This window comes from Esox lucius, chromosome 25 (assembly GCF_011004845.1).
Source record: "Esox lucius isolate fEsoLuc1 chromosome 25, fEsoLuc1.pri, whole genome shotgun sequence".
NCBI classification, from domain to species: domain Eukaryota; kingdom Metazoa; phylum Chordata; class Actinopteri; order Esociformes; family Esocidae; genus Esox; species Esox lucius.
This window is the reverse complement of record NC_047593.1, coordinates 9,202,822-9,344,990: the sequence shown is the minus strand read 5'-3', so window position 1 is coordinate 9,344,990 and position 142,169 is coordinate 9,202,822. Positions and strand designations below refer to the sequence as shown.

The 142,169-nt window shown below is 41.5% G+C and overlaps 9 protein-coding genes and 1 long non-coding RNA gene across 18 annotated transcripts in view; 5 read left to right on the top strand and 5 right to left on the bottom strand.

Annotated features, from left to right (window-relative positions):
• LOC105008881 (beta-1,4-galactosyltransferase 1-like) overlaps nt 1-3,724 on the bottom strand; it is a 14,308-nt gene extending 10,584 nt beyond the window's left edge. The window contains exon 1 of the mRNA XM_020043745.3: nt 3,399-3,724. Within this exon, the coding sequence (XP_019899304.1) occupies nt 3,399-3,633 (235 nt within the window). The 5' untranslated portion in view covers nt 3,634-3,724. The remainder of the gene's footprint in view (nt 1-3,398) is intronic.
• Nucleotides 3,725-15,776: 12,052 nt separating this feature from the next.
• LOC117594119 lies at nt 15,777-17,038 on the top strand. The gene is made up of 3 exons (XR_004575500.1): nt 15,777-15,967; nt 16,375-16,438; nt 16,970-17,038. It is a non-coding gene; the product is annotated as an uncharacterized LOC117594119 (long non-coding RNA).
• Nucleotides 17,039-39,452: 22,414 nt separating this feature from the next.
• On the bottom strand, nt 39,453-46,469 carry LOC105022912 (beta-1,4-galactosyltransferase 1-like). Its single transcript, XM_010891682.5, has 7 exons — nt 46,180-46,469; nt 45,298-45,366; nt 44,938-45,173; nt 44,176-44,363; nt 40,681-40,803; nt 40,387-40,491; nt 39,453-40,228 (listed from the first exon to the last, which is right to left on the bottom strand). The coding sequence occupies exons 1-7, from the start codon at nt 46,412-46,414 to the stop codon at nt 40,078-40,080; spliced, it is 1,107 nt and encodes a 368-aa protein (XP_010889984.2). The 5' UTR covers nt 46,415-46,469; the 3' UTR covers nt 39,453-40,077.
• Nucleotides 46,470-51,130: 4,661 nt separating this feature from the next.
• Nucleotides 51,131-55,803, bottom strand: LOC105022921 (beta-1,4-galactosyltransferase 1-like). The gene is made up of 7 exons (XM_034291094.1): nt 55,658-55,803; nt 54,574-54,654; nt 54,185-54,420; nt 53,825-54,012; nt 53,269-53,391; nt 52,912-53,016; nt 51,131-52,261 (listed from the first exon to the last, which is right to left on the bottom strand). Exons 1-7 carry the CDS (start codon nt 55,686-55,688, stop codon nt 52,105-52,107), a joined length of 921 nt encoding a protein of 306 aa, XP_034146985.1. The 5' UTR covers nt 55,689-55,803; the 3' UTR covers nt 51,131-52,104.
• A 4,559-nt stretch (nt 55,804-60,362) lies between these two features.
• On the bottom strand, nt 60,363-70,061 carry LOC105022911 (beta-1,4-galactosyltransferase 1). 2 transcript variants are annotated; one of them, XM_034291093.1, is made up of 7 exons: nt 69,829-70,061; nt 66,247-66,360; nt 64,415-64,650; nt 63,638-63,825; nt 63,319-63,441; nt 62,768-62,872; nt 60,363-61,315 (listed from the first exon to the last, which is right to left on the bottom strand). In XM_034291093.1, exons 2-7 carry the CDS (start codon nt 66,314-66,316, stop codon nt 61,186-61,188), a joined length of 852 nt encoding a protein of 283 aa, XP_034146984.1. In that variant the 5' UTR covers nt 66,317-66,360; nt 69,829-70,061; the 3' UTR covers nt 60,363-61,185. The 2 variants fall into 2 exon arrangements, with proteins under 2 accessions (XP_034146984.1, XP_010889983.5); XM_010891681.5 differs by lacking the exon at nt 69,829-70,061 and having other exon boundaries at nt 66,247-68,283.
• On the top strand, nt 68,418-70,672 carry LOC105022910 (probable pancreatic secretory proteinase inhibitor). Its single transcript, XM_010891680.5, has 4 exons — nt 68,418-68,582; nt 68,730-68,764; nt 69,097-69,209; nt 70,527-70,672. The coding sequence occupies exons 1-4, from the start codon at nt 68,528-68,530 to the stop codon at nt 70,570-70,572; spliced, it is 249 nt and encodes an 82-aa protein (XP_010889982.1). The 5' UTR covers nt 68,418-68,527; the 3' UTR covers nt 70,573-70,672.
• A 2,063-nt stretch (nt 70,673-72,735) lies between these two features.
• stra6l (STRA6-like) lies at nt 72,736-88,801 on the top strand. 4 transcript variants are annotated; one of them, XM_020043800.2, is made up of 18 exons: nt 72,736-74,095; nt 78,322-78,394; nt 78,654-78,754; nt 79,816-79,946; nt 80,384-80,504; nt 81,439-81,484; nt 81,889-82,014; nt 83,017-83,084; nt 83,428-83,533; nt 84,475-84,652; nt 84,994-85,069; nt 85,417-85,498; nt 85,585-85,633; nt 85,795-85,912; nt 86,710-86,829; nt 87,163-87,326; nt 87,918-88,076; nt 88,196-88,801. In XM_020043800.2, exons 1-18 carry the CDS (start codon nt 74,025-74,027, stop codon nt 88,438-88,440), a joined length of 2,034 nt encoding a protein of 677 aa, XP_019899359.2. In that variant the 5' UTR covers nt 72,736-74,024; the 3' UTR covers nt 88,441-88,801. The 4 variants fall into 4 exon arrangements, with proteins under 4 accessions (XP_019899359.2, XP_010889979.2, XP_019899357.2 ...); XM_010891677.3 differs by having other exon boundaries at nt 83,011-83,084; nt 84,475-84,640; XM_020043798.2 differs by having other exon boundaries at nt 83,011-83,084.
• An 89-nt stretch (nt 88,802-88,890) lies between these two features.
• tdrd7a (tudor domain containing 7 a) lies at nt 88,891-99,368 on the top strand. 2 transcript variants are annotated; one of them, XM_010891672.5, is made up of 20 exons: nt 88,891-89,123; nt 89,982-90,195; nt 90,447-90,594; nt 90,798-91,038; nt 91,284-91,360; nt 91,882-92,084; nt 92,354-93,019; nt 93,231-93,367; nt 93,485-93,674; nt 94,655-94,766; nt 95,027-95,232; nt 95,416-95,550; nt 95,644-95,727; nt 95,818-95,952; nt 96,145-96,249; nt 96,672-97,061; nt 97,642-97,763; nt 97,889-98,049; nt 98,739-98,860; nt 99,017-99,368. In XM_010891672.5, exons 2-20 carry the CDS (start codon nt 89,995-89,997, stop codon nt 99,113-99,115), a joined length of 3,534 nt encoding a protein of 1,177 aa, XP_010889974.3. In that variant the 5' UTR covers nt 88,891-89,123; nt 89,982-89,994; the 3' UTR covers nt 99,116-99,368. The 2 variants fall into 2 exon arrangements, with proteins under 2 accessions (XP_010889974.3, XP_010889975.3); XM_010891673.5 differs by lacking the exon at nt 88,891-89,123 and adding an exon at nt 89,144-89,316.
• A 555-nt stretch (nt 99,369-99,923) lies between these two features.
• Nucleotides 99,924-120,744, top strand: tmod1 (tropomodulin 1). Of its 4 annotated transcripts, none has more exons than XM_010891667.5 (11): nt 99,924-100,236; nt 101,903-102,113; nt 108,001-108,157; nt 110,840-110,956; nt 112,848-112,937; nt 113,660-113,790; nt 114,644-114,751; nt 114,907-115,050; nt 116,745-116,889; nt 117,839-117,959; nt 118,463-120,744. In XM_010891667.5, exons 2-11 carry the CDS (start codon nt 101,988-101,990, stop codon nt 118,479-118,481), a joined length of 1,158 nt encoding a protein of 385 aa, XP_010889969.1. In that variant the 5' UTR covers nt 99,924-100,236; nt 101,903-101,987; the 3' UTR covers nt 118,482-120,744. The 4 variants fall into 4 exon arrangements, with proteins under 4 accessions (XP_010889969.1, XP_010889970.1, XP_010889971.1 ...); XM_010891668.5 differs by having other exon boundaries at nt 99,925-100,236; nt 117,839-117,963; XM_010891669.5 differs by lacking the exon at nt 117,839-117,959 and having other exon boundaries at nt 99,926-100,236; nt 118,463-120,335.
• On the bottom strand, nt 120,745-130,959 carry cplx2l (complexin 2, like). Its single transcript, XM_010891671.5, has 4 exons — nt 130,618-130,959; nt 129,611-129,730; nt 125,413-125,591; nt 120,745-122,006 (listed from the first exon to the last, which is right to left on the bottom strand). Exons 2-4 carry the CDS (start codon nt 129,639-129,641, stop codon nt 121,812-121,814), a joined length of 405 nt encoding a protein of 134 aa, XP_010889973.1. The 5' UTR covers nt 129,642-129,730; nt 130,618-130,959; the 3' UTR covers nt 120,745-121,811.
• Nucleotides 130,960-142,169: the final 11,210 nt, after the last annotated feature.

Genomic DNA, 142,169 nt, shown 5'->3' with positions numbered 1-142,169 from the left:
GCAAGGAATTACGTTTTATTCTGGACATTAAAAACATAAACATACAAAACTCTCGTTGGGGAAAAGAATATACATGCGTATTTACAAATGTTGTCCATGTACATGAAATAATCACCTGAGCAAAAATACAAAGAACAGATCAAAAAAGGGGGTGCTATTTAAGTCAAAATCAAAAGGCTAGAACAAAAATAAACATTTAGAGCGACACACAAGGGGAGATATCATCAAGGTCCTGGATTAAGAGAACTGCACCAACTGCATGTGATGGACGCTGCCTGTAGGAGAGGAATAACGTCGTAGGAGAGACAAAAAGTGAGTTAAAACACCCTTTCTTCTGTCTATTCTTTTTTTTTTTTAACCAACCCTCCTTTATCGGGGCTTGGGACCGGCAAAAGTTACCCAAAAGAGACACTCTGGCGGAGCGCATGTGAGATTAATTTTCAGTCTGGACGCGGAGGAGTTAACATCTCCTGCTCTGACTGCTGCTTGGAGGTACTGCTGTGCGAGGACTGGGCTGCCTGTGAGTGCTTTCAGATGGGGGAGGGGCCCACGGCAGCATCCGCTGCTCGTTGAGAAGAGTAAGAACAAGTCTCCAATAACACCACAAAAAGTCGCTAGATTTGTCGCTAGTCACTTTTTTGAAAGAAAGTCGCTAAGGGGGTCTGAAAAATCACTACATCTAGCAACAAAGTTGCTAAGTTGGCAACACTGATCTCAAGTGTCTGATTTATTGCTTTTCTTTTGACCTTTGAGCCCTAAGGCATGGTTAAATCCAAAAATACATCTTACAACCGTGTCAGGTAACTTCCAGATTAGTTATATTTAGATGAGGTCATTCAGGGACCTTCTCACAAATGCGTAAGGGGCATGGCGTATTACAGTTGTCTCATCGTACGTTTAGAGTGGCGTGACTAAGGGATCATGCGTTGCCTTTGAAAGGCGGGTTGACCAGGAGTGGTTTCACAGGTTCCACCGTCCTCCCGCATTTGGAAGAGAATTATGGACATATTTTGCTTTCATGTTTTGTGACCTTCTCAGGATGTTGGATGTCTAAGGGGAATTGTGTCTTAAAGAACTTCTTGTGCATATGTGGGTGTGCAAATGGTCAGGGGCGTTGGACTGGGGGGAAAAGGGGTACTAAGTATATAGGGCCCTAATGTGTAGAGGGGCCCTCAAAAAATGTTTGAATCTTGAATAAAGTGGGGAGGGGCCCTCAGAGACCGCCTATGTACAGGGCCCAGAATTTTGTGCTACATCCATGCAAATGGTAGTGAGGTGCCCCTCATTCCTCATGAAGGGTGTTGACCAGGGATGGTTTCACAGAGTCATAGGGTCAAGCTTCTTCTCTCACATTAGCAAGACACCCGAGGGCGGATTTAGGGATTTTAGGGTTTTATGTCTTCGTAACCCTCTCATGATGTAAGATGCCTAAGGGAATTGCCAAAAGCAAGACACGTTGAAATATTACACGTCATAAACAAGGATCAAACGTCCTCTGTCACACTAAGGAAGAGACCTGAAGGCAGGTTTAATAAACAGCTTCTTTTTTTTAATGAGGATTCTTTTGGATCAATGGTGACTTGTTTATATCTGTATAAAACTGAATGGTTTTAAAGTGAGTAAATAGTGAGCGCTTAAGAAAAAAAAAGAATGGTTTTAGTATTTTGTGTTTTAGTAGATATATCCGTGCCCACACAGAAAGATGTCTTAGGTTGTCTGTGATATTAAAACATCCTTATTAGGTATTTGTTAAAAAAAAAAAAGGCTTGTACAGTATCTCACAAAAGTGAGTACACCCCTCACATTTTTGTAAACATTTGAGTATATCCTTTCATGTGACAACACTGAAGAAATGACACTGCTACAATGTAAAGTAGTGTGTGTACAGCTTGTATAACAGTGTACATTTGCTGTCCCCTCAACATAACTCAACACACAGCCATTAATGTCCAAACAATTTGGACATTTTCACTTTTGTTGCCAGTGTTTAGACATTAATGGCTGTGTGTTGTGTTGTGGTCATTTCTTCAGTGTTGTCAGATGAAAATATGTACTCAAATATTTACAAAAATGTGAGGGGTGTACTCACTTTTGTGAGATACTGTATGTGTAAGTTAACTGGAGATTCTGGAAATAACTGATTTCTCAGGAAAGGATGGTTGGGCCCAGTATTTCACGAGTGTTTTGAGCATATGTTTAAATATGTGTGTGTATATATGTATTTTAGTTTACTAATTTCAAGATCTGTGTCTTGTATGGACCTGTATAAAACGTAGGGTTTTTAAATTGAGTGAATAGTGAATGCATAAGAAAAAGAACAATAATGGCTTTCTAATATTTAGAAAGTTAGTTCTGTTTGACTTTAAATTAATGATTGTCAATTGGAAGTGCTTGCTGTTCTCAGCTTTCCTTATCTTGACTAATTTGAAAGATTCACCCCTGTTTTTATACTTAGTTTAAAGTTTTTATATACTCATAGAACAGTTTTTTTCCGGAACATTATTTTATGAAACATTTATAAATAGAACATCATGAAATGTATGAGTACACTTTCAAAATACACAACAGTAGGCCTGTAGAATGTATTAAAGGATTTCGAAACAGTTGAATCAATTATGGATTATAGCCCAAATGTTAAATGGATGTGTTAGTGTTGTTTTAGCCTTAATTGAACATAAATATCACATCATTTTATATCAATGCATAGAAAAAATACTAATGTTGGATCATGTACTGTATGTTGATTATATAAAAAATATCTGGTTTATCATGCATTTCTATGCTTCATGAAATCAAGTCTGATATTTTGAGTGCTAAGACAGAAGAGACTATGTATTCCAAGTGCTTGCTGTTTTCAGCTTTGCTTATCTTGACTAATTGATCAGATAAAGGGACATACATGTTTTTAGTTAGTATTAAAGGTACTATATATTGATGGAATCACTTTTTATGGATTTTACCTTTTCAGGCTTATGTTTGCCAATCGCATAAACAGAACATATAGCTTCATCAAACTGATAATAGGATCCAAAGAATCTAAGCTGACAACAAATTAGTTTCTCTGGCCAAATCCATTTGAATTCAAATTCAATTGTGCTATTTTTAGTAGAAAACTCTAGTAGAAAACTCTAAATTTAGGGGAAAGACATTGGTTATCTCAACAGTATAGTTTCACTTTTGTGTTTTGCAGGTTGGACATTTTTTGGCACCCTGAACTCAAGAAAACATCCAACAACTTGTTTATCTAAGATAGAGGTTCATCATGTTTTAACTAGTTTTAATGTCACTATATATTTATTGAATAACTTTTTCAGGACTTTACCTTTTCAGGTAATATTGGCCAAGTTCATAAATAGTTCGTATAGGTTCATCAAACTGATACAAATTGTATTACTTACAAGATATTGAAGGAATATAAGGGTATTCCCATGAGTGTAAATCCGTGTAAACATAACCATAAACCACTCCTGGCTTTAATCCATCTTCACTTTGGTTGTCCTTTAAGATGTAGAGCAAATCTTTATAACCTCTAATCAATTCTGTTACATTTGAGTAGCTCAAATTATACAAAGAATTTGCAGAGAAAGAAAAGACTACTAAAAACAAAAGGCAGCAGAATAGTTCTTTCAACATCTTAGCATCTGTGCCTGAAACAATACTAGCAAAAAACCAACAGGTTCAGGCAGAAGCTTTCACATCTTCTAAATAGTCCGTTCAACCTGACTAACTAGATGTGCTGTTATGTCATGCAAAAACACTAAATGGCCAAAGGTTTGTGGACAGTCCTACTAGTTATTGAGTTCAGGTGTTTCAGCCACACACAAAAGTCGGAGGCACATAAAATGTAGCGCAGTGGTTCCCAACCAGGGGTACTAGGACCCCTGAGGGTACTTGGCCTTTCCACAGGGGGTTCTTGAAAACACTCATGACACCATAGACTTACTAGTGAAATGAAATGAACAGTACTGGGGGTACTTCAGGGGTACTCCAAGCAGTGCAAATTCTTTTTGGGGTTACAGTAACTGAAAAAGGTTGGAAGCCACTGATGTAGCGCATAGCAAAGAAAGCAATTATAGCTACATTGGATATAAAAATTCTACACACCCCTGTTAAAATGCCAGGTTTTTGTGATGTAAAAGAATGATACAAAGATAAATCATGTCAGAACATTTTCCACTTGTAATGTGACCTATAATGTGAACAATTCAATTGAAAAACAAGTGGGCCATGGCAAAAATGAAAAATAAAAACCTTAAAAATAACCAGGTTGCATAACTCTGTCACGCTGGTAGATATGGAGACGGAGGCAAGTGCAGAAGTTCGAGGGTTTCCCCCTTTTATTAAACAAAAATAATGAATAACTAAACTGAGTGCCGGGCACTACGATAAGTCCAATGGGGCAGGGGCACAGGAGCACAGGAGCACAGGAGGCATACATAACAGATACACACACAATGACCCACAAGGACAAGGAGAAAAGGGCTGCGGAGGAGCAAGGGCCGGCGGAGGAGCCGGTGGCCGGCGGAGGAGCCGGCGGAGGAGCCGGCGGAGGAGCAAGGGCCGGCGGAGGAGCCGGCGGAGGAGCAAGGGCCGGCGGAGGAGCCGGCTGAGGAGCAAGGGCCGGCGGAGGAGCCGGCTGAGGAGCAGGGGCCGGCGGAGGAGCCGGCTGAGGAGCAGGGGCCGGCGGAGGAGCCGGCTGAGGAGCAGGGGCCGGCGGAGGAGCCGGCTGAGGAGCAGGGGCCGGCGGAGGAGCCGGCTGAGGAGCAGGGGCCGGCGGAGGAGCCGGCTGAGGAGCCGGCGGAGGGGCCGGCGGAGGAGCCGGCTGAGGAGCCGGGACCGGCGAGGGCGCCGCTGAGGCCGGGACAGGCGAGGGCGCCGCTGAGGCCGGGACAGGCGAGGGCGCCGCGAGTTGAGGTGGCGGCGGTATCCGGGCAGGAGAGGGCGCCGCGGGAGGAGGTGGCGGCTCCAGGGCAGGAGAGGGCGCCGCGGGTCGAGGCCGCCAGTCACCGGCGGGCTCGGGCGACCAATCCTCCTGGGGCGGCGCGGGCCACCAATCCTCCTGGGGCGGCGCGGGCCACCAATCCTCCTGGGGCGGCTCGGGCCACCAATCCTCCTGGGGCGGCTCGGGCCACCAATCCTCCTGGGCGGCAGGGGGGGCTGGCGGACCCTGGGCAGCAGGGGGGGCTGGCGGACCCTGGGCAGCAGGGGGGGCTGGCGGACCCTGGGCAGCAGGGGGAGCTGGCGGACACGGGGCAGCCAGGGGAGCTGGCTGCCTCTCCAGGGCAGCAGGGGGCGCTGGCTGCCTCTCCAGGGCAGCAGGGGGCGCTTTAAGGCCAAACTCTTCTTCCAGGAGCCCGAGGAACACTTCAGCGGACACACACGGGATGTCCCCTTGGTCCCATAGCACTCCTGCCCACTCGAGTGCCCAACCGGTGAGCAGGGAGAGCACCAAGGGCTCAAAGCCGGTGGCGAGACAGATATTGTTGCCCTGAAGATACTGAAAGACCTGCTCTAAAAAGGGGAGTAACCGTTCAGGGGAGCCGTTGTATCTATCGGGCATGGGTGTGTCCACTACGGGTGAGGGAGCAGGGAGTGGGATGGCAACAGGCTGCGGAACAGGAGCAGGGGCTGGGGCAGGTAGCGGAGCTGGAGCAGGGACTGGGGCAGGCCGCGGGATAGGAGTGGGGACCGGGGCAGGCCGCGGGACAGGCGTAGGGACCAGGGCAGGCCGCGGGACAGGAGTAGGGACCGGGGCAGGCCGCGGGACAGGAGTAGGGACCGGGGCAGGCCACGGGACAGGAGTTGGGACCGGGGCAGTGGGCAAATATTGCCATGTGCCATGCTAATAGACTCCTATCCAAAATGACTGAGTGCTGTAATAAAATCAAAAGGTGCTTCAACAAAATATTAGTTTAAGCACACTTATGCAACCAGGTTATTGTGATTTATTTTTTTTTGATGATGATGGACTTACTGCAGATCAGGAAAAACAGACCTTGTGGGTTACTCTCTTGTTCTGTCTTTTCCTTTTCTAGAAGTTTCTTTAGAGTTTTGTGGCCTTTGACCTCATGTTAGAAAATACAAACAAACCTATACTGCTGACATAATGAATGGCCCATGTCTGAATCTGTTTAAAATACTTTGTTTGACATATCCATGTTTGTGCCGAACATTTGCGGCAACAGGTAGCAAACTTCACAGTGCAGCTCAGCTTGAAAATAATTATACAGAGTGATTTGTCTTTACTGCAAACATTACCTTACTGAATCTTAATCAAATGTATGCAATTAATATCAATAAAAATTATATGTTTGGCTCATCTCCCAAAGTACCAAAACTGACAGAAACAACAGGATAAAACAGAACAGGGTTGAATACTTTTTTCAGTTTTTCTCTTCAATCTGACCCCCATATAGATGACATAATGTGCAACTACAACAAGTTACAACAAGTTATTAATAAAGCTCTCACAGGTGCAACAAAAGCAGGACTTGAAATTAGTAACATATTTGGGAAAGTACAATTCAAGGCACTAACTATTGGTCACAAGCTGCAGTTACAGTATACCATCATTTACTGGATGCGGCAGTAAAACATGTGAGTATTTTACTGTTTATTTCAAACTGGCTTTTGTATCTTGTCTCTCAGAGTTTTGGCCAATATAAAAACTGTAAGTGCATAGACATGCACTGATGAACCAAAACATTATGACATTACTGTGAGATGTACAACTGACAAAGGTGCCCAATATCTTAGCCTACATGTTTTACAGCCATCTTGTGGTGACATGGAAGAGATTAAGGTTTGACAATCATATAACCTGTGTGTCTCTCATGGAAACATCTACCATTACAAGTGTGATCTGTGTGTCCATATACAGTTAGTAGTACACTACATCTCCTCATGGCTCTGGGTTGTATTCATGAATAGTCAACAATCAGAAGAAATGAATAGAAACAAGGAGGGACTACCTGAATGTTTCCTGTAGATGACTTGGTTTACAGTAAATGTGTGATGTCACATTGGACATAGCTGTTTAATGATGAATGTTTCCTGTGTTTCCATATATAGTGAGTTTTAATTTGCTGTAGTGCTATGGTGCGTAGGAAACAACCCTGCCAGTTGTAAATATGCAGTGTGTTCTACTGTTCTATCACACAAGCATGTGGTAAAGTAACTATTGTATGTTAGTATCACAAACTGACATGGCTGTTTAACAATGAATGATTGCTGCTTTATGTGACTGATTCCATCAAAGAAGCTGTGCATGTTTGTCAGTAAATCGTTCAATCACAAACCCTAGTTTCCCACAATTAGATCAGGTTTAAATGAATTCCATGTACGATACTGAATGTAATTCAACAAACATTAATGAGTGTATCACTTTATTTTCTGTTTATAGAAAAGGTAAGAACAATTTGGTTGGAAGGGAGCTGTGGGAGAGGAGAGATCTGTGTTAACAATCAAATCATGTTATCAAATAATGACCTCCTATGAATAAATCCACTGGTCAAATTGGAGCTCATTTTATTTCAATTTCGACATTTGGGAGCTTCACAATAGAAAACCTCATTCTCCAACACTTTAATGTCAAGTGCATGGCCTAATATCTAACAAAACAAAGCCCATACATTTGTTCATCAACAGTTTTGAAAAGTAAAATCTACACAAAACAATTGACCTTAGATTTATGGACAAAAGTCAATGTAGGTTGAATTAATGCATTGTTTACATTTATAGATAATGTTGAAAACACCACAATTCCACCACTATAGTCATTATTAAACAGATAAATAATAAGCCATGCACTTGTCGGGCGGACTGGTCTTTCTGGCCCAGGCAGTAGTCCTGATTAAAAACTTGTACAAATTAGTACATTATTATGTGCAAGTTTGATAAAATACACAATTGTGAATATTTAGTTCTCATCCTCAATTTCCTGTACTTTCTGTCTCGGGCGGGGCGGGAGGGGGGACTCCTGGGACAGGAGAAACCCCAGTTCGTATACATATAGTGAGGGGGGAAAAAAGTATTTGATCCCCTGCTGATTTGGTATGTTTGCCCACTGACAAAGAAATTATCAGTCTATAATTTGAATGGGAGGTTTATTTGAACAGTGAGAGAAGGAATAACAAATAAATTCAGAAAAAAGAAAAACTTTGCCATGGCTGTGTGTTTTGGGTCATTGGCATGCTGGAATACCCATCCACGACCCATTATTTTTTTTATGCCCTGGCTGAGGGAAGGAGGTTCTCACCCAAGATTTGACAGTACATGGCCCTGTCCATTGTCCCTTTGATGCGAAGAAGTTGCCCTGACCCCCAAAGCATAATGTTTCCACCTCCATGGTTGATGGTGGGGATGGTGTTCTTGGGGTCATAAGCAGAATTCCTCCTCCAAACACGGTGAGTTGAGTTGATGCCAAAGAGCTCGATTTTGGTCTCATCTGACCACATCACTTTCACCCAGTTCTCCTCTGAATCATTCAGATGTTCATTGGCAAACTTTTTAGACTGGCCTGTACCTGTGCTTTCTTGAACAGTTTGACCTTGCGGGCGCTGCAGGGTTTCAGTCCTTCACAGCGTAGTGTGTTACCAATTGTTTTCTTGGTGACTATGGTCCCAGCTGCCTTGAAATCATTGACAAGATCCTCCCGTGTAGTTCTGTTCTGATTCTTCACCGTTCTCATGATCATTGCAACTCCACGAGGTGAGATCTTGCATGGAGCCCCAGACCGAGGGAGATTGACAGTTCTTTTGTGTTTCTTCCATTTGCGAATAATCGCACCAACTGTTGTCACCTTCTCACCAAGCTGCTTGGCGACGGTCTTGTAGCCCATTCCAGCCTTGTGTAGGTCTACAATCTTGTCCCTGACAACCTTGGACAGCTCTTTGGTCTTGGCCATGGTGGAGTGTTTGGAATCTGATTGCTTCTAGGGCCAAGTGTCTTACAGTTTCAGCTGAGTTTGGGGAAACCACTTCAAGCATTTGTGTTGAGCTATTTCAATTACTTTTGTTTGATTTGGCCCTTGATGTGGGTAGTTGTCACAAAGTGCTTTTACAGAAACACCCGGCCTCAAACCCTAAGGAGCAAACAACAGTAGTGTTGAATTTCAGTGGCTAAGAAGGCAGAATTTTAGGATGAAACCTAGAGAGGACCCAGGCTCAGAGGGGGGACCAGTCCTCTTCTGGCTGTGCCAGGTGAGATATTAAGAGTCTGTGGGCTAAATCCAGAGTCTATTTAAATTTAGACTAGGTCAGAAGTAGGACCAGATGGACAGGGACAGCAATGAGCTGTCCGACACTGTGGCCCTACCCGGGGGAGGCCATTATGTTACTGAGTTTGAGTAATCAAAAGGTTACGTTACTGATTAAAAATGTGGACAGGTAACTTGTAACTGTAACGTATTACATTTAAAAGTAACCTACCCAACCCTGTATATGGAGTTACTTTTGTTTCGGTTAGAACAAACCAAAGTATTAGTATTGCAAACAAAATATTAATATTGAAAGCAAAATATTTACTAATAAACATTGAGATCAAAAATATGTATTGCAAATTTAATCTTTTGAAAGGGCGAAAACAAATTGATTAAACATTAATGCAAATAATAATTTGAGAGGAATACTTTTTCTTGATAACACAATTGCGTTAAAACGATTGTCTTTGGCAGCATCTTTGGTTACATTACCCTGGATTTTGCTCTGTTTCTTTTTTTGCGGTTGCGAGTTTCTGACAAATTTCATAGTGGGCGGTTTTAAGAGAGGAAATGCATCTCCATTGAAACTGTAATGTTTCAAATACCTCCCTAAAATTGTGTAGGTGCTTAATTGAGAAACCAAAGGCTGTGCAATGTACGACCCTTCCCTATGAAGATTATAACAATGATTTGTGCTCATTTGTTAGTAATATAAATTACCCCTATCCATCTTCCACAAAATGAGACAAAGAGAAATCATGTCAGAACGTTTTCCACCTTTAATGTGACCTATAAAGTGACCTATAAAATAAAAAAACTTGTGTGCACACACTTAAACTAATACTTTTAAACAAAATCTTGAACAGATTCAGACATGAGCCATTCATTATGTCAGCAGTGTAGGTTTTGTTTGTGTTTTCTAACATGAGGTCAAAGGCCACAAAATTCCTACAAACATTTCTCAGTTCCAAGGTGTTACGCTGCTATATTATTGTGCTGGGGGATATGAGGGATGTACTACTAACTTTTCTCAGTTTCCTCCAGTTTTAAATTTTAGAAGGAGATGAGGTCCTGGTCCACACCTGCGGATTACCTGGTTTGGGGGGCCCGTTGCTGTCCCTGTCCTTGTCCACCTGGTCATACTTCTGACCTAGTCTAAATTCAAATAGACTCTGGATTTAGCCCAGAGAAATTTATTTATTATTCCAATTGGACTCTTAATATCTCACCCGGCACAGCCAGAAGAGGACTGGTCACCCCTCTGAGCCTGGGTCCTCTCTAGGTTTCTTCCTAAAATTCGACCTTAGGGAGTTTTTCCTAGCCACTGAAATTCAACACTACTGTTGTTTGCTCCTTGGGGTTTAAGGCCGGGTGTCTCTCTAAAGCACTTTGTGACAACTGGTGTTTGCAAAAAGGGCTTTATAAATAAATTTGATTGATTGATTGATTTCTAACAAAGAAAAAGCGATGTCGTAGAGCAGGGAGGCTTGATGTTAAAAACTGAAGAGGAAGTAGATGAGGAACAGGTCTGGTGCGTAACCGACAAGGTCTGTACTTCCTGATCTGCAGTAAGTCCATCATCAAGGGTTGGGTTCTCTACACCTATCAGTTTGGACACAATGAGGAAGGAGAACCACATCTGCAGGTCGGAGGTCACTACAAGCCAGACAACTGCATCACCCTTAAGAAGGTTGCTGTCATCATCCCCTTCCTCAAGGTGTCCAAACTGACGAGCACCTCAAGTTCTGGCTTCACAACCTCCACCCGATCCTTCAGCGTCAACAGTTAGATTATGGAATATACAGTGGATATAAAGTGTACACACCCCCGTTAAAATGCCAGGTTCCTGTGATAAAAGAATGAGACAAATCATGTCAGAACCTTTTCCACCTTATATGTGAATTGAACAATTCAATTGAAAAACAAGCACATCTTTGAGGGGGAAAATAAAAACTCACAAAAACCTGGCTGCATGTGCACACCCTTAAAATAATATTTTGTTAAAGCACCTTTTGATTTTATTGCAGCACTCAGTGTTTTTGGGTAGGAGTCTATTAGCATGACACATCTTGACATGGCAATATTTGCCCACTCTTCTTAGCATTCCAAATCTGTCAGATTGCATGGACATCTGTTCACAGCCCTCTTCAGATCACCCCACAGATGTTCAATTGGATTCCGGTCTGGGCTCTGGCTGGGCCCTTAAAAAACGTTAATCTTCTGGTGAAACCATGCTTTTGTGTGCTTTCGGTCGTTGTCATGCTGAAAGGTGAACTCACTCTTCATCTTCAGCTTTCTAACGGACTGCTGAAGGTTTTGTGCCAAAATTGCCTGTTATATGGAACTGTTCATTATTCCCTCCACCCTGACTAAGGCTCCAGTTCCAGCTGAAGAAAAACAGCCCCAAAGCATGATGCTGCCACCACCATGCTTCACTGTGGTTATGGTGTTCTTTAGATGGTATGTGTGCTGTATTTTATTAAATATGTATTAATATAATACTATTGTATACAATATTCATATATTACCTTTTAGACAGTCTTATCAATGTAACATGAAGTCAAAAGACCCTTAAATATGAAAGATATCTAGCATTTTTATAAGTTCTTAAATAGGAAAATGGTGAAAGAAAGGGGGGAGAACAATGGAGAGTTGGCCCTATTCGAATCCACGCTGCAGGTAGCTTGGAACACCAAGTCTACTGATTTTATGGAAAAGGAAATTATGGAATTTTATACAATTAACAATATATTTTAGAGTACTCATTAAATATAGAATACTTGTATTTCAGATATTATGGGATTTAAGTACTAGTTTTAAATCCAGTGAATTGTAAGGAATTCTTGTATATTCTTTGTTTCACATTTATTTATTAGGTTTGATATTCAGATGTAATCACAACTGTGGTATGTAACATCAGTGTGAGGATTTGTGAGGATTTAGGTTCTTCACTGCATGACACACCTCTGTTGGTTGATGGGAAAAATCTAACGCCAATCAAATTGGTGATGACATTTCGCAAACTTAATGTGCTTACACTTGTGGTTTGGTGATTGCAGAGCCTGTCTTCTTGCAACCCTTCCCAATCACCTTTTGGTTGAGTTGATGGTGTCTAATTGTTGGAGACATGATGCCTCCAATATCTAACTAATTTCTACAATTCTCAAACAGTAATCTTTGGAGATATTCATTATTTTTTTGTGTATGTTTTTAGAGAAACAAAAGCATTCTTGTCCAAGAAAGGTCATCATGGCTCAAGTGGTTTTCAGTTTTTTTTAATTGCCCTAATAGTGGAGAGGGGTATTTTCAGATGAGTAGCAAACTTTTTTATAGTCATTGCCTGGTTTGTGATTTTTATAGGGGTGCCATTAATTGTCACTGATGTTTGTGACATATAACATTGATAATAGATTTTTCTTGAGAAAATGTTTACTGAATTAAAGGTTAGATTGAAATTATATTTTGAGTTTTAGAATAAACTGAAAACACTTTTTTTACTTCATGACACATGAAAGATGAATAATAAGTGCATGTTAAGGTAATACAGCATTGATTTAGAAAATAATCAACTTAGGCTGTCCTCTCCTCTCTTCACCCAGCGGTTGTATTATAAAATGTATTATAGCATGGAAGATGATGGATTGATGTGTACCATGATATAAAACAACAACATTGTAACATGACAACTTTTTAACTTCATATGTAGAAGGATGTGGCAGAAAGGTAAGGTTGATCTGATGTTCAATGGATGTTGATGCTGATTCAGAGACAAACCAGGTGTCAGTTTAGTTTGATTTATTAAGATCCTCATTGGCGGTTTCATATTCAAGAGCTCCTCTTTCTGTGATCCACATAAGACATCATAGTCCAGAACAGTTACAAACCAGACAACGTACTACTGATTTTCCATTTAATACAGCTTGGTGTTTCCAATGTAAGTACAGATTCAGGATCAGTTTCCCCTCTCAAAGTCAGAACTTTAATTAATGTAAGAAATGTCAAACTCACCCATGATCTTATCTTCAAAAATGGTTGGCAGCCATCATGCAGCAATATGGCAGGGCAGTTTGCCTTGACTACTGGCCTGTGTGTCGCACTGGTGGCCACTATTCCGAGTGCTACCTCTGCTCCCATATAGGGTGAGTTTTTACTCTTTCATTTACTGTAGTGTTATGGTGTGCACTTAAGGACACAACCCTGCCAATTGTCAATATGCAATGTGTGTTCTACTGTTCTGTCATGCATCCAACAGTTTGTGGCTTACAATAGTTACTTTATGTTAGTATCACAAATGGACATGGCTGTTTAACAATGAATGATTGTGGCTTTGTGACTGATTGCAACATGCAGGCTGTGTGTGTTTTTGTTGGTAAATGCTTCAATGATTCAGACACTTATTTCCTCCTATTAGATGCGAGAATTTATTTCCATGTTTAATATTGAATGTAATTCAACAAACATTAATGAGGGAATCCCTTCATTTTCTGTTTATAAAGAATGTAAGAACAAGAATGTGAAGGAAGAGAGCTGTGGGGGAGGAGAGATCTGAGTGACCCATTCAAATCTTATTAACTTTTGACCTCACCTAAATATCCTGCGAGAAATGATGGATGTGGTCACTTTGTTATCCCTGTGCAACTTCAGATGTTCGTTGTAAAGGTAAAATCTCAGTCATGACACTAATAAACAAAATCCTCTAGCCCGGTAGACTAAATCAGCTCTGACTAAGTGGTCATTTCGGTGTTGGAACATCATGATGACATCATGAACACTTGAAGGTAACTTGGTCATGGTGACACTTCAAAAATGAATACTAAGTCAGGGGTGGTCTTACAGCCTTGCACTATAAACCACCCAGCATCTCTTGGATGTGAGGTCCTTCACCTTCACCCAGGCACCCCCTTGGTTGGATGTCATTGCTGTTTCTTTCAGCACCTAGTGAAGCGAAGCTCCTCAACAGTGCATTTAAAGTGATCGGTGGACTGGTCTTCCGGCCCAGGCAATAATCTTCTTTATTTTTTTATATATATATATTATTTTACAAATTAGTACATCAGGTTTCTGATAATGTCCAAGTTTGATAAAATACACAATTGTGAATATTTAGTTCTCATCCTCTTGTGTATTTTTTTGGATTGGCTCCCCCACATCTACTGTAATCTTTGTGAACAGGATGTGTTTTTGCACTGTGACAACTTTGTACTCAAGGGAGTTGAGGCCATCTTCATCCATTGTCATTAACGTATGAGCAATTTTCACAAACCTGCAGGTCAAAACGGTCAACAGTCAAAACATCTAATGATTAGTTATAGAACGTGTAGGTTGCCAGCTTTCCATAGATCTTTTATTTCCTTAAAAGAAAAAAATATATATATATATATTGTTGGTTGCGTACGAAGATATGGAAAGGGTATGAGATTGTACCCCTAATTGAAGTAGCTGTATAGTAGGGTCATGATTTTGCATACCATTACATGAATGACTGTCTGACACAATTTATTATATTTCTGATTAACAATAAAATGATTAATTACAATCATTTAATTATTTTTTGCAATAAATTTAGGTGCCATCAGTTGTCATTAGCCACCTCTCAGTAAAACAAACTGTTGGTTACTTTAAAACTAACCTTCCTCTTGGTGATCTCAGGGATGTGCGTATATTTCATCTGTTAACTGTTTGCATATGTCAGTTTTATTGCATGACTCGTTATGCAGAGAAAAGCTGTTGCTATCAAACATTTTCTACTTAATCAACTGAGTCAGTGTACTGGTGAAGGGATAGATCAAAAATTTTCTTCCTAAAATTGGCCTTCTTAGGGAGTTTTTCCTAGCCACTGAAATCAAACACTACTGTTATTTGCTCCTTGGGGTTTAAGGCCAGGTGTCTCTGTAAAGCACTTTGTGACAACTGCTGTAGTGAAAAGGGCTTTATAAATACATTTGATTGATCAAACAGGCAGATGGGAGGTTTGCGAAGTGAGTTCATGCTCCCTTGTAGAAGTATTTTCCGTATTTTTACAATACGAAAATACAGTAATTTATTTTGATACATAGTGTGGCTGCTATATTGTGTAGTTTATTTTGATACACTTAAAATTATTATTTGGTATTTTGAAATACATTTTGATGTTTCTTTGCCCATTCCTGCATATTGAATTTTCAATATACTTGTGAATTTTCAGCCCTCTTCTATTTGCACGTCTGGTTAGATGCTAACTGCATTTTGTTGTACTGTACTTGTTCAATGACAATAAAGTTGAATCTAGTCTAATAGTTGTAAAGTTTTACCTATGAGGATTGTTTTCATTATTTTTGTCCCTTGTGTGATGGATCATCCGGCATTTTCCAATGACACCATCTGGACGAGAGATTGACATTCCACTGTTACTCACTCTAGGGGAAAAACAAATTATGGGAATTTGAACCAAATGGAAAATACTCCACATAAACAGTTTTTCAAAAAAGATAATGTTAAGGGAAAGATAAGCACCAATAGCTTCACCTGGAGACCTTTACAATGTGTAGTTAACCTGTGTGTCAGGGTTTTGGACACATCTTTGGCCACTAGAGGCCCCATTGTATCTCTTGTTGGTTTTCAGTCTCTGTCATTATGTCTTATTGTTGTCACCTGTGCCTTGTTGCATGTTTGTGTATGTAAGTCACCCTTCTCCTGAGTAATTTGCTCAGTGTTTCCAGTGCCATGACCAAGTCTAGGTCTATCCCTTGCTGTGCCTCATCTGGAGTCTATATCTACCTTGTGAAACTGGTATGGTATTGACTTTTGCACTTTGAAATTTGTGAAAGGTTTTTGGAGTTTACATTTTGGATATTTCCTATGACAGTTTGGACATTCCTTTTCATCCAATGAAAGATTTGAAGACATTGCACAGAACTGTCATCTGGTTTTCTGCATTTGGGTTCACCGTTTTGATCTGTTCAAGTTTTCATGTCCTAACCCTGTGTTTCTGACACTGTGTCTGTTCAGTAAGTCATGCTATGATACAACCAACAGTGATGCAATGCTAAAACCCCTGGATGCTGGATTTTAAAAAATCTAATGGAGGATCAATATGATGTTGTCTTTGATTTGTTTCTGTTGAATTGTATGTCTCTGTTTTGTATGTTTAGAATGTTTGTGTTTCCTAAATGTAAACATGTCTTCACTGGACACAGCCTCAAAAGAGATCCAGCTCTTCATCTGATTTCCCTCAGTCTGATTTCCCTAAATGTAAAATAAGTGAGTATGAGAAATAATTTTCTTACCTTTTGTAAATGTCATCATCTTCACCACCCCAACCCCAGTAGGTGTTTGGAAACCCATTAATTTTCAACATCTGCTCCTTTCTCAATGAACAAGCACCACCAAAGATCTGATAATAGGGCAACCTATGGACCAGATATAAATTATATTTACAATATGTGGTATACAGTAGTATTTTTAACTTTGGTTAAGAACATTAACTTTGGTTAAAATACTGTATATGCTGTAGTGCAAAGACCACACTGAAACAGTGGCCAGCTGAGAAATCTTTGTGACTGATGCTCCTGCCATTGTGTTTTTCTTTGAGTAACTTCATTTGTTCACTTTGTTTCTAACCATCATTCAAAAAACAATACAGAAAGGATTGAATTTGTTTTGCATGTTGTTTGTGTTGGACCTAATTCAATCCATATGTCTTTGTATCTCAGGTGGTAGAGCATTGTTTCTCAAGGTTTATTTAAAACCCAAGTGTTTTTGTTTACTTCACCCATGGACTGCATGAACTAGGTGATGGGAGACAACTGTGGAACTACAAAATAGGACATGACTCACTTGAAGCCAAACTTGTCCAGGGCCACAGACAGGTGTCTGGGCTGGCTGAAGCATCGGTAGGTGTTCCGGTCGTCCATGGGGATGATGTCCACGTCACTGAACACAAAGCAGTCGTAGTCATACTCTTTGAGGGCCTCGGTGTAGCCGATGTTCATCAGCTTGGCCCTGTTGAACGTGCTTTCCCCATCCTAGTGAGATGAGGATTTAACCCAGAGCCAGCCATCAGTTATCAGAAGGAAGGCATCTGATTTTCAAAGCAGATGTATACCGATCTAAGACTGCCAAACTAATGGTAATGAACAGGAAATACATCTCTCCCAATGAACTGCAGAATTGGTGGCCATGCTATTGTGACTGGTCTCTGGTACAGTGGGGAGAACAAGTATTTGATACACTGCCGATTTTGCACGTTTTCCCACTTACAAACCATGTAGAAGTCTCATTTTTATCACAGGTATTCTTCAACTGTGAGTGACGGAATCTAAAACATCAGTCCAGAAAATCACATTGTATGATTTTTAAGTAATTAATTTGCATTTTATTGCATGACAAGTATTTGATACATCAGAAAAGCAGAACTCAATGTTTGGTACAGAAACCTTTTTTAGCAAATAGAGATCATACGTTTCCTGTAGTTCTTGACCAGGTTTGCCCATACTGCAGCAGAGATTTTGGCCCACTCCTCCATACAGACCTTCTCCAGATCCTTCAGATTTCGGGGCTGTCGCTGGGCAATACGGACTTTCAGCTCCCTCCAAAGATTTTCAATTGGGTTCAGGTCTGGAGACTGGCTAGGCCACTCCAGGACCTTGAGATGCTTCTTACGGAGCCACTCCTTAGTTGCCCTGGCTGTGTGTTTCAGGTCGTTGTCATGTTGGAAGACCCAGCCACGACCCATCTTCAATGCTCTTACTGAGGGAAGGAGGTTGTTGGCCAAGATCTCGCAATACATGGCCCCATCCATCCTCCCCTCAATATGGTGCAGTCGTCCTGTCCCCTTTGCAGAAAAGCATCCCCAAAGAATGTTTCCACCTCCATGCTTCACAGTTGGGGTGGTGTTCTTGGGGTTGTGCTCATCCTTCTTCCTCCAAACACGGCAAGTGGAGTTTAGACCAAAAAGCTCATTTTGTCTCATCAGACCTCATGACCGTCTCTCATTCCTCCTCTGGATCATCCAGATGGTCATTGGCAAACTTCAGATGGGCCTGGACATGCACTGGCTTGAGCAAGGGGACCTTTCGTGCGCTGCAGTATTTTAATCCATGACAGCGTTGTGTGTTACTAATGGTTTTCTTTGAGACTGTGGTCTCAGCTCTCTTCAGGTCAGGTCCTGCTGTGTATTCCTGGGCTGATCCCTCACCTTCCTCATGAACATTGATGCCCCACGAGGTGAGATCTTGCATGGAGCCCTAGACCGAGGGAGATTGACTGACCGTCATCTTGAACTTCTTCCATTTTCTAATAATTGCGCAAACAGTTGTTGCCTTCTCACCGACCTGCTTGCCTGTTGTCCTGTAGCCCATCCCAGCCTTGTGCAGGTCTGCAATTTTACACAGCTCTCTGGTCTTGGCCATTGTGGAGCGGTTGGAGTCTGTTTGAGTGTGTGGACAGGTGTCTTTTATACAGGTAACGAGTTCAAACAGGTGCAGTTAATACAGGTAATGAGCTGAGAACAGGAGGGTTTCTTAAAGAAAAACTAAGAGGTCTGTGAGAGACGGAATTCTTACTGGTTGGTAGGTGATCAAATACCTATGTCATGCAAAAAAAATGCAAATTAATTATTTAAAAATTATACAATGTGATTTTCTGGATTTTTGTTTTAGATTCCGTCTCACAGTTGAAGTGTACCTATGATAAAAATTACAAATCTCAACATGCTTTGGAAGTAGGAAAACCTGCAAAATCGGCAGTGTATCAAATACTTGTTCTCCCCAATGTATGTGCAACAATATTGGATTAACCGAATGGGCCAATTAGATCCGTCCATTATTAAATAAATATGAATAACATTTCTAATATGAAGACGGCTGTTATCTTAAATAAGATAGCAGCAAGCTTGTGATCTTAAATCTTTCAGTCAATTGGAGACAAGTTTAGCTTGTGGGTATGTCTCTTGCCACAGTCTATGGCACTACTTGGCAGCGTCGGACTAAGAGGTCTCTCAGTTGGATTCGGGTCTGGGGAAAGTGCCTTTGTCATCCAGAAGTTGCCTACACACTCTGGCTACATGAGGCCGGGCATTTTCCTCCACCAGGAGAAACCCAGGACCCACTGCACCAGCAAAGACGATGGGTCTGAGGATTTCATCCCGGTACCTAACTGCAGTCAAGGTACCATTGATTAGCACGTGGAGGTCTGTGCGACCCTCTAAGAATATGCCTTATGGCATATGTACAGATGGCAGCTCGCCTCTTTATCCATAGAAAGTTAGCTAGTTAACCAAATTGGCCAATTGTTTTTGCCAGTTAATTAGTTATAGCCAATTACTAAAAACAGTATGAGGTTACCTTTACATTAGGTACCTTTACATTCTGAAAAAAAATGTCAGCCTCAGCTCTTTGTTTGACAAATCCTACACATCACTTCCTGTCCGCAGGAACAATTTTCCCGACACTGCGCCAGGTTTTTGCACCCGTGAATGATGGCAACAGAAACACTCATCCTACATCTTTTTACTTCAAAACATAGAAATCTGATTTAAAAGAGCGACTGACACTGGAGAAACAGCACATGTTGTCAAGTGTGGAATTTCCAAAATGTGTTCTTACTGTACCTGATTAATAACATAGACACCATAGTCCAGCTGTTGACGCTGTAGGAAAGGATGGAGGTAGTGGAGCCAAAACTTGAGGTGTTCCTCACGATTACGGAAGGGAATGATGACCGCAACCTTCTGAAGGGCGACGCAGTCATTTGGCTTGTAGCGACCTCCGACCTGTAGATGTGGGTTCTCCTTCCTCACTGTGTCCAAGTTGACAGGTGTAGAGAACTCAACCCTTGATGGACCCACTGCCGATTAAGAGACAAATCACTTAGACCATCAACCTAAACTCTATTTCTGTGATAATGTAATAAAATAATTTGTGCATCTATGCAACAATATACCAAGAAATGGTGAGAGATCTGGGCATCTGTTTAATTCTTCTTTTACTAGTGGAGCCTTGGGGATGTTGGTCTTTGTAGTAACTAAAAAAGAAAATATTTAATTGATTCAGGTGGAGGGGATAATCTTAGGAAATATATAAAGCAAACATTGTAGAAAAACAAGAAACCAGGCAAGCCTAGTTCAGCCGGCCCGCAATAGAAAGGGTTGCCATCTCGAGATTCGAACATGGGTCTCCCACGTGAACGGCTGTGTCATTAACCACTACACCATGGAGCTGAACCGCCACACCATGGTGCCGGTCAATGTTTTGCCACTGGCCGTTTTAATAGTTAATTGGCCAATCTTGAATGACATTGATACAGTTATTAAACTGACTTATGTTTATTAAACTGACTTACCTCCACCAAAAATAGTCTATGTATGGCGTTTGCCACTGGCTGTTTTAACATCGTATTAGCCAGTAATAAACTTTACCGGTATCTACTAACTTACTGGAATAGTCATAAGAATTGAACAATTGCTACCGAGTCTGCCAAAGCCATTTCATTTCAAGGCATAAGAATAACTATCAATAAAGGTGATAATAACTAACTTTTTCATCAAGTGAAAAGACGAGAGAATCGCGGAATCTACCAGAAATAATTAATGAATGTCATTGCTTTCAAAAGATTTGAACTTAGATCTTCTACATGAGAGACAATTACTTTAACCACAACGCCATTAACGACATTATACGTTTCAACAGTCGCTAGACTCCATTGAGGATTGTGTTAAACTGACTAACGTTTCTTATTACGTTAACCTCCACCATAGCGTCTATGAACTGTATGGCTTTTGCCACTGGCCGTTTCCACAGCTTATTAGCCAGTAATAGGCTTACTAGTATCTACTGACTTCCTAGGAAGAATTGAGCAATTGTAGACTTTTCCATGCCAGAAACAGTCGCAATATAACCGTAAACTGTTTTATTTCAGGGTTACCATAATGTAGATACTAATGGTTTTAGCCGGCGAAGTTTTCGTCAGTAGAGAATAATTCATAAGGCATACTTAGCTTTGTCTGCGAGGTGATGCAAACTCGGGACCTATAGTTCACAAGTCCACTTCTCTAACCCCTATACTATTTAACAAGGGATAGTCAGTCATTCACTCACTCACTCACTCACTCACTCAGTAAGAAACATTCACTTTTCTTGGCCAACTACGCTTACATGGTCCGGCGAAAACAATATATAGAAATTCCATACATAACAATGTAAACTAGTAACAATTTAAAAAGAGTACAATGGGAAATATGAACAATATGGGCAGAGTTATTGAATATTAGATACAATTTGTGTGTAATATGCCTCTGAATGGTACCATCCATCCATCATCTTCCGCTTATCCGTGGCCGGGTCGCATGGGCAGCAGTCTAAGCAGGGATGCCTGGAAGTGTCTGGAAGTGTGGAACCCGATGCTTCATTAGCGTTTACCAGACTGCAACAGTGTGAACAGACCATAGGCTAGGTGGCTGTGGTCTTTGATGTTCTGTGCTTTCTTCAGGCATCGTGTATGGTAGATGGGAGGGGAGATGGCAGCCAATGACGTGCTCTGCAGACTTAACCACCCTCTGGTGGGACTTGCAGTCCGCAGCGGAGCAGCTACCGTACCAGGCAGTAATGCAGCCTGAGAGGATGCTTTCAATGGTGCACGTGTAGAAGTTTTAAGAGTTTTTACAGACATGACAAACTTGTTGAGTCTCCTCAGGAAGTATAGTCGTTTTTGGGCAGTTTTCACTGCTGAGTTCACTAGCCTGGACCAAGTGAGGTCGTCTTTGATGAACACACCAAGAAGCTTGAATTTGAAGACTTTCTCCAAACAGGGAGTACAGGTGGGGACTGAGTACACAGCCCTGGGGGGCTCCGGTGCTCAGGGTCAGTGTAGAGGGGGTGAGGTTGCCCATTCTCACCATCTGGGATCTACCCATAAGGAATTCCAGGATCCAATTGCAAAGGGAAATGTTAAATCTCCGGGTGCTGAGCTTAGGAACAAGCTTAGCGGGCACAATAGTGTTGAATGCAGAGCTGTAGTCCATCTTCACGTATGTGTTGCCTTTTTACAGGTACGAGAGGGCGTTGTGTGTTGTCAGGGCGATGGCAGAGTGCAGTTGTCCTGGGCCTCAGCCAGAGTTAAGTTGGAGTAGTTAGACTCCAACTTAACTCTCTAGTTACTTTCCATCTCTAATAGCTTTCCATAGTTATCTGGTATTGGGGAAATTAACTGAGCTGATGTATTGATTAATTATATCATTCTGTAGGAGTGAAAAATCACTAGCTACCTACTGTGTTGATAGTAAAGTACTGAGTCCATGTATTTAGACTTTAGGAAAATGCAAGACTGACGCTGATTGAGTCCATAGTCATGTGTTGCTCAAAAGTCAGTTATTTTGTCAGATGTTGTCACACCATGCCCATACAAAAGGTGTTTCTGAACTGTTCAGACTGTCACTAATATTGTGTTTCTGTCTCCATTTGCAAATGTTAATAAACTGTATTTGCTGAAGGTCCTGGTTAGAAGGGGCCAACACGACAACATCTAACCAGGACCTTCAGCATGCACTGGGACGGTTTGCAGCCGAGTGTGAAGCGGTGGGGATGAAAATCAGTACCTCCAAATCCGAGGCCATGGTCCTCAGTCGGAAAAGGGTGGCTTGCCCACTTCAGGTTGGTGGAGAGTGCCTGCCTCAAGTGGAGGAGTTTAAGTATCTAGGGGTCTTGTTCACGAGTGAGGGAAGGATGGAACGGGAGATTGACAGACGGATCGGTGCAGCTTCTGCAGTAATGCAGTCGATGTATCGGTCTGTCGTGGTGAAGAAAGAGCTGAGCCGTAAGGCGAAGCTCTCGATTTACCAGTCAATCTACGTTCCTACTATCACCTATGGTCATGAGCTTTGGGTCATGACCGAAAGGACAAGATCCCTGATACAGGCGGCCGAAATGAGCTTTCTCCGCAGGGTGGCTGGGCGATCCCTTAGAGATAGGGTGAGAAGCTCGGTCACCCGGGAGGAGCTCAGAGTAGAGCCGCTGCTCCTCCACATCGAGAGGGGTCAGCTGAGGTGGCTTGGGCATCTTTTTCGGGTTGCCTCCGGAACGCCTTCCTGTGAAGGTGTTCCGGTCCCGTCCCACCGGGAGGAGACCCCGGGGAAGACCTAGGACACGCTGGAGGGACTATGTCTCCCGGCTGGCCTGGGAACGCCTCGGTGTCCCCCCGGAAGAGCTAGAGGAAGTGTCTGGGGAGAGGGAAGTCTGGGCATCCCTGCTTAGACTGCTGCCCCCGCGACCCGGCCCCGGATAAGCGGAAGAAGATGGATGGATGGAATAAACTGTATTTCTATTAAGCGAAGAATAGTGGCACAATATCAGAAAGGAGTTTCTCAGAGAAATATTGCTAAGAGTTTGAAGTTATCATCATCTACAGTGCATAATATCATCCAAAGATTCAGAGAATCTGGAACAATCTCTGTGCGTAAGGGTCAAGACCGGAAAACCATACTGGATGCCCGTGATCTTCGGCCCCTCAGACGACACTGCATCACATACAGGAATGATACTGTAATGGAAATCACAACATGGGCTCAGGAATACTTCCAGAAAACATTGTTGGTGAACACAATCCACCGTGCCATTCGTTGTTGCCGGCTAAAACTCTGTGCGCCAGACCACATACTGCATCAATTACAATGTCATGGCTGCATAGAAGAAGGATCCGGGTACTGAAATGGCCAGCCTGCAGTCCAGATCTTTTACCCATCGAAAACATTTGGCACATCATAAAGAGGAACTAAGACAGTTGAGCAACTAGAAGCCTGTATTAGACAAGATTGGGACAACATTCCTATTTGTAAACTTGAGCAACTTGTCTCCTCAGTCCCCAGACATTTGCAGTCTGTTATAAAAAGAAGAGGGGATGCCACACAGTGGTAAACATGGCCTTGTCCCAACTTTTTTGAGATGTGTTGATGCCATGAAATTTCAAATAAACTTATTTTTCCCTTAAAGTGATACATTTTCTCAGTTTAAACATTTGATATGTCATCTATGTTGTATTCAGAATAAAATATTGAAATTTGAAACTTCCACATCATTGCATTCTGTTTTTATTCACAATTGTACAGTGTCCCAACTTTTTTGGAATCGGGTTTGTATCTGTTGAATATCCAATATCAAATAGCAAACCAACTTCACAGTATTGAGACTTTACTTGAGATTTCAAGGTTAATACTTGCGACTAGCAAAAATGGGACTTAGTCCCATGTCTAGATTTAGAAGGTCAGATCACGGACAATGGTCATGGCAGTTTGACTTTGTACCACTTGTATATCATTCTACTGTATGTGTTATGAAACAAAGATGACCGCTAACTTCAAAAACTGTTGTCAGTTTATTCTACCATAACATACCTGTACTATGAGTTGGCATAAAAAACAACAGCTTATGAGATTTCTTGAGTCCTAATGTTTTAAACATATATAGATAGTATGTCCACACTTCATGCTTATATTCTGAGATAACGTATTGTAGTACTTACCTTTAATTTCCTTTAATGTTTTGTTTTTCCTAAAGTCTGAATCTGTGTGAAAATCATGGTAAACTACTCCTGACTTTAATTCATCTTCACTTTGGGTATCCTTTGAAATGTTCAGCAGATCATTATAACTGCTAATCAGTTCAGTTACATTTGAGTTGTTCAAATTAAATAAAAAATATACAGACAAAGAAAAGGCACTTAAAAGCAAAAGGCAGCAGAATAGTTTTTGCAACATCTCAGTATTTGTGCCTGAAACCATACTACCAAACCAATATTATCAGGTAACAGATTCCTCTTTCACATAGTCAAACTAATCAGATTCTTCTGATAAACCGGTTATGGTATCTGGTAGTCATAGTAAATGCACCCCTTCAGCACAACCCGTTTTACTGCCATTGTTTGTCTATGCAAGTCTTTCATAGGAATGAAATATACATAAAAAAACATTGGCAGTACAGTGGGTTGTTATAGTCAGCCATGTCAGTTACTGAAGTGTCAATCCTGTATCTGCCCCAGTCAACGGTAGGTGCTATAATTGTGAAGTGGAAGTGTCTAGGAGGCACAACAGCCCAGCCACGAAGTGGTAGACCCTGCAAAATGTCTAAGATCTGTTGCATCACTCGCCAGAGAGTTCCAAACTGCCTCTGGAAGGAACATCACCATAAGATGTGTGTTGGGAGCTTCACCAAATGGGTTTCCATGGCAGTGTACGCAAGCCTCACATCAACATTCTTGTCCCCATTGTCTGTTGCTTGACCTTGTTCTTATGAACTGCCGTCTTTGAAATGTACAGGATGGAAGCAACCTGTTGTGGAAAAATAGTGCCGCAAACTCAAACTGTTGTGGAACCCAGGTTATGTTGCCAACATTTTTCTGGAAGCATGGCCAGTAGATTCCTTTTGGAAGTATCCTCCTTTCTGAATGGAGCAATACATAGTTTGTTATAGTTCCATTGTTAGGTGCTGAACAGAGACTGCAAATACAGAACTATTTTTTTTTTGTAGGTATAATTTATTAATAAATTATATTCTAAATAGGGATGGTTTTATATTATTACATTGTTTATTCATATGGGTTGTCATGTAAACAACTACATCCACATTCAGAAAGTCATTGATTTAGCCTTTATTTGATTCGTTAGTGTAACGGTTATGGCTGGTGGAAGCAAACGCTAGGACACAAATGAGACCTTAACTGCATATGTGGTTTAATGGCAGTTATCCAACATAAATCCAATGTCCAGAAAACAGAGAAACAAAAAAACAACATCCTTGGGCCTCAGGAACTGGAAGAGTTTTTACTGCTGTCAGCATTAGGCCTTCAAACTACAACATCTGTCTTCAGTTGACCTTCCTATTAATTTAAGATTATGTATATTTACCGTACTTCTTAGGACAGCTTCCGGCATTAATGAACAAATGTAGGATAATTGATGGGTCCGACTACAAAAGGCAAGTTCAGTTAATCAATAAATCCAATGTTTGGAACAGAGACTTTCTAGTTTTTTTCCATCAGGCCGTAATGCTCCTCAACCAGCCACACTGATCCATTATCACACACAAACTTTCCAGATGCTCTGATGTCCTTTCAGGTACATTTAATGGGCATTAGAATATTCCTTTGCATGTACCATTCATAAGCATATTACACTCATATGTATCTATAATAATCAAAACTTCTTCCATACTGTTCATACTCGCCATCCTACTCTTTCTAGAATTGATACTAGTTCATATTGATATGTATATTATTGCCATTCTTGCCAATTCTATAATGTTCTTCTGTTTCAGGGGCCATGTCACAAGACTTTCATTGTGCAGGATGACACTGTGTTTTTCGGTGCATTTGACAAATAAACCTTGAAACTTGAAACTATTTCCTTGAACTAGATGCCATGATCAAGCTGTTGACATTTCAGGATCGGGTGGAGGTAGTGGAGCCAAAACTTGAGGTGTTCGTCACGTTTGCGGAAGGGGATGATGACAGCAACCTTCTGAAGGGCGATGCAGTCGTCTGGCTTGTAGCGACCTCCGACCTGCAGATGTGGGAGCTCCTTCCTCACTGTATCCAAATTGGCAGGTGTGGATAAACCAACCCTTAGAGGCTCCACTGCAGAGCAGGAAAAACTCTTCCAGTTCCTGAGGCCCAGGAAGTTGTTTTTTTGTTTCTCTGTTTTCTGGACACTGGATTTATGTTGGATAACTGCCATTAAACCACGTATGCAGTTAAGATCTAATTTGTGTCCTAGCGTCTGCTTCCACCAGCCACAACCGTTACACTAACCAATCAAATAAAGGCTAAATCAATGACTTTCTGAATGTGGATGTATTTGTTTACATGACAACCCATATGAATAAACAATGTAATAATATAAAACCATCCCTATTTAGAATATAATTCATTAATAAATTATACCTACAAAAAAAAATAGTTCTGTATTTGCAGTATCTGTTCAGCACCTAACAATGGAACTATAACAAACTATGTATTGCTTCATTCAGAAAGGAGGATACTTCCAAAAGGAATCTACTGCCCCTGCTTCCAGAAAAATGTTGGCAACATAACCTGGGTTCCACAACAGTTTGAGTTTCATATCATGGCATGTTCTTAAGGGTTAACAGAACATTGTCAAATGCCATGGGTTTTTCCTGTCTTTATAAGAATCACTTTAAAGTAATTGAAAATAAGGACTGTGTATTTGGACCTTCACAACCTTATTTCTATGTTTTGGATAGTTAATGTGCTTTCATTCCACTGTGAATTCTAGCCGTTGACAATTCTAAGTATACAATATAAAGAAAAGGGACAGGCTGTCAACATTAGGCCTTCAAACTACAACATCTGTCTTCAGTTGACCTTCCTATTAATTTAAGATTATGTGTATTTACCGTACTTCTTAGGACAGCTTCCGGCATTAATGAACAAATGTAGGATAATTGATGGGTCCGACTTCAAAAGGCTAGTTCAGTTCATCAATAAATCCAATGTTTGGAACAGAGACTTTCTAGTTTTTTTCCGTCAGGCCGTAATGCTCCTCAACCAGCCACACTGATCCATTATCACACACAAACTTTCCAGATGCTCTGATGTCCTTTCAGGTACATTTAATGGAAATTAGAATATTCCTTTGCATGTACCATTCATAAGCATATTACACTCATATGTATCTATAATAATCAAAACTTCTTCCATACTGTTCATACTCGCCATCCTACTCTTTCTAGAATTGATGCTAGTTCATATTGTTATGTATATTATTGCCATTCTTGCCAATTCTATAATGTTCACCTGTTTCAGGGGCCATGTCAAAAGACTTTCATTGTGCAGGATGACGCTGTGTTGTTCGGTGCATTTGACAAATAAACCTTGAAACTTGAAACTATTTCCTTGAAATAGATGCCATGATCTAGCTGTTGACATTTCAGGATCGGGTGGAGGTAGTGGAGCCAGAACTTGAGGTGTTCGTCACGTTTGCAGAAGGGGATGATGACAGCAACCTTCTGAAAGGTGATGCAGTCGTCTGGCTTGTAGCGACCTCCGACCTGCAGATGTGGGAGCTCCTTCCTCACTTTATCCAAATTGGCAGGTGTGGATAAACCAACCCTTAGAGGCTCCACTGCAGAGCAGGAAAAACTCTTCCAGTTCCTGAGGCTCAGGGATGTTGTTTTTTTGTTTCTCTGTTTTCTGGACATTGGATTTATGTTGGATAACTGCCATTAAACCACGTATGCAGTTAAGATCTCATTTGTGTCCTAGCGTTTGCTTCCACCAGCCACAACCGTTACACTAACCAATCAAATAAAGGCTAAATCAATGACTTTCTGAATGTGGATGTATTTGTTTACATGACAACCCATATGAATAAACAATGTAATAATATAAAACCAATGAAAGATATAAAAATATAGCTGAAAGCAGCAATTAAGGGGTCCAAGCCATAAGAATGCCATACAAGGATCGGCCTCTTGTGCCTGACAGGCAGTGTAGGAATTTCACAATGGCCACGGCTGTCATTGCCCTTTACTCTGGCCGTGATGCCCTGAAAATCCTTGTACGCCCTACGGCCACCATAGCCTTTGTACCCCTGCTACTGTCAAAATCTTGCGGACAGCAGTCAGTTTTTGTTTGTAAGTTGGTTTGTAGTTCGCAACTGAGAACAACCACAAGAGCGGACGACATGCAGGTAAGAAAGCTAGCTAGTTATCGACCGATAAATAGCTGACTTCTGTAGTGTTTAACTGAATCAAACCTCTCTGTTTTGGAAGATGCATTCATGAGCAACTGAGAAGTGATAAAGTTCCGACATCCAAGTGGGAGAATACACCTGAATGCTTTCTGAGTGCTCCGAAAAGTAATGTTAGGTTTGACATCTGTTAATTTAGGTTGTATTCATTAGCGCAGGTGATAGTGATGTTAAAGCATACTTCGTGGTTTACTTTTGTGTACCTGAGGTAATGTTAGCATTCTGGCTAGCTACCCTTAATGTTACTTAACTGTCAATACTGTTGCCTGTTTGTTGTCGTCATGTGAATGCTCTCAACTAAAACATCTGAAATGAAACAAATTCTAGAATCTGTAAATATTTTGATGGTGGAATAGATGTAATTTCAAGGATTAAAACATAATTGTACTTTATGGGAATTTAACATATTCATTATTATAAGTTATTATTGAAAGTATGAAATTAAAGAAGTGAATAATGTATGTTTTTAAGTCATGCATGGTTTTTTCTTCAGCAATTCAAGTTGTTTATTTGTAAGCTTCAAATCCTCCTATTTCACTCAATGGCCTTTGTGCCCTGGCATGTGGCCTTTGTGCCCTAAAAAGTTTTGTGTCACCAAATGCCAAATGACCTTGCCCTTAAAATGATGAAATTCCTAGCCTACTGACAGGTCATACAGGTCTGGTTATCTGGGTTCAGTTGAAATGTGCGTTTAAAGTGATTTTCTGGTAAAGCACCCCATAATGGCCAATTGGTGCCACACACTGCACAAGTCCTTACCAATGATGCATACCACATGTGGTGAGAATCGGACATACTAATGCTTCCACTTCCTTTAAAATTGTAAGACGCAGGAAGTTTTCATCTGCTGTGCCTTTTTTTTTTGTGCAAGAAAGTGGAGATATTTTTATATTTGAAAATGTAAAAATGTAATTGCTTTTTTGTTATATGACTTAGAAACCTCAAACCAGTTTCACATTTGTCAGAGAGCAACCCCACATGTTGCACACCTTTTGGTTTTATAAGTTTATTGTTTTTTTCTATTCTTAAACTTTACTGTAACCAACCGATAATTTATCTGGTTTACAGTGGCTTTGTAATGTCATATTGAACTGTTTAAGGTTAAAGATGCATGTTTCCTGCTTCAAGTGACTAAATTCAAAGAGAAACCAATAACTGCTGTATTATTTTATTCATTATTTTATTCATTATTATTTTATACATGCTTCCTTCAATTAAATAATCTCTCTCCAATTAGAACAAGTTTAATTGAATTACAGCTACATCTATATCATTGAATGCAGATGAACAAACATGCTATAAATAAGTGTCACATGAACTTTTGTCTTTTCACAGAGAAACACACCCTGAGTTTTCTGTCGTGGGCATGGATAGATGCCCTGGGAAATCAATCCACCATCTTTGCCAAGCATCAACCAAAGGGACACACACCAACCGCAACCACACTGAATGAGGGCCAAGTATTGCCAGCAGAGTACTGCCCAATTGCACAAGTGCGCAACAGAGAGACAACAACAAGCCAGTTACTCCCCCCCCCACCCCGATAGGCATTGGAGGGAGGTCATCCCAATGGCGATGAGAGCCCACCTGGCAAAACAGCAAGGGTGGACAGTATCAAGCCTATCTAATCATAGACCGTGCTGTAGAGATTAGTTTTTAGTAGACACTTGAAAGTTTGCACTGAGTTTGCATTTCTAACCTTAATTGGCAAATCGTTCCACAGTAGTGGAGCTCTATGAGAGAAGGCCCTGCCTCAGGATGTTTGTTTAGAGATTCTAGGCACAATTAAAAGGCCTGCATCTTGGTATGGTAGGTTACGTGTAGGTATGTATGGCTGGATCATTTCAGCAAAGTATTGCATTGCAGTAATCTAGTCTAAAAATAACAAAAGCATGGATTTGTTTTTCTGCATCAGTTTTTAATAAAAAGTTTCAGATTTTTGCAATTTTTCAAAGATGAAAATAAGCAACTGTCGTGGGAAACCCAAGTCCACAACGACTAAAACAAAAAGCACTTCAACTCAGGAACTTGTGATTCCAATAGACTTTCATGAAAATCATACAAGAATGACAGACATTAAAGCCAGGTCTTTCTGCAGATACACCCCCAATTCTAAGTCCGGGACCATGGCTTTTATACAAAAACTTTTACATAGGAATATATCATGTGGGAAGTCGCTGCCGGTGTGTCTGGATTTCACATTAATAATATTTCATAAAGTGATTAATTAAACATGCGTAATGATATATTCATAACATGTGTGATTATCTAAGGTTTGATTGTGGCAATGTGTTGAACCTGAGACATGTTGGATAAAACCCATTGAGTCAATTTTGGATTCAAAGGCTTTTTGAAGAGGATCATTGGACTTTTTCATATGAATATTGAAATCGCCAAATATCTGAATAATATCTGCCAGGGCTACAAGGTGAGACAAGAATTCTGGAAACTCATTGAGGAACATTGTGTATGGCCCGGGGGGCCTGTAAATAGTAGCTATGTAAAATGATGTATCGGCCTGGTTAAATTTCCTGAGTAAAACTTCCAAAGAATGAAAATCAGTGATGTGTTTGAGAGTAAATTTATATTTACTGTAATAAATATTAGCGGCACCCCCTCCTTTTCAGGATGCATGGGGGATATGATCACTAGTATAGCCAGGAGGAGAGGCCTCATTTAGGGCAGTGAATTCATCAGGCTTTAGCCACATTTCACACAAGCTAACATCTAGTTTATGATCAGAGATTAATTCATTCACTGCAACTGCCTTTGGAGAAAGGGATCTAACATTTAGGAGTCCCATTTCTATTTGTGACCGAGGTGGAGGATAGCTTCATCTTAATTCTACCATCATTGCTCTGAAATGTTTATATCATTTTATAAATTGTATTTATAATGTCCTCTTATTGTAACTATAGAGTCAAATTAGGATAAGACCATATTCTTGCATGCCAAACTCAGTAGTGCCACAAAAAGTATTTGACTCTAGTTACAACTTTAAGCAAGTTTGAAGGGGAGGGGTCATTTCAGCAAGGCCATTTTCCTCCCTGCCGAATAAAATGGTAAAATTTTAAAGATAGGGCATTTTTAACATGTTTTCTAATGAATGCAAACAGCAAATAATAGAAGAATTAAATGTGCAAGACTCTACACCTGAAAATGGCCTATGCAAATTGCATCATAAAAAAACCCTAGACGTTATAAGGTGGAACATGGCTTTGAGAGTTTCTCACTAGGGTGTATAGAATGTGTCAATTCATGGGGGGAAATAGAGGATATAGCCTTTTTTTATATTCATCCTTTGTGTTGTAATATGATATTTGTTCCTTATGTAAGATGGGCATAAACCTCGGGTGCATTGCCTTACCTTAGTTGTATAGTTAGTTTGGATTATTGCCACATTTTAACATAAAAATACTTGAACATAAGAAAGTAGAGATAAGTAGCCAACTAGTTTAAAATAACATTACGTAGTGGGTTGGTTTTCCTCCTGTCCTCCCCAATTTTTTAATTGGATCAGCAGCCGCCACTGTCGATCTGATTTGTAATATAATGAAAAGAATAAAGAGCCAGACTTTTCTTTAGCATGGCTTGTTTCTGACAAATGTCCCCCTTCCTATTCATTGAAGATTATGTATATTTACCCTACATGTGAAGACAGCTTCAATCATAAATGAACAAATGTTTAATAATTGATGAGTCTGACTTTGAAAGGCTAGTTCAGTTAATTAATAAAACCAATGTTTGGAACAGAGTCTTGCTTTTTCCGACTTTACTGGTTGGATGACATATATGCCATAATCTAGCTGTTGATGCTTCAGGATATGGTGGAGGTAGTGAAGCCAGAACTTGAGGTGCTGTATGTTACATAGTTGGAAAACTACAATTCAATGCACAAACTAGTGGTCACAAGGTGCAGTTACAGTACAACATAATTTACTGGATGCGGCAGTAAAACCTATGAGTATTTTAATTTTTATTTCACAATGGCGTTTATATCTTGTCTCTCAGAGTTTTGGCCAATATAAAAACTAAGTGCATAGACATGCACTGATGAACAAAAACATCATGACATTACTGTGAGAGATGTACAACTGACAAAGATGCCCAATATCTTAGCCTACATGTTTTGCAGCCAACTTGTGGTGACATGGAAGAGATTAAGTTTTGCCTTACGGTCTGGCTGAAGGTCGGGCTCTGTGTTTTATTCATGAATAGTCAACAATCAGAAGAAATTAATAGAAACAAGGAGGGACTCCCTGAATGTATCCTATAGATGACTTGGTTTACAGTAACTTTGTAATGTCACATTGAACATAGCTGTTTAATGATAAATGTTTCCTGTAGCTGAATACAATCAAACATGCTCTGCAAGATAATCCCATACTGTAGATTCCTGCCTTGTTTTATTCAGTAATATCCTTCAATTTCCCACCTATTAGAGCAGGGTTAATTGAATTATTGCTACATGTACAAGATTGAATGCAAAATAACAAATACGCTATAAATAAGTATAACATTATCCTTTGTCTTTATACATAGAAACACAAATTGAGCTGTCTATCATGGGCATCGATTGATGCCCTAGAGGACAATGTCACCAAACAAATAACAATCACTACTTTATCAACTGGCAAATGAAATGCGTTCACGTTTACATGTGTCTTTATGGGAGCTTCATCACAAACAAACACCATACTATTGTACAGAATCAACAGAAATACAAACCCAGTTAGACAGAATATTAGCAAAATAGCTGTGAATAATGGTGGGTGTGATAATATTTTCGGTTATCAATGCTCTGCTTTAAATTCTCCTTAAAGGAGACCTCCGTGATTACGTGTCAAAACATAACAAAATGAAACCTCATAGTGGTCATTAGTGTTGGAATCTCCTGTTATCAATTTATTCATGACACTCCATGACACCTAAAAAATGTATAGTAAGTGCATGTTAAGTTAATGCAGCCTTGCATTAGAACAGCATTAACATAGGCTGTCCTCTGCTCTACTCCCGAGAACCTGTAGCATGTGCAAACATTTAACTCTAGTCATCGTTTGGGATTGTTGGAACATCTCACCAGGGGGCGCTACCTCCCATGAACAACCATTCTCCAACAGCTTTTAGGACACCTTATTCAGCTGATCCTCTAATCATCAAGCCCTTAATATGTGAATCAGTTGAGCAGGTTCAGAGTTATAACACATTTGTGAAACATCAGGGGATTCCTGAGAAGTTTGAAAACGATTTACTTAGGTAAGTTGTTTTTCTGTGTTTCGGCCTGCATAAAATCTGGATTTTCACAGGCAAATAAACTGCTTTGTTTCTTGTTAAGGTCAGCAAGTGGAAGCCCCACCACTTTTTGTAATTCTTCAGATTATTCTGTCTGTCCCTCAGAAGCAACAGTGAGAGAGAGCTTTGGGTGCCTGGTGTCAGTAAACTACTGGGGTGTGTCCTTAAACTACACAGCACATTGTAATGTTACACTCACCATTGTATGTTAAAGTATGTTGCATTCATTTTCAACCCAGAGGCCTTCACAGAGCGATATCCTAAGACATCCTAAAGATGGGATTTTACGCCCATGTATGCTCCATTTAAGAAACCTCCCTCGGCTTGCTGACTGCTGAGTTTGTCCACCAGTTTTAAATGACAAATATTGTTTGTAACAAATTAATTCACAGTGCTAAAATGTTATATTTAGTTCATGTTTTCTCATGTAAACCTGTTACAGAACTTCTTTCTTGAATCAGAACATGATGTTTCTTGTCAAGCCGCAAAACCAAATCTTAGCTTTGTTCCCATTTCAACAATGATACTATCAGCGGGTGGAATAGAAGCCAGGGTTCAATTATGGTGGCAGACACTCTCCTGTCGGACTCTGCTGCTAGCTTTGTTCTCACTGCCGTCTTCTAATAAGCACCGAAAGACTGTTGAATGGGACACACTCCCTGTTTATCCTCAGCCAACATGGTTGGAAAATGAGTGATTCTGGTGTTTGCAATGCTGCTTGTTTCTTATTCAGGTAAAGTATTTAGACATTTATTGGTAACTAAGTTTTATTGAATTCAATATCTAGAGGAATTACTAGAATTACCATTTAATATGTATGAAAAGTTTGATTCAGCCACTTGCAATGAAGCCTCTTAATATGAAAGCAGTTATGACTGTTGTCTGATATACCCATTTAATGTATTTTAGTAAATAAGATGTTCAACAAAACATTGTAAGATGTTAACTTGTTCACTTCATATGCAAAAGGGAGTTCTGGACGAGGCAGAAAGGTAAGGTTGATCTGATTTTCAATGGATGCAAATTCTGATTCAGAGACAAACCAGGTGTCAGTTTAGTTTGGTTTATTAAGATCCTCATTGGCTGTTTCACATTCAAGAGCTCCTCTTTCTGTGATCCACATTAGACATCACAGTCCAGAACAGTTACAAACCAGACAACGTACTATTGATTTTCCATTTAATACAGCTTGATTTTCCAGTGCGGGTGTAGACAGAGGATCAGTTTCCCCTCTCAAAGTCAAAACTTTAATTTATGTAAGAAATGTAAACCTGACCCATGATTCCATTATTATGGTTTACAGCGATCTTGCAGGAGTATGTCTGAGCCTTTTGCTTGTAATGACATTCTTTGGCCTGTGTGTGGCTCTGATGGCCACATCTACTCCCACGAGTGTGTGCTCTGTTCCCATATACAGTGAGTTTTCATTTACAGTAGTGCTAATGTGTGCACTTCAGGACACAATCCTGACAACTGTCAATAGGCAATGTGTGTTCTACTGTTCTATCACGCATGCAACAGTGTAGGCATGTTCACACTGCACCTTAGCCCTGGGCTTAAGAGGCTCTTAGCCCATGTGAAACGGGGGTGAAAAACAAAACTATAAAACATTTGTCAGAGTGTCTATCTGCACCTGGGTGAGAATAGCCACATGTTAGCTAATCAGCTAATTACACCCACCTAAATAAATGAAGCAAAATGTAACGGTTACATGGATCAACGGTAATAAACCCAAAGGGTACTGGTCACTCGGTACTGGCAGTTGATTTTTAGCGTAGTAGGTAGGGCAACAGTTTTGTAATCTCTAGGTCGTAAGTTCAATCCTTGTAGGGGGCATGGCTTTTGCTGCATTTCGTTGTACTGTACTTGTACTCAATAACAAAGTTAAAAAAATCCAAAAGTTCTACGTGCCTCAACGGTTGCAGGGGCCTCAGGAGGATCCAATTAAACAAGGTACTCTATATTAAACCCAAAATAGAACCTTTTCAACAAAGTTGTGTTTTCTCGCTGTTTGTATAATTAAACTAAAATGAACCAGTGTGCAAACATCTATGGTTAGTTACGCCCAGCTAATTTCGTAAATGTTAGACGTTCGCCAAGTAATTTAGCAAACATTATCCAGCAATGATGAAGGCATACAGTAATTTTGCTCACTAGCTTTAGTGCTAGCAAGCGAGCTCTAATTAGCTACAGCTGAACATGTTTGGGCAAAAACTTTCACATCTCCTGCATCCATCCATCCATCTTCTTCCGCTTATCCAGGGCCGGGTCGTGGGGGCAGCAGTCTAAGCAGGGATGCCCAGACTTCCCTCTCCCCAGACACTTCCTCTAGCTCTTCCAGGGGGACACCGAGGCGTTCCCAGGCCAGCCGGGAGACATAGTCCCTCCAGCGTGTCCTAGGTCTTCCCCGGGGTCTCCTCCCGGTGGGACGGGACCGGAACACCTTTCCAGGAAGGCCCAAGCCACCTCAGCTGACCCCTCTCGATGTGGAGGAGCAGTGGTTCTACTCTGAGCTCCTTCTGGGTGACCGAGCTTCTCACCCTATCTCTAAGGGATCGCCCAGCCACCCTGTGGAGAAAGCTCATTTCGGCCGCCTGTATCCGGGATCTTGTCCTTTCGGTCATGACCCAAAGCTCATGACCATAGGTGAGAGTAGGAACGCAGATTGACCGGTAAATCGAGAGCTTCGCCTTGCGGCTCAGCTCTTTCTTCACCACGACAGACCGATACATCGACTGCATTACTTCAGAAGCTGCACCGATCCGTCTGTCAATCTCCCGTTCCATCCTTCCCTCACTCGTGAACAAGACCCCTAGATACTTAAACTCCTCCACTTGAGGCAGGCACTCTCCACCAACCTGAAGTGGGCAAGCCACCCTTTTCCGACTGAGGACCATGGCCTCGGATTTGGAGGTGCTGATTTTCATCCCCACCGCTTCACACTCGGCTGCAAACCGTCCCAGTGCATGCTGAAGGTCCTGGTTAGAAGGGGCCAACACAACAACATCATCTGCAAAGAGCAGAGATGAAATTGTGTGGTCCCCAAACCTGACACCCTCCGGCCCCTGGCTGCGCCTAGAAATTCTGTCCATAAAAATTACTAACAGAACCAGCAACAAAGGGCAGCCCTGCCGGAGTCCAACATGCACTGGGAACAAGTCTGACTTACTGCCGGCAATGCAGACCAAGCTCCTGCTTCGGTTTTACAGGGACCTGACAGCCCTTAGCAAAGGACCCAGGACCCCATATTCCCGAAGCACCCTCCACAAGATGCCGCGAGGGACACTGTCGAATGCCTTCTCCAAATCCACAAAACACATGTGGATTGGTTGGGCAAACTCCCATGAACCCTCCAACACCCCGTAGAGGGTATAGAGCTGGTCCAGTGTTCCACGGCCCGGACGAAAACCACACTGTTCCTCCTGAATCCGAGGTTCTACTATCGGCCGTATTCTCCTCTCCAGAACCCTGGCATAGACTTTCCCGGGGAGGCTGAGAAGTGTGATCCCCCTATAGTTGGAACACACCCTCCGGTCCCCCTTCTTAAAAAGAGGGACCACCACCCCGGTCTGCCATCCCAGATGCACTGTACCCGACCGCCACGCGATGTTGCACAGGCGTGTCAACCAAGACAGCCCCACAACATCCAAAGACTTGAGGTACTCAGAAGTCCAATAACTGAACACCACTCGGGTTCAGATCAGGGGGGCCGTTCCTCCCAATCACGCCCCTCCAGGTGTCACTGTCGTTGCCCACGTGGGCGTTGAAGTCCCCCAGTAGAACGATAGAGTCCCCAGTCGGAGCACTTTCCAGCACCCCTCCCAGAGACTCCAAGAAGGTCGGGTACTCTGCACTGCCGTTCGGCCCGTAGGCACAAACAACAGTGAGAGACCAATCCCGACCCGTAGGTGCAGGGAAACGACCCTCTCGTTCACCGGGGTAAACTCCAACACATGGCAGCAGAGCTGGGGAGCTATAAGCAAACCCACACCAGCCCGCCGCCTCTCACCATGGGCAACTCCAGAGTGGTGAAGAGTCCATCCTCTCTCAAGGAGTGTGGTTCCAGAGCCCAAGCCGTGCGTAGAGGTGATCCCGACTACCTCTAAACGGAACCTCTCAACCTCACGCACGATCTCAGGCTCCTTCCCCACCAGCAAGGTGACATTCCACATCCCTAGAGCCAGTTTCCGTGTCCAGAGATCGGGTTGTCTAGGCCCCTGCCTTCGACTGCCGCCCGATCCTCTTCGCACCGGCCCCTTATGGTCCCTCCCGTGGGTGGTGAGCCCACATCTCCTGCACTAGTAACATTTGTCCAATAGCTAACGTTAGATGGGGACATTGGGGAATGGGGTTATTTGCATACATATTATCAAAGTTTCAAAGGACCATTTGATAACCTGAATTCGACTTTATACATTGGTTCTTGTGACATATTTGATTAATTTCCAGGCTCAGCACAGATATGCATGTCTTGTGCTAGCCGGCCAAGGCCAAAGTGTGATTAAAGTGCTCCTGTGCATCATGCAAAGAATGACTCACAACAGGCAGAACTAATACTAGGTATTCTGGGTGTTTTTGTTTTAGTGACATGCATACACAGGCTGTTGTAATAAACCTGAAACTTACAGTTGAATGAAGTCATTACCTCACCCAATCATAGGGTGTTTACCATGTAATAGTCCAAGTAAATGTAGATTGATGCAGATAATATTGGGGTGTGATTAGTTTGAGTATTTGCACTCAGCTACAGACACATGGGTACAAATTGTCTGCATTATATACACCTGGGTGTAAATAGATTATTTGGCCTACTTCCACCCCTGGTTCAAATAGCATTGTTGGCTACAGAAACCTGGGAGCTTCTGCCAACATTTATTTAGCCCAGGGTTAAAATAAATAAATCATTTATTTATTTAGCCCAGGGTTAAACTGTTAATCTAACCTGGGACCAATCTTAGCCTTGGGCTCAGAAAGTACAGGGCTTAGAACAATTCAGTGTGAAATGGCCTTATGTGGCTTAAAGTAACTACTATATGTTAGTATCACAACATACACAGTTGTTTAACAATGAATTATTTTTGCTTAGTGACTGATTCCATCAAACAGGCTGTGCATGTTTCTGTTGGTAAAAGCTTCAATGATACAAACATTTGTTTCCTCCTGATCTGAGTGACCCAATCAAAACATGTTATAAATTATTGACCTATGAATGAATAACTTGGTCAATCATGGAAGTGGAGCTCATTTTATTTTAATATAAACAGCTGGGAAATTCACAATAAAACACTTATATACATGTACATAGATTAAAATCTGACAAAAAACAGCCCATACATTTGATCAACAACAGTATTGGAAAGTAAAAAAGTAGAGCTTAGTTATATGGACAAAAGTCCATAATTCAATATAAACTGAATTAATGCATTGTCTATAAAAACAATGTTTAAAACAATTTCCACCACAGTAGAATTATTTTGATGGTTGTAGTTGTGCAATTGTCCCATTAACCTCAGCTCCGACCAAAATAAGTGGTAATTTCTGTGTTGGAACATCATGATTTATGGAAGCAGCACTTGAAGCTAACTTGGTCATGGTGACACTTCAAAGATGAATACTAGGTCAGTTGTGGTCATACAGCCTTGCATTATAAACCACCCAGCACCTCTTGGATGTGAGGTCCTTTACCTTCACCTGGGCACCCCCTTGGTCAGATGCCATTGCTGTTTCTCTCGGTGACCAGTGAAGCGAAGCTCCTCATCAGTGCATTTGGTGGACTGGTCTTCTGGCCCAGGCAATAGTCATTTTTTTTCTTTCTTTTTATAAAATGTTTTCAGCAATTGTGAACATTTAGTTCTTATTCTCTTATTTCAATTTTTTTTGGCTCCCCCACATCTACTGTAATCTTTGTGAACAGGATGTGTTTTTCCACTGCAACAACTTTGTACTCAAGGGAGTTGAGGCCATCTTTGTCCATCATCCTCTTTGTGTGAGCTACTCTTTCGAACCTGCAGTGCAAGATGGTCAAAATCGTCAATATCTAGGGCTGGTTTTGCAGACACAAATTAAGTCTCGAATTAAAATCTGTCTGCAAACTGGGGTCCTAAAATGTAGTTATATAACAAGTTTTCCATATTTTAGAACCTAATATTTTGTATGGTTTTACCTGTGAGGGTTTGCTTCATTATTTTTGTCTCTTGCGTGTTGGATCATCCGGCATTTTCCAATGTCACTGTTTGGGCGAGAGATTGTCATTCCTCTGTTCTTCACCCTAGGTAAAGACAAATGGCAATTTGAACCAAATGGAAAATGCACCACTTAAACTGTTTTCTTCCAAAAAAACATAAGGGAAAGATTACTCTTACAATGTGTAGTTAGCATGACTTACTGAACAGACACAGATTATGATGCAACCAACAGTGAGGCTATGCTAAATGGGTATGAGAAATAATTGTCTTGCCTGTTGAAAATGTCATCATCTTCACCACCCCAACCCCAGTAGGTGTTTGGAAACCCATTAATTTTCTGGATCTGTTCCTTACTCAATGAACAGACACCACCAAAGTACTGACTGTAGGGTAACCTATGGACCAGATAAAGATAATACAGATTTTATTTACAGTATGTGGTGTACAGTAGTATATTCACAAGTAGGTGGTAATTTACAGATTTCTAAATACAAAAAACACAACAGTAGATCAAAAAAGCTCCACAACTTGGAGCACATTTTACACTGACTGCGTTCAACACACAAGCACAGTGTTCCATTTGGAAAGTCGTGTTTCACTTTGACATACTTGGTCATTTAATGTACAACTTCATATAAAACCTCCTTTTCTGCAGTTGCAATAATGATTTTTCTTAGTTAACTTTGGTTAGGAATATTAACTTTGGCTAAAATACTGTATATATTTGGCTTTGTTTTGCCCACTGTGTTCAGATTGACAGTACAGAATCACTACTGTAAGTCCCCAGATTTGTGTCTTCAGTAGGATTCAAACCTGCAACCTTGTTGTTGGTAATGTTGTGCCCCAACAACTGAGCCACAAAAGATTGCCTGCTGCATTGCCTATGTAAAGTACATTGTTACCATCATATATTGTCAATTTATTTCACATGGCAGTGACCACAATGGGTATCCATATATGAGGGGTTTGAACACTTTCAACATGGAGCAAGACAGTCAGCATGTCCCCATATGTCAGCATGTCCCCATATGTCAGCATGTCACCCTACGTCAGCATTTCACCCTACGTCAGCATTTCACCCTACGTCAGCGTGTCCCCCTACGTCAGCGTTTCACCCTATGTCAGCGTGTCCCCCTATGTCAGCGTGTCCCCCTATGTCAGCGTGTCCCCCTATGTCAGCGTGTCCCCCTATGTCAGCGTGTCCCCCTATGTCAGCGTTTCACACTATGTCAGCGTGTCCCCCAATGTCAGCGTGTCCCCCTATGTCAGCGTTTCACCCTACGTCAGCGTGTCTCCCTATGTCAGCGTGTCCCCCTATGTCAGCGTTTCACACTATGTCAGCGTGTCCCCCTACGTCAGCGTGTCCCCCTACGTCAGCATTTCACCCTACGTCAGGGTGTCACCCTACGTCAGCTGTGGATGAGCCATGTTATGACATCACTGTGGACTAAGGGCAATTTTTCCCACACTGCATAAAGATATTCATTGTGATGAGAAGGTAACATCACCCAATGTGTGAATCCAATTCTCTTACTGGTTTGCCCACTTTTAAGCAAAATGCTCTAGTTGTTTTTGAACTATTGAGGAAGGTTGTCTCACATTTCTATGAAGAACAAAATCCGTATGATTTTCCAAGTATGCACTGTTTGCTTCAGGTTCTGACCCAAGATCTTGATTCTATTTAAGTCTGGATTTATTAGGCCATACCAAAACGTTAGATTGGTTTCTTTTTGTCAGTTCTGATGTAGACTTGCTTGCCTTCTGGATCAGTTTTGCTTGGATGGATATGCTGACATTCAATGCCTGGCAATGTAGATGGACTGACTTCTTGCCTGTTGTGTCCTGTCTGGGGCCTCCCCCGGATAGGGCCACAGTGTCACTGGACCCCCTGTCTCAACCCCAAGGTTTTACACTTCTATATTATTGTGCCGGGGGAGTAGTGGTCAGTTCTCCTTCTCCATTGTAAATCCTTGTAAACCTAAGGTATGCACTCTAAATGTTCCTTGTCTCTTGCCCCTTTTAAATTTAGGAGGACATGAGGTCTTGGCCCACACCTCCCGAGTACCAGGCTCTAAACACTCATTCCTGCCACTGTCCAAAGTCCTCCTGGTTGTGTTGCAGATCACGACGATGCCTGATTATTCCAGCCTATTCATAGCCTTTGTTACTGTCCAGAAGTGTCCGGGTTACGAGGTAGCCAATCATGCCCACGGGAATACGTTGTTCATGAAGCGGCATTGGGTGTTTAAATTGCTGAGTAGCCAAGCGCATGCACACATCCCGTCAGGTTATGCAGGTGCTGTAGTTCAATAATGTATGTAAATAAGATAATGGTGCACACATAGCTGGAGGGATTAGGGGTGGGGGTGGAGTGCTGCAAGAAAAATGCCCACCACTGTGATAATCTGATCTAAATGCAGTAACTAGGCACTGTTTTTTTGAAACTGTAGTCACCTGATGCAAAATGGAGGACAACTTGGCCTGCTCAGCATTTGTATACACGCCACAGAGCCTGAAACAATTTGTCGAATTGTTTCATGCAGTACACCTGTATGGAAACATCTGCATTTGTTACGTTCCTCCATTTATTTTTTTCCTTGAATTTGTCGCCCGTTTGTAGGACCTTTCACTCATTGGGATATCAATACCTGATGCAGAAATAACAGTTGGAATGTCAAATGAAATCACTTAGGAGCCTTAATAGTGTCTTGCTATGTATTTAACAGTCTATCATGGTCTGAAAAACAAAAACTGGAACGAGTCAGTTTGTTAGACATGGTTATTGTCCATCCATCCATCATCTTCCGCTTACCCGGGGCCGGGTCACGGGGGCAGCAGTCTAAGCAGGGATGCCCAGACTTCCCTCTCCCCAGACACTTCCTCCAGCTCTTCCGGGGGGACACCGAGGCGTTCCCAGGCCAGCCGGGAGACATAGTCCCTCCAGCGTGTCCTAGGTCTTCCCCGGGGTCTCCTCCCGGTGGGACGGGACCAGAACACCTTCCCAGGAAGGCGTTCCGGAGGCATCCGAAACAGATGCCCAAGCCACCTCAGCTGACCCCTCTCGATGTGGAGGAGCAGCGGCTCTACTCTGAGCTCCTCCCGGGTGACCGAGCTTCTCACCCTATCTCTAAGGGGTCGACCAGCCACCCTGTGGAGAAAGCTCATTTCGGCCGCCTGTATCCGGGATCTTGTCCTTTCGGTCATGACCCAAAGCTCATGACCATAGGTGAGAGTAGGAACGTAGATTGACCGGTAAATCGAGAGCTTCGCCTTGCGGCTCAGCTCTTTCTTAACCACGACAGACCGATACATCGACCGCATTACTGCAGAAGCTGCACCGATCCGTCTGTCAATCTCCCGTTCCATCCTTCCCTCACTCGTGAACAAGACCCCTAGATACTTAAACTCCTCCACTTGAGGCAGGCACTCTCCACCTCACATGGTTATTGTGTTGGACCTAATTCGAATAGGTATCATTTTGTATATCATTTGGTAGAGCATTGTTTCCCAAGGCTTTTTTAATACCCAAGTATTAGACATTTTTCCCTGAGTAACATGTATGAGGAAATATAACTAGAGTATTAGATCATTTCCCTGAGTAAAGGTTGAGGAAATATTACTCAAGTATTAGACATTTTTCCCTGAGTAACAGGTATGAGGAAACCAAGGAAACATAAATGCCTAGGTGATGAAACTTGTTAACTTCAAACATGCATGAACTAGGTATGGTAAACAACTGTGGAACTACAAAATAGGACATGACTCACTTGAAGCCAAACTTGTCCATGGACACAGACAGGTGTCTGGGCTGGCTGAAGCATCGGTAGGTGTTCCGGTCGTCCATGGGGATGATGTCCACGTCACTGAACACAAAGCAGTCGTAGTCATACTCTTTGAGGGCCTCTGTATAGCCGATGTTCATCAGCTTGGCCCTGTTGAACGTGCTTTCCTCGTCCTAGTGAGATGTGGATTTTACCCAGAGCCAGAGATAGAAAATTATCAGAAGGGAGGCATCCGATTTTCAAAGTAGATACCGATTAAATGCATTTTCAATATTCCAAGACTGCTAAACTAATGTCAATGAACAGGAAATACATCTCTCCTAATGAACAGCAGAATTGGTGACCATGTTACAGGGACTTGTCTCACAGAATTTCATTAATTTCAGGAAACCTTCAGTTGAATTAAAAGTGATAAATGGAAATGCCACCCCATTTAAGATAACATTTGTTTGTTATAGTAACTTTTGCCTGACTGATAGTTCAATAAAATTACATAATGTATAATGTCCTCAATGTTTTTGGATGATGTCAACAAACATATTTTTAGTTCATAACAAAGAGATTAGCATTTTGTTGATGTTAGTGAACACCACTCATCATCAACATAAAAGAATAAAGCAGATTGTTTTATTTTGAAGTAAAAAGATGTAAGATACGTTTCTGGTGACAGTAGTGTAACTTGTAGGGTAACCATAGTAAATTTTGTGTCCAGTGTAGAATTTCCAAAGTGTGTTGTTCTTGCTGTACCTGATTAATAACAAAGACACCATAGTCCAGCTGTTGGCGCTGTAGGAAAGGATGGAGGTAGTGGAGCCAAAACTTGAGGTGTTCCTCACGATTACGGAAGGGGATGATGACCGCAACCTTCTGAAGGGCGACGCAGTCGTCTGGCTTGTAGCGACCTCCGACCTGCAGATGTGGGTTCTCCTTCCTCACGGTCACCAAGCTGACCGGCGTAGAGAACTCAATTGTCTGGAGCCCCACTGCCGATTAGGAGTATGTGTAAATTCATAGGGGTACATATAAACTCACTTAGACCATCAGCCTAAAATGTATTTTTGTAATAATATACTGTAAAAAAAAATGTATATCCATGTGACCATGTACCAAGAAGTGGCGAGGGATCTAGGCATTTGTTTAATTCTTCGGCCTTGGCGATGATGGTCGCTGTAGTTACTGAAAAAGAAAATATGACATTGACTACTCCAGTCAAATACAGTAAGTGTTTTGTGCCTCACATGAACTTGAAACAGAGTGTATATATCATTGTGTTGTAAGCAATGTTTTTATTTTATGTCTCCTATAATACACAAAGTGAACTCAAAGCATTTGGACAGTACAATTTCACTTTTTGGGCTCTATATTCCAGCAGTTTGGATTAGATATGATACACTGACAGCCGCATTTAAGCGCAGACTCTGGTTTAATTTCGAGTATTTTCGTCCATAAAGGGAAATGACAGCTATAAACGACTGCATGCTTTGTACATACTGTAGTTTGCCAATTTTAGCATGCTTAATATTCAGACAGATTATCATTGTGTACAATAAGCAGGTCATGTTTAGTACTTTGATGCTAATTCTTTGCATGTGATGATGGCCTGAAGTCCCATAGACATCACCAGACCACGGATATCTCTGGCGATGCTCAGCATATTAAAGGCATGCGCAGTTGGATTCAGACCGGGTGATTGAATCAGCCTGTCAAGAACTTCAAATTATTTTTGGAATTACGATATAGACCATAAATGACGGTCATCGCTGTTTGACTGAATGCACTGCTTGTATTTAACTTTACTGTATGTCTTAAGATACAAAGTTGACGGCTAACTTTAAAAACAACCGTCAATAATATAAATTAGTCTGCCACAACCTGTGCTATGAGTTGGCATAAAAAAATAATAATCTTGAGACGCTTCAAACAGATCTATATAGTATCACAATGGCCATGTTTCTTGCATATAGTGTGCGATGACATTGTATTACTTACCACTGTTTTCCTTCAATGTTATGTGTCTCCAAAAGTCTGAATCTATTTGAAGATTAGTGTAAACAACTCCTGCCTTTAATCCATCTTCACTTTGGGTATCCTTTGAAATGTACAGTAAATCTTTATATCCAATATTTGATTCCGCTACATTTGAGTAGCTCAGATTATACCAAAAATATACAGATAATGAAAAGGCACCTAAAAACAAAAGGTAGCAGAATATTTTTTTCAACATCTCAGCGTCTGTGCCTGAAACCAAACTACCATACACATTTTCAGGTAACCGGTTTCCCCTTCACAATGTCTCATGAACCTGCCTGACCAGTTGTTCCGCTATTACATCATACTAGTGTGATACTACACATTTTCATCTGTGGTTAATCCGCAAAAAGGGATATCCTACAGACATCTAGGTGACCACCCCCTGACTTTCATGTTTGCAGGGTAAACATCGATGTGAGAGTGGAAGAGGACACTTTTTCTAAATAATATCAAACTGTTGACATGCAACAGCTGACAGTGTCTGACTTACTGTATTTAGGTTCTAGTGACACCAGACTACTTGGTGAATGAAGGTATCGGATATGAACACTGGCCTGACTTTACTCCTAAAGGGCAAAATGCATCATAGAATGTGTGTTGTGGCTGTTGAAATATTCCAAAGGCTGTAATTTTTCCTAATCTGGTAACCTAACTAGTTAACACTCCAAATCAACTCCGCTAGGCTAACAGCAGCTTCCTTTATTCAGGTTGGCATGGTGTAGTCTTAAATTGTGAAACTATATTGGGCTTTTTTTTTTTATTGAAAATGACTTGGTAGACAGCAAAGAATGCATGAAACACACATCTCATTCCCATTTTCTCCCAAACAACTGGACTTAATTTAGTCGAGGTTTGGTCAACACTGTCGTCTGCTGGGCTGTATGCAGCTGCTGTTATTAATAGATTAGCCTATATGTGATCATACTCAAGAATGACTTGTTTCCAAGCAATACGTCTTGTCCGTTTAGGTGTTGGTTGCTACATTTACAGTATGAAATAATATTAGCTTGCAACTCAGGAAGGCTGAGGATTGTCTTTGCCAGTTTGAAAATAACATGCCATCCTAAAAACTGTCAATGCTAATAAATCCTAATTAATATTCTTTACACGGTGAGCATGATTTGTGTCACAATCACAACTACGTGAAAATGCAAGATACATTTGTTAAAATAAATATAGCAGCAGGCTCTTCAGTAGACCAAGACACCACGGTTAAATTATCTTCTTTATTAAACATTAACACTAAACATTACCTGCTACAGACAGACCAACATAGGCGATGACACATACAGAGATGTTGAGCAAATATAACCCGAGAGCTTAGTCTAACAATCATCTCCTAACATAATAAATTCCATCACACACTACGTCAGAGTTCATCCTTCTCTAACCCACAAGATATAACTAATTACACACAACAATTCAACATTTTCCCATAATGCCTTGCACCTAGAAGACCAATCACAGCCCAGTAGAAGTGAGCAGCGCCCACACGTGAAACACATACCAAGGTGGTCGCCGCTACAATATATTAGAAGGTTACATTTTAAATGGCCTTTCTGATTCCTTAAATCCTTTCTCAGGTTAACACTTTTCAATTTCATTTTCATTCTCCTTCAAATTGAATCGACAGTTTGCACTGCCTCTGAGGTGGAGACCAGCGGGCCCCAAGTGAAAGATATAAATGTCAGACAGCTCCAGTAGCAAGCTTGGAACTCGCTTGGCAACTAGCTTGGCATCGAATCAGAATCAACAATCATGAGACGTTAAACAGGTTACTCAGGACAGTGATTTTAATGTGCAAGCAATGGATTCATCTTGAGCCCTGATTAGAGCCTTGTCAAGTCTGCATGCAAGTCTGAGTCAAGTCTCAAGTATTCTCAGCACTGTAGGCTATAGTTACAGTCTATTAGTCCAAAGCAAGTCCTTTCAACTTAAGGTGCACTTTTTGGGGATTACTATTATTTTATGGGCTATTTTAAATCAGCAGTTGATAATCTAGTACACTAATACTTAATTGTAACATTTAATGTTTAATGGAAGTATGATCATGTTGAGGCTGGGGCCGGCATATTCTATCTGGCATATTAGCCAAATTGTCTGACAATTTTACATAGGTTAGCCATGAGCTAACAGCTCTTTTTGAACTATATGGTTGTGTTGACTAGATATTAGCTACTGTAACGAATTAGCTGGCAAAGATTAGAAACAGCCCAATTCTTGACAGCGAACTGTCATTAGGCTTCTCACTGAATGTAAAAAATCTAACATTACCTAGGTGACTTTCATATTTAATCACTTGAGCTACCAGACCAGAACAAAGTGTGAAGGCAGGTTTTTTCCTTAGTTTTAGCTATTCTATATTTACCTTCCAAGTGTGAAAAAATCCAAGTCAAGTCTTAAATCCTTTGAACAGATCGCAAGTCAAGTCACAAGTCAACTTATTGGTGCAACTTGAGTCACCAACTCTGCTTGTCACTAAGCAAGCCAGCCAGTATTGATGGATGTATTCAGTTGAGTGTTGCCCAGTCAATTGTTTGCGTTTGCTAACAGTTAAACTGTCCGTGTGGCTGCCTTGATGATTACATTTTACTGTTGGGATTAACGTCTATACTTGAGGTGTTGCAATCCCTCTTGGATTGTGATACCATGTGAAACTGAGACTAATACGTTTCTACAGGCCTCACAGAAGGTTTCGCTATGACTCATATTAATTCTGAAGGCTAGGAAGGAAGCTGATATAAAACCTGTAGAAACTGCATAATTAAATTACAATGTTTTATGTTGACAATAGACTGAAATAGCTCACGTGTCATAATCCTAATAAAGCCTAGCGAAATGAAGTTTCATTCCTTCGTGCACCCCACTGGAGTCTAATTCCACATCGGTGATGTACTTGTGCAGAAATCTATATTGACCATGGGTTCCTCTGCATTGCATAGAGATACCGTATCTGCCGGACATCTGGCATAATGCCTCGATCACCAACGCAGCGTTACTGCCCAACTCTTTATGCATGTATCAGAGGCGTCGCTATAAGGATAACAATACATTCGGGGGTTAGCCCACCGCCCCGCCCCGCCCGGAACAGAAAGTACAGGGTTTTGAATGTACATGCGGAAAAGTTCGATGTACACGCTTGCGGGCTACACGTTCACATTGTCATAATGCGCGATCGGAATTATAGATTAATTGATCAGGGGCTATTTTTTTTATACTTATTATTATTTTTGTTCCACTTGAGATCCGTGGCTATTCATAAAAGATCCGTGGCTATAGCTTCGGACGCCCAGGGCTAACTACGAAACTGGCATGTATCATTTGGGTCAAGTTTGTTTGAGGTGCACGTTCACAATTAAATATTAGCACAGTGGATTTAAGCGTCCTGGTTATTCACAATTTAGATTATATGCTGAGAAGTTTTATTGTTAAATAAGACACTGACACTCCCTTACCCTAAGACAACATGGCTGGAAAACCAGTGGTTCTACTATGTGTAACACTTCTTGTCACCTTTTCATGTATATGTGTGGAAAAACATGATTCAGCCACCTGCCATGGTGTGGAGAACTGAATCCAGGCGGCAGGGTAGACTAGATCAGCTCCTTAAACCCAGTTCTACGGGACGGGGTTTTCTGGGTTTTAGATTGTATTTATAATTTTACTCAAAATATTGCGTGGGAGAGAAGGGCTTTACAAATAAAATAGTAAATCTAATTTTCAGTTGTTGCCATCCTGCAGGAATAACTTCCCTCATTCTGTCTCAACTCCGTCATGGTTCATTCCATACTGAAACTTGTAGCTTGTCAGGCTCTAATGTATTCCTTGGATGTTGTTGCTGTACTTTATTTTGACATGGAATAGAATGTGAGATCTTAGTAGTCCTCTAATTTAGATTCCAGTGATTTTATTGGATAAGCAGAACTTTAAGGAAGGTTCGTAGCTATATTTAATGTTGGAAAGGTAATTAAAGGTAATTAATGCCCTGCCAACAAAAATCCCTTACTGCAGGCTCCTTCATTCTTTCTCACAGTAAAGTGCTTTGATGTCAAACTATATTTTCCCCCTACCAGAGCAGACTTCATTGAAATCCAGCTACACGTATAATATAACCATATTAAATGAAATTCAACAAAGTAAATCAGTGTATAACATTGCCTCTTTACAGAGAAACCAGAATGGCGTTTTGGGACATTAAGTACTAAAGCTGAGGGGGTCTGAATTTACCAAACAAATGACCTAATTATGAGAATTTAATAAACCATTGTGCAAATAAAGTTGCAAAATATGTTTTTTTATATTGACAGTTGAGCAAGTTTGAAAATTAAATGTCAAAGCCCTGGTTTGATGTATAGCACATTACAGTATCAAAAATGGAATCTGCATTCAAATTAGACAATAATCAATATTACAACATAATACCTGAATTGATGCATTAACAATAAATTCCTGGTTGTGGCCATCAATGGTCCCATTAGCAATTACTTTGATTATTTATTTTTTAATTCATATTAGTTTGGGCTACATGTTGTAATGGAAAATATCAAAATGCCTGCGATACGTAGCTGGTGTGGATAGTGTCACTCATTAATGGTTCCCTTTCAGACAGTCACATCAGTATGACACCCATAGGGTACGCTCTATCACTGCACACGCAACCTGACCAATCCTGTCACACCTTTCAAATCCAATAAGAGCTCGAGTCGACTTGGAAGCCACGCCTTCCCGATGAGGATCGCAGCTCTTGGGGATCCAATTGTCATCGACGGTCTAGATGCTTTTCTGAAAACAAAATTAGCTCTTACCTTGGAATTCTTCTCAACCACTTGTTTTCCAGCGTCAGCCACTTGGTTTTTAAATCCAGAAGTGTACCTTGACCTTACTGTCACTTATTGTCAGGTGAGTTTGCGTACTAGAGAGGATTACAGTCCTTGGGCCAGGCCCGTCCTGTTCAGCCAGTGCAGAGTAGAGCAGCAAAGGAGGCACTTTGCTGCTCTTGAATGGGATGAAAGCTTCAACTAAAAGTGGGCTGATGTGAGAAGGTTAAACACCTGATTGATTGATTGATTGATTGAAACACCAGAGGGGCTGCGGCATTCTGGATAAGTTGCAGGGGTTTGATGGCAACAGCAGGGAGTTTTATGAACAGTGAGTTGCGGTTCCATTCTTGCCACACCTCGTTCCGGCTAAGTTTAACGTCCTAGTTCCACTCCATGCTCTTTCACCTCTCATATATGCAGATAGTTGACATCAACATCATGTCCAGCGACAGACAGACAGGTCAACTATGCGCAATGCCCAACTTCTTTGGGTTATTAACTTTTCTCACTTTTTTTTTATTATTCCAGTGGGTAGGTGAGATTCTTTGCATTTTATGACAGGATCATCAAACTTAGTGCACCAGTAGTCCGTTTGTGTCAGCAGACAATGCCACAAGAGGGCGATGTGCGCCACGTTGTGTGTCAGAACACAAGGAGATTTTTTTGATGCTGCTTTGCACCAATAAACATAAAATAAAGATAGGTGGAATATTCTTTTTTTTATATTTTTTTTTTCACTTTGTGCACTCTCCCTCTTGCAAGGGTAACAACACCAACATTAAAATCTAGATTGGAGAAGAAATTAGACTGACTTGGAATCAAAAAAATGTGTGGTCCAGCACAGAAGCACATCAAGTTAAGGTTGGGAGTCCATTAGTTGACACCCTTCTGTGCTCTGTTTTCACAATGAATGTCTGGAAGTGGGAAAACGTTATTTTGATATTGTTTAGACATATGAATGGTTGACAGGTTTCCCAGACTTCCTCCAGGCTTTTAAGGGTTCCAAACGGTATGGGGCATTAATATACAAGTTTGATAATGCATAAAATAGATAATGATATATTTAGTTGTTTTTCCGTTGGCTGTTCTTGAATGGTTTCCCCAGATCTACTGTGATCTTTGTGAACAGGACATGCTTTTCCACTGCGACAACTTTGTATTTGAGAGAGTTGAGGCCGTCTTTGTCCATGATCTTAATTGTGTGAGCCATTCTCTTGAACCTGTAGGGCAAAATAATAAACGGTCATCAACATTTAAAGAATAATCAGGTAAATAGTTAGGTTTAAGCTTTCAAAAAAGTATTCATTGTAATGGTGTGGTTGTGAGTTGATTTTGGATGATTTGATGTTTCATAGCAAATTACATGACTTTGACAGCAGATGTCAATCTGTTATTCAATGTAATTGTAGAGAACTCTGCACTGCTCTACTAATGCTGTGAATGTTAGTTTGTTGGAAACATATTAGTGATGGAAAATGTCTGAGTTACAACCTGTAACCTATTTTTTCACTTAGACTTTGAGATTTCTCACACTGGTCAAAAAGATTAAACAATATCAGAGAAGTCAGCTCTGCATGAGATCATTTAAAATCCGGGATTAATTCTGCGTGGTTTGAGCAGAGTCTGTCCCCTATGCGGATTTAAACCGCGCAAATGCTTCTGTGCTATGGTCTACACAGAAAGTACACACCACCCCATATACCAAAGCCTCCCCACTTCTTTTTAATTTAGTGGTATTTGAATTATAAAACCTGCCACGCCCACCTCATTAGAATAAACAGTATCTTGACACCTGAAATCTGGTATAAATACTCAGGTAGTGGAAAGCTTGTTAAAGAACCTATTGCGGGTGTTCATTCTAAAGCTTTACCTCTGATCATTTTCATTGTTATTTCTGTCTCTGATGTGAGGGATCATCCGGAACTTTCCAATCACGCCATTTGGCCGGGAGCTTGACATTCCCCTGTTATTCAACCTGTGGAAATCAGGCAGAATTCCAAAAGATTTAATCATCTTTGGGTCAGTTTGGTAGACACAGACATAGCACAGTCCTAGGCAATAGTCCTATATCTTTTGTCCGAGACTAGGTTTAATCTGTGTGACATCGTGTTTGAACATTGATGAAATTATTTGATTAGCATAATGTCACTTTAACCGAACAGACATTTTACATAATAGTAAGATAAAGAGCAATGCTGAATGTCTACAAGGTAAAACATGACCTTGCCTCTTGAAAATGTCATCATCTTCACCACCCCAGCCCCAGTAGGTGTTGGGAAACCCGTTTATTTTCAGGATCTGCTCCTTACTCAGTGAACAGACACCACCAAAGTACTGACTATAAGGCAACCTATGGACCAGACAAAGACAATAAATACATGAATGTGCTGAACTAGATATAAAGCACCGTAAACATTTTTTTGCCACCTTTCATTCATTCCATGGTAATAAAGTTGTTTTTTTTCTCCATTTTATAAAAGTCACTGCACATTTTAAGTACTGCCACACCATGTCAATTGGATAGGACTAGGCTTAAAACAGTGTTGGTGAAACCGACGATAAGTCTGCTAAATGACATTCATTATTGTATATTATATTCTCTTTTCACGTTGCAGGGTACCCCCAAGGGTTAGTCTTAGGTCTCTGAGTAGCCCTGCAGGAGGTAGACATGTACTCGCTCGGGTATTTACAGTATTAATAACAACGGTGTTGACTTTACCCATGTACTTATTATGGCTCACAGCACCCTGGACTGTGTCAGTACCATAGAGCATAACACTCACTTGAAGGCAAACTTGTCCATGGACACAGAAAGGTGTCTGGGCTGGCTGAAGCATCGGTAGGTGTTCCGGTCGTCCATGGGGATGAGGTCCACGTCACTGAACACAAAGCAGTCGTAGTCGTACTCTTTGAGGGCCTCGGTGTAGCCGATGTTCATCAGCTTGGCCCTGTTGAACATGCTTTCCCCGTCCTAGTGAAGGCATGAAGTGAGGACAAATCTGTTGCTGCCCCCTGCTGGTGGGTTACACTTCTATGGCCAATGCTACAAGGTGCTTGGTGTCAAATATTCAGAACCCATTTCATTTATTAAGGGTCCATTTAAGATTATGAATCTGCTAAAAGGTGTAGAATTTCCATGGTACCTGATTAATAACATAGACACCATAGTCCAGCTGTTGGCGCTGTAGGAAAGGATGGAGGTAGTGGAGCCAAAACTGGAGGTGTTCCTCACGATTATGGAAGGGGATGATGACAGCAACCTTCTGAAGGGCGATGCAGTTGTCTGGCTTGTAGCGACCTCCGACCTGCAGATTTGGGTTCTCTTCCCTCACGGCCTCCAAACTAACAGGCGTAGAGAACTCAACTACAAATTGTCCCACTGTCGATTAGGATAGACGTGATGTGTAAATAAACCCATTACAGTAGTAATAATTCATATGGCAATTTGGCGCCTTCAGAAATTGAACAATAAGCTGATTTTTTTGGTAGAGAATCATATACAGAATACTGTATTCAATGTGTGACCGTGTACCGAGAAGTGGCGAGAGATCCGGGCATTTGTTGAGTTGTTTGATCTCATTCTCCTTCTTGGGGTCCTTGGCATCTGAATTTACTGAAAAATAAAATAGTAGTCTGGTTCAGTCGAGGAGTTTGTTGATGGGAGGGGTTTGTTTATGTTTTGTGGAAGGGGTTTGTTGATGGGAGGGGTTTGTTGATGTTTTGTGGGAGGGGTTTGTTGATGTTTTGTGCCCACATCATCATGAATCTGAGTGTGAGAAATATTTTACTCTTTGCAGGTCTTTATAGTTGACCCATAAATAACCTGAGAGTCATATTACATTTAATCATTTGTTGTATGCTCTTGTCGAGACCTTATTTAAAGTTGTAGGAATAAAATCCACAACATTGGCGTTGCAAGAGTGCTGACTTTGCAGCAAAAACCAGCACAACTTGGAGATGCAAGGAAAGTTCTGGGATCAGGTGGCCCAAACTCTTTAAACACTCAGCTATCACAGAGGAGAACATGAATGGAGCCTGGCAATTAAATAACACACGCTTGGTGTTCATGCAAGAAAGAAACCAAAGGAGGAGTGGGGTGAGGTTGGTCAACAGAAGGAAAAAAATTATCAAGTGGTGTCGGTAAATAGAAGGAAAAACAAGAAAAGTTATTTGGTTCCTTCTATGATATGATATTATGATATTCTGCGGTCACTGCATTAACTACAAAGCCACATTGTAATGCAATGATTGTAACTGAGCAATGGTCTCCGTTCATCTTCTTGTCACATCTATACAAGCTAACTGACAATTTCTGTCCTACTCTAAAACGCGCAAAGCAAAACAAGTGCAAAGCTACATCATTCATAGTTGTTACTCATAGCCAAATACATACAGCGTATACATTTGTTAATACTGTTCAAATTAAGTCATACACCATTACATGGAAGGTAACAGTTATGACCAAAGGATATTTGTCTGTAATATACCTTTTAGACTATCATGCCATTCGTGTTCCATTAGAAGGCATTGAGATTTCTCATTATTTCAAACAAAATGCAAGGAGGATCGGCATATCCACTGCTTGATATTTTGAACTCACCCACCACATCACTTACCATAGTCGATGTAGTTATATAAATCCGACATCAGACGGTAATCATAATCTTCACTATGGGACTGCAAAGCACTACTTGCTGATTCAGTATATTTTGAGTAGCTTAAAAGATACCAAAAGAGTCGTGACAAATATAACAGACCTAAAAGCAAAAGGCAGCCAAATCGTTTTTTCACCATTTCACTGTCTGTGCCTTAAACCTGACTGAAGTATAAAAGTCAAATGGTACCAAGTTTTCCCATCACATTCCCCCGTTGGTGTGCTCAACCTGTCCCACCTGTTTTTAATGGTATAATTTCTCCTCAGACTATGAAACAACAGGCGTTTGTAATCTATGGGTAGTCTGAAAACAAGTGACCGTGACATTACCTCCTGACCTTACGTGTGGAGGTTAAACGCAAATGTGAGAACTGAAGTGTTGCATGAAGAGAACAAAATGTTGAGACTGCAAAACTCTCTTCAGCCTTTACCGGGCTCTGTTAGGCCTAGTAGAGGTTAACACTGGGTTTGCTGTTTCATATTTTGTGAATATTGTGAAATTGTTACTAGTTACGTGCCGCTGACTGAAATGTGCAATGTAACACGGTTATTGGTGCATAGGCCTATTGTTGTGCTTATTGTGTTAACACCTGGGCATGTGTGTCAAAGAACTTCCCCTTTTGGCGAATAAAGTTGATCCTTTGGTGCTGTAGTTGAAGTGGTGCTGCCAAGGCAGATTGCCCTGTAAATATAGATCTTTTTAAAGCACTGTATCCCATGGTCTTAAAAACTCAAGAGTTCAAAATTGCGATGAAAATTACATGTGATGAAAAGTCCCCTAACTGATAAGATTCAGCCAGAGCCAGAACACACGTGTTTAAAAGGTCTAATTTTGACATGTACACAATCAATGTCAGTTGTAGCAGTCTCAGAATGAAGAGCATAGTGAATGACGTAACAGCAGAATAGTCTATGTTGTTGTTGTGAAACAGGTCGCCCAGCAGGCTGACTCATTGAGTGAAGTACCATTATCATAGAAATCACCTGAAATCAACTTTAAATGTAGTTTTTTTTTGTTAGTGAAAGTTGATTTGGCCATAATAGAAGCCCTAATTACTTACATCATTATCTAAAGTTTAGTTATTGAAAGATTGATTACAGATTTTCTTAGTCAACAGACTACTTTCAGAGGAATGATCTAAGAATAAAAAATATTTTGAAGAATATTTAACAAAATTGTGGCTATAAAAAGTGTCTATAAACTTAGGGCTTTTTGGTAAGAATATTGTTATGAATTAAGGTACAAAAACAATTGTTGCTTTTAGATCAGTAATAAATCAGGCCTACCTTTCCCAGTTTAAAACTGTGGGAAGAAACATATATGCTAACTAAACAATGATGATCAAAAACATCAAAAAAATATAAAAAGAAGAAACTCAAGTCAAGAAGAAAACTGTATGTATAAAAATATGTATTACAGGGGACATACTTCTGTGCTAGTCACAGTTTGTCCATAACGAACACCATGTTCAAGCATAAGGGTGTCCATCAGTGCACATGGCACCAGGACACCCTAGGCCGCAGGTCAATGATCGACTTTGTTGTCATTTCATCTGACCTGCGGCCGTATGTCTTGGACACTCGGGTGAAGAGAGGGGCAGAGCTGTCAACTGATCACCACCTGGTGGTGAGTTGGATCCGATGGTGGGGGAGGAAGCTGGACAGACTCGGCAGGCCCAAGCGTACTGTAAGGGTCTGCTGGGAACGTCTGGCTGAGTCTCCTGTCAGAGAGATCTTTAACTCCCACCTCCGGCAGAGCTTCGACTGGATCCCGAGGGAGGCTGGAGATATTGAGTCCGAGTGGACCATGTTCTCCACCGCCATTGTCGAAGCGGCCGTTCGGAGCTGTGGCAGTAAGGTCTCCGGTGCCTATCGAGGCGGCAATCCCTGAACCCGGTGGTGGACACCGGAAGTAAGGGATGCCGTCAAGCTGAAGAAGGAGTCCTATCAGGCCTGGTTGGCTTGTGAGACTCCTGAGGCAGCTGACAGGTACGGACAGGCCAAGCGGACTGCAGCCCGGGTGGTTGTGGAGGCAAAAACTCGGGCCTGGGAGGAGTTCGGTGAGGCCATGGAGAAGGACTATCGGCTGGCCTCGAAGAGATTCTGGCAAACCGTCCGGCGCCTCAGGAAAGGGAAACAGTGCCCTACCAACGCTGTTTACAGTAGAGGTGGGCAGCTGTTGACCTCAACTGGGGATGTCATCGGGCAGTGGAAGGAGTACTTCGAGGATCTCCTCAATCCCGCCGTCACGTCTTCCATTGAGGAAGCAGAGGATGAGGGCTCAGAGGTGGACTCGTCCATCACCCGGGCTGAAGTCACTGAGGTGGTCAAGAAACTCCTCTGTGGCAAGGCACCGGGGGTGGATGAGATCCGCCCTGAGTACCTCAAGTCTCTAGATGTTGTGGGGCTGTCTTGGTTCGACACGCCTGTGCAACATCGCGTGGTGGTTGCGGACAGTGCCTTTGGGATGGCAGACCGGGGTGGTGGTCCCTGTTTTTAAGAAGGGGGACCGGAGGGTGTGTTCCAACTATAGGGGGATCACACTTCTCAGCCTCCCCGGGAAAGTCTATGCCAGGGTTCTGGAGAGGAGAATACGGCCGATAGTAGAACCTCAAATTCAGGAGGAACAGTGTGGTTTTCGTCCGGGCCGTGGAACACTGGACCAGCTCTATACCCTCTACAGGGTGTTGGAGGGTTCATGGGAGTTTGCCCAACCAATCCACATGTGTTTTGTGGATTTGGAGAAGGCATTCGACTGTGTCCCTCGCGGCATCCTGTGGAGAGTGCTTCGGGAATATGGGGTCCTGGGTCCTTTGCTAAGGGCTGTCAGGTCCCTGTAGGACCGAAGCAGGAGCTTGGTCCGCATTGCTGGCAGTAAGTCAGACTTGTTCCCAGTGCATGTTGGACTCCGGCAGGGCTGCCCTTTGTCGCCGGTTCTGTTCATAATTTTTATGGACAGAATTTCTAGGCGCAGCCAGGGGCCGGAGGGTGTCAGGTTTGGGGACCACACGATTTCGTCTCTGCTCTTTGCGGATTATGTTGTTGTGTTGACCCTTCAAACCAGGACCTTCAGCATGCACTGGGACGGTTTGCAGCCGAGTGTAAAGCGGTGGGGATGAGGCCATGGTCCTCAGTCGTAAAAGGTTGGCTTGCCCACTTCAGGTTGGTGGAGAGTGCCTGCCTCAAGTGGAGGAGTTTAAGTATCTAGGGGTCTTGTTCACGAGTGAGGGAAGGATGGAACGGGAGATTGACAGATGGATCGGTGCAGCTTCTGCCGTAATGCGGTCGATGTATCGGTCTGTCGTGGTGAAGAAAGAGCTGAGCCGCAAGGCGAAGCTCTCGATTTACCGGTCAATCTACGTTCCTACTCTCACCTATGGTCATGAGCTTTGGATCATGACCGAAAGGACAAGATCCCAGATACAGGCGGCCGAAATGAGCTTTCTCCACAGGGTGGCTGGGCGATCCCTTAGAGATAGGATGAGATAGGACTTACAAATCATGTAGAGGTCTGTAATTTTTATCATAGGTACACTACAACTGTGAGAGACGGAATCTAAAACAAAAATCCAGAAAATCACTTTTTTTTTTATTATTAATTTGCATTTTATTGCATGACACAAGTATTTGATCACCTACCAACCAGTAATAATTCTGGCTCTCACAGACCTGTTAGTTTTTCTTGTTCTCCACTCATTATCTGTATTAACTGCACCTGTTTGAACTCGTTACCTGTATAAAAGTCACCTATCCACACACTCAATTAAACAGACTCCAACCTCTCCACAATGGCCAAGACCAGAGAGCTGTGTAAGGACATCAGGGATAACATTGTAGACCTGCACAAGGCTGGGCTACAGGACAATAGGCATGCAGCTTGGTGAGAAGGCAACAACTGTTGGCGCAATTATTAGAATATGGAAGAAGTTCAAGATGAAGGTCAATCTCCCTCGGTCTGGGGCTCCATGCAAGATCTCACCTCGTGGGGAATCAATGATCATGAGGAAGGTGAGGGATCAGCCCAGAACTACACAGCAGGACCTTACCTGAAGAGAGCTGGGACCACAGTCTCAAAGAAAACCATTAGTAACACACTACGCCGTCATGGATTAAAATCCTGCAGCGCACGCAAGGTCCCCCTGCTCAAGCCAGCGCATGTCCAGGCCCGTCTGAAGTTTGCCAATGACCATCTGGATGATCCAGAGGAGAAATGGGAGAAGATCATGTGGTCTGATGAGACAAAAATAGAGCTTTTTGGTCTAAACTCCACTCGCTGTGTTTGGAGGAAGAAGAAGGATGAGCACAACCCCAAGAACACCATCCCAACCATTAAGCATGGAGATGGAAACATCATTCTTTGGGGATGCTTTTCTGCAAAGGGGACAGGACGACTGCACCGTATTGAGGGGAGGATGGATGGGCCATGTATCGCAAGATCTTGGCCAACAACCTCCTTCCCTAAGTAAGAGCATTGAAGATGGGTCGTGGCTGGGTCTTCCAGCATGACAACGACCCGAAACACACAGCCAGGGCAACTAAGGAGTGGCTCCATAAGAAGCATCTCAAGGTCCTGGAGTTGCCTCGCCAGTCTCCAGACCTGAACCCAATAGAAAATCTTTGGAGGGAGCTGAAAGTCCGTATTGCCCAGCGACAGCCCCGAAACCTGAAGGATCTGGAGAAGGTCTGTATGGAGGAGTGGGCCAAAATCCCTGAAAACAAAAATGTTTCACACTGCCTGTGATATTCCCCGTTTTAACTTTCTTGCCGGGTCCGTCTATCTGTTTAAATTAACTTGTTGTCCCCTCACACTCTCCTAGACACTGAGTACTAGTCCCTCAACCTAAACCAACCTGGACTAGTTAATGCTTTTCCGGTCTCGCTCTGTATGGGAAGATGAGGAAAAGACCAGTCATGTTATTGTTTAAATTCCGTCTTGTTAACGTTAGGCAGTATTCTAGTAATCTATACGCCCCTTTAACTATACATATTTATATACATTTTTATAAAACTGATATTACATTTTTCATTCAAGTATTTCTCCCTTTTATAAAATATTAAATGCAAATAATGTGCAACAAAAAATAAGCATGCATACTGCGTACAGTAAGAAATCTGCACACACTCTTAAATACTGTGATTAGGAAGGAAAACTTCTCTTCAGGGAGTTGCTGCAATTCATACTTTCAATAAAAAAGTCTTCCAAATAAAACCTTAATTGTACCATCAATGTTGCATGTAGGAAATAATGAAATTACATTTAAAAAATAAAAATAATAATCAAAGTAACGACCGGTAGTAACTCAAGTGCTGTTGCAACCAAACGTTTAATTTCCTTTTCCGTTTTCTTCTTTTCAGGCTTCCCAACAATTATTTTGGTTTTGTATGAAGAAAAAAGAATCAATTAAAATGTACACTTCATTTCTGTATTGTTCCCTGTATGTTTTTCTTTTAGCTACTGTATATGTGTGTTTAATAAATATCTTAAAAACACTAAGATAACCCCACTTCTACTGTGATATTGGTGAACAGAGCATTCTTTTCCACTTTGACGACTTCGTACTTCAGTGAGTTAATACCATCTGTATCCATCGTCTGTCTTGTGCGTTGTATTCTATCAAACCTGTGATTTAAAGAAAAATACTATTGTTATATCTTCATATGACAACAAAATATGTATACAGAAACGTATGGTGGCCAAAGAAACCATACATGCCTTATGTAGTCTTATTTAAATAGACAGTATCAAGTTTTGTAATGCTAATACTAAAATACAAAAATATATCAGCAATGCAAAAAAAGGAGCACTGGGTCAAATTTGTGGGAATTTCAAAATAAAGGCCCATACTTAGAAGTACAAAAGAGACAAGGACCTGTATACAAAAATTTACTTTCTAAACAATAACACAGGTTCACATTTCTTAATATTTAAATGGAATTTACACTGTTTTAAAACATGTTCCATGTTCAAATAAATACCCAATGCAGCACTGCAAAGAAACCTGTCATTTTAGACAGGTTGGCAGATTAAGACGTATTGCCTTTGTGATTATGGAGCTTGCGATCCCTATCACAAACTGAATTAAGATCAGGGCAGGTTCAGAAGGAGCCTGCATGTTGACATAAGGTGATATGTCAGCTGACATTGCACCAATCATATTCGGCATACTCTTCCTACCTTAGCATGGGGGTCAGTTTTACTCACAGTCTCTGCCTCACTGCTTATCTGATAGTGTGAGGTTGCATTTTCTTTTACCCAACCACCCACCACCCAGCCTCCACCTATTTGGTTCTGGTCATGGTTACCTTGCTCACAGCCCGTTTTTTCGTATTTGGCTGAAAATGTCTTTATTTTAGACAGTCCATAATAATGCAAACTAAAAGAGTACTGCCTTTCGGGGCAGTCGAAGTCAGGGGTGTCAAACCGGTTCCACGGAGGGCCGAGTGTCTGCAGGTCTTTGGGTTTTCCTTTAAATTGGTTCCCAGGTCAGACCTGAACAACCAGGTGGGGGTAGAAACTAACCAATTAGTGAACTCATTAATCAATCAGGTACAAGGTGAGAGCGAAAACCTGCAGACACTCGGCCCTCCGTGGAACCGGTTTGACACCTGTGGTCTAAGGCAAGGTTTTTCAATCTTGGTTTTGTGGTCTCCCAGGGGTGCACAAAATTAACAGGAGACAACAGATGGAGGTGGTGGCTGTGGAACTATGCTGTAAGTTTGGAAAACCCTGGTCTAAGGTATTGCATAGCAGTGTCTAAGTGTCACTACAACCCAGGTTCAATACCAGGATTTAAAATAACTGGTCATGGAGGCTCCAATTGATGGTAATGTAATTTATTTTACTTTGTGTTCATTTCTTGCTGCTGTGACAGTAATCTGGGTTTATGTGGTTATTCTAGGCCATATTCCAGAGTATTACGTTGCTGGCCCATGACTGCACATGACTGCACATGACTGAACACCTGACACATGATTGCATTGGCCAAGTATAAGTGATGACTTGGCATGTTTTCATTGGTTGTTGCGTCAACTAGACTTAGCTGTGGAACGTTTTCCTATACTAAAACAGTACCTTTGGGGATTGGGTTGGTTCAGTCTGTCTCTTTCATGTCGAATCATCTGGTATTTTCCAACCTGGCCATCCGGACGAGAGATGGACATTCCTCTGAAACTCACCCTGTGGAAATCAGAGATTATTATTGCATTGAAAAACATCCCAGAGAAATTAGAAATACTGTTGAAATCAGGGTTGGGGTTCATTCAAACAGATAACACTATAGTCAGGTGTGATTTCTTAAAAATTCTAAAATGTTTGTTCTTTGAGAAAGAATTCAAAACAAAGGCCATTTTCAATTGTTACAATTGGATTTTCAGTTTATGTACTAAATCAACCACACTTTTATTCCAACTGAATTGCACTTCAGCGTGACCCATGACATGCCTCTACATTACAATAAACATTGCATTCATTAGTCTCCATCACGCTAATGTCTTATTGACAAAAGTGGCCCCGGTATGAGAATCTGCCCAGAACACTGGCATGAAATCACGATGTCATCAAGGTCGGCCTTTTATATAGTTTAAGGTTTAAAAGTCAGTTTGGATTGAAATGCATGGTCTTGCCTGTTATACATGTCATCATCTTCACCTCCCCAGCCCCAGTAGTTGTTGGGAAAACCGTTGATTTTCAGGAACTGCTCCTTACTCAGTGATGAGACACCACCAAAGTATTGATTGTATGGCAACCTATGGACATATACACAAGTTTTCTCCACTAGCCCATAAAAGTTAGCCAAGTTAGGATAAGCATGACTAGAATCCCTAAGCATGACGAGAAATACCTGTTTACTGTTCTTTCAGGCTTTGTACTGAAGGTAATGGTGGATGTGGGAGAGTGCATATACTTTTTAGAAGAGTTGACTGTTTTAGTTTTGTGTTATACCTGAAGCCAAACTTGTCCATGGACACAGACAGGTGTCTGGGCTGGCTGAAGCATCGGTAGGTGTTCCGGTCGTCCATGGGGATGAGGTCCACATCACTGAACACAAAGCAGTCGTAGTCGTACTCTTTGAGGGCCTCATTGTAGCCGATATTCATCAGCTTGGCCCTGTTGAATGTGTTCTCTCCATGCTAATAATGAAAGAGGTGATTTCCCTGTTATACAATGTCACAGTAATTTTCTAATGAAAACAGCTAGTAATAAACTGTATATAAAAAAATATATATAATAGTTGCTGCATTTCAAAATGAGTGCCGGTGTCCTATCTAGAGCATATGTCAAGAAGAGAAGTAAACTTAGTTTGAGGGAAGGTCTGAAAAACAAAGTATTCTTTTTATCTTGCAGACAGTAATGGATAACTGTTAAGCAGGCAAGGATAAAGGACACCGTGTACAGTTCATACATTTATTGTGTATTCCTTTTGACCTAAGTGTGTTGTCTGCTGTTGCTATCCTTTCTGTGGAGAGAGGCCTATGAGATGAGTGATGGAGGGGCCTGAGAGATGAGGGGCCTGAGAGATGAGGGGTCTGAGCAATGAGCTCTGCAGCTGGACCCTTCTAGGATGTTAAGACATTAACATTCAATGAGGGATGGGAGGTTACTTGTGTGGAAACCTTCAGGAATGAATTACATTACACGTATGATAACTGAATTGTTTTCTTCAGTAAATCAGACTGTGAAAGGCTAGTTCACAAAGACGATTAGTTCCTCCGGCTTTACCTGTTGGATGACATAGACGCCATAGTCCAGCTGTTGACGCTGAAGGATCGGGTGGAGGTAGTGGAGCCAGAACTGGAGGTGCTCCTCGCGATAGCGGAAGGGAATGATGACCGCAACCTTCTGAAGGGCGATGCAGTCGTTTGGCTTGTAGTGACCTCCGACCTGCAGATGTGGGTTCTCCTTCCTCACTGTGTCCAAGCTGACAGGTGTGGATAACTCAACCCTCAGAGGCCCCACTGCAGATTAAGAAAAGCAGATCTAGGGCTGGTTTCACATATGCAGATTAAGCCTAGGCCAGGGCTAAAAAAACAAGCTCAATGGAAATCTCAGGGTGCCAAGGTGGGCTTGTAGGTAGGGCATTTATCTAGTGCCTGAAATGTCCCTGGTTCTAATCCCCTTACCACCAAGGTAGAAACTATATATTTCTGTCCTTGAGCAAGACAGCTAACGATAATTGCTGCTCCAAACAGTTAAATGTAATGCAAACTGAACAATGTTGCTTGGCTTGACTGGGAATGATCCAAGTGATCTTTTCACATTATATATTGTTAGAAACAAATAATATAGGCTTAATGTGAGATATTAATTATTAATATCTATTAATTATCATTTGTAGGTGCCAAAATGCTAGTGTAGTATGTAAAGCCTTTTTGTGGAGAGGATGGCAGAGAATTATACTGTAAATATTATTGCAGGTTTATAACTTCTTATCAGTGTCAAGGAGTTCCTGTTTATGTCCTTGTTCTTTTTGGAAAACAGTTCTGATTAAACAAAAAAAGCTGAGAGGATTTATTTGGGTGAAGGCCACACTTTCTGGTTTCAGGTTTATAACTTGAAAAAGAAAACATTTAAGAAAGTATGCAAATAGGCTACTCTATAATGTATTTTAAGCTGTATGATTATAAAGACTTACAATAATTAATAATAATCTTATTATCCATTATTTAGTGATAATAAATCTTTGTATGCATTCATAGAACAGGCGTCAGTAACTAGATTGGGCCACCGACCAATTTCTGGGATACAGAAAATAAAAAAGGTATATTTTGTCTCTTGTTTAATTTTGTGGAAAAACTTGGACTATTGTTTAGCAGATCGTCTGTCACCGATCCCAGTTATTGTGAGGTTTTGTTCCGTTTGGGTTTTGTTTTTGAATGTAGCTGTTATGTTTGGGTTTTGTTTATGTTCTTGTCCTTGTCCTTATTGTTTCCACCTGTGCCTTGTTTGCTCCCTCATTGTGTCCCTATTTAAGTTCCTCCTGCACCAGTGTTTCTTGTTGGTCATTGTCTTTAGTGTGTTTGCCTTTGCCTGTTCCTGCCATTTGTGCCTTTTTTTAGTTTTTTGTTGGTAATACTTAATTAATACTATGTTTGCTAGTGATGGCCAAACGAGTCTTCATTAGTGTTATTTTAGCAACAGGATATTATGCTGGCAGCACTCAGATTTTCTTTATCACAATAAAAGCCATCATTGAAATGTATATGGCAATATGGTTAACAATCTAATCTATAAAAAATAACAGACAAGATCAACATTGGAACGGACATTAAACATAAAATTACAGACTAAATAGACAGACTAGATTAACTATATTGCCTTGTATATCTCAATGATGGCTTTTATTTTGAAAAGGAAAATCTTAATTAGCGCTGCTAGAACAATATCCTGCTGCTAGAAGAATGGCAATGAAGCCTCGAATGCCCATTACTAATGTTTGCCTTTTGAAAACCTTTGTGCTTGTGTCCTACCTCCCTGCCAATGTGTGTCTGTTATAGAGCTTGATGGTGCAATATAATGTTGTCTCTGCTGTTCATGTTAGATAGGCTACTCACCCAGGTGTGGTGGCTCATCAGGACATTTTTCAAACGTTCTCCCCAAAGTTGTAGTAGCTGGTGTCTGCATGTCCTCTGCACTCAGGAGGTTCAGAATTCCCAATGTTTGATTTCCTGGTTTTGGATTTATTTCTTTGTTTAGTACTAACCAATTAGAATAACCCATAGAATAAAACAAACACCCTAGGATGTTAATAATGGCGAAAACTAGAATCACTGTACATCCTCTGCTCAACTGTCTAAAATTGACAAAAGAGTCGGCCATTATGCAGCTGTTTCTGTAACCAGTGCCGAAGAATTATCAGTTTAAGCAGTGATTGTTATAACCTCAATAGATCATATAATAAATGCTGAGGAGGAATATTAGAATAGCGACTGGAGTTCTCCAATCAAATGGTGTAATTCTTCAAAATAATGTTGATTAACTGCTGTGTGGCCATGGCATTCGTCGAGTATAAGATAATGCGGAAATCACAGACATGGATAGCAAGGTATCTCTTTGTTCCCATACATAAAAAAGACAAAACAATGGAAGCGGCACAACCCCTGAACCTGTCCACCAACCACGAGACTGCTGGGCTCCAAAACATCTCAAGGATTCTTCTGATTGGTAGAAAGGTGGACTGGCAAGATACAATGAGTAATAAGTACATGTGCACGTAACATAACCAGCAGGTTGCTACAAAGCTTCTTCACCATAATCTTCCTCACTCCCAAAGAGACAGACAAAGTCTCAGAAATGACCTTTGGCCCTTGCTGGGGCAAAGTGTCCATCAAAACGTTGTCTCTGTTGGATCTCTCAACCCAACAGACACTCAGACAAATATCACTCTTTGTTCAGCTCTTACTTCTCTGAAGAATTACATCATAATCTGTTGTTCTTTAAACAATCTGGACAAGTTTGAGGAGGAATTTTGGAACTGTATTTCCTCCAATGTAAGATTTGGCACAAATTCAAAGAAGATCTGATGGAACAGATCCTCAAATTTGCACTTCATAAGCTAATAAAAAAGCTGTGAGAAATTGTCAGCATGATAGCCATTGACCTATTTGTGTTAGCCAAACAGAACTACAGCCGAACATAACTGTCTTGATACTAAAGCGAATCTGCACTGAGGCAGTTACTGTTTTTTAATAATTCATTGTGAGTTGCGTTGTAACAGATGTTATATGTTACCTAGTGTTGTTACCTCTGTTGTAGCAAAACTGGTGAGCAAGGTACAGAAGCGCTGCAAAATCTAGACCTTCTATCAGCTGGCCATGATCTGGATCTTTCTGCCATTTAAACCTAATTACAAAGAATTGGGCTAACTGCTGCAAACCTTCTAATCTGTCTTTGTACTGACTATGCTATCCAGTTTAGAGCAACACCCTCACATGCCTGGATTGTGCACTCTTATTCAATACCAATATCATCAGTCAAGTCCAGCCTCCAGTTCAATCTAAATTTGGTTTCTTGTGAACAGTAACATCCAGCCAATTCTTGAGTATGTCAATGGACAGTTATTCCACTAAATGTTCCCGAACATATGTATTATTCATGTGTTTTACTACACTGCCGTGCACTTTGTCACCAGCATCCACTTATCCCTTTTGCCCCCCTCTACCTCTGCTCACTCCTGAACATCTGCTCTTCCTATTAACCTGGGCTCCGGTACAGTAGATATCTCACATACTAGTCACTCATAACCCCCACACTTCATTTGGCCCTTATTAATTTCAGTCCACTACCATGGACTGGAACAAATTGCAAAATACCCCTAAATTGTCACTTTTATCAAAACTCCGTCCTTCCAGCTGTCTGATTAATAATAAAATCTGTGTTTTGCTGTATTCAGTGTAATTTGATTATGATGATACTTTCCCCTGCCAATAATGCTTTGTGTTTGTTCATTTGTAATTATATTTTAATTATGAATGTGGTTTGGTGTGTGTTGTCCAGTCCTCTTGCTATTGAATGCATTTTGTCAGGTTTAAATAAAAAAATGAGAATCTGTTCTCAGTTGGCTTACCTATTAGTTAAATTATATCCTAAATGTCAATGTCACAATATTTGTGGCAAAAAACAGCATTTTTTTATGTCTCAACCCTATTTCCTCTATTGTGCAATACCAACCAGAGAGCCCGTGGGACTTTGTTCACAGGTAGTGTCCCATATTAGAGAAGTTAGGTTCCCATTTGGGGCTCTTTGACAGGTGTGAAGATTCTCAGCACATTTAACTCATTACAACCACTGAGAGACTTTTAAATAGGACACTCTCCCTGTTTATCCTCAGACAACATGGCTGGAAAACTAGTAATTCTACTGTGTGTGATGCTTTGTGTCGCCTTTTCAGGTAAAGTATGCTTATTTTCTGTAAGATGCATGTAGTTTATTTAGCTGAATATTTACAGGAAGTATGAAACCATATGTCACGATGTTCCTCTGTAAATAACTTGATTCAGTCACTCGGTGCAAACTAACATACGGCATGTTTTTTTAGCCGCAGAAGAAGAGATCTCTGGAAATTACAGAAATGTAAGGCAGATCTTATTATTTCTAATGTGCAATATGTATCTGTTGCTTCTTAAACTTGCTGTGAATTTTCCTTTGAGTGACATTCCTGCTATAGGTACAGATCTAGGATCACTTTCTCCTTTTACTAACATTCATCCATAGTGAAGGAAATGCAAAACTGACCATTTTCAATGCATAAAGCCTACTGACTCCAAATGAGTTAGAAATCCTATTCAACAGTACATGAAATATTATCCGACCTGTTATGAAGATTTCATTCCTATCCTTGATCTTTAAGAGAAACAGTAGATATTAGATCTGTAGGTCTTAACAGTATTGTTTTTATTTTGCAGCCATCTTGCGGCATTATGGAGGAGATTATGGCTTGCCCAATGAACTTTGCTCCTGTGTGTGGCACCGATGGCAACACGTACCCCAACGAGTGTGCACTCTGTGTCCAGAGACAGTAAGTACACAACTGCTCCTTTCTCCTTTCTACAACACTAGACACAAATCCAAAGAAATGCCCTAAAATAGGGTGGAACATTCGGAACACACAAAATGTTTTTGGTTTAACATTGCAAAGCAATTAAGAAAACAACCCTGCTCTGACACTTGTCACTGTAAGGCTTGTAAGGCTAGATTCGTTTTATGAAAACAACATAATAAACTGGGTGGTTTGAAATCTGAATGCTGATTGGCTGAAAGCTGTGGTATATGAAACCATTTGCCACAGGTATGACGTCACATCACTATTTTACTGCTCAAATTGTTTTTGTAACAGGTTTGTAATAGCAAAGTTATCAGAGGGGTTTGTGGTATATTAACAATATATTTCCTAGCCATGGTATATTTTTCATAAACCTTATACCCTCGTGCCTTCTTGATTAAATAGTCACCTCCAGTGAGGCAGTGAAACCTGTATTCAGGGAAAGCACAGCACCCCACAACGGTTTGTGTTGTTGTTTGTTGTTTTTTGAGAAGCAATGCAATGTGGTTTTTGTATAAATTTGTAACATGGAAAAATGCGAGCCTGACGTGACGTTATCTAAATCGTTCCGAGAGGTGTAAAGAGATTTACAAACCTTGTGTAAAGAGATTTCTCCTGGTTTTCTGAATCTTTTGATGATGTTATGTATCGTTGATGATGAGACCCCAAAACTCTTAGCATCTTTACTTCTGAAAGACTATCTGGGATGTTTCTTTTTCTTCCCAATCATGTCACTGACCTGTTGCCAATTGACCTAAAAAGTGTTGAGATGTTCCACTAGGTTTTTGTTTTGCATTATACAACTTTTCCTGTTTTTTGTTGCCCCATTCCCAGCTTTTTTGAAAGGTGTAGCTTGCATCAATTCAAAGTGAGCATATATATTTCACAAAACAATAACATTTCTGTTACAACATTTTATCTATTGTCTTTGTATGATTTTCTATTTAAAAATATAGGGTTTAAATTATTTGCATATCATTGTATTCTGTTTTTCTTAATATTTTAGACAGTTTCCCAACTTTTTTGGAAACAGGCTTTTATATAGTATTCTTACATTACACATAGTTACATTCATGCTGCCACCCATTTATGGACTTACATTTTAGGCTGCTGAATTCAATCAAACATTTATCACAGAAAAAGCCCAATTCTGCATTGTATCTTAAATGTTCTTAAATGAAATACACTGTTACATTAGGTTTCACTGAATTCAAAGTACATGTACAGTACAAACTTTTTCAGTTAACCTAAGAAATTAACCAGTGTATTGCATTAATATTTGTCTCTTTACAGAGTAACCAAAATTGACATTTTGGTCATGAAGGAGCAGAGCTGTTAAGTGGATCTGAAGTCACAAAACAAAGGACCACATCATCTCCAAAGTTAATAAAGCAATGTGCAAATAAAGTGATCTCATTTAATTTGGGTATTCAACCACAGTTAAACATTTAGTTTTTAAATCTCATTTCTTAAGTTTGAAATTTGGTGTGAGTTTTAAGAGTGGGTTGGGTTTAGTGTCAAGCTTAGGTTTCAGGCTGATCCGTTGTCTATTCCCAGGATTGTCTACAAATTCAAGGGAAACGTCAATGAATTTAGTTGTTCTATAGCTTCCCTTCTGATGACTAGCATGAACCGGCATTTTCTGAATGCACCATTCGTATCTTCCAGGAGAAGTTCAGAGAGCGTGTGTGAACTAATCAGTAACCAAAATAGTTACTTGCCGTAGAAGGCCGTACTCAACCGCTGATGTTGCTTATGCCTAGAACCGGCCTTGAGCGCAAGGGAGAGAGGACTGTGTACTGTTGGTTTGGTCATCTGTATCTCGCAATGCCTTGTCTTGCAATAACTTGAGAATTTACAGAATTACACAACTTCCCCAGGCCTTAAGGTTGTATTGTCTAGTTACTGTACGTTATTACACTGCCAAGATATGACAGAGTGCACTTTGTCCTACCAGGCAATTTGTCAAAGCTGTGTACATCCAGGGGAAAAAGGGGTTAAATGGTTTAAAAATATATATTATTTCTTCTTGGGCAAAAACCTTTATAAGGCCTTTTTACACTGCATTGTGACTAAGACATGCCCTGTGTTTGCTTAGCCTGTGTTCTCACACATACAGTGGATATAAAGTCTACACACCCCAGGTTCTTGTGACGTAAAAGATCAATCATGTCAGAACTTTTTCCACTTTTAATGTGACCCATAATGTGAACAATTCAATTGAAAAACAAACTGAAATCTCTGAGGGGGATTTCAGTTTGAAAAATAAAAAACTCACAATAATCTGGTTGCATAAGTGCGCACACCCTTAAACTAATACTTTGTTGAAGCACCTTTTGATTTTATTACAATAATCAGCCTTTTTGGGTAGGAGTCTATTAGCATGGCACATCTTGACGTGGCAAAATTTGCACACTCTCCTTTGCAAAAGCGCTCCAAATCTGTCAGATTGTGAGGACATCTCCTGTGCAAATCCCTCTTCAGATCACCCCACAGATGTTTAATTGGATTTAGGTCTTGGCTCTGGCTGGGCCATTCCAAAACTTTAATCTTCTTCTGGTTAAGCCATGCTTTTGTGGATTTGGATGTGTGCTTTGGCTCATTGTTGTGCTGAAAGGTGAACTTCATCTTCAGCTTTATAACGGACGCCTGAAGGTTTTGTGCCAAAATTGCCTGGTATTTGGAACTGTTCATAATTCCCTCCACCCTGACTAAGGCCCCGGTTCCAGCTGAAGAAAAACAGTCACAAATCATGATGCTGCCACCACCATGCTTCACTGTGGGTATGGTGTTCTTTGGGTGATGTGCAGTGTTGTTTTTGCACCAAACATAACTTTTGGAATTATGGCTAAAAAGTTCAACCTTGGTTTCATCAGACTATAACACATTGTCCAACATGCATTGTCCAACTTCAGCCAGGCTTGGATGTTTTTCTATGTAAGAAAAGTCTACCGTCTTGCCACCCTACCCAATAGCCCATTCATATGAAGAATACAGGAGATTGTTGTCACATGTAGCACACAGCCAGTACTTGCCAGAAATTCCAGCAGTTCCTTTAATGTTGCTGTAGGCCAGTTGGAAGCCTCCCTGACCAGTTTTCTTCTCGTCTTTTCATCAATTTTGGACGGACATCCAGTTCTTGGTAATGTCTCTGTTGTGCCATATTTTCTCCACTTGATGCTGACTGTCTTCACTGTGTTCCATGGTATATCTAATGCTTTGAAAATAATTTTTTACCCTTCTCCTGACTGATATCTTTCAACAATGAGAGCCCTCTGATGCTTTGGAACCTCTCTGTGGACCATGGATTTTTCTCTGAGATGCAACTAAGAAAATTTCAGGAAAATCCTACTAGAACAGCTGAACTTTATTTGTGATTAATCGGAGTCACTTTAAATGTTGGCAGGTTTGTAATGACTTCTATTTATCATGAATTTGAATGTGATTGGTTAATTCTGAACACAGCCACAACCCCAGTTATAAGAGGGTGTGCACACTTATGCAACCAGGTTTTTATTTTTCATTTTCCCCCCTCGAAGATTTCAGTTTGTTTTTCAATTGAATTGTTCACCTTATGGGTCACATTAGAAGTGGAAAACATTCTGCCATGATTTCTCTTTGTCTCATTATTTTACATCACAAGAAACTAGCATTTTAACAGGGCTGTGTAGACTTGTTATATTCACTGTAGTCCATAAGTGCAGTAAAATCATATTGCAAAAACCTATTGACATATCTTCAGTGTTTGCTGGTATCTCTTGATGTGTTAAAGAGTCCCTTTTGGAATTCTATTGACATTAAGCTTTTTGTGTTTAAAAATTACTGACAATAAATTGAGCACATTCTTTGCATTTTATTAATAGATGTATGCATTTTATCCAGCGTGTTTGTGCTGGCAATACAATGTCATACTGACTCTCTGTAAACGCTGTAAATGTTTAGTCTTAAAGAATAACTATTTGGGGCGCATTCGTCACATAATTCTTAATATAACAACCCATCTTTTAGTCTTTTTGGGCAAGTTTATTATATTTTCTCTGTTCCACATTTCTTACATGTATCCCAAAAAAAATTGTATGACACCATTGAGTTGATACGTGTGATATCTGTACAACCGCCTATAAAACAACCCTTGTAAAGTCAAGGGTGAGCACATCAGTAAGTCTAATCATATCAGATTTATAGGGAACTATCAAAAGTTTCAAACTGTCTTGACAAAGGCAGTTCTCCGTGGTGGACGGAAGTTTCACAATGTGTAACGGTATTCTTCTGAATCCCAACCACTATTGCATATACATTGTAAAGAACTATTGCATATTCAGAAGTTCATAATAAAAAGAACATGCAGTTCTGTTGTGGCACTAATATTGCATTAGAGGCTGTATGACTATGAAAATGTGAACATAAATTCCTTAAGAATTGTAGTATGGCTATGTAATTAATAACATTTTAGTATTAGTACTGAAAGTTATTATTTGTTAGAAATTGACATATGCTTTCATTGAACAATCTTTACCATCCTGTAAAAGCACGTTCTCTGTCAGTAAACTTTGGCTACCGACTCATGCGCTTGCTTATTCGTCTGCCTACTTCATGGATTTTCACATTTCATTTACCACATTTCGTGCACTTTACACTTGATAATAAGTATGTCAGCGAAGGTTCTTCACAACGTCCTGAGGCTGTAGTTCATGACAGGGCTGCATTCTGGCCTGTGGAAAGGGAGGATGTGAGAAGGGGTGGTGTCGGACCAGTAGGGATTTGACACGAAGACATGTTCCAGAAACAACTATGCCAGGAATGTCAACAAAGTCTGAGATAAGGCCTGGCCCTGCTCAACAGAAAATGCCGTCAGTGGATAAGTATGTGTCCGTGTTTTGTAGCCTGTAGTGATGGAAAACTATAGAATTCCCACTCGTGCAAAATACTCTTCTTTTTTTACTTCTCAATCATAAAATTAAAAAGGATAGAGTGATGAGTCAGAACTGTAGGCAGAGACCACCTAATCTTAATCATTTTGAAGGATGGTCCAAGGTTAGATTAAATTAGATGGAAGAGGGCAGGCAATTATTTACAAGTATTAAGTATATGTATATTCCAAATGTAATGTATAGATGCAATGAAATGCTGTACAAATGGCAATACTTAATGTGCAATTAAGGCAAATAGAGGAGGGCAGAACATTTACAACTATTAGGAATAGTGTATGTTAGTATTAAGTATAGTGTATGTTAGTATTATGTTTAGTGTATATTAGTATTATGTATAGTATATGTTAGTATTATGTATTGTGTATGTTAGTATTAGGTATAGTGTATGTTACAGGTGGGGTAATAGTTGTGCGGGTACAGATGGCAATTCAAAATGGCATTCTAGATGTGCAATCAAGGCAAATTGAAGGGCTCGATTGCACATCTAGAATGCCATTTAGAATTGTCATTATGAATAGCATTCTCATGTTGCCCAAGTCTCCAGTAAGATAGCGGAAAAGGCTCAGTGACATTATCTTTGCAAGAGGAAGGCTAATAGCAGAAGTACAGACAACATGGGTGCCAGAAATTTTGACACTAAATGTTTAGGTAAATGAATGTATCATTTGAGAAATGCCTTTCTGGTACACTTGAATGATTAATAAAATATAGGTCTTGAAACTACACCCTGGGATGAGGTCCTGTCATCAGGTCCTGTTTTCTTCAAGGATTTCAGGTCTAATCGTTTGATTTGTCTTATCAGTCAGGGAAATCTTTTTACTCACGATCTGTGAGTCTTTTAGGAATCCTTTGCCTTTTACTCACTGGGGAGTGGTTTCCTTCTAGCCATTCCACCATAGAGTCCTAATTAATAGAATGCTGCCCAGATGGTTGTCCTTCTGTCAGGTTTTCCCATCTCTGCAAAGGGACTGAGCTCTTATTCAGTTGGATTCTTGGAAAATACTTCATAAATTATTTGTAAATAAATTTGTGAAAGTACAAAGTAAAAGTGCTTGGTTGTGTTCACCTGTTTTGGGAAGCTCCTAATTAAGACTTAAAGGTAAAACTAGTTCATAACTAAAAAGTGACCTAAATTGATAATTTATCACTCTATTTATTGTATTACCCACTGGTTAATTATTAACTCTCTTTACTTGGAAATTTAGGTCTTAATTACAAACATCCCTAAAGTGGTTAACACAGCCGAATCCAGCCAAGTACTTTCACTTTGTGCTTTTTACACCACTGGTCATAAATCTGTTGATGATTATTTTGAAATATATGAAAACTTATTAATATACAGCAAGTGAATGCTAAATACATGTGAACATTGCAATTCAACATGTGAAAAACATGTTAAAGTTCAGTTTGCAGTTATAATAAGAAGGATAACTCTTGTCTAAATCTCACTTTGACATCAGCAAATCTAATTTGCATAGTTTTGAAAATAATACTTAATATGTAGACATAAAATAACTTTTCCTCGAAAAACTTGGATTATTACCATGCAACAGTAGCAGTGTTTCCACAAGGGGAATGGTAAATGATGTAATGCCATACTGCATAAAAATTACTTAGTCTACTTGAGTGTAACAATGAAATAATAATTACTTGAGTCATCCTGTCCATTAGTATTGAATTCCTCCATTGTGAGTAATTGAATTACATGTAGATACTCCCTATAACCATTAGGTGGAGGCATTCAAGTGTTACACCTGCAGTTTCTTGCCTCTCTTCAGGGCCTTGTGGCTTCTAAACACTGTTTGATAACCAGGTGCATTGCTGTATGGCTACAGTTCATCCTTCATCTCATTGAAACTTCCCGCAAGATAACGCGCCATATCACAAAGCACACGTTAATGTATCTCAGAATGGTACCTAGAGCATGACAGTGAGTTCATTTACAGTACCTGAGTGGCCGCAATGGATGCAATTAATAACGTGGGAAGTGAGTGTAGCCAGTATGTGTGTCTAGTTAAGGATGGCTGTCAGTGTTTTGGAGAATGAACAGAAATCATGTGTTAAAATGTGCCAACAAAGTGATTTTGTTGAAAGTAACAAAATGCTGTGTGTCATTTGGTCGGTGACGGTTCCCCTTACAGCTAACCCAGCCTTGCTTGGTGATAGGTCATAGTTGGCCTTCCGTTTCATCCTATCTTGCACCCAGGTTTTTAATCCTGTGAATAAACAGACAATTATTTTATTTTTTTATAGATGAGTGGCCCCTGATTTGTGCAAAGTCACTCCTTAGGAGCACGATTGTGTTGCTGTGGCCGGGAGCTGGAATCCTGTTTCGCAGCATGTTGACTGTCTCTGTTAAAAACCAAGTGACTTGGAAATGTATTTTTTTCATTTTTTTGGTCTACAGGATTTCATGGTTCATCCCTAAAGGGAAAGAGCAACATATAATGTAAAGTAATTTGTAAATTCATATTTGTTTTATTGTAGAAAGGCATGATTGACTGTACTGACAGAGATGTGATATGTATGGATTAGGTACTGTTTGTTATGTATAGGCCGTATACATTTTATAAATGTATGCGCACTCTTTTCTGTTATGTTAGTCTTATAAAATTGTCTACTTACTTAGTTGGTAAACGATACTGTAGCCCAACAATGTAATGTTTATCTGTTTATACTTTACAGAAGTATGAGTGTGTAAGACAATTCTTCCCTTTTTAGGCAATAAATGTTATCTCCTCTTTATTTAGATAGCATTCCAAATCATATTGCATCGAAAGAACTCAGCCCCCTAATTCCTTTGTCAGTGAATAATACCCAAGACTTTGTCAGTGTTAAATAAACCCAAAGTGAAACCTCTGGCGTGAGCAGGAAAAACATAATCTTAATTGACCCCACGGTTATCTTTTACTTGTGTCTCTGTTGACATTATGACTGCAAAGTAACATGGGAAGTCAATAGTCAGACAAGGTGCCTGTTGTGGAGGTTGGCTTTTGTGGTCAAAGGTACGTCACATGACTGAAAACCTGGAAACGGGCCTTTGAGAGACAGTAATATATACAGTAGTAGTTTCGGTTGTCCCTCTGAATGTCTTTCTGTTAATCCACTACTTGCTGAAAGCGGTACCAACATGACACATCAAGGCAACATGTGAGTAAAATGACCATAACATGGAAATGGGATGCATACTATAAACATTTATCATTCCTTTCTTTATTTATGTTTATGGGGTGCGTGAGTTATTCAGGGTGCCCGAGCTGCACAGTGATCTAAATCACCGCGTGGTACAGCAGGCAGGAGCTGGAATCCTCGTTGCGGCACAGAGCTCTGGGGTCTCGCCTAGGGCCTTCCGTTTTGGTTCAGGTATACAGTGTTAGGTGGATGTCAGACTGGGTTGCCTTTTCTCGCCACGCTCTAGCGTGTGTCCTTGTGGTGGGTCTGTCACCCGCAAGCTCAGCTGTGGTTGTTGGCCGGATAATGCCCTCTCCTCACTGTGGGTGTGCGCTGAAAACCCCTAGTTGATGTAGTAGTGAGCTAAGAAGCGGGAACAGCTTGTCGGGACGATCATTGGAGGATTTGTTGGGCTGACTGTATGTGGGTTTCCTGTGTCACCTTACACATCTCGTTAGACCGTCCCTGCCACTGTCCAGTCATTAAAATAATAATTACAAAACATTATACCTCAAATTGGATGATGTACCTGTTACTCAGTTTGTTATTTAAGAAAAACAACAATGGAGCAATTCTTATTAGATGGAATGAAATGCTTGTATATTAGCTGAAATCCAAATACTTTTGATTGTAAAGCTGATATTTGTATCCGAACTGAAGCTTGAAAACAAGACCACACTGAGGTAAAATATTCTGTATAATATATGAAAGTGTACTAGCTCCCCTTTGTAGTTTACAAGCTGTTTGAAAAGAAATCTTGCAGTTTCATATTTTTTGGTGGGATGGAACTTTCTGTCTACTTTGTGATTATAGCAGAGACAGACAATATTCACCTGGGTAAAGGTGAAAATGGGATAGTACGCATTTACAGTACGCATCCCATTTCCTGGGTAAAGGGGTGGGCCCTCAAACATCCAATCAGCCTACTTTCTTTAAAAACACAACAATCCGTGCATCCAGACTTTTCTTCTTCTTTTGTCTTCAAGGGGCTCTGTTAACTCCACCTGTGACAGTGACATATCCCTGAACGTCTTCCTGCATTATTCTCTTATTCCATCGGTAAGGAATATCTGTGTAACCAAAGAGTAATGTAAATTGTAAAACAACATTACCACAATAGTACATCATTCAGTTTCACAGTTTTTGCCACAGACATGGTCACCTAATAAGATACGTATATTGTTTTTGCCATATTATTTGTTATTCTGCAAGTGTCTTAAAGGTTCCACAATTCTAGGGAGGCCACCACTGAACAGAGGCAAGTGTGTGACAGCACTTTATTACCTAGTCTCACTGTTCTCTTGTGTTTTACATCCAGTTTGTCATTATGTGTGTGCTGTCGGCCCTGCAGAGGAGATCCAAACACCTGACAATCGATGAGAAGCTCCCTTTTCTCAACAACCGATTTGGAATTGTCGTGTGAGTAGGGTGGCGGAATTATCTGTGGTTCACCAACATTTTAAAGACGTGCCGATGCTCATTTTCATATTTGTGTCTATGTTGTCCCTTTATTTCTAGTGTATAACTAGCAGTTTGGGAGAAGATAGAGATTATTCCTAGAATAAAAATATCTAATTAAGCTGTGTCTGGAACATATACATGTAAAAATCTTTTCTCGAATATTATGATTGTCATAACACAATCATTATCAATATGATTACATGTGACATCACTTAGTGCTGCCTTTTTATTATGCCATGTGATTTGAAGGAAAATCTCCTAGATTTGGGCTATGCTGATCTTTGTTCTTTGCCACACGGTCTGCTGAATTCCAAAAGCTCCCATAACAGTCTTAACCGATCAAAATGTTCCAGGGATTATTGAAAAAATGCCCTGAGAACATTCTAATGACATATTAGGGGACCAATTGGAATGTAAACAAACATTATCATGGAAGCTTGGAGGCATTAGGGGACCATTTTGTTATATACTAGTTGATTCATTTATTTTTAAGTTTAATTTACTGCTTTAAAGCTTTCTCTTTATATATTATTGTCAAAAAGATTAAGGTTAAGATACAGTATAATTCCAGACAGGTATAGTGAGGAAGTACCCACGTCCAGTGATTGGATAACATGTCATCCTTCATAAATACTTAGATTTAGACGAAGGGTTGAATAATATGCCGTTCCTTTGCAGTTTTATGTGTGAGTCACATCTTCTCATTTATTTATTAACCATAATTTAACCGGGGCCGACTATAAAGATACCATCTTGACCTCTGACCCTCACTGTTTAGAGAAACACTGGTTACATATCAAATCACACCCAATTTAATAAAGCACTGTATACAAAATAGTGAGTTTATGGACCCGGGTACTTGCTCCATTCAGAAGTAGAGGACTGTACGGTATTGGAAATATATGGTTTGTGTGACTTAGTCCAAACTCTACTACATTTAAAATAGAGATTGAAATTAGATCTGAACACACAGTAGATAGATAGATACACATCTCATTGTCTTATTCCCTCCCCCTCAGGCCTCTGGATCTGATTGGGAGCCTTAGCAACAGGTGGTCCTTTGGGTTTGCCTTTGGGGCCGTGTCCTCCAGTGTCTTGCATCTGTTCTCGGAGCACTACGTGCCCTTTAATGTCCCACCATGGGCCAAAGGTAATTCACAATGTTTTGATTTTGGCTTTTAGATGATGTTGCTCGCACGTGAAACACCAGTGCTGCAGGAGTTGTCCAGAAATTAAACTGTTTTAATTAATGGGATGTGTAACTCTAGGGGTCTCAGTGCTTGGATTTTCTTCTTTTTGTGCTGATTTAATTAATGGCATGCGTAACTCTAGGGGTCTCAGTGCTTGAATGGCCTTTTTGTGCCGTTTTAATTAACGGGATGTGTAACTCTAGGGGTCTCAGTGCTTGAATTATCTTATTTTAGTGCTTGTTTGATTCATGCCTGCCAATGATCGATCCAATGTGTATGATGGCACTGATCAAGCTCATTGCCAGATTTTCCTGACCACGTCGATGAACAAGACATGGCTCTACATCGTCAATATTTGTGCACCGCTCTCAACACAAACATTTTTCATTTTGTGCAGCGTTTGTCTACCTTGTGGGGGCGATCGAGGTGGGCCTGGCTTATTTCCCTTTCTTTGCGTGTCTGTCCACTCCTTCCCGAGAGGTTGGGGCCATGCTGGGAATTCTCTACTCTCTGATGTGGTGAGTAAGCCTTGGATTTAATGTCATGAAGATGCAAAAGGGCCAGGAGTTCCTATTGGCCCTATAGTAGGTGTAGTAGTACAGTAGGTGTAGTCGGATAAGTAGTAGTAGAAGGTATGTTAGTAGCAGTAGTAGTCGTATTATTTAGCAGTAGGTTACATTATTATAATTATAATAAAAATTTTAATATTACAATTATTAATACTCTAATCAACGTCTATCAATGCTTCATAATTATCAACTAGCTAAATCTTAAACAAGCAGAACACTTGATTTAATACAAACTCAGAATATGCATTGTATATAAAATAAAATGTCTACGACGACAAGGTTTGGGGAGGCAGGATTTGAATACGTACTTAAGCCCTTTCAATTGATTGACTGTCCAGTTGGGTTCAAAGTTTTTTCATCTGGTCAGGTTCTTTCCATTGTTTAACAGAAAAGGAGAGCAGTTGGTGACTATGGAGCATGAATCAGACATATGTCTGCTTTATTACTTTTGGTAGAAATCTCCAGAACAGAAGTAGAGAAAATGTATCACGTGGCCATCTCTGAGAAGGCTTTTTCATCCTAACTAAACAGCACCGACTGTTCTGTAAACACCGGCCCCAGAGGCTTCTAGGAAGTCAAAACAATAATAATCATTGTCTCTGGTCCGTTTACCTCCCGTCGGGGGTCAACCTCTATCAGCAGATATGAAACACACATGCAGATCACTAGAAATAGTGTTACGCACAAGGATTATGTTAATCCCTTTTAAAGTGACTGGGAACTGTTTTCACCATTCCCCGAAACACATGGTCAGGAGGAAACAGTAGACATCTTCAGTAAATGAATCCCCAAGATGAATATGAGTGAGAATTGTATATTATCCAGTATGTTTAGTATTGATTTTAGGACTACCCGTAACTTTCTGGTTGGTGTTTATTTGCAGGTTAATCGTCACACTATGGGATACAGTGTCATGTCCCACTGGTAAGGTAGGTAAGTATTCAACACCCAACACCTTGATATTTAGTATATTGCATATATTTTATCCTAAACCTGGTGGTTTGAGCCCTAAAAGATGATTGGCTGAAAAACGACATATCAGACAGTAACCAATGGTATTGGTCCACTTTATAATAGAATAAAGGCACCTAGTTGTTGTGTTATTTGAATATTAAATGTTAGTTATTATTGTTCAGTTACCACACGCCCTCATGCCTCATTGGCAAATTTTACATGCAACGCCATAAACGTAATTAGAAGGCCATACATTCAAACACAGTTGTCTGCTATTTCTTCATCGTGATTGAAAACCATCACTGTAAACATCATTATGCCTTTCCATCTCTGCGTGCATCACTGCCATCGGTTGAGCTTGTGCTCATGTACTCCGCAGGTGCTGGGTAGTCATCAGAAGCTAATCTACCAGTGGCCTACCATTTTGTCTCTCTTTTTCCTCCTGGGACGGTTCACACACATGCTGGTCAAAGCTGTTCGGATTCACCTGAAGCTCGAAAATTATGTGAGGATGTTTCTGTTGAAAAAGCACCATAATCGCGTGTGCGACCCTGACCGACTGTGTTAAATCTGTTGTTGCTTTGAATTTTAGGTCCTTATTTCAAGGAGAGTGTCGTTAAGGGAAGGCTGATAGAAGTTTCATGCATGTTTTCTCATGTTTGTTTTGTTTACGTCTCGCATGAGTTTGAAAGTACACCCCCTGATTATTTTTTGCAGACAGATTTGGCCAACAGTAAGACCCAAACCATAATGCTCCCAACACCGTCCTTTATGGCTGGAATGGGGTTCTTCTGAATAAAGGCAGTGTTTTGATTTCAGCACATATAATGTCGGCACTGAGGCCTAACAATTTTTTACCTTTAAATGATCTGTCCAGAGACCATGTTTGAGTAGTCTACTCTTCACCCAGGTGTTGTCTTGTCCAACTTCAGGCCAACAGTAATTGTGGTAACAGATGCTTGTCATCATGATCTTGCCCAGCGGTTCTTAGAGACCTCTTTGAGCATCTTTAGCTTGACTCTTGGGCTCAATTTCGTAGGATGGCCTGTGTTAGATTGATTGCCAGTGGTCTGTAATTTTCTCCATATTGCTTGGAAATGGTTCGGTCATTCCTAGCAGAACTATATGCATCAACAATCTGTCTTCTGAGGGTCTTGGGAATGTCGTTTTATGTCTGCATGACTCTAAACACACTTTTTTCATCCATCCAAGGACTTTTGATTATTTGAATCTTGTTGACATACATTATTGTAAAGGGATTTCTTTTGCATGTTATTTGTTTAGTAGGGTTTGTTTTAAGTGTCAGTAGTATTGACCTGAAGCTCACATTTCCAAATAAAAAAAAAGGGGGAAATGTTCAGGGGGTGAACTTCCTTTCTTTCAGCACTGTAGATGAGGAGTTGTTCTTTGTTAGCACTATCATTCCAATTTGAAAAGATGTTTTAATCCACAACTATCCGATTAATGACAGGTTCTGGGCTTATTTGGGCTTCTCTTTCAGCAACAGGAACAGCTAATGCAGGGTCACCAGGCCCTGCATGTGCAGAGGTTGTTCAAGAGGAGCCCTATTAACCGGTATGACAGCAGTAGGAAAAACCCTGGTTCATCATTAGCCTCACATTGGAAAATACTTAATTAATCATCAGTGGTATCCTTTCTAACGCCAGTTCATAATTTCCATAATTCCAATTTAAATTACAGTCATAGACATACATATAAATACATTAAATATATTGGTTATATAAATATATATATTTGGAAAGAGCATGGCTGGTATAAAATGAATGCACTCATTACAGTAACTCGCTCTGCAAGAACTGCCAAATTATCTAAATGTAAACCCTTGTGTAAGATAGTAAGTCATGATAATTCATATTTCATTGTTAGGCATGATAACGTTCCACAATCTTTTTGATAGGAACACCAGTTGGTTTCAGAGGAGGATCTATGAGTGGGACCCTCACTTCAAGTTCCCCAACAGAATGATCGGCACCACCATCATTTCCTTGATTGGCTTGTATACAGTGAGTAGACTTACCACTGGTTTAGGCTTTTCTTTCTCAGAAGTAGAGAAGTAAAGTTATTGTAGGAGACTGGCCTTTTGATTTACTCTAAATCCCGCGATAGAGTGGATTGAATAAGTATTGAACACCCTTTTTGGATTTTGATGAATTACAAAGCAGGAGTGAGATGAAATTAACGGTGCTTTTTATTATCTATTTAAAATGTTATATAATGTCAAAGCAAAAATAAAATTTTACAAAGTTTACAAATAAATATTCAGGCAACACTACATTAGTACATTTGGCTGAACTAATCACATAATACATTGCATGGACTTTTTATAGATTTACATGTATTTTTCTTGTCAAAGAGTTTCAAATATTTTGAATAGGTTTGAAACGTACTGTCTAGTGATGATCCCCAACAACTTGACAGAGTCTGAAGAATTCTGGAAAGAATGTGTAAATATTGTAGTATCCAGGTGTCCTTTAGAGCATAGGTCTTTAACCCTCTCCTGAGGACCCCCCAACCATTCCATCTATTCTATGTATCTCAGAGCTAGCACACCTGAATCAACTTTTTAACTAATTAACAAGCCCTTACCTGTTGAATCAGGTGAGCTATTTCAGGGCAAAGACTAAACTGTGAGAATGCTGGGGGGTCCCTAGGAGATGATCTATGCTTTAGAGAGTTACCCTAGAAGACTCACTTCATTTACTTAAAAAATACAAAAAACAAAAGGATTCAACTTAAAACAGAAATTGTGGGGATTGACTCAGTGTGATACATTTGTAGTAACAACGTTTTATAAAGTCATTTTCAAAACATTGTAAACACACAAACACTAAGAAATACAAGTTATCTATCTAATGTTATGTCTCTTGTTTGGATTTTATTGGAGTTTTTCTGTTGTTTGTATGTTCAGTAACTGTGTCCATTGGGTGTGCATTATCTTCTACAGATAACGTTGGCTGACTATAGCATCAGTGACTATGCGTTTGATAGATTGGATGTTCTAAAAGACCAGCTGGAGAATCTTGCTAACTCCTGCAATGCCTCCTGCAATGAGACAAAGATATTTGCAGCCATGGTCCCCCAACTGGAAGAATTCATTGACGTGGCCAGAAGTAAGGAGCATGGTGTGTTTGTCTGTGTGTATGTACAGTATGTGTTTGAGTCACCTATACCATTATCATTGAGTCATCTGTACATTATCATTGAGTCTTCTATACCATTATCATTGAGTCTTCTGTACCATTATCATTGAGTCTTCTGTACCACTATCATTGAGTCATATGTAACATACTGTCATTGAGTCATGCATAGCATTATCATTGAGTTATCTGTACCAATATCATTAAGTCATCTGTACCAATATCGTTAAGTCATATATGCATTCTTGCTGAGTCATCTGTGCCAATACCATTAAGTCATCTGAACCATTATCATCCAATTTTCATGTGTTTGTTTGAATTTCCAGAATCTTGGCTCATCACAACCATCTTTTCCAGCTTAACATCTGTGACACACATATTCCACGTGTTAGTGTGTTACCGGTATGTCCTGTTTTGGTGCAATTATTCTATATTGATGTAGATTAATGTTAACGTGACTATTCTAGATTGACTATATTGCTGAAACACCATCATAAACACTCTGCAACCTACAGTACCTTTTCTACATGTGTACTTAAAATAGGGAAGAGGTTAATGAAACTACAGAAAGGGACAGACGTGTGTTATGTTAAAGGGCACTACCACCAACAACAGGAATGTACACATCAGGCATGGGAACGTTTCCGATTTTGTGAACATTTAAAATCTAATTCAGCTCTTTTTCAGTATGTTGAGTATGCATGGTCCATTTCTATAATGTTGACATCATCATTTGGGCCCTGTCATAGGAAACATTTAAAGAGATTGTGGGCAGGGCAAAAGGACTTTCTTCCTAAGAGGTTCCGTAATCCCAGTTCATCCGTCAGTGTGGTGAGTACTCCTGAACCCCACAAAATATGGGGGAATATCAACATTTTGGTTTCAAAATACTCATATGTTGTCACGTGTACATTCAGGCTGCCATCACAAGGTACTCAGGATGGCAAATAGCATTTACATTGTGGGGTAAGGTAACCTTAATTGTTCATTGTGTAGTGTTAATCTCATTCCCTTTATTTTTAAGTTGATTTGGTGCTTTGAAAATAAACACTTAATAAATATATTATAACAGTATTCTAAATATATTGTGTAAGATTTCCATTTTCAAGCACTGCTATTTGTTCCAGGTTTTCTCATAGTTCATTATGTCCAGTTCGTGTTTGCTTTGCTGTTCACCTACGGAGTAATACTTCCTATTCAAAATGGAAGAGTATTGAAATTGCTGAGCATCCTGGGAACCATTCTGTAAGTGTACCGAGACATTCTGCCAATTTTCAGACACAGATGAATCTTAGCTCCGGAATAAAAAACATTCCCAATAGAAAATCTCAGAGAGTGCATTTGAGTACAGGATTAGACTTATTCTGTGTTTTTGGAAACAAGAACTAATGTATAATTGCTTTAGGTGATTTAATATTTATAACAAATAAAATATTTTAATGAGCCTCTCAGTTCATATTCAAATTATGTCAATTATCAACTGGATCTCTTAACCCATTGTCAGAAAATGTAGTCTAACAACTGGCACAGTGGTAACGTCGGTTAACCCTAACCCTAACCCTCACAAAACGTGAAAAATTGGAGCCAGAAGTTACAATTATTATCAAATTATACCGACAATAAATATTGACTTAAAACTGTCCAGGGTCGGTTTGTTATGCTTTAGCAACTTCTTGTAGTAGGTTTTGTTCCTGCAAACTCGTTGTTGTCCGGTAAATGCGCTCTACACCAACACGTTAATACTGGCATGAGTTGAAGCGGCAGTGTGATATCTAGCAGAATGGCTCGGGGGGTTGTGCTTCGGAGAGCACAGTTCTCAAAATGCAATGCTCTTGAGCCTGCCGGGTGTTGCTGCAATGAGATCTGGCCCTGAGAACAAGTTGTAAAAACAAAAGGGGGAAAATATAATAAAATAATAGCTTTTACTTGCATATATACATATTCAGCTCCGGAAAAAAATTAAAAGACCATACCTCCGGAGCTGTATATACATACAATCAGTGTGTTCTTTCTCCTGAATGAACTCATATTCTTTCTGTCAGTTTGACCGTAGGTATCATTATAGGACTGATTGTGCTGCAGGTGGTGTTGGTACAAGTGTTCTTTCTTCAGGACAAGATCTCACCCACAGACGAGCATAAGCCTCTGGCACTTAACAACAGGTACCTGCACAAAAATATGCTTCAGATATGGTTCAAACAACTTGTACTAATGGAAGTGCGGTTTGGTATGTTACCATTTCCTGAACACAGACTTGAGGAAACATGTATGCATGGCAAATATTATGTAAATAAACCCTGGATTGCTGATACTGTGTTGTGTTTATTGAGTGGCTTATGCCGCCGGTCTGCCATTTTGTCAGTACCCACTTGAAGCAATTCTCCATGGAAATAATGAAAAATCGGTGGAAGCGCTTTTTTCCCATACAGCAACATTTGTAGTCCATATATAAGAAATACTCATGTGGAAATGACACTATGCTATCTCCCCTATAGGAAGGCGTTCCACAACTTTAATTATTTCTTCTTCTTCTACAACGTGGTGATGGGACTGAGTAATTGCATCTTTCGACTGCTGGCCAGTTGCGTGCTGGGGTCTTGGCTGGTGTCACGCATCGACCGAACCATCATGCAGAGGGGATACGAGTCCATGGACCCAGGTAGGTTTAGTGGCTTAGGTGTTTCCTGTTACTGTGCTAAGACTTCAGTGTGACTAACAACTTAACGATAAATAGGGCCCAAAAGTTTCCTATCGACCCAGACCACCTGACTAAGCAGGCTCCACGCCTTTAATTAAGATTATAACTGATTTCTAGAGTTTTCTATAGTACTCATACAGGTGCAGTTATTGCACACCCAAGTGGAACAACACTCTAATGTAATAAAGTAAACAGCCTTGCACGAGCTTTGGCCAGGACTTAATTTAAGGAGCGCAATTCCTGTTTCATTAGCATGATTCCGTTCCACACGTACAAGTGCAAACCTATTGCAAGGCCTGTAATTCAGGTGTCATACAAAAAGGTGGCAGCATTGCACAGGATTGGTTTTATAAAGCTTGTGCAGGTAAATGTTATGTACAGGTCCGGACCCACAGCCAGGCATTGCCCCTCCAGGTGGAATCTGTGCCCCCACAGTTTTGTTTACCCATAAACACTGCAAATGATATATGAATTAGATATGCCCCCATCAGTCATTTTAACCTGGAGCCGGGACTGGTTATATACAACGTAATCCCTGGCTATCTATCCTAGGTTACAACACATGGATTGGGATGATCTTCACCGACCACCACCACAACAACCCTGTCATGGTGTGCTTCTGCCATTTTCTTCTATCCAACCCCCTCAAAAGGCAACAGAGGTTGACCGAGGCAGCAACGTACTCCACATTCAGCAACATATCTCCGTCAGGTAAACTGAGCTCATGCAAGTCCCACGAACACAGACGGCGACTCGTACAACGAGTGACAGCGTGATACACATTTGAGGATAACGGCAGTCTCTCTAATATCACTGCGTTGTACGTTCAGGCTATGAAAGTCGGGCCAGGCGGCGATGGCTGCTGCTCTACACGCTAATGAAGAACCCTCGACTGATCCTCCTGAGGAAGAACCTGAGCTCATCCGCCTGCAGCCACACTGACCACCGTGACACCGTGTCCCGGGCCTGGGTGCTGGCTTCTCAGATCAGACACGCACCAGCGCCAACGGCCACTGCCACTCCCACTACAGTCATATCAGATCAGACGATGGCCGATGGTTTTAATAACATTTAGTAAACTTCCACACATTTTTGAGACACATTTTGACTTGTGTGTGATAGTACTGGTACAACTGGACAATTCTTCTGTAGGCTCTTTAAGTTCATTCATTATACTTATGCTGTTTTGGTTTATACTTATGCTGTTTTGGTTCATGCAATGAATAATAAAACATAATGCATTGTAACTTCACACTCAAAAACACACAATTATAGGCTAATATGAAAGATAATGGGATGAAGTGGATTAAGCGGTCATTTTCCCTGGCCTAAATGTCTGTATGTTTTTGTCTAGTTAATTTCAAATGTTGACATTTTTGTTTGCATAATTAATTGTAATAGGAATACCGTTGACACAATAAAATATATAATTTCAATTAAGACAAACATGTTTCATGTATTTATGACACCTTTAGGGTGAATTGTTTATTTGGAGACGTTATTGGTGGGCGTTACGGATCTTTCAAGAGTTTTAGACACTCAACGAAAAAATATAGATAAATTCTACGAAATCATTAACATTTAACATTAAAATTGAAAACCAACAACGCCATTGTTTCAATTTTCCATCTGAGATAGACATTTTAAACATCTGTATTTGATTTGACCCCATGAACTTTAAGGCACGTGGGAACGCTGCACGCTGAACATTTATTCGAGAACTCCGTCACCTGTGTGTGGAAAATACGTTTGTCCACGGTAAATACTCATCTAAAAAGTGTGAGATAATCTGTGCATTTTGGCATTCAACAGTGGTCAAGTAACATTCGTTTGAAAAAGTCTGTGTAATTGATATTTCCAGAGTGTGTTGGATTTGCCTACGACTTTTTGCGTTATTAACTTTAGCTAGCTATCAAGCAAGTTAAGGTGTTGCTGTTGTTGGTTATACAAGGTAACGAACGTTTAGCATGTTTTCAACTGTGACTAATCGATTTAAGGCTACGGTATTTCATTTTTCACGAAAGCAATTACCTAGCTAGTTAAAATGCAATTACCTAGCTATGCATGCTTGACCGCGCAAAGATCGGCGTTAGCTAGCATGGTTCCCTCCCAATTAATCATTTGAATGGCATATTACATCTGGTAGTTTCCACTTGACACCGCTATGTTTATTAGATTCAGTGATCCGAGTCTGTAAAATGGGTTCATCCAATCACTAATCCATATTGACTATGAAATGTAGAATGCTGAAGCACTAAGTATTTACTCAAATGAAAGAGTATAATGGTGAAGTCAAAATGTGAATCTAATGTTGGAAAAAAAATAATTCAGCTAGGTTGTTGCTTTGAGTTTTTGGCATAGTTACCTGGTATGGTTTAAAAGTGATCAATTTGTTCTAGGCATATTCTTAAAAATAAATCTTACAAACAAAAAGTGTCAGACATTACAATACTAGTAGCCCAACTGTAGATGGAAAGGACTGCAGTCCAAACGTATTTCTGATGAAATTACTGCATTAATCTTTATTTGGTAATGAACTAATATGCCGAATCTGTTTTCCTGTAATTATTATAGTTTCTTTTTATTTAACTGCTCAGTTTGTGTTGGCCTTTTCAGATCAGGCGTCAAGATGTCCGACGATCAGATGAAGAAGATGCTCCGGGCTGTGCTCCAGTCCAATAAGAATGGGGTGTCAATCTCACGGCTACAGGGGGATTACAGGTCATTGACAGGGGAGTACATTCCATACAAACAGCTGGGTTACCCCTCATTGGAGACCCTCTTGCACAGTATCCCCTCTGTGGTCAGGATGGAGAATCGCATGGGGGAGGTAGGGCCTATATAACCGTTGTATTATTTTTGCAGTAGTCACTCTTGCACACATTTAGAAGTATTGGAGTGCTTCGAGCTTATCGTTTGTACCAGGCCTTATCTTTTGCGTTCATCAAGGGCAAGCAAAAAAAAATCTAATTCTAGGAGGAATCACACATTTGGGTTTGAGGAGAGTTGAGCTAGACCAATTTAGGTTTAGGCTTGTGTGTGTCTCTTAATGGCCTTGCGCTCAATGTTTGTCCACTCTAGGTAATGTGCCACGCAGCCGTTTGCCAGGAAACGGCCCACATCGCTCAGCTTGTGGCCCGTCAAAAGTCCAATAAGAAGGTTCCCGGCCGCTCTCGGATGCTGAACTGCCAGATGAGACCGAAACAGTCTTCAAGCTTCATGTTATACTGTAGGGTGTCTGATCTCTTTGTCCTTTTTCCGATTATTGCTTCTTTTGTCCGAGGCTATATTCGATGGCCCGTTTTGGTGTTTCTTCGAGACCCTTTCAAAACCAAAATAATGATTCTCCTGCACCTGCTCTCCCCCGTTGATTATTTGCACGTGAATGTATTGAAGGATGCTGTCATTAGTGACATTTCCGTCTTCTTCCAGCAAAGCTTCGGACATCCCTGCGTCAGCCCGACCTTCCTCCAGCGCGCCCCGTCTGGGGCCAGCCCTACGGCTCCGAGGCGCCAGCACGCTCGCGGGGCAACAAAACCTACGGAGGCTTCAGCGCCAGCGGAGATGTCAGGAAGATGTACAACCAGCATGTCGATAGGGTCAACTCCCATGCTCCGCCGCCTCAGGGTCCCAACTGGGAGCCAGTCCCACAAGCAAATGTGCAAAGAGAGGGGTGAGTGGAAGGATCCTAAGGGTCTCTTCTCATCCTGTAAAAGGTTGTACTTGATCCATTATTGCTAGTTCGTATATATAACCCCAAAACCTGTGAGTGATTCCCTGTAGTCTACTGAAATGGTGACACCCTGATTGTACAAGCGCCCACTTTATTTGTTTTTTGTTGTAATTTATGGGTGTAATTGGGTACTCCTATTTGATGTAAAACTCCTGAATTCAACTGAATCTTTATTTATTTTTCAGGCTAAACAAGAAAATGATAATTTCGTCTAAACCGTTGCATGACGTCAACAATTTAATGTCTAATAAACCAAAAACTGGTAAGCAGAACCACAATTCCCAAGTTGGAGTTAATATAGGCCAATTCCAACTCACAAAATAAAAGATACCATCGATATTCATTGTGTGACGTTGGAAATCCCATAGGCTATGTCTCCACCTCACGGTTACTTTGCTAAAGTGCACCTGAGTCCTCTGAAAACTTTAGTAGTGGTGAATTAGTAGTAAATACCACCAAACATCTATTAATAGTTTGGGCAATGATTTTGCTTCGGTCAAACGCTTCTTGAATAGCCAAAGGACAACGCAACCTATTACGGTCTGTAGATGCGTCCTGCTCATTTCAATGTTTAGTTCTGTCATTTTAATTCCATCTGTTGATTAGTCAGATATCACCTGATAACTTCAGCATGACGTAAGTCAAGTGCCTGTTAGATGATGTTATTATTGGATGACAACCTGCCAATTCACATGGCATTTATATTTTGGGGGCGTTTATTGGAAAACTGTTTAGAAGAACATCCACTTTTAAAGAATAAATGTTGGTTTAACACATCCCTAGTCCCTGCTGCCCCGAAGCCCTCAGCCCTTCAGACAAGCGTCTACAACCCCAAGGTGGTCCAGAGCCTCTTAACTGAGGTCCTGAAGAAGTTTACCAGCGGCCTTTGGCTGTCCAAGCTGCCCGAAGTGTACCGGGCCATGCACAACCAGGATCTCCCTGGACAAGCAGTCATAGACCTGGTCAACTGGACCCATATCTGCTGTGTAAGTGACTTCTATACTATGGGGAAACTTCAATTAATAGTCTGGGCAATGATTTTTGCTTCAGTAAAACGCAACCGGTGCCTGTGTGAGCAAAGAATGTTTTATTGAAGTAAAACTGAGGTTATGTCTTTGACACAATGGCTCCCAAAGACATAAAAACATTCTCCAAGCGTTTGACTTAGGTGTTGGTCCTTTGTAGCTCAGCCCCTCTGTCAAAAACGGTCTAGTCGTGCCTCAGAATTAACTTTAAAAGTACACTTGTGTTTCAGGTTGAGAAGCCCGGGAGCACCAATCGAGCGGACCGGCTGGTGTACCCCCCCCAGCCGAAATCCCCAAGCCCTGTCGTCGTACCGTTCCAACCCAAACCCACTGCTGCTTCAGTGAAGCGAGGCCAAACCGTCCCAGCCCATCCTGTCTCTAGACATTCTGTTACCCCCGTCAAACCGGTCAACCTGGCCCCCTTGTTCCTCACCATGAGGAGCCCCTCGTTAAACCAGAGTCAGACCTCTCCCGCCACCGCCCCCTCATGGCAGCACTCGCCGACCTCTCCGGCCGCCCCCTCCGACTCCTGGACACGAGCCCCCAACTCCGCCTCTCCCCCCTCTACCTCGCAGAATTCCTTTTCCGCCTCCTCGCTCCTGACCCCCACCTCCCCGACCCCTCCCCCGATCGCATCGCCTCGCCAGCCCAGCTCTCCAGCGGTGGACGTCCCTGCAGACGTGCGTGTCAAACTCAGGGAGCTGCTGTCTAAATACAACCAGGGCCTGTGGGCACACGCCCTCCCCAAACTCTACCAGGAGACATTCAAGGTCCCCTTTCCTGAGGACATCCTGGCCAACCTGTGCCTGTTGTTTGACGTCTGCACCGTGGAGTACCCCATGCCCGACAAGAAGAAGGCCATCCTCTATGGCCCCGCCGCTGAGCACAAGGCTGAGGTAGCGCTGTCCGTTCCTTTACAGAAATGGAATTGGTTCATTCAGGAGGTCTTATGTTGAGAATCTGTTTGGATTCCTAATGCTCCTGGGAATTAACTTGGAATTGATTCGCTCTTAATCCCAATACGACTCCCGAGAAACTGGAAGAAAAGCCTGTTGTTGTCATCGCGACTTATCAGGTTTGTGTTGTTGTTGTTGTTTGGACCTGTAGGCGAGCAGCACCCCGGCTTCTCCTTTGGGCTGTAAGTTCAGCAGCTCCTCCGACGTACCGCCTCTTGTGCTCCCGAAAGTGGAGTTCCCCTCTGTGCTGGTGGTGGAGGCTAGCAGCACCACCCAAGTCGTCCTCAGGTACTTTACATTTGGTCACTCTAGTCTTTTCTTCCGAAGAAGTCAAGTTCAAGGATTTTCTTTCAAAAGTTGAGGGCTACTCAGATTCGGGCCCTTCCTGGGGAAATTTTTTTTTAGGTACATAGGCGAAGACTATTCCCAGGCTCAGCAGGCCATGGAAGAGTCCATGAGGACGCTGTACAGCCAGCCCGGCGCCCAGAGGCCCCTCTCGTTCCCCAGGCCTGGCACACTGGCAGCCGTGAAGGTGGAGGGCGGAGAGGAGGTTGTCAGGGCCCAGGTCTCTGAGGTCATGAAGGACACAGTCAAGGTAGGGATATATGAAACCACTGATTTCTAACACCAGTGAACATGCAGTCTATTTGCGTTATTGGCTGGATTTCCATGACACAGATCCTGGATCAAAAAAAGCTAGCTCAATATGGGGTTTCATCTGCGTATATATATTTTCTTTTGTGGCGTAAAGTGTCAAGGGACATCCTTGGGATTATTTAAACGAGCAGAGGGGATGTTGTACCCCATTAACCCTTCGAATGCTATAGGTGTTTTGGCTGTTTTCACTACTTTGATATTTTGGCTTGTGTAGAGACTTCTGTAATGGATATCATCAAGTGTTTGATGGCTCAAAACATCAGAATACTCTCAGCTACACTTTGAAAGACATCACAACAGTCCCTGAAATTACTGTTTTATAATATAAACATGCAAAAAATAGTTTCAAGTCTATTTCATGTTTTGTTTCCTGTATAGATTTTGGTTCCAATACTAAATTTACAACAAATTGAAGTTTTAATTATTTTTGTCTTCAAATTTGTTTTCTGTATATATCCTTTTACTGTTTTGTAAATTAAACTGAGGGCCACACAAAGAGGGGGCGGGGGCCGCATTCGGCCCGTGGGATGCCAGTTGCCCAGACCTGTTCTACCCCATTGATTAAGTTAATGCTGACATCTAAAATATAATTTCCTCCTTCAGAAATCAACCCAGTTACATATTTGGTTGGTAATGCTTAACATTTAAGACCATACATATCATCATTCATATTTTTAGCAATAATCTTTATACATGAAACCCAACTGATGGTTGCCATAAATTGGCAGATGCATGGGGTTACCTCGAGATTCACCCTATTGGGATAGCCTTTTCCAGTGTCCCAAATATGATCTTAATTTATTAATGATACATTTTAACCCTGTGAATGTAATGTAGGACTAGCTGTTTCTGTTGTCAGGTTTCAGTCCACAGTATGTTCAAGGCCAGGTTTACCAGGAAACGGTTCTTTCCCTCCAGGTCTACTACGTGGACCATGGTTTCTCTGAGGTCATCAGTAAGACTCAGCTCATGGAGCTCCAAAAGGACTTCTTCAAGCTGCCCTTCCAGGCATCCCTCTGCACGCTAGCAGGTAGCCACATCCCTCCTCGTATCCCGTCTCTTATGAGCTCTACAACAGCCATAGAAACGGATGAATTGGGGGAAACTCTCAGGCTGTCTTTTGTTTAATCTGCTGTCTTTAGTCCTTTGGGATCCTTTCAGCTCTGCAGCATCTGGCGAATATACTTGGGGCGACTGGTTGATAAGAATCACGTTTCCTAGTTTTTAGTTATTTAGTTATTACCTATTCCTCTCTGAATTGTCACCTCTTCCTGTTTTCACCCCCTTCAGGCCTAGGGCCGTTCAGCTCGGAGCGCTCGGTGCTGAGCACGCTGGAGTCTCTGGCAGTGGGGAGGATCCTGCTGGCGGAGCTGCTGGAGCAGGACGTGGCCACGCCCCGGGTGTTGCTCTATGACACGTCGCTCAGCGAGGACGTCAACATCAACGCGGCCTGCCTCAAGGCCCTGCAGGACACGACTATGGAGAACCCCCTGCAGGTTCGCAGAACCCTTCTGGACAGTACCTTCCTGGAGTCTGTGTCCTTGTCCTGTCAGAAATGCCGGCGCGTGTTGGGTTGGGGGTGGTGTGCGGGGGTGCTAATGCACTCTTGTTTGTTAATGCTGTTTGCCATAATGTCTCAAATGTCCTCTGGCTAGACTTTTTTCTTCTCCTTTCTACAGGTCAACAGCACCTACATGAACGTGTCTGTGACCAACGTGTGTTCCGATGGAACCATCTACTGCCAGCTGCCCTCTCGGGGTCGGGTCAAGCTCAACGAGATCTTGGAAAAGGTCGAGGCCTTCTTCATAACCCAGGTATGGGCCGACCACTGGGACGAAACGTTCCTGTCCGTTCTCGCACAACTGTGTATGTTACGCGTGGATTTAATTTTATTGGGTGTTCGCCAGGTGACATCGGATTCTCTGGTGTCTTTGCCGTTCTGCGGAATGTGCTGCCTGGCCCGGCACAAAGGGAAGTGGTCCAGAGTGGAGGTGAGAGAACCCCCCCCTGGGGCGACACGGACGCGTATTGCCCACCTCCGCCCAGTGCTTTAACTGACAACGCTCAATATCGCCCGTCAGATCACCAACCTGCACGGCAGCCGAGTGCTGGACATCCGGTTCGTGGACTTGGGCGTGCCGGCCTCCGTGGAGGTCACAGAACTGCGAGAGATCCCTCCTCCGTTCCTCCGCGAGCTCGCCGTCATCCCACCGCAGGTCAGACAGCTGGCGGGCCGCCTCGTCGGTCCCGTCTGACGTAACCCCACGGCACGGGTGACCATATGAGTCTGGGTTCTGATTCCTTGGCTAATGCGTTGCATCAGATGTATGCATGGGGGGAGTGGTATTCAAGTTAGCTGTACTCTGTGAATCTCAGTGGTAAACCATTCTCTGTTGTCTCCCATACAGGCTATTAAGTGCTGCCTGGTAGACCTCCCCCCTGAGATGTGGACCCCTGAGGCAGTTCTCTGGCTCAGAGACGCTGTGCTCCACTCTGAGGATTGTATGATGACGGTCTGTCCCGCATGCTTTCCTTCAAAGCCGAAATGCCACTCTTTTAAAATAACTGTTGGGTTCCTCTATTCTTGAAACAGTTCCTGAAGTTATTGTCTTACAAACTGATCATTAAGGGCCGCTTTTGTGGTCGTTGTGTGTAGAAACGTTTGTTTGAGAAGAGACTGCATTCGGCACCTAAATGAACCGAATTCATAATTTCAAAGCTACATTGTATTTTTGGATGTTCTCAGTGGTACCCTGGGGACTTGCTTTAAAGTGCTTTAATACAAAGCAGTAATCATGATGTGATTACATGAACATTAGAAACAGCTGTGGTGAATGAAGCAATTCGGACTAACCGACTGTAGCTTTCAGGAGCCGTTTACTAAACTGTGAAGTCAAACTTTATTTTTAACTTCCCCTATCATATGTGCCATTAGATCTCCAAGCTAGATGAAGCCAAGCTGGTGCACATCTACTTGTTTTCCTCGAATGGCTCGCAGAATGACACCAACAGCATCAACCGCCAGATGGCGACCTCTGGCCTCTGGAAGCGGCCCGCCCCCGCTCCCCAGAAAGACCCTAGCCCGAGGTTCCTTGAAACCACGCTCAGCAGCGTGGTGGACCAGGTCACCCTTCACAGCTCGGACCGCAGCATGGGCTCTGGGGACATGTCGAGCGCACTTTCCCAGGCTTTGCACACCTCCGTCAGGTTGGGAATGCAGTTGGCCCTCCCCTCCCCCATGGAGCTTCCTCAGGCGGGCCAGAACATGGACGTGTTTGTGTCTGTGGCCTGTCACCCGGGGCACTTTGTACTGCAGCCGTGGCAGGTAAACATTCAAGGTGGCTACATTTGCACCTCTTTGGGATGATGGCATGCGTATTATACAACTAGAATCCTGAATGAATCTGGAGTAAAGGTGGAGTAATGGTGTGGAAACCTCTCACTATTTCCAACAACAAGGAGGTTTATTTCCCCAGCCATACAATTCATCGTTGTTCACAACCCATTCTGATTCATCTTTAGTCATGTTAGTGTCCATATTAATGTAGAAGTGTTCAAAAACATTATTAATATTTACAGTAGAGGTTTACACTGAATCGTCAGCAACACTAAATTTGCCGTTTTGTTTCTGAAAGTCGACTATTTTATATAGTCATTGCACACTGTGAATATGGGCCTGAATACAAAATGTTCCACATCTGTAATACACACTTTCTCCAAATGTGTTTTGTTCTTTAAAGTTGAAGGGGACTTCTTATGATTTCAAAGTACTGGAGTGCACAGCCAACATGACAAATGTAACTGTCCAAATAGTTTCAAACCTCACTATATACACAAACACGCCATATATTTAAATGTGTGTAATGTACTAATACATCTGAGGGGCCTTGTCTTTCAAATCTCAGGATCTGTACAAGCTGGTAGTCCTGATGGGAGAGATGATCCTTTACTACAATCAGAGAGAGGAGAGGCTGGTGTCCCTGGAGTTACGAAAAGGAGAGGTCTATGCCGCCAAGGTGGATAACAAGTGAGTGGACAGGTCAGGGGTCATCAGCAGGCCGTTAGTTTAGACTGCTTTGGCTGGTGCAGGGAAGATTTTCTTTGTATTTTTCTGAAGCATTCATGACCTCTGACCCTCCGCTTTTATTCTAGTTGGCACCGAGTGCTGGTGAAGGCCATTCTGTCCAACGGTCTGGTCTCTGTCTATGAGCTGGACTATGGTAAACACGAGCTGGTTGGTAGCAGGGAACTTGAGCCCCTCATAGAGTCGTTCAGACAGCTGCCTTTCCAGGCAGTCCGAGCACAGCTGGCTGGTGAGTACTGGACAGTGGCTTAAAGATGCATTCTGGGATTTAGGACCTCTGGTGGTGGAAGTGGGGCTGGCCAAATCACCTCTTAAACATGTCAATTCATGGCTCACTGAAGTATAATAGTGATTATATCTACATTATGCACATATGAGAAACCTTATACACAGCTTGAAATTGGGTGTAAATATTGTGCATTATTAGAATTAAGTAAATGCAATAAACAGTTTAAATGTTATGTCTGGAATAGTGTTGCATAATGGAAGCGACGGTACTTATTGTGGTTGGAGGGTCACGTTTTCAGTACATCACAAAATGGTATTTGCATTAAACTGATTCGCACATTTGAATTATAATTTTGGTTCTGCCATGCGCAAAGCCTCTTATTTAAATACAAATGCTTTATGGGTTTTTTTCAGCCCAGTATGATTTATTACAGAGGCATTCAGGTTCATGTCTGAACCTTAAAGCCCCCCCCCCCCCCCCCCCCCCCCCCCCCCATACAGTACCAATACGTGTGTCGTTACAACCCTACTCTGAAGTGTATCAAGTGTGTTTTCTATCTGATTTCCGCCATCTTTATTACTCACACCTCTGCCGCCATCTTGAAATGCAATGGACATCTGTGAATAAATGTGAAATTTAAAAAATCTACTTCCCTACACCTTGCCTCCCTCTCCTCATTCCCCTTTAAGGCGTGCAGCAGCGCGTGTGGTCTGAGGCGGCGTCCATTGTGTTCAGGAATCACGTTGAGAAGAAGCCCCTGGTGGCACAGGTGGAGAGCGTGGTGGAGGCAGAGTTTCCTTGGGACAGGAAGGTGAGGGTCTACATTACATTTTATTTGCAATCCCAAAAAAGACATAGGACAAGGCGCCATTTCTGACAACCACAGCCCTATGGGCCTTCATCAGAAGTAGTGAGTTACGTAATAGATTCCTTTTTGAAAACTGACTGACTTCTTCTGTGGTTTAAGGTGGTGGTGTACCTTGTGGACACGTCCCAGAAGGAGAAAGACGTCTGGATCCACAACATCATCGCTGACTTCCCGGAGGAACTGAGTACCGCGGTATAGAACCGGACTAGACTGACCGGCTGTGTACTAGTGTTGTGGTGTTCTTAACATATGTGACCAAGACCTCTGTCAGTCTATCACTGATACAGATATTATGTAGAGGCTCCTAGGAATGTTGTGGTATCTGCCTGAAACAGATTCCTCTATATGGGGTGAGGAGTCTTATCTATGCAGTTGTGTTCAATTTTATATTCAAAATGTTTAATTTCCCTCCCATTGTTTGGTTACATTACATACATTGTGTATATAGTTATTTACTGATTAAGTTAATATTTTTTAGCTCCAACTTTTGGTGCTAAAAAACCATTTGATCTGTAAGCCATTTTCCTTGTTACTAACTTGTTTTGTGGTTTTGTTCATATTTTATTTATTTTAGTTAATGTACCTTTAAATATTATTTATGAGAATTATACTTATTTTTTGTACTTAATATATTTTATTTTAACACTTGCTTTTTGTGGCGCGATATCTCACATTACTAACATTACTTTTGAATAGAAATGGCTTAAAAGATGAATAGACAACTTCTGTGCATGAGCTAAAAAAAATATTGTCAATAAAGTAGCTGCATACTCAGTCTAACGAATTATGTGTAAAATGCTTTTATAACGACGCTTTCAGTCCGCGGAAGATGTAAAGTGAATAGTCAATTTTATTGCAAGTGTACAAACGAAGTAGTATTCCAAGATTTGTAATTGCTATTAAACCCTTTGTTTTTACTGTTGTAATTCACCAGTAGTATAATGTAGGTCTACCGATGGCGGGTGTAGAGCGCTTGCTTGCCGAGTGAGTGTGACATCATTTGACTGGCAGTGCTACGCGAGTGGGAGTAGCGGTCGACAAGTTTGTCTTCCCGCGGTGTTGTAGTACGAAAACTACTGAAAGAGAACTTGCAAGGAAAGTGAAGGATTTCAACTTGGCTCTGATTGACAACATTCAAGGATATCCGTTAGGATTCTGAACTTTTTTCAGTTGGTTTGCGCTGGACTTTACTTTCCTTGTATGAAGCGTCTCTGTGTGACTAGTCTGGCCCGAAAAGAAACCATATCTGGTCAAAGTATTCAGCTGTCACAAAGCGGGACCGGTTCGCTATAAATAGCCTAGGATAAGCGTTGGAAAAGGTACGTGCATATAAAATAACGGGTTGTTCTAGTTGACTAGCGCTTAAACGAAACCACAAATAATTTGCTTTTAAAAGATTTTCTGTGACTTAACCTAGGACATACCCAACAGAGGCTTCAAAGTGAAACGTCAAATAAGTGTTTAAAGAGAGTACTGTTTTACATAGTCTCGTATTAATGATAGTATTAACACGTATGCACTTTTCCTGTGCTTTCACTTGTCCTGAATGTGTCTATGCATGACAGCTGGCTGCCTGTTTACAGTCCTGACCATTTTAATCATCAAAGCATAATCATCCAGGCCTTCAAACCAAAAACAAACCCCAACCTTTCTCATGCTTGGATTGCCTGGTCTGCTTTATTTCCACTCCTGAAATTGAAAAGGACTGTTACATGCATTCCCACAGTCCTCCTTTTGTATTTCCTAATCGAGCATAATGTGGGCCGTTTGCATAACAAATGTTTTTATTGGATCAAAGTTTTGTTTTTGTTTTTATGTGGTTGATTCAGGTTCTCGTCAGATTTATAGGTTTTAGGCCTATATCAGCAAATTGTTCAGCTCTTGATTGTCTTGGCCTATTGTCATACATTTTGTGACTGTGAGCTAATATTTGGGAACGGTTACCTGAAAATGAATGCAGTAAGTTGCTATGGATAAGAGCATCTGCTAAATCCATGTAATGAGTATAAGAACTGTAAGCTAGGACCCTTTATTTTCATGGTCATGCATTGTTAAAGCAACCCATGCTTTACCCGTGCTTGGTCTCCCTATAAATATGTTCCTGCTTCCCAGATGACTGAGTGACAGGGGATCTGTTTTTATCAGCTGCCAAGAGGAACCCAGGCAAGGCTTTCTGCTGCAGTCTTTCTCCCACAGACCTTCAACTCCTCGGTCTGGTTGTAAAGCCAAGCAGCTGACATGTATCTCCTTAAACTAGTGATCTGCAGATGTGTCATGACACCTAGAGCTTACGGGACCGGTTTCCTGCCAACCAAGTCCTGGGAGCTTAGTCTGACTGGGCATTTCATTTCAAAACGAATGCTTTAAAGTGTTTTATTTAAGTATCAAGGCTGTTATGAATTAACCTATTTACTTGTAATGTCACCTACCGCCACACAAACGCTTCTGGACATTTCAGTCTGCCAAAAACACTAGTTTTCTCTGTCAAGACCTAGGGCTAGGTCTACCTCATATGACACCGCTAGTGAACCTACATCTAGGCCTGCATGTCATGACTAAGCTAGTGGGCCTACATCTAGGCCTGCATGTCATGACTAAGCTAGTGGGCCTACATCTAGGCCTGCATGTCATGATTCAGCTAGTGGGCCTACATCTACTGCTGCATGTCATGACTAAGCTAGTGGGCCTACATCTAGGCCTGCATGTCATGACTAAGCTAGTGGGCCTACATCTAGGCCTGCATGTCATGACTAAGCTAGTGGGCCTACATCTACTGCTGCATGTCATGATTCAGCTAGTAGACCAAAATCTAGACCCGCATGCTATGACTCAGCTAGTAGGCAAACATCAAGGCCTGCATATTATGACTCCAATTCCACCTTGTTTGACTCAGCTAGTAGGCCTACAACCAAAGACCAAGCTGGGTGACCAATTGACACTACGGACTAACCCTTGTTTCGTCTGTTTCTCTGTGTGGTCATGCAGACTTCCTTTTGAGGACATCCCTGGGCACTTGGTTGCCTTTTTATTTATTTTTTGTTTGGAGTCGTCGTGATTGTACCGAGTCACCATGTCCACATTCTTTAAGAAGGAAGTGGTGAACTACAGGGAGGTGGATGAGGATGAACTACTGAAGAAACTCACAGAGGAAGAGCTACGGAGACTGGAGGATGAGCTGGAAGAGTTAGACCCTGATGTAAGTCTCTTTCTGATGGTCTTGGGTTGGGTGGGGGCGGTCTTGTCTTGGTTTACCGTACTTGTGGAGACATTGAGCTGGCCCCAATTAGTGAAAAACATATTTTAGGGTTACCTAAAATGTGTATGTGGTTATCTGGTTGGGTTTAGATCCTGATGCCAGGCTTAACTCTTCTTTTTCTTGAGTTTTATTGATGAGAGTAGGTGGGCAACAGAACAGCGCATTAAATAACACTTTCACATTCAAAAGTATAAGACTATAAAAGGATCCTTTAACCAAGGATACATACCTGTAAGCAGTAGATCATGGTACAAAGCTCAAACAGGCAGGTGTGTGTGGGATAGTTTAAGAAGATACTCAAATAAACTTCCTCCCTGCATAGTAAAACAACTGTATAGCTGGTCCAGTGTGAAGTGATGTAATCATATTTATGAATCTTAATAGAAAGCTTTGTTGGATGATGATCCAACACATTCTGGCATTGATTTATTTAGCTTCTTTTTTTTTTTTTACCTACATGACATTTTGATTGTGTGAGACATACTTTTACCCTCCAAAATTAATTTTATTTGCTTGCTTTGCTGTAATATGTTGCTTCATGTTTTACAATGTCCTTCAAAACAACCAGAGCTACAAGTAATTCACCTAATAATTTGACAAACAGTTGGAAAAAAAAATACCATGCCCCAGACCCGTCGGTGTTTGACATGTCTTGCACAAACAAGTTTTGGTCAGTCCTTGTTCATTGCAAAGACTAATGGAATCTGTGATTTTGTTAGAACTAGATGTTGGTGCAACCAAGAAGTTGATAGCATAGACACCAATAGCACTCATAGTTAATCACATACAATATTGTTAAAATCCTACAATAACATACTTACTGTCCAGTTTATTGGCTATATCACCCTGTTAATGGAAAAGGATGGCTGCTAGAAATGTGGCTTATGCTATATGAATATATAGTTATAATGGCAAAACTAGTGAACAAAGCATGTCCTGATTATTGATGCCAGACTCTTCCATTATCTTAGACACTTCTGCCCTCCTGGTATTTTCTTGCAACAATGATGGGCAGAACAGCATCTCGGAATGCACAGTTTGTCCTCCCTGGTCATCCACGGAATATTGCGTCAGACACCAAGGCACCGTCGTCCTAATCTACAGCTACAGCGCAACGCCGTCAAATGTACATTTGAAGTCATTTAGTGGGTGTAGACATTTTTTTCTCAAAGTTTTCATCCATGCCCCCCCCCCCCCCCAGGAATAAAACCCACAACCCCAACACTGCCTCCGGAAAAGCCTTTGAAGAATCCAGGCCAGTGGCATCGTTAGGCATCTTTTATGAACAGTCCCGGATCTCAAATTGACCAAAATAATAATAATAATAAATAGCCCCTGTTCTATTCATCTATAATTCCGATCGTGCATTATGACAATCTAGACGTGTAGGCCACTAGCATGTACATCGATATTTTCTTCTAGCATGTGCATTCAAAACCCTGTTCTTTCTGTCCCGGGAGGGGGGGGGGGGTCGGGGTCCGGGCTAAGCCCCGAATGTATTGTGATACTAGCAACGCCTCTGATCCAGGCTGTTCTGGAGCCAAAGGGACATCCATTCCATTAATAGTGGTTGCTGCTAGTAACTGCCTACTTACTGTACCACATTCAAATATGCCGATGTGGGTCTAGAAGAAAGTATGAACAACTTAGTAAATGTCAAGCGAAGCCACATTTCCTCCCAAGGATACCTGATGCATGTGTTATTTATGATATTGTGTAATGAGTGATGGCAGCTGACTTTATTTGCATTCATGAATAGTTCATCTGTATAGGAGTTGACAAAAGCTGTATTGTGGTCATGATGAATGGCTGACAGTTTAAAATCTGGGTGCTTGCAGCAATAAGAGCCAGCCCATGCTTACTTGACTGGGGGAATAGTGGGATAGGTTTTACTGTAGTTGTGAGTACCAAAATTACAGTGAGTGGCAAGGATGGTAAAACGAGAACAAGTTGACCTTGTGGTTCCCGGGGATTAGGCTTAAGTTATGTTACGGTTAGAATAAAGGATTATTTGCACAGTAAGGTTTAGGGTTAAGATCACATTTTTGGGATAGGTTTATCTTTAGGGTTAGCGAATGTAGGATTGTAAATGGGAATCTTTTGTTGTACTGTTGTACTGTGTCTTTGAGCTTGCCCCCCCCCCCCCCGCCTCCACTGCATATTAGCAGTTCTGTAGTTCAGCTATACTTACTTTTGAAAATGATATCCTCCATATCTCCCCCAGAACCATGTCAAAGAGTCAAACTGATACGTCTGCAATAAATAGTGTTGTCTTTAAGTGGCCAGTGCTCTTTAGGTGCTGAAAGCCAAGATAAGATGTTGGTCCACAACTAGCCTATGGACCTGGTTTGGCATGCTCTGGTCTAAGAATAGCTCTCTGGGTCTGGGAACTGCTTTTTTTTCTTTCTGTTAGTGCAATTTTAAACACAGTTTGTGTGTGGGGGTGTGTGCAGAGCAGACTTCTTCACATCCTAAGTAATTTTTCGGAGGGTTATCAGTCACCAGCTTTAACTCGGGTATAAGTGGCTTTAAGTGATAGTACTGTGTGTAATATATGGCCAACTGTGGCCTAGTTCGTTTGTGTCTCTTAAACAACAAAGTAACATTTCTCTTAATTAGTTAAAATTAGCCCAGAATCTGCCAACTGGATTTGAATAGCTCTGAGAAGCTTTTGCCTTCTGATCACAGTAACAAGTGTGTTACCATTGTGGGGCAGAAGCTTGTACATGAACAAGCGCAGTCTGTACTATAGTTTTACCAAGTATGGGGGCATACAAATACCATTTTTCTTGCCTAGAACCAGGCAGTACTAGCAAATCTACAAGACAACAGAGGTGGTTGAATTATTTTAGGTACTCTATAAAAAGGTTGAGTTTCCAGATGATCTTTGAAGATATGTAGAGACTCTGTTATCCTATCCTCTGAGGGAAGCTGGTTCCACCATTGAGGTGCCAGGACAGATCAGTTTTGCCTGTGTGGATCAGGACCAGAGGTGGCTGAACATAGAGCCCGGGTAGGGATGTAGGGTTTGGGCCTTGCCTAAAGGTAGGGAGGAGAAGATCCTCTTGTTGCTATGTAGGTAAGAACCATACCATACATGTTTATGTTCTCAGTTTCAAACTTCCACCACACTTTGAAGCGGCTTTGAGCTTCAACTGGGAGCCAATGAACAAGAGCAGCTCAGTCTTGTCAAGGTTAAGCTTGAGGTGGTGTGCTGACATATAAGCAAAGATTTTGGCCAGGCATGCAGAGATGTGTGATATCACCAGGTTGTCAGAGGGAGAGAAAAAGCTGAGTGTCATCTGCACGACAGTGATAGGAAAGACCATGTAAGGATATGACAGAGTAAAGACAGAAGAGGAGAGGGCCAAGAATCAAGCATTTGGGAACACCAGTAGTAAGAGGCTGCGCAGCAGACACTGATCCTCTCCATGCCACCTGGTAGGACTGTTTTGCAAGGTAGAATGCAATCCAAAAGTAAGCAGAGCCTAAGATGCCCAAAACTGAGAGGGTGGAAAATAGGATGCTATGGTTCAGTGTCGAAGGCAGCGGATAGATCAAGAAAGATAAGAAAAGAGGAAAGGGAGTTAGCTCAGGCAGTGTGAAGAACTTCTGTTACACAGAGGAGAGTGGAGTGGCCCATTTTGTATCCTGACCGGTTAGGGTCGAGGAGATTGTTCTGAGAAAGGTAAGAAGAGAGCTATGTGGAGACAGCATGCAAAGTGTCTTGGAAAGGAAAGACAGGAGGGATACCGGCCTGTAGTCAGAGTGGTCAAGTTTTGGTTTCTCTAAGAGGGGAGCTACTCTGGCCATCTTGAAGTGTGCAGGGACACGGCCAGTGCTCAGCGAAGAGTTGATCAGCAATGGTTGAAGGTCTCCTGAGATTGTCTGGGGAAGGAGGAGGGGATAGGGTCAAGAGGGCGTGATGTTGGGCGGCCAGCCAGATGCAGTATATCATCTGGTAAGCGCTGGGAAAAAACGGTTAATGTGTGGCCGTGTTCGGTGTGTGAGTACCCAAGCTTGAGTGACTGTGGCACATCGTCCTTTGGTCTGATTTAGGAACATTATTAACACATTTAAACTTGACATTTTTTTTTTTAAAGTAGTTTTTCATTACTTTAATGGAACATTTAAAAAACTTTAAATATGGTTTCATTTAACTACAGGTTCATCTCAACAGGTTAATTTTTTACTGTAATTCAAATCAAAATGTGACACCTTCATATATTCTAGATTCATTACACATAAAGTGAAAGATTTCAAGTATTTTTTCTTTTCAGTCTTGATGATCACGGCTTACAGCTCATTCGAATAAAAAATCTGCTATCTCAAACACTAGAATAAAACATTTACAATACAGAAATGTCAACCTGAGAAGAGCTCTAATCCGCTAATTAACTCAAAATACCTGTAAAGGTTTCCTAAGTATGTTAATTTATGCACACACTACTTGGTCGGGGCTCCTCTTGCACGAATTAATCAATTTGGCGTGGCATGGAGCAAACATTTTTTTCCACAATATTGAAATATTTTGAGATGCACCTGTACATTTTTGGTTACATTCTCTGAACATCATTCAAATTGTAAATGTTCTTGTAGTTCAAAGCATTTTAATATTCTTCTGTAGTTATTTCTGTACTTCAACACAACATTTCCTACAGGTTTAAATGATTAAACATTTCTCAAATAGTTGAAAATAAAAAATAGAAAATATGTTTGTGCATTGACATAGTAATTTGGAAGCCTAAGGCATTGATTCTTAATTAAATTAACTACCATGTGTTGTATGTTGTACTTTAAAAAATTACCTTAAATAACAAAGCAGTGTTATTTCAAGACTTAAAGCTATTTCAAAAAATACAACATATTGTAGCATTTTACCAGTCAGAAAAAATGGTGTCATTCTTACAACCAGTCAAAAACCAAAAACAACTTCCAAGAAATTCCAACCACTTTCAAGGAACCAAATGTGCTAGTTGGGATGGCTTCTAAATATGTGACTGAGGAGATGCAGAATGATCATCACATTTCAATGACAAGCCTTTTGTTGGTATACTCCACCAAGTATAATGTTATGTTCATAACTAAGTGAGAATGTAATATTACTTTTGAAACATCTACATGCTAGTCAGTAGTGATGGCCATTCGAGGCTTCATTCGTGTTATTTTAGCACAGGATATTATGCTGGCAGCACTCACATTTTCTTTATCACAATAAAAGCCATAATTGAAATGTATAAGGCAATATAGTTAACAATCTAGTCTGTGAAAAAGAACAGATAAAAATAACATTGGAACGAACATTAAACATAAAATGTACAGACTAGATTGTTAACTATATTACATTAAATATTTAAATGATGGTTTTTATTAAATCTCAGTTAGCACTGATAGCATAATATCCTGCTGCTATAAGAACGGTAATGAAGCCTTGAATTGCCATCACTACTAGTCAGAACAAAGAGTGTCTGACATTACTGACTGGCTATAGTTGATCACAAGCCATTTCAACTAATGATCAAATTCAAAATGTTTTAGTTTCTTATGTAGTTCTGACAGGCATGTGAATGTCACATGTCACTTCTGAGTTCTGTAACAACAAAACAATCTCTTCCAAATTTTTTTTTAACACTTTTTTTTGTCTGCTGGTAAGGGATTTTCCTTTTTTAGATTTATTTCATTATATTTATGCACCACCCTTAATGCTGTAGGACAATTTATGTTAATAAATAACCGTCTGAATCTTACTCTTATTTTGCTACGAATACTACATTGGTAATGCTAACTCAATGGAAATATCTGCCAATAAAAAATGTTTTTGGTTAAGAATGCCCTGTTGCCGGCCGGGATGAGACAAAAGGACCAGACCAAGAAGGCTCCAACCGGAACCTTCCAGAGGGAGAACCTGGTAGCCCATCTGGAAAAGCAAGCTAAGGAGCACCCTGACAAGGAGGACCTGGTGCCCTACACTGGAGAGAAGAGAGGTAGGACCCCTGGCCTTAGTGGAGTATATTACAACTATAGGTTTCACTGGAGAGAAGAGAAAGGACTTGAACATAAACACAGTCCAGGCAGAAGTCAGTCAAGAAAGTGATCTAAATTCTAACTCCATGCTTCTACATGAACAAGTATGGTAGGGGCTTAGTTCCATATTGGTCCATATGCAGTACTGCAATACATATACTGCAGTTGGAACTCTAATCTCCACTTAACGTGCTGTAGCACAAGGTGGAGCCATCCCCCCATAGTTTCCGTGTTATCTTGTCAGATTGAACATAAGAGACAGGGACTGGCTAGGCTGGGAAAGGTGGCCATAGGCCGAAATGGAATGTGGCCATGGACAGTCATACAAAAATTGCAAGTGACCTTATGAGATAAACATTTGACATTGGCTCTAGATTAGACAATTTTAAAGAACAATGCCTCTTTTAAGCTGTAATTTGCCTTGCTGTTCGATGGTTTCTCAACCTGAAAGAATTCCATAAGTCAAACATCAACCAACTTTTAGCTACCGCTAGTACAAAAACCAATGTAAGTGATCAGGGCATGATAGAATGTAAAATGATCTCAAAATCAGGTGAAACAATATCCATATCCGGTTTGATGTTACTTAAAGGTGATTCGTGTGTGTGTGTGTGTGTGTGAAGAACCCGGCTGGGCTCAGCTGTGCTGCCTCGTCTCCACCGGCTGCTACTTTGTCTTTGCTCCCGTCACATGCTCCTGCCCCCCACCCCCCAACCTCCCCTGCAGCCACGCAGCTCCCTCAGCCTGTCCCTGTGGCTGCCAAACAAACAGGTGGCAAAACCTAACAAACACCATCGTGAAGAGCATGTGTGGCAGTGACCATTTAGGAGAACCACAGTGGAACACGGCAAACATAGCTTGTCCGTCCAATTGTGCGTTGTCAGTTTTAGTGTCAGTGTAGCCGAAAGCGGATAAAAGGACTAGCTCGGCTAAGCGAATCACTTGTTTGTTTGTCTGTGTACCTGTCGAACTCACAAGGTCGAATTTGAGAGCGGGCGCCTGCTTTAATCGTGAGCCTTGAGGTGGTGCCCCCCAGCGCATTCAGAGTTGATTAACTGCCCCTCCCCTACGACTCGTGAGGTGCCTCTAAGTCATGAATTTTAGCGGCCTACTAAGATAACTTTAGCAAACGTTCAAAATGAAGCCCAGAATGGCTGTGTCCTGTTCATACTAAACCTAAACCTATAGGTTTCCCCTGACAACCCCACCCCCCCCATATAAGTCCAATATCTACCAGGACCTGGTGTGTACAACCTTGTGTCCAGAGATATCCAGCTTGGACTTCCCACCTATCTGAAGAGTTACTATCTCAGACCATCTTCGTTTTTTTTGCCTGGAGTTCTCCGTGTTTTGGTCTTCCTCGTGTGTGGATGTAAGTAGGAAGTTGTCAGCCCCGCCGCCAGCTGACTCAGCCAAGATCCACTCTAGTGTAGATGTAGCATGCTGAGCATCAACCTGTCTCTCTCTGTGTCCGCTGGCAATTAGTCCAGGCCCGGAATCCCGAATCTAGACCGCATGGTTACTAGGAATTTGGGAAGCCGGGTGATTTGTAGATTAGCAATTCACATGCAGTCAGAGCGCGATGTAGACGGTCGCGATCATTAGCAAGCACTGGGTCTAAGCCAAGCCTGGCGTGATTGGTGACCAGCCGCTGGGCTGAACATGGAGCTATATCCTGGCGCCCAGCAGTAAGCTTGAAGGTGGGATAAGGTGACTTTGGAACGGCTTTACCAAACGCACTTTCTCCACAGCCTGCAGGAACGGACCACCCAGGCCGCACTCGAGTCAAGGCCAACAGGAAGGATTGCACTGTAGATGATTTTGGACGTATGCCAATGTAGGAATAAAACCTTGGGGATATCAGATCTCTGATATAGTCTCAAGTTGTATTTCAATTCTACACCCTTGTCCCCGAGTGCTCCAAACTCCCGGCCAACTATTGCGCCAGTGTAGATCGCACATGTTTTTTTTAGGGAGTGTGCAAAACAAGAGCTCGTTTTGAAGGAAGGGTATATCATTGGACCACAGGAGTTGCCATTCACCGCGGCCTCTCTCCTCCTGGGGTTCATTAGCGTGGCTCTGTTCCGGTGTTCTGGGCCTGAGCTGCTTGACTCCGGTCGCTACGTGCCAGACGTGGCTGGGTGTAGCCTTGAAGGACTTCGCCCCATCTGCCCCAACCGGCTGGCTGGCTGGCTCTCTGAGTGACAATACGAGAAAGTCCCCGTGACATAATGAGATATCAAATGTCGGTTTCCATGACCAGTCAGTTCCAGACAAAATGGAAGTTGCCATCCGCACAGTGCGCAGTCATTTTCAATGTGTAATGGTGGCTGGAAAACGATAGGTGTATTATTTGTATTATTAAGAAGCAAGTGTAGTAGTGGTAAAGTGAGAGTGGGTTTAGTCGTGTTATTAATAATAGGAGTGATAGTACTAATCTCTTTCTCCTCTCAGTGCTGGCATTGTTTTAACAATGATTCATCTGTTTATCCTTTCATGTGCGGTAAGTTTTTTTACGATTTCGTTTTTCAAGTGGGTTTGAGTAAGAGCGGCACCAAAAGGGCGTGTTTCAGACAACTCGGGGGAAGTAAAATATAAAACAAACAAGCTTTAACAGGAATTCATCGTCCACTATGTTTCAGGGAAAATCTTCATACCCAAGAAGGTGGTGGACCCCATTATGGAAAATGTGACTCTGGAGCCCGAGCTCGAGGAAGCCCTGGCCAACGCCAGCGACGCAGAACTCTGCGACATTGCAGGTATGATGACGCCCCTTGCATGAACACGCAAGAATCACAAAGCTTAAACCGATTCCGTTTTTTAACACTTGTTATCACATCTCCGTTTCTATGCGGTTCTCAACATCCTTTCAACGCCTTAAGCCAATCCATTTTCAGTCGGTGCTAATAGCCCCTTTAGAACGGCCGCTGAAACCAAATCTACTCCCGTCAATAACCTCTTCATCCCTCTGGAACTCTGTTTCTTCTTTAGTGTTGAACCCTGCTTCTCCCTGTGCCCCCTGTCTTGCCATCCTCATCACCCTTTCCATAAGTGCCCCCCACTACAGTCGGGCATCACGGCTGCCCTGTCTCAGGGCCTCATGACAAGCAACCGTGGTATTTGCCAGCCCGCCCGCCCGCCCGCACGCACCAGCCTCGCCTAATCTTAACTGCATTTTCTCTCCTCGACTAAGTGTTAGTGTTACTTCAGTGACCCTGCGGTCAGTTTGCCTGCTCGTGCTTTGGACCCACTCAGGCATTTGCAATAGTTTGTAATTAATCCACCCTCCTCATGAATCATCAACTGACTCCTCACAGCCTGGCTAAAATAGATGGCATGCCCTGATGTTTATCCCAATGAAAACGAACCGTTCGCACACACTCTATCATACTGACAGATGAAAATAATAGCCTGGCTTTTTTTGACGTCGCTTTTTCCGCAATTTCATGTCACTTTTTGTTTTCGTTTTCCGTTTTCTCAAAGTCGTCTTCGGGGGGGTTCTAGCAAATGCATTTTGATCATACAGTAAACAAGATGAAACTGAAGTTTGAGGTAATCGAGTGGACGTATGGATTTGTTGAGCACGTTTCTTCAGTAATAGCTCAGTTAATAGACACTGTTCTGGCTATGGCAGCTGAGGATACACAAGCCAGATGGAATATCAGCTACAAAAATTAAGTTTGTTACTTGGACAAATGCATATATAGAAAACGAATAGAAAAACGACTTGCAAGTGCTAGCACTGACGCAGGTATTGTCCTTTTGGATGTCTTGCAATGACGCTTTTTTTATTGCCGTGTGTCAGTTGTTTTGGAAGCTCATGATTTGGCTTGGATGTTTGGGACTTTGAACTGGCCAGCTCTCAAGGTCCACTTGTGGGTATCCTGTTGGCTGTCTTGGGCAAGTAAACATCATCATGCTGAACTAGAGTGCGTTGGCACTAGCACCCATGCTGACGCCTGTACTGTATTTGTTCTCCAGTGTTCACGTTGTTTGACCCAATGTGTATATCCACCCTCTCTGTTTTTCTCTCACCCCCCCTCGCTCTTCCCTTCTCTCTTATCCTTCATCCCTTCACACCGTCCTTCATCCCTTGTCTCTGACTCACCTCTGACTCATCTCACCTCTCATTCATTCTCTCATCACTTCTCACCATCCCCCCTCTCTCTCTTTCTCATCTCTTCTCTCAATCCCTCATCCCCTTTCTCTCTCCCATCCCTTCTTTTCATTCCTCATCCATTCTCTCTCTCATCCCTTCTCTCCATTCCTTACTCCCCCCACCTCTCTCTCTTTCATCCCTTCTCTCCATTCCTCTTCCCTTTTCTCTCATCCCCTCCCTCTCGCATTCCCCTTCTCGCTCATCCCTACTCGCCATCCCTCGTCCCTTTCTCTCTCATTCCTTCTCCATCTCTTACCACTCTCTCTCTCCTCCCATCTCTCCATCCCTCATTCCATCTCTTTCTCACTCATTCTTTTTCACCCTGACCTTTCTCTCCCCCTCCTCTGTCTTCGTCCACCTTAATGTCTAATTTCATTTCTTAATATCTCTCACACACACCCTTCTCCCTCTCTATTTTTCTTTCCCGTTCTCTCTCTGTGTGTGCTTTTCCCCCCCCTGTATCTCTCCGACTATTCTCCTTTTTTCTCCAGCCATTCTGGGCATGCACACTCTGATGAGTAACCAACAGTACTATGAGGCCCTGGCCAGCAGCAATATTGTCAACAAACAAGGCCTTAATAGTAAGTGACTGGCTCAACCGTGTGCGTGTGTGTGTGTGTGCGTACGCACGTGCGTGTGCGTGCGTGTGTGTGTGTGTGGAGATTTGTCTCTTCCTCCTTATGTCCATGCCAAAGCTCTCTGGCATTGTTTTAACCATGATTCATCTGTTTATCCCTTCATGTATTAGGGTTTTGTTTTTCAAGTGGATTTGAGTAAGGGTGGCACCTAAGCCGACGTGTTTCAGACCATTCGGGGGAATTAAAAGAAACAATGGCCCGTTAACGGGAACCAGAAAGATAACGGGACAGAATGTTCCTTTTGCAACGGGAAACCCTTTTACAATCCCCAGTCGGGAAAATCTTGGGAACACTAATCACGTAATGCTGATTCAGCCAAACAAATTTGACTTAGTGAAGAGCTAACAAAGTGCTTTTTCGTCAGTGCCGCAAATATGAAATGACTTTACACAGCAAGAGTGCCTTAAGTGCCATTGTTATTAGGTGATATACGTGTTACTTGTATATTTGATCTGACCAGTGCTCAGTTGAACAGTATTATGTTACTAAAAGCTAGAGTATGTCTTCTCATTAGTACTCCGGCGTCAGCCAGTGCTATATGAACTGAATGTACCCCTCTAGTTGTTCTCACTATATGATATTGATATTATACTTTTCATGTCTTAATATAGGTGTTCTCTGTATGACCCTGTGTTATTGTATGTCGACTGTATGCTTTTCTATAGGTGTTATACAATGTACTCAGTATAAGCCGGTGCCCGATGAGCAGCCCAACTCAACCGACGTGGAGGAGACGCTGCAGAGAATGCAAAGGAATGATCCTGACCTCCTAGAGGTCAACCTGAACAACATCAAGGTGCCGCGTTACGTTGGTTTTCCCCCACGCGCCGTCAGTACCACAGACTGTCCGTCCGGATGACATAGCCCAGGGGACTGTCGATTTGTCCCCACATCCGTAACCCTAAATGAAAATGCAAACATTGCGAGGTCCCTCACCTTGCTAGACCTGACGTGAAAATGTGGAACATAGATTCCTGTCCTCACAAGGAAAATGTTTGCCTCAGGGACCCATAAGTCCACCATTGTGGATTTTCTGCGATATTGATATTTTTAGAACCAAATTTGTGGATTGTACGCAAATGCACAAAACATTTGCGTACAATGGTCACTCAACGCTTTTTAAATTAGTTCCAAAACCAACATGGCCACTTTTGCCTTATAAACATTAGTGCCAGTGTGGGCAGGCACAAAAATGCATCCGTCAAGGATATTAATATTGTAACAATGTGGTAAGCATGTCAAGACTCACCACAGGCAAGAACATTTATACTGAACCAATGGTGGTGGGAATTTGGCGCAGATGTTCAGGGAAATTAGTTTAGTGAACCCACAGAGCCAATTCTGAATGAACATTGGGAAAATGCAAGATTACACTGATTACAACATTTGACGCTATAGTCATAAACTGAATTGGCCGGGGGGGGGTGCTCTGTGTCATTTATGGAGGATTACAGGTTTACTGTTGCTTGGTTCATATCCTCTCATGTTGTCCTCCTACCATGTGTGCTCTGTTCTCAGACTGACTCTAATGGACCACGTGTCAAGTCCCGCAGTACTTCTGTGTGTTTTCGGTTATTCCTCAGTCTATCCAAACGCATTTGTGCTCAGTCCAATTTAAACAGCAGCGTGGGTCGCCTCCTGTTTTCCAGAACATTCCCGTGAAGACATTGAAGGCCTATGCTGACGCTCTGATCGAAAACACGGTAGTGGAACGCTTCAGCATCGTGGGAACCAGGAGTAATGACCCTGTAGCCTTTGTGAGTAATAATGGCAGGGGTAGCACTTATTAGTTAGGGCATGTTTAACGTTACACACACAAAGTAATATATGAGTCGCACGTACAGAATTAGATGTATATTTCCCGGTCTGTATTCCTTATAAGCTCCTGAAGCAATGTGCCTCTGTTCCTCAGGCCCTGGCAGAGATGTTGAAGGTGAACACCACGTTGAAGAGTTTAAACGTAGAGTCCAACTTCATCACAGGGACGGGCATCCTGGCTCTCATCGCCTCGCTGCAGTCTAACAGGACCTTGCAGGAACTTAAGATCGACAACCAGGTGCATACCGCACAACGCTGTTGTTCAGCTGGGAGATTGTTGGGTTTCTTTTTGCCTTTCCGCAGAACCATACTGGTCATGATTGCTATAGCGACACGTGTCACTTTGGACGTCACACTTGAGCCTATAGCCTTTATGATTTATTTAATTCATTACTCGATTATGTATTACAATATTTGTGTTAGTCCAAACCCCTGTGTCATCCTTTATCCGTCTGAATGAGCAAAGCTGGTCGAAATTACATCACCGCAACCGGTAAAAAAAGCGATATCCCCATCTGGTATGCTTCTAAGGTAATTCATTCAGACACACAACAACGGACAAGCCTTTGATCCAAGAGTGATAAAGCCTGGTATAATGTACCCCTAAATGGCATAGAGATTTAAGGCAAAGTATCACAACACATTTGTCAGATCTGTTTTTTCCCCAAAGTCGCAGAAGATCTGATGGAACAATCTGTCCATCTTGGCCTTCAAAGGAAAGTTGCGACAAATTCTGACACGCTTCGCCAGCTACCTAGTTATTTCTTACAACACTTTCTCACACGTGTCTTGTGAAATCAAGGACCGATCGCCACGCTGTGAAACTGTTGCGGAATGTACAGCACAGCTGAGTTATCTAGAAAGCTAATGCACTGACTCGAGCAGAATGAGCCATTTTTTGCTTCATTAAAACAAATTAATTATAGTAATAGATGTTACTACAGTGGCTAGATAATTAAACATAGCATTTAATGCTGTAGGCACTTCGCTGATTAGCTTATTTTTTTTCTATTTTGAAGTGGATGGCTGAGGTTTGGACGTTATGGACAAGGGTTGGGTTTACATTATCAAGCCTTATAAATGCTGCTCGAAATAAATGACACAGTAAATTCTCTCACATAGACTGATAGCGGTTAATGCTAATAAGGCTAACTGAATGGTTGCCGTGTCAGGCAAGTTATATGCACTCCGTTAATGTTGGGTGGACACATAGGAGTCAGAATACGGATGGCAGAACGCAGTTGGTGCTGAGGAATAATGATATCACAAGTCCCCGTCTTGGGCACCTTTCCCCGTCTTCAGCACAATCTGTCTTCTCTCGGCTACCTAGAAAGTGAGAATGTGAAAGTACCCCGTAGAGAGAGTGACTTTCTGAGGCAAGGAGACTCCTTTCTGTCCTGCGCCTTGCGTATTCTTCCTTTTCTTTTGCAACCCAATTAAACAGATGAAGCAACCTGATTTAAACCTGCTTTGCTCTTGCTGGGCTAAATCATGCCAATTGATATTGTTTACCCGAACAAGGCTTTATGTCTTCAAGTCACAATGTATATTTAAACACCGCTATCAACATCGTCTTTATTTGTTCGACCTGCCGAATCGTTGAGTGACTTGCCCTGCAGGTTTAAATTATTCTATTGTAAGTTCAGAATCTGTACAATTTTAACCAGTTCTTTAAAACAAGGCTCATGAAAGGCTCATGAAACAGTGTTGAAAATAATTGTTGATGTGACTGTCTTGTTGTAAATTGGTTTGTAAGGGTGTCATTTCAACCAATTCCACCTACAATGGGATTCCCCTCTCTCCTATTTTCTTCCATTACTTAAGTCTCAATTGCAGGCCTGCTCAAACAAACAACCAAAATAATGTGGAAGAAAAACAATTACTTTTGATCCCAGATCTCACCATGCTTTTCCGCCACCTGTTTTCCTCCAGAGCCAGCCCCTAGGTAACAAGGTGGAGATGGAGATAGCCAACATGCTGGAGAAGAACACCACTTTGTTGAAGTTTGGCTACCATTTCACTCAGCAGGGTCCCAGGCTGAGGGGCTCCAATGCAATGATGAACAACAATGACCTGGGTGAGAGAGTGCTTCTGTTAGCTTAGCGCTTATGCTAGCGTAGGACTAATTTAAAATACCTGGCTGAGGTGGACGTTCAGCTTAGCGTAGTGCTAATGCTAAATACCTGGCTGAGATTGAGGTCTTTCATGTCCGTTAATTAATAACTCAGTCACAGAGATTGAAATCTCACTTTCATAGTCACTGTCCCTCAGTCATACTCCCTATCTTACGTGAATCCACTCTTTCCCACTAAATGACCAACATAATTACTAAATTCTTCCCAAAACAAAATATAACTAATGAAACTGTCTGAAGGAGCTGTAGAGGGGGATGTCTCAAATGTTACTTTAAACCCAGTAGCAGCCTATTACGTATCTTTATGCACCATCAACGTGACATAAATGTTTTACCATAACTAAAAAGGGTCAGGAGCAGGGCCAGTCGTAAACACTCGGTTGGCTGTTTGGATCCCTTACTGGAAGGTGACATCACTAGAGCTGACCCCAGATCTGTATCGGGATGCTCAAAGACTCCTGTGATCCTTCAAAGCAGCTGAGTCCCAACCCGGGACATGGGCTGTGTCCCAAATGGGGCCCTATTCCCTCAACATTGCACCACCAATCACTAGGACCCAAAGAGCTGTGGTTATAATTAGTGCTTCATAAAGAAAAGGATTCCATTTGGGAGACAGAGACTAAACGGTCTATTCAGGGACTTCTTTTGGTTCCGGAACATAATATTAAAGACATGTCGAGGCTTGTACATACTGGGAAAGAAATAGTCCTTTACCAGGTCAGTATGCTATTGTTTTGTATGTGTCACTGTGGGGTTTTATTACAGTGGCATTCTTCTTGAGCATTCTTCTTTAATCTAATTTGTGAATGTTACAAACACGATGTGTACTGTATGTCAGATTAGTCTGTGTGTGTGTGTGTGTGTTTATGTGTATCCCACTGTTGTGTTACAGCTCGGGTAGTCCGATCCGATCATCACTCGGACGGTTCCTTTACCCTCACTCTCTCCGTGCCAGAACTGGAGAGGGCATTCGGTAAAAAGTTCAAGCCCAAACTCACCAAGCCCAAGACGAAGAAAGTAAAGGCAGCCATTAATACTCTGTTGTCGTACTTCTTCAACACCCTTCAGCTTTCTCTGAGTTCTACCCACGGCTCTCTGCGTAGTGCCTTCCATCCACTGGCCACTTCTCTCCTCCTCTCTCCACTTCCCAGCAGTAGTAGCAGGTCTCTTCAGCAACTCCTGAGGTCTTAAGTGGGTCTTCCCTGTAGGCAACTGCTTGCGTAAGGCTTTTTACAGTCACAGCAAGACAAGAGAAGATAGTGTTTCTTCAACCTTGTACTTTCTTAAAAACTGCACTCTTTTGAACCGACGGAACAGGGTTTTTTTTCTGCTTTCTTTACCTGTTCCGTGAGCTTTCAGACTTTCCAGCTTGTGTTTTTTCCCTACGTCAAACTCTTCCTACACTGCCATTATTTAGCGTTGAATGTTTTGTGTGCGTTCAACCACAAGTAACACCTGACAGTTGTTTGATTGGTCGTCTGTTCTGGTTGGTCAATTGTCTTTCCTCCGCCCACAGTAAGGAAGAGAAGGCTTGAAGGAGGACCCATCTTCCCCAAGTGTCGGACAGACGTGTAGCGTTCCCCATGACAGGAGGCGGACCGTGTTCCGGCTCCGCCCAGCATCCCCTTCAGCCAGAGGCCCCTCCCACCCGTATCATCCCCCTGTCTCCTTGACCCCCCTCTGCCATGACAAAAAAACGGTTTCATTCAGGGCCTTTTGGCAAATCTTGTTCCTACTGTGGCATGGAGTTGATTTACTATTGTAAATGTGTTTTCTTTTTTTTCCCCTCTTCATAGTCTACAGATACAGGTTCAGATATCGTCAGTAATAAGATTTGGCAATTGTGACATTGAGAAGCCCAACTATACAGAACGTATTTATTTTGTTTGTTTGTTTGTTTACTGGAGATTAATTGTTGTGGTGGAAAAATGAAACGGCGTTACAACCATGTTGTACTGTACCACCTGCCTTGTGTTGGTTTAGACAATACCACAATATGTATTTCAGCATTTCCCAACCACTTCACAGAATGTTTGAGTGTGAGGTTCATATAAGTTGTTAGTCTGCAGCTTGCACTGTCTGTAAGCAGAGGTACATGACAGCAAATAGAAGCTGTGTTCACAGGAAATGGGGCAGGATGCTATAATGGTGAAGGTTGATATGGTTTGGGTTGTAAGTTGTTTTTTTGTCAATACTCATGAAGTGCCGTCATAGTTATGACCAGTGATGTCATATGACTACTTTAATTACGCAGTGAAAACTGGGCATGAAACAGTTTTCCCCCTTTTTTTCCCAGAATACCTGACGGTGTGGACAATTAAGAATTCATTTGTTTACCTGTGATGCTCACGAGGGGCATTTGATAGTTAAGCAGTTAGAGCATTGGCCAGTAACTAAAAGGTTGGTGGATTGAATCCCGAAACCGGCAAGGGGAAAATGATCTTGCTCTGTCCTTGAGCGTGGCACTCAACACTAATTGCTCCCAGAATTGGCTGTAAATGACTGTGTTCTCAGTCCACTTCTCGTCAACAAAAAAATGAAAATCAGAAAACCTCAAGCAAATGTGAAATTATGTTTCATACCCGTTGGAACATCTATTAAAATCTTCCATTACGAACAGTTCAAATGTTATTAGTTGGACAATTGTAGTGTAAAACCAATCTGTTCTCACCTTAGCCTGGCTGCTGTTCTCTGTGTACTGTATTTGCTTGTTTATTAAGGATGTTTTTGATTGGCAGTTCCCATTATTGTTTTTCTTTTGTTGGTTTATGGATAAATCAGGTTTGAACTTATTACTCCATGTGGTGTTTTTTTTTTTTTTTGACACTTCTAAGTCAATGAAACAAACTGTACATAACACTGTCCTCTAGTGGAAGGTTGAGAAAACTGCAGAATTTCAGTCAGCCAAAGTCCCACTTAAACATGTTCTATGTTCTATGTTCAGGACCCACCAAGCACTGCTCCCTACCTAAGAAGCTTTGGTCCATTTGGTTTGGTGACTGTCTAGGTGTTGCCTGTTTGAACATCCAAATATTTGGCAACTCTGAAAGTTGGGCCCTCCATCCATTGTAATGTAGATATTTAAATCTGTCGTTATTACCTTGAACAAAGCAGTTAAACCTAATTGCTCCTGGGTGTTAATGAGAGCGCGTTCTCAGTCATACGTACCTGTGGTGGCCCAGACGAGTCCAGTGGTCTAAGTTGCTGTCTCCCGTGCACATGTACAGCTTCAGGATGGGTTCCCAATCTGTCCCGCTGCTGTGTCGGCAGAAACTCTTCTCTATCTGTCCCCACTTTCCTGTCCAACAAAGCATTTAAAACATTATGTATAAAAAATAAATATAACTGTACGGCATACAACATATCCTTCTAAATAATTGTTAAATACCTGTCCAGTGTCTTGTTTTTCATATGAAATATTATTGCAATACAAGTTTAATCGATTTATTTTTGTTGAAATGTTTTGGGCAGTCTTCAACAACAAATATGTATTGATGTGTGCAGGTCATTATAAACATTCATGAGTAGACCACTGATTGGCCAATTCATCCTCTGGAGATTTACATCAAGTTTCTTATAGTAAAACACAGTATGAGGTACAGGTTTGAGGTGTTTTTTTAAGTGTTTTATTTTTTCATATGCATGCTTTGGCCACAGTTAAAAGTCTTCAAAAAATGTACGATGAGCAAACAGAATATGAACTGTTTAAAGTGAGATTTCACTGGACAGTTATTCTTTTAAATGTCATTGGAAAACACAACATACCTCATCCGCGTCATTAAAAAAGCAACAACTTGGTGTCTGTGAACCAGTTTTATTAATTCCCAAGCAGAACATACAAGATGGTCTTTTATTGCTGACAGCATTCCATTCTGATTATCAACATAAACATTCTTACAACTATCCCACAACCAAGTACACCAGAACCATATCGCATCGTCACCCTCTTCGTTCTACAGCAGTAGTTAACTACTGACTTTGACCCACATTCTCGCAGTCCGGTGGGAAAACCACAGATTTCCCTTTTCATTCAGATGTTGGAAACGCTAGCCCTCCATTTGATGTTTTTTTTTTGTGTGTAATAGCTTTAGAAATCATGATCAAATCACTCTTTATACATATTTTTAAATGGCAAATTTTGATAGCGTTGTTGAATTCCGCTTTAATGTCGAAGCATAAGTGGTTCTGCCACACCAACACAACCCCCGCCCCCCCCCTCCTCCAAAACCTGTAAATGAAATTCCTGAATGCATACACGTTATCACCATTATTATTTTATCATACTTTATGATAGTATAACCACATTCAAAATCAGAATTATTGCCATATATTTTTGCGTGACTAAGGAAAAAAAAGGGATATTGTACATATTCACAAATTGACTTGACAAATGGCATGCAAAGACAACAAGGTACAGAGAATTGGAATACAAAATGTAATTCAGACCTACGTCGTGACAGTGTGGAGTGAATGGCGACACATGACACAGTAAGTGAACATGTACGTACGAACGCGTGTGCAAAATTCTTCACATAAACCACGTAGACAAAACCAAACTCAGCCTAACGTTATGATACGATCCTTCAAATATTCTTTAAAGATAAAATATGGCTTATAGAGTTATTCTCGGCTATATCGTTTTTTTTTTTCCCGACAGACAAACACAGTATGATTATTTTAAATGTCTCGTTTTTCCAAACAACCTCAGACTGTTTACAAAATAAACAGGTGAGGCGTGGAATATTTTTTTCTTTTAAAGTTTTGGTGCTAACTCTCTGCTGCAGGGGCGCAGGAAAGTAATCTAAAACTCTCACCTAGAAGAACACGGTAACAATCTAATGCCACTCAACAAAATTGTCGCTCGGCTACTTCTTCAGCATGTCTTGAAGTGGACCGGGGAGGTATTTCATGACTGTGTCCATGATGCTCTCCTCTTCCTCGTCGTCGTCTCCACAGCCCTTGGGTACGGACGACTTAGGACGGGTCAGACTGCCCTCCGAGGCCTGCTCCATAGCGGCCTGTGCCTCTGCCTCCGCCTCCTCCCTCTTCTTAATTCCATACTGGAAAAATTATGCAACATTTATAGTAACTGTATATATACTGTACCTGTCAAAAGTACTGTTTATATACACACACATACATTACATGGTGTCATAATAATGTTAGAATGGATTCCTTCAAAATGAGCTTAATGGACAATATGAAAGTAAAAAAAATATTCTAATGCTGTAGTATTGCTGTGGGGTCTGTGACCTTGTGGCTGGTCCCATGTGAGCTTGTAATTCAATCGTAGTCACTGACAGGAACGGACCTGGGGTTTAGATCAAAATGGCATTATTTGTGCCTTTACTGAGCTATAGGAGCAAGCACGTCGTGTTACATTGTGCAATAACGACCAAAATCACAAGATGTACATTCACTCAAAGACGCGGTCTGCATCTTTACCGCACAGTTTGCGTGGGCACAGTCTGCGTTAACTGCGTAACAGATTTTTGAAGTGCATTTCGTCACAAGATCGGGGATCGTCGTAGTACGCAAAAGCTTACAGACTTGAGGGGCAGTATTGAGGAGGTTCTCAACGGAAGCCCTGCTCCTGTGTCTTCATAACATCGTTTCTGGTATTTATGATCTTGGAAGCATTTAACGTGATGCTAATTTTACTCTATTTGCTATTTCGCATTTATTTCTACTTTTGCTTATCGCATTTACACCTCTGTCCAGTTTTGAAGAGTATATGTTAAAGAAAATGAGATGATACAACTATATCTTTCATTGCCGTTATGACTATAAAAACATGCTAGAATTTTATTTTTAGACTTAATCGTGCACGCTTTTAATGGAACTACTATATTAGTGCAGGCTTTCACTTCAGCCTTACACAGCTAATTAGGCATTTGTTAATTAATTGATTAAGATGTATTACCGCAGTGGGATATATATTACAGTAAACTGAGACAGGATTCAGATCCCAATTAAACTTGGAAATGCGATGTCACCCACTTTGGAGTAAGAGAGCAGGTGTGGGTGGGTGTATGGGCATTGATATACTAGTCAGAGTTTGACATGCCCTCAAGTAACCCACGGTAAATCGGGGAAGGTGAGGGTCCTTTGCTAGTGCTCAATTAGAAAATGTTATACTCTGGGCTAGGGTTGGGGTTAAGTTTAGGCATTAAGGGTACATTTTGTGGTTAGGTTTGGATTTGATGTTTATGGGAGTTAAGGGAAAACAGGATTTCCAACTGGAATTCATTTTGGTTCCCAAAAGATCCTTGCAAGTATAATATGATGTATATTTGTGTGTGTGTGTGTGTGTGTTTGTGGGTGTGAGAGGGAATGAATATACAAATCTGTGCTTATTCCTAGATTTCTCTCAGATCCGACACCCAACTCTGCTTTCTCTGACATATTGCGCACAGCCGTTACTAGCCTCTCAGTGCTTTTGGGTTTATTTTTAGGATCTGACTGAAAGAGATTCTTTTTTTCTTCCTTCCAAAAAAAAAGAGCTTTTAGTACTATGTTCCTCTGCCTCTCCCAGTCTCTAGTAAACGTGTCTTCTTTTGGCTTTTACTAGGGCAGTGCTAGCAAACTGACATCAACCTTGATATTGTTCTCCATAGAGGATGAAGGAAGGGTGGGAGAAGGTGAAGGACTGAGAAGAGAGTCGGAGGCTGAGGGTGTCCTCGGCTTCCACTATTGTTCTACACAGTTTCCTTTCCCTAGCTGTTTCATACCTCCACTGTGGAAGTTTGCTGTCACATAGCAATCTCTGCAAGCAACAATGCAGCATCATACAGAGTCTCTCAAAAGGATTCACCCCTCTTGCATTTTTCCCACGTTTTATTGTGTTACAACATGAAATCAATATGGATTCAATTAGGAGTTTTTGCCAATACATAATGTCATAGTGGAAAACAAAGTCTGCTAACCTTTCTAAATGAATTAGAAATATAAAGAATACAATTATTGTTTGCATAGGTATTCATTCTCTTCGCTATGACACACCTAAATGAGCTTTGGTGAAACCAACTTTCACTTTAGTCATTTAATTACCTGTGTGCATTCAAGGTATTTCACATGATTTCAGGTTAAATAAATCTGTCTCTGGAAGGTGCCAGAGTTGGTTAGTAAAATTCATGACCAAAACTACACTTTGTAAGGAATATTCAAAGCAGAACCAGAAAATAAGGTTGTTCAAAAGCACCAATCAGGGGCAGGATATAAGAACCTTTCCAAGTCCTTGAAATTCACCAGAGCAGAGTAAGGTCCATTATTAAGAAATGGAGAGAATATGGCACAACTGTGAATCTGTCTAGAACAAGCAAGCGCAATGTTGATGATGCAACCCTAACAATGCACATCAGCCTGAGAACACCCTCCCTACCATGAAGCATGGTGGTGGCAGCATCATGCTATGGGGATGCTTCTCTGCATCAGGGCCTGGAGACCTTTTGAAGATAAAGGGCAAAATTGAGGCAGCAAAGTACAGAGAAATCCTGTATGAAAACCTGCTGAAGTCTGCAAGCGAAGAAGATTCTTATTCCAGTAATACCATAAACATACCAAAACCACATCAGTGGATTAAAAACAAAAACATCAATGTCCTGGAGTGGCCTGGTCAAAGCCATGACCTCAATCAAATTAAGAATGTGTGGAAAGAGTTGAATATTTCTGTTCACCAAAGGTCCCCATTCAACTTCATGGAGCTTGAGCCATTATGCAAAGAAGAATGGGCAAAAATTGTTGTGTCCATATGTGCAAAGTTTCTAGAGACTTATTTAAATAAACTCATGGCTTGTAATTGCTGCCAAAGTTGCCTCTACCAAATATTGACTAAAGGGGGTGAAGTTGTTTTCTGTTTTGTATTTGTAATATTTTTATTTGCTTTGATACAACTTACGATGTGTAGATTGTGGCAAAAACTCCTAATTAAATCTATTTTTATGTCATGTAACAGAATATGAACTTTTAAAATTCTATTTTTTTGGGGGGGCTATTTTACAATAGTTTCCCTTTTCATTCCATTAAAACTGAGCTTGAATTTTATGCTAAGCACCTCAAGCTAGCCGCACCAGGTATTAAAAGCTTTGCTGGCTAGATAACAATCGGCGCTCCACTTTTAAAACCTGGGGGCTGATGTCATGAAAAGGTAAATAGTTCTAATGAAAGGCAGCCAGAAAAGAAGGTATTTCAAGTACTACTCCTCCAATATCCTGCTTATTACTGACCCAGGAGCTGGCAGTGTGAACCCTGCTCTCACTGTGGCTTGTGACCGTGTGGGCTATCTAATGTGTCCTATCAGACCAACCTAGTCAGTCCAACTAGTTGCTGGTCGGGCCACCAATTAATTCAATCAAATGTGTAGTTGTTTTTCAGCTTCAAATCTGACCCATTGCCTATTAAGCAGAAACTTTATATCTTCCCCAAAATACATACTGAAAATTAGAAAAATAACACGTTTTTCATTACCTTATCTCTGATGCCTTGTCGCATTGTTTCCCTCTCGGCCTCCATCTTTGCATATTTGTCTTTCCTTTCCTCCTCCTGCTGCCTCAGAGCCTCTTGTCTCTCGGCCTCTTTCTTTTCCGCGTCGGGGTCGGGCTCCTCTTTGTCTCCTCCCATCATCTTCCCTACGTCCGGTGGGCCTCCTGGGTGATACACACACGGCTGTCAGTCTGGCCTGCTCGGTTACATTTAAACTGTCGTACTGTGTCCCCGACAGTGAGAATTTAAAAGCTTTAGAATCAGTCGGAGACGCCGGTACCCCGAGGGCGGCTTCTTGTTCACCTATAGCGACGTACAATCGGTGATCAGTGATCGCCTTTATGGCCTAATTAGCCTACACTGCAACATACCCAGAGGTTAACTGTAAGTGTGGCTAGTTGAAGACAACATGCGAGGAGAGGATACACGAAATCTGCACAAAGTTGACATACATGTATTTACAATGGGTGGTGAGCAAAAAAGATAATCGAAGCAGTGAATAGCCTATATGCATTTACAGTTGACGTACATTGCTATCTTTATGAGGTGGGTTGATGTGGTGAGAATGGTTTTATTACTCTGTGGTCACTAGCGTTTTCTTTCTAGATTACTGAAACAAAGGCATGGCCCAAGGACTTAAAGAGGTCAGGTTAATCAGCGCAGTGTATGTAGCACGATGAACTATCCTTTATTTCCCTGTGTACGCCCATTTGTAACGCGAGACTCGTCAGTCGAGTCACACGTTCCAATGCAGAGAAATGCTGAATGTCGGGAAAAATGTTATGTCACTGTCGCCAGCGTTCTGCCAAATTAGCAGAACTGTGTCGGTCTGAGGTATGGCCTGACTGTGCCGCACGACTGCGTGCTCGTTCGTGCGTTGGTTTGGGAGGGTGGTGGGGGGTTGAGAGAACGGTGGAAGGAGGGGGGTTCCAGGAGTATGCTGTGCCCCTGAAGCGAGTTCTTGTCCGTTTTTTCCAGCATATTTTTTCTGTTCAATCAGCATTAAAACGGACTGCAACCAAACAGATTGAGATAGACGGAAAGCGTTGACGCCTGCTGGTCAGTCTTGGCTCATAGGGTCTTATAAGTCATGTAGCTTTTAATCCTCACTGACCACTATTCACCTGGAGCATACTAAGTAGAGACTTCAGTCCGGTTTAGTAATAACAGTAAAAAAGAAAAGAAAAAAGGCTGTGTCTCTTCTTTATATCCGTCTCTCTGTCACTCTGTCTCTAATTCTCTCTATCTTTATTTGTCTCTGTCTCTCTATCTCTGTATTTTTCCCTCTGATTCTATCTATGTATCTCTCTACCTCTGTCTCTGCCTATGAATGTGAGTTGATACAGGCAGTTTTGTTATAAATAGGCAGAGCTGAATCCTGACGGCGTGTTCAGATGTTGATTGCAGCGTGTGTTTTCTGTTTCACTGCACGTCTCCGAGGGGAATGTGCTTTGGAGAGGAAGAAGTGTTTTATGTCTTCGTCAGGCACATTACATTAAGGATTAAAGAGGCCCTTTTTATCCAACTGTGTAATTGTTCTCCATCCCATAACACGTCTCGCCCTCCGTCCTCCCGACCACTCAACCCTCAGCGTTTGCACCATCTCTGCTCTCGTGACATTGGTGTGGTAGAACTCATTATTTATAGATTCTGGGCTATGCCCTGGATATGCTCAAGGTCACGCACTCCCTGAGGAGAATGAATTGGATTAGCTATGCAGTACAGAGGGAGGGGAACTGGGAGACAGGAAGCCGAGTTCACCCTCCCTGGTACAATATAATCTAACTTGAAAAAAATAATAAGATTACCTTTTTATATAGTGAATTTCCATGTTATAGAAACCCCTGGAAATGCCTTTGTGCTATTTTCTGTTTTGGGAGTCGAAATTGGCTCTGGTAGTTTAGTTGCCAGAGGCAGTAAAGTTACTCTTCACATGGAGAATAGATTCGCTGCAGGCTTATAGCTGTTCTTATTTTTGGGGGGGTGTTAGAGAGATAGCAAGGGCTCCCCCAGGCCCACTGGAGGGCTAGGTGTATTGAAGCCATCACCATTATTCTGTATCTTACATCTCTCAGCTCTTGTCCCCTCGGATCAGCAGAAGCCAGTGGGAAACGAGCTATGGGAAGGACAAGGTTGTTCTCAGGCTCAGCTGTAATTTTTCACAATCATTTCTTCCCCCCTTTTTGAAATCCTGGAAGCACTGGGGCTGTAGTTAGACTGGTCCTGCCAGAGTGTAGATCCACCTCTAGTTCACCTTGAGCCGCTGTCTCTGTCACGACTGGGCCTGAGGTTTGTGCCAAGTGGGTTCTGAGAAGCCACTAGGAAAAGACTAAATCAAAAGAGCTTCCTAGATTCCATTGCTTGCTACATAAGCAAAATATTTTGCTCTAATATGTCTCTACACAACTCTAACTCATTGTTTAATCATTGATGGCCTGTATTTACAAAATGTCTCTGTAAGAGCAATGGTCAGCTTATCCATTATGATTTAAAATCAATGTGCCCTTTAACTCTAAGACATGTCTTGCATACAAGACCAGGTAATCTGAAAAAGCAGGTAGAAAACACGAGTTACACTAAAATATGTGTGAGTCACGCAACATCACAGCATCTGGCATCTGTAGAGAAATCTGAAACTAAAGAGGCTAATCTTCTGCACTTCCTTGAATTCCTCCCCGCCTTCCCTTTATACTCCTGCGCTCCAATCAAAAAAAGATGACGTCACCTAACCGTACCAATGAAAGCGGTTATGTGGCCTACATCCGATTCTCCACCCTTCTCACACCTTTTTATGGAAACTCCCTCTGGCCGAAGTGAAGTCCAGCCATCCAATGTTTTTATATAATGGGTAAGGGTTGGTAGACTGGGGGTGCATTTGAAATGGTAATCTATTCCCTCGGGGCCCTTGTCTGAAGTGGTGCAGTGGAGATTTAGGGACCATTTGAAAGACATAAACACTGGGGGATGGAGCAGTCTGTCAGTCTGGTGAATTTTGACAGGCCTGTCAGTAGATGCCTGGGGATAGATCTTTCAGGGTGATGTAGATATTCCTGTCAGGTTCCACAAGGACATCATATTGACAAGTGGAAGACTGCAGGTAAATGTAAATCAGAGATTTATGATTTTTTGAAAGAGAAGAAAGTAGTTGTGGATTACCAGCTCAATATTATTGACTCTTCATTCACTGATGTCATTTTTGAGAGCGTTAAGTGTGTCTTTTGGGCTCTACTTTCATTGCTGTTCCTGTGTATTCAAGCTCTGTGGTGCAAGTGGACTGAAATAGACAAATAAACTGTCTAGGTCAACAGAATAATATAGCCTAGTTGTTCACTGACAACTGTTGGCTGACAAACAACATTCTGTTTGACATTAAAAAATATACGGTAAGAAGAAACAATTTACTATTTTCATCTTAGCAGTGGTATATTTTACTGATAAGGCACAGAGTGTGTGGTATTCCGCCAATATTCCACTTCTATGGACTATTCTTATGCATGGTGAAAAGCAGCGTGCCAGGATGCAGCCCTTAAACAGCCACCCACACCCACACACAGTTCAGCTTTGTGACATACCACAGCTTTTAGCAGCCGATCCGCATCCAGGACCCAAACTGGCCAGTTACAATAGCGCAGAAAATCTCTGTGCGTATACAATCGAAGAGTTCTGCTTTGGTGCATAAAAAAATGTGATGCCACTGTTTGTTTAAGGATTCTCATCATGGAGTGAGCACGCAGCTATGCAGAAGTTGGTGGCTGGTCCCACATTTCAATGACAAATTTACCTCAGCCACAACTCCCAGCGTCCCCCTCCCCCCCCTGTTTTTTCTGGTTACTAAGCCATCAGCAGAAGTGGACCCCAAACAGTGCAGAGAGGACACAAATAGGCTGAAACAGTAGGATATTATATAGGATATTTGTGTAGACTGCTGGTTTACCTATGAACTATTTCCATTGAATTTACAAGGTTTGACCTTAACATCTCTGATAAACTCTGGATCAGGTTTTTTTTTCATACCCATCTGTCTGTCTAAAATGTACATACCTGTATGTTTGCTCGGTTATTTTGAAAAACAAAATATATATAATTGAAAGAAGGTCAAACAACGTGCTCTCCCATTCAATGTAGATTGCATTGACCCTGAGGTTCCCACACTGGGTATGCTGCAACACATTAATCAACTTACCTCCCATAGCTGCCTTCATTACAAAATTCATGATGCTGCTTCAAGTCTTGCTTCCCCTCAGATTCAGAGTATCACTTCAGTTAGGACAGATGCAGCACAGGTGCCAGGAGAAAAGAAACCCTGGAAATGAATACAGTCGGTATAATGGTTATATTGGCCCTGTGGTTCACTTTCTCTGTCAGTGACTGAGTGGTTCTCCTCCCTTTTTATAGTTTAAATATTGAATAGGGGTTGTGCTTTATGTGGTTGACTACACTTCAGGGGTAGTAGTCTTGGTAACCTCGCATTTATAGCCTTCTATATCTTATAAATGTATGCAGGCGTATGGATTTCACTGAGAGCCTTGTGAAGGACACAAAAAGGTCAATGTGAAGCATTGGGAATATTTTGTAAGAAGGCTGCAGTTGACGACACACGTGTGCAAATTATAGGCAGCTCAGCGTTAGTAGCCTACCCTGCGATAGTGTAGCCTAGTAGCCCCCGGTGCACGGGGCCAAGTAGCTTGTCTACTACTATACTTGAAATAAGAAGACGCATCCTCATATGCAAGCACAGACTACCAGGCACCGTCCCAATGACGATGACAGCATTCATTTGCTAAATGAAAAATACTCGATTTAATATGACATTCGGAAATTAATAAAAAGGCTAATCCTTTAATAAGTCCTCGAACCCAATTCGCGTTCATCATCAAACTTTAAATTATTCAGATTCAATCATATGGTTTAGATACCCAAAATGCCCGGTGAGTTCTAGCTTACGACGTCCCAGGTAGGCTAATCATAATCCCAATCGTGGCTAATTTGAAATAAAAATCTTTCCCGTTGAAATAAAACATATTTCCCGTTATTCCCCACACATAACCTCTTCTGAACCCACACACAACGGCAAAAATCACTTCCTTTCTCGAGCGCGGAGCGATTTCAGCACCATTTTTAGGGGGACAGCTCCCAATTCGTCCCACATCAAAATCTCTCTTTTCTTGGAGAGTCGGTCCATGCAATTACCTTTCCGAGCGCCTTGGATCTCTCAAAAGAACAACGTTATCCTGGCAATATATGGAAGTTGTCTCGAAACAAAGAGGGTGTGGAGATCCTTAGATGCTCACTTCGAGCATCCCTGCTGTATTTCCACCTTCTTCCTGGCTCCTGCGAAACGACTGCACGCGCGTCAGAGGAGGGAACTGCAGTTGCTGTCTGATGATGAGGAGACGAGAGTAATCACATGGAGTTCTACCAACATTCTTCCAAGCGTCCCACGCCTTCACCGACAAAAAACAACTGCAAATGTGCCTGCCTTGCAACGACTGCTGCCCCTACTACTCAATATTAGGTTAGGTTACAATGTTTGGCAACGCGCCCCTTTCGACTTCTCAGATTAGCTATATGAACTCTTATAACTTTACAAGTCTGACGTAAATGTTTTCGCACATAAGGGGGAATGCATATTTCAGTCTACGTATGTAGACTTCCGTAGGCTCACGTCATGCACCATTATCGTTAGGTCGTTAACATGTTGGGAAGAATGTGATTTATTTTAAGAGGTTGTAATCAAAAGTGTTTTCAGCATAATGGTCGGCTTTTGTTACTTCGGCATCTCGTTGTAAACAACCTCTTGTCCTTGTCAAATGTCACGAGAAATGGTTGTTTGAATATATTTCCCTTCAGTCACTTTCCATGCCAACTTGCTATGACTCCAACTCTATAAGCAATGTGGTATGTGGCTTAAGACACTGAAAATATAGGAAATGGGGAGAAGACACTGACTAAAACTAAGCACTTTGCTGCTATATAGATATCTATCTATCATTATATAGTTTCTATTATATTCTTTTATCAGAGAGGTTTCTTATTTAAAAGGTACATTTTGGTAAATGTATTTCTTTATGTTAAACAACATTTTTGCTTCTGCTGTTTATTGTCAGTTTTTTGAAAACCATCCGTGGAAGTCACATGAAAATGCATGACATTTCAGTTGGTGCATCTCTTTCAGTTAGACAGAGGTTACCAAACTTTATTGAAGCCTCTATTCTGACAGGTTATCTCATACACAATGACTGTTGGCAAGGGAAAAAGATGCAAAGAAAAATCCAACAGAAAACAAGAAAAGGAAATAAATCAGCAAAATAACCCTAGAGAGAAAACAGGTCTCCTGAGACACGACACGTGCCCAGAACCTACTGTATGGATTAACAATTCATCTGCAGCCCCCAGCTGCACTCTCAATCATTCCCTCTGTGTCTTCTCACACTCTCACTCTTTTCACTCTTTCTCCCCCTTCCCCCTCACTCTCTTTCCATCTCTCTCTCTGTGCGTCTCTGTTTCACTCTCTCATCCTCCCTCTATGATTTCTGCCCCTCCTCCCTCGATCTCTTCACCCCCGCTCCACAGCCCCCCCCCCTAGTTTTTCTCCTTCCCCTCTAAAACCACATTTTCCTTATTAAACAGCCCCTTCAAGGGTGACTGCATCTCGGAGTGCTTGACATGCTGCCTGCACCCCAATGGCTGGCTCTGCCACCTATATCCCAAGCCCTGTTATGCGTCTTTGCAAGCCGGACAAGTCTTTCTACTAACCAATTGCAGTAGCGAACTGCTCTATATAATCCATGAATTCATGTAGACACTGGGGCCAAGAGAAACACAAAAATCCATCATTCTCTATATGGCACCCTTGTGCATTGTAGAAATAAAATGACATCACTCCATCACATCACACACACACACACACACACACACACACACACACACTCAAACACACCAGAGAAGAGAGTTCTAGTAGTTCTATTAAGCTGTGTTAGAGGGCATTGGAGGGCATTGAACCATTTCACTAATTTAATGCTGACAGTGGTGATTTAGGGTAATCAATTTTTTCTAGTCATGGGTGAAAAGCTCTGATTATCAGGTAACGATATTGTCTGCTATGAAGGTATTCCTTATGGGAGGCATGTAGTGCCTTTCTGTTTTCAGTATAATGTGTAATGTTCTTAGTCCAGTACCTGCCATGTGTGCAGCACTGAAAGACATCACTCTCTTTGTGCTTTCCCTGGAGTCAAAGGAGCGGAGAGGGGGAGGTTTGCTTTTGATATTAGTGTCCATCAAATGTACTCTGTGGTCACTGGAGTGGGTGTGCCTGTCCGTCCGCCTGCCTGCCTGTTTGCCTGTCTGCCGAGCTGGAATTCCACTGCAATGCGTAAAGGGTTTACTCCCCATCAAAGGCAGGGCCGGCCCGGCTCGATCGGACGTCCTGCAGCTATTGTGATGTAAAGAGCTTTGACTGATCCCCCCCCCCCCACACACACACACACAGAAACACACGCACACACTGACACTGGCCCTGACTCTGGCTGGGGCAAAGGGAACAGACCATACCCAAGAGGGGGCTGGGAGTTTTAACACGTCCCAATTGCTGCATCCAGTAACGTGACGGAGATGTACTGCAGATTGTGTCCCAACTCCAGTTCCTAGAGGACTCATGGGCGGCCAAGAAAATTTTCCAAGCTGCCTCCCCCTACCCACACCAAATGCCCCACCCTTGTTTCTCTCTCACTCTCCCTCTTGTACACATACACACACCTTCCTTTTACTTCAGGATTCCCATATTTTGAGCGCTAGCATCTGTACCTGCCTTTGGATGTGTATTGCACCTGAAGGGTTTGGGTTCATCTAATTAGCGCTGTGAGTGATATTTGGCTGAAAGCAATGTTCACTCAATTAGCAGGCTGTTCTCTATGTGTTACACAGCACTGGTGCCATGTTAGCACCAGTCTACCCCGACTGTGGTACTGTGGATAGGGAAAATGCCTTTCACAGAGTGGATAAGAGTTCTGTAAACTAGTGGAATGCAAAAAACAAGCTGATTACATTATGTATATTTTCCAGAAAGGTGTTATTTGAAGTGTTTCACAAGTTGTTTTTTGTTGTCACGTTTTCACAAGCGTATATTTGGCGTCTTCTGGGTGATTTTCACGTGTTTATTTAGGTCCGGTCATTGTGTACTGTTGCCAGTCTCAAAGAAATTTTGATGAAGTACTGGACACCTCAAAAAAGCAAAGATTTCAAGCAATATAGGAATATACATTGACCTGAAAAGGGAGCTGCATATTTGTTCTAAACAGGTACTGTAAGCTATATGAGTAGTAAACCAGCTACCTATTGTAATAGTAAGCTACCAACCCATCTCTGTTCTTCACTACTAGCCTAAAACAAGTATACAGGAAGTTTTTTTCCTTGGTTATATGTATACCATTGGCAAAATGGCCTATAAAAAGTGTACAACTTTTGCATGATTGCCAAGTTAGCTTGCTATTATCTAGTTAGCTGTTAAGGCTTTCTAGAGTTTTAAACATGTTTCTGCCATTTTTCTTGTAGATGCTAAAAAGCTGAACTTACAAATATCTTACTTTAAAAAAATTATTGTCACTTTATAATTTAGGTCATTTTTGAAAAGTCACTACAATATAGTTCATTCATTCTTGGTGTTATCCCCTTAACAAAGACTGAATTATCTCAAAGTTAGAATATAGGATACATGTTTCATCATATTTTGTAATGTATATTTCTATTAATCTTTCTATTAATCTTGTTTAGTTCATTATTGTAGTAGATCATTACAATGAGGTTGATCCATCATCAGTATCTCCCATCAATTGAACTCAAGCAGTTTAAAAAACCTCTGTGGCCTCATGGTTTTGTCCCTGAGTTTTCCTTCTCACCTGCAGCTCAATTCAGAAGGATGACTATATCTAATGTGTATGGGTAGTTTAATACATCATCCAGAGTATAGTTATTAACTTACAATGCTTAAAGAAATACTCAATTTGCATGTTGTATGAGCCCAGTAACTTATTTCATGATTTAAGCCACATAGACTTACTTAAACCAAGGTGAATACAGTACACACTGCTCAAAAAAACACTTAAATCACACATTGGGTCTCGATGAATGAAATATATTAAAGATCAAAATCATCACTGTGCATTGTGTAATTTATTGAGAACAAAATGACGTAACAACTGTAAATGGAAACCAAAATCACCAACTGATTGTGGACTAGACTCACTGAAAATCAAAGTTCAACAATTGAAATCACAGGCTGTTCCAACTTGCGTGAATTTTATCACGGCAACTCATAATGTGACTCAGTAGTGTGTCCCCCACGTGCCTGTATGCACTCCCGACAACGTCTGGGCATGCCCCTGAAGAGACGGCAGATGGTGTTCTGGGGGATCTCCACCCAGACCTGGATCAGGGCATCAGTTAGCTCCCGGACAGTCTGTGGTGCTACATGGCGTTCTGAGGTTCTCAATTGGAATCCGTTCTGGGGTACGTGAGGGCCAGTCAACGGCATCAATGCCTTCGTAATACAGGAACTGACTGCACACTCTCGTCACATGAGGCCGCGCATTGTCGTGCACCAGGAGGAAACCAGGGCCCACTGCACCAGCGTAAGGTCTGACGATGGGTCTGAGGATTTCATCCCTGCACCTAACAGCCGTTAGGGTATCGTTGTCTAGCACGTGGTCTGTGCGACCCTCCAAGGATATGCCTCCCTAGCCCATCCATGACCCACCGCCAAACCGGTCATGCTGGATGATGTTGCAGGCGGCATAATGTTCACCACGGCGTCTCCAGACTCTTTCACATCTGTCACATGCACAGTGTGAATCTGCTCTCATCTGTGAAGAGAACAGGGCACCAATGGCGGAACTGCAAATTCTGGAATTCTCTGGTGAATGCCAATCGGTTGTGAACACAGGTCCCTCATGCCACATTGGGCTCTCATGCCACCTTCACGGAGTTTGTTTCTGACAGTTTGGTCAGAAAAAATGCACACCAAGGTGGTTTTGTAGGGCTTTGGCAGTGCTTCTCCTGTTCCTCCTCGCACAAAGGAGCTGGTACCGGTCCTGCTGCTGGGTTGATGCCCTTCTACGGCCCTGTCAAGCTCTCCTCATGTAACAGCCCGTCTCCTGGTATCTTCTCCATGCTCTTGTGACTCTTGAGAGATTTCTTTGGAGCAGTGTATTTTTAGTTCATTACATTGTAACTGTAACTTAAATCTGAATACGTAAACATATACTAAACACAAGGTGGTATAAACATTGCTGGTGCATCAGTCGCTGATAGCAGCCATCAATAGGAAACACTAATGATCAACATTAGCAGCAACATTATGAAGTACTTCACAAACATCACAACGACATCTCTGTCTGTGCTTTGGCTGTCTACCGTTTTCATCTGATTAAGCATTAAAAAGAAACTGAGATGACATGCACACGAAATAACGCTTGTGTTTGAGAGGAAGAAACTGGCCTCATCCGTTGTCAGTGTGCTTCCGAACCGTCTGTTCCTTCAAACATTTCTTTTAAATTGTGGAAAACAAAAAAGGCATCCATAACTGATGAGCAGCCAAACTCACTGTTCACCTCTCCCTGCCTTGCTATTGAAAAAATCCTATTTTAATCTTAGCTTCAACTGTCAAAACACCGCAGATTCCCAGAACGCCTCTGAATCAGACATTTAGTCGCTTCAAGCAATGGTGGATCTAGTCCGCTCCCAAAGGCTTAATATTCACCACCAGTCATTCGAGCCCTCTAACATTCATACCCAAAGGCCTCCCTCGCCCAACACAAAAATACCCATCATCACAAAGGAATCCATCCGCCATCTTCGTCTCCCCCCACGATGAGTATTGAATAATGTGCGTCTAGAATCGCTGACTCTTCAGAAAGACATGGGTCTGACTGGGAGGCATGGTACAGACGTTGTATTGATTAAAAGCTGTTGGTCAATACCACGCGGTTGACGGTTAGTCATTTTATGAGGCCCGGCCATGCCTTCCGACTTTGTTTTATGGACCCACTCACCCTGTGCTGACCCAGCGCTATTTACAGGCTTTGGCCGGGGGCTGTTCAGGGGGGGCCTTAATGGAAAGCAGGCAGCGAGAGGCAGAATGACAGACCAGAAAATACAGACAAATAGATATACAGGCAGATAGATATACAGGCAGGCAGGCCAAGCCGTGCAAGGAGTGACAGGCGGGTAGAGCAAACAGGGCAGAAAGACAGGCACGCAAGCAGAGAGTGACAAGCAGAAAGTGCAAACAGACAGTCAGACCATTTAGGCAGAGGCTGGCAAACATGTCAGCCTCCTAACCCTCTCTGGATATCAGTAGCAGAGGGAATGTTTGCCATCCTGTTCACTGCTCATTAAGGAATGTGTTCACTGTCTGTGTCCTTGTAGGACAGTGAGCTTTTATTTTGTAATAGTTGTTTTGTGCGTAACTCGCAATGACCGAAAGGAATGCAACTGAACGTGACTTCCATATGAAAGGATATTGGATCATAATTTATTTTTCCAAAACTACCATGTCCAGGGAAAAATGTGTGTATGACATTCAGTGGTTGAATAGGATTTGTGTAGTTGCTAAAGCAGACTCTCAAACTGGTTGCAATCCCACTGTAATTTTGAGCAGAGGTGTGTTTGCTTTTGTTTCATGCCTGACTTGGTTACCCCAGCAGGCTGTTGTGTGTTGGTTTTGGACAATCACACATTATCAAGCTTTGACACACACAGACCCCCATATAGACACACGCACGCACATATAGACACCCAAACACACACAAAACACATGCACACAGTTGCACACAAGAATGAACACACATTTCTGATGCTGGGCTTTCAAGCGCTGTGTAGGTCCATGAATACATTTACAAACACTTTCAAGGGGTCATGAATATTTCACAGTTTTCAAAGGCGAGTGAGAACACAGTGAGTGACCGGATGAATCATAATCTTAGAAAAATATTTAATTTTGTTCCTGCCCTTTGAGAATTTAAATAATTTTAAATAATAAATTGGGGGAAAGCATAGGCAGCTTATAAACAATACATTCATTTACATTCTTTGTGTGGTCCCATATACATACGACCAACATTGACTGTGTGTGCGTGTATGTGTGTGTGTGACTTTGCAGATATGATGGGTTGCCCTTGAGAAACCTTCACTAGCATTGCAGAGATTATGAAATACAGTCTTTCTGCTGTTTTAACTCTAGCGGCCCCCTCTGGCCATATCTGAGAACTGCACATGAATCCGACACGAGCAATCCTTTAAAATGTGGGGGTGGGTGGATGGAGTGAGGCGTATGCCTGAAGTGTTAGTCCACAAAATCATCTTGGATGTTCAAACAGCTTGCTCCACCTGTGATTACATCATAAATACATTTTGAGACATTCATAAACTACCTTTCAGTGGGTGAATTTGATAGGCTTCACCTGAAATGTTGCTGTCAGCAAACACTGTCCAAATGATCGTGCCCATTAGTCAACCTGCAGTTGAAACATAATACAAATCCAAACCACAGACTCCTTGCTGCTCCACACAGTGTCTCAGAGGAGGAACACGAGCAGAGAAGAGAAAAATCTGAATGTATATTGTCAATGCATGTTTCTTTATTTGTGTCCTCATAGGTCACGCAAAGACCGATGTAATACGAATTTGCCCCATAAGCAAACTTAAGTTGAAAGAAGGATATTCTCTCTTGGTTGGGTTGTTTAATGGCGGTGGTGGGGGGTCGAATGGATGGGGGGGGCCGTAGAGAGGAAACCCAGCTTCATGGGGGAACCCATAAGGAGTGGAGCTTGATAAGAGAGGGAAACTCATTATTACCTGCCCCTCTTGGACAATGTAAGCGTAGCAAGGTTTTGTTGTGCTCAACAGGCAGGCCAGTGAAGACAATGTCTAATTTTAAGGTTTACATGGGGGTGGTCTTTATACTGTAGCGAGCCAGATTCTGTACAAACTCCACGGCTAAGAGAGTTAACCTGGGGATTTGTCGTCCGCTTTGTTTACCTAACGGCTATTGAACAAAGTGTCCTAAAAAAATGCTCATTGTGCTGTTAATCTGTTAAAAAATTAATAAAAAAGAAGGAGAATAAAACGCATGAAATCCGGTGCCAGTTGAACACAAAGTCTGTTCCGAGGAGCCCATTGCGGTAGTGTGACAGGCTTTTGTTCGCGCTCCCCTGGTCATGTCCCCGGGGTAGCTCTGTTCTTTGATGATGTCTGGAGCTGGAGTGGTGGTGCTGGTGGGTGGGGGTTGGAATGGAGGGGGTGGGGGGGGCGGGGGGGGGGCTTCGAAGAAAAAAGGACTGACTGCATTCCGGTCTCCACGCACGTCCTACTGCGTCACACAACCCCGGCCCCCTCCGTCACCCCCTACCTCGCTCTCTCTGCAGCTCTCAAGGCTTAAACACCAGTCAGCTCTTATGCAATCCGGCCCTCATTTGTGGAAATAGCCCTGCAATGCAGCACAGTTATAAAATAGCGAGCCGCACTGCTGCTGTTGGGTTGAGCTTAGGATGGGGGCTGCGAGATGTGCTCAGTGAAGTGGCTGATGGCAAAGGGAGGTCCAGAGAATACGGAGAGTGCACATGAAGCAGCGTTTCAAGAGTGGGTTGGAGATTGAACACACACACACACACACATATACTGTAAGTCCTTTAGAGAGCACTTGAGAAATACCTGTATTTTTAAATTATATATATATATATATATATATATATATAATGAATTGCTTTATTTGTAGACTATGCAAGTATTAAATCTGTAATCATCTTAAAGTAGAAATGGACGCAGGTTCTTCGTGTAAATATAAGCATTGTGCAAGAGTTGTTCAGACATTTTGTTGAATATCTACATCAGTTTTAAAAATTACGCTTAGGGGAACAAAATACCTCACCAACCTCATTATGCTCTATGAAAGATTTGGTGGTAGATAGTAGCTTGTTGAGATACAATCTCACTGGCATTTACTGTAGCTTTAACCTTGCATGCGCTCTTAGTGGCGTCGGAAGAATCTGAATGTTTTAATTGGGGATATTGTATCTTTAACCTGGCATCCTTTCCACCAGAAATACAAACATAATACAATTCTGCCTTTTTTTGTGCCTGGTACATTAGGTTGCCTTCCTCTGGAGTGGAAGCTACCAGAGATAAAAGACCTTGAGAGGAGAGAGCATTCCCGGCCAAATGAAATTGCAAGCGTCCAAGCTACAACAGGGAGTCTCTTGAGAGTGATGAACAGAAGCAGCCCTGTTTAACACCCATGCATAAATTATGTGAAAAGTACGACATTTTGGTGTGCTCATTTTTTCTTCTTTTTTTCTTTTTTTGCAGATGATCTGTGAGGTCTGATAATATAAGACAGAAACATTTTCTTTCATATTTTTACTGACATTTTTGTGTCGACCACTGGCAAAGACTCAAATGCCTTTTGTTTGTGTGACAACATCTCATTGTTTTAATGTGTGACATCACACAGTCAAATAGCCAAGAAGAATAATAGAATAATAGTGAGAGCCACTGTAACCCATGTTACCTGTTTCCCTTTTTGCTGTGTCTTAAATTTAACCAACGCCTTTGATATCTTCCTGCTTTTAATGAACATTCCTGAATGCGGCCCCTATATGCCTGGGGACACCAGGTGAGAATGGGATGTTAATGCGAAGATGGGGATCCAGGAGTCACCACAAGACATCAGGGTCCAGATAATGATTTCTTTCTTTTCAAACTGAGAAAATCCAGAGCAGTGGGCCACATTTCATTCTTGCCCCACATATTAGTTTTTTCCGCATTTAAACAATATATCCTTTCAAGGTGTTGACGTTAAAGTGGTAGAAACACTACCAGGCTTCGTCCAGCTCTTCTTGAATGGTATTTTATTAAAGATTCAAGGGTTTAGGCCATATGAACTCCGATATTTCATCTAGGTAAAAAATTCTGGCTGGTATTTGTCACAACATCTATATTATCAACGATAAGAAATGATGTGGTTATAACCCAGAGATTACATTTCATCTTTCATAATACCATGCATTAAACTTTTTTACTTGCTCTGTCATCATTCCAGGCTAACGATATCTTGCACATCTCTTCATATTTTTTTAATTTGGAAAACTTACTTAATTGTAAAATATGTATCATTATGTTCTTCAACTAATTTGTGTCCAGATTGTAATAAGGTCCTGATTGTAACAAGTCTGATTGTAATAAGGTCCTGATTGTAACAAGTCTGATTGTTGAAAGGTCCTGATTGTAACAAGTCTGATTGTAATAAGGTCCTGATTGTAACAAGTCTGATGGTTAAAAGGTCCTGATTGTAACAAGTCTGATTGTAATAAGGTCCTGATTGTAACAAGTCTGATTGTTAAAAGGTCCTGATTGTAACAAGTCTCCATGGAATTATAGTTTGCTATAATTCCCAAACATGTTTATACCATTGTTGTATAGCTATAATCACCAGCGCAGCAACAAGGCCAAGGGACTGCCTGAAGTAGGTATAGCGACAAAGCTGTATAACGATACTTTCATGACATAATTTAACAATATTTAATACATCTGTTGAGGCAGGTTTTATACATTTAACTAACATTGTTTCTTTAGTGTTTGTGCTCAGTTAAACCATCCACTTCCTGTAATACATTGTGAAATGTATTACAGGCACCCATGTTGCAATGTACCGGCTGGTGCTTGGGTGCGAAAGAAAAGGTGTTGGGGTGAGACGATTATTTGGTACAATAAGCCGATTTCTCATGGAAAAAGATTCTGAATGCCCATATATCACCACAATGGATCACGTGTTGTCATGTGTCATCACTCAATCCACAGCTAAAACGAAATGAAACAGAGCTATTGAATTTGGGCCTTTTACTTAGCTCATATAATTAGAATGCTGTCAAGGAGGGTGGTTGTGTAGGCAGAGGATCACCGCTTTGTACTGTGTGTAGAGATAGCTGAACTGTTGATGCTGATTTCACAATCTTAAAGGGATTCGTAGCCACTTGGAAAACAAGTGAATTACAAGAATTATAACATTAACAGATGTGCAAACTGTGACTACTGAAATATTTGGCTCTGCTCAATATGTACCAACTTGGGGTGCAAGTAAAAACAAAAGGTGGAAGGGTGCACATTCTGGTCGGCCGACTGCTCATTGTGAAAACACGAACAAATACATAGCAGCTTTCTTGGGGAATACAGCTTTTGTCAAACTTTATTGAGGCATTTTAAAACCTTTTCTTTTTTCTATATTACAACAGTTTTTTTATCAGAATATCAATTGTCAATTTTTAACCACAGTTGTGGCTGGTCAGATAAGCAGACCCTAGTAAATAGATAGCTACAATAAATCAAATAGCTTGTTGCCTAAATGATGCTTCTTCAAAATGATTACCAGGTAGCTGGCAATTTAGTTATCTCTGATATGCTAGCATCACATTTAGCTGGTCAGCTAAGCAATCTGGTTAAAGATGCAGTCTGTGATTTTTGGCCATTGGTTGTTAAAAGTGGGCCTGTCAAGCCACAAATCCATCAATCAATCAATCAAATGTATTTATAAAGCCCTTTCTACATCAGCAGTTGTCACAAAGTGCTTTTACAAAACACCTGGCCTTAAACCCCAAGGAGCAAACAACAGTAGTGTTGAATTTCAGTGGCTAGGAAAAACTCCCTAAGAAGTCTGAAATTTAGGAAAAAACCTTGAGAGGATCCAGGCTCAGAGG

What these genes read in the sequence shown, in the direction of transcription:
- LOC105022912 (XM_010891682.5), bottom strand. Translation starts at nt 46,414, where the DNA reads ATGTTGAAAAAAATATTCTGCTACCTTTTGTTTTTAGGTGCCTTTTCA. An exon ending in GTGTCTTTGTTATTAATCAG is followed by an intron (nt 44,364 to 44,937) that starts GTACAGCAAGAA and finishes ACATCTCACTAG; the next exon opens with GACGAGGAAAGCACGTTCAA. An exon ending in ATGGACAAGTTTGGCTTCAA is followed by an intron (nt 40,804 to 44,175) that starts GTGAGTCATGTC and finishes TCTGGTCCATAG; the next exon opens with GTTACCCTACAGTCAGTACT.
- LOC105022921 (XM_034291094.1), bottom strand. Translation starts at nt 55,688, where the DNA reads ATGTCGGATTTATATAACTACATCGACTATG. An exon ending in GTGTCTATGTTATTAATCAG is followed by an intron (nt 54,013 to 54,184) that starts GTACCATGGAAA and finishes TGCCTTCACTAG; the next exon opens with GACGGGGAAAGCATGTTCAA. An exon ending in ATGGACAAGTTTGCCTTCAA is followed by an intron (nt 53,392 to 53,824) that starts GTGAGTGTTATG and finishes TCTGGTCCATAG; the next exon opens with GTTGCCTTATAGTCAGTACT.
- LOC105022911 (XM_010891681.5), bottom strand. Translation starts at nt 66,511, where the DNA reads ATGGCCGACTCTTTTGTCAATTTTAGACAGTTGAGCAGAGGATGTACA. An exon ending in ATGGACAAGTTTGGCTTCAG is followed by an intron (nt 63,442 to 63,637) that starts GTATAACACAAA and finishes ATATGTCCATAG; the next exon opens with GTTGCCATACAATCAATACT. An exon ending in GATGATGACATGTATAACAG is followed by an intron (nt 62,873 to 63,318) that starts GCAAGACCATGC and finishes TGATTTCCACAG; the next exon opens with GGTGAGTTTCAGAGGAATGT.
- LOC105022910 (XM_010891680.5), top strand. Translation starts at nt 68,528, where the DNA reads ATGGCTGGAAAACTAGTAATTCTACTGTGTGTGATGCTTTGTGTCGCC. An exon ending in TCTCTGGAAATTACAGAAAT is followed by an intron (nt 68,765 to 69,096) that starts GTAAGGCAGATC and finishes TTTATTTTGCAG; the next exon opens with CCATCTTGCGGCATTATGGA. An exon ending in GCACTCTGTGTCCAGAGACA is followed by an intron (nt 69,210 to 70,526) that starts GTAAGTACACAA and finishes GTCTCTTTACAG; the next exon opens with AGTAACCAAAATTGACATTT.
- stra6l (XM_020043798.2), top strand. Translation starts at nt 74,025, where the DNA reads ATGCCAGGAATGTCAACAAAGTCTGAGATAAGGCCTGGCCCTGCTCAA. An exon ending in GGCCAGAAGTAAGGAGCATG is followed by an intron (nt 84,653 to 84,993) that starts GTGTGTTTGTCT and finishes TTGAATTTCCAG; the next exon opens with AATCTTGGCTCATCACAACC. An exon ending in AATAGCATTTACATTGTGGG is followed by an intron (nt 85,634 to 85,794) that starts GTAAGGTAACCT and finishes TATTTGTTCCAG; the next exon opens with GTTTTCTCATAGTTCATTAT.
- tdrd7a (XM_010891672.5), top strand. Translation starts at nt 89,995, where the DNA reads ATGTCCGACGATCAGATGAAGAAGATGCTCCGGGCTGTGCTCCAGTCC. An exon ending in TCATGAAGGACACAGTCAAG is followed by an intron (nt 93,675 to 94,654) that starts GTAGGGATATAT and finishes CTTTCCCTCCAG; the next exon opens with GTCTACTACGTGGACCATGG. An exon ending in CTATGGAGAACCCCCTGCAG is followed by an intron (nt 95,233 to 95,415) that starts GTTCGCAGAACC and finishes TCCTTTCTACAG; the next exon opens with GTCAACAGCACCTACATGAA.
- tmod1 (XM_010891667.5), top strand. Translation starts at nt 101,988, where the DNA reads ATGTCCACATTCTTTAAGAAGGAAGTGGTGAACTACAGGGAGGTGGAT. An exon ending in TGGAAGAGTTAGACCCTGAT is followed by an intron (nt 102,114 to 108,000) that starts GTAAGTCTCTTT and finishes TTTTTGGTTAAG; the next exon opens with AATGCCCTGTTGCCGGCCGG. An exon ending in AACTTAAGATCGACAACCAG is followed by an intron (nt 115,051 to 116,744) that starts GTGCATACCGCA and finishes GTTTTCCTCCAG; the next exon opens with AGCCAGCCCCTAGGTAACAA.
- cplx2l (XM_010891671.5), bottom strand. Translation starts at nt 129,641, where the DNA reads ATGAATTTTGTAATGAAGGCAGCTATGGGAG. An exon ending in AATGAAGGCAGCTATGGGAG is followed by an intron (nt 125,592 to 129,610) that starts GTAAGTTGATTA and finishes TGTATCACCCAG; the next exon opens with GAGGCCCACCGGACGTAGGG. An exon ending in GACAAGGCATCAGAGATAAG is followed by an intron (nt 122,007 to 125,412) that starts GTAATGAAAAAC and finishes TAATTTTTCCAG; the next exon opens with TATGGAATTAAGAAGAGGGA.